General features: G+C 38.5%; 3 protein-coding genes across 6 annotated transcripts; 1 reads left to right on the forward strand and 2 right to left on the reverse strand.

Annotated features, from left to right (window-relative positions):
* The first annotated feature begins 1282 nt into the window (after positions 1-1282).
* LOC139738644 (uncharacterized) lies at positions 1283-15626 on the forward strand. The gene is made up of 8 exons (XM_071649260.1): positions 1283-1399; positions 2599-2756; positions 4760-4912; positions 10549-10667; positions 11266-11376; positions 13039-13106; positions 14877-15003; positions 15618-15626. The coding sequence occupies exons 1-8, from the start codon at positions 1302-1304 to the stop codon at positions 15624-15626; spliced, it is 843 nt and encodes a 280-aa protein (XP_071505361.1). The 5' UTR covers positions 1283-1301.
* A 19654-nt stretch (positions 15627-35280) lies between these two features.
* Positions 35281-107884, reverse strand: LOC139738641 (transcriptional regulator protein Pur-beta-like). Of its 4 annotated transcripts, none has more exons than XM_071649255.1 (7): positions 107779-107884; positions 100400-100432; positions 77506-77615; positions 39231-39452; positions 38246-38363; positions 37402-37517; positions 35281-36692 (listed from the first exon to the last, which is right to left on the reverse strand). In XM_071649255.1, exons 1-7 carry the CDS (start codon positions 107819-107821, stop codon positions 36555-36557), a joined length of 780 nt encoding a protein of 259 aa, XP_071505356.1. In that variant the 5' UTR covers positions 107822-107884; the 3' UTR covers positions 35281-36554. The 4 variants fall into 4 exon arrangements, with proteins under 4 accessions (XP_071505356.1, XP_071505358.1, XP_071505357.1 ...); XM_071649256.1 differs by having other exon boundaries at positions 35282-36692; positions 77515-77615; XM_071649257.1 differs by lacking the exon at positions 100400-100432 and having other exon boundaries at positions 107779-107878.
* A 22645-nt stretch (positions 107885-130529) lies between these two features.
* Positions 130530-137077, reverse strand: LOC139738645 (uncharacterized; the record flags this gene model as incomplete). The annotated part of the gene is made up of 6 exons (XM_071649261.1): positions 130530-130817; positions 131254-133564; positions 134075-134349; positions 135017-135208; positions 135722-135844; positions 136828-137077. Coding segments are annotated over 6 exons (3439 nt in total), but the record flags the coding sequence as incomplete, so codon positions are not given.
* Positions 137078-139342: the final 2265 nt, after the last annotated feature.

Genomic DNA, 139342 nt, shown 5'->3' on the forward strand with positions numbered 1-139342 from the left:
GGATGATTGTTTCAATCCTTGTGGGATTCATTTATGAGTACATCATATATCTATTCTTGTGTGAAAATTATTTGCTTCAGAATGGTCTCATATTCAAGTAATGTGCAGTTTAATGTTTCCAGGTAAGCGTCCCTGGTCAGTGACGGGGCATTAATCCGCACATTACTTGAATATGAGACCGTTCTGAAGCAAATCATTTTCACACAACAGTAGATATACAATGTACTCTTAAATGAAACCCACAAGGATTGGAACAATCATCCCTCAGCATTCCCACTGATTCCCACTGATCGGTTACTAGCCATCCCCTTTAAACTCGCAAATAGCACCCGACCTGTGAAATTTGCGAAGTGAAAACCTCGCAAGATACACTTAGCATACACAGTATTTAGTCCCTGCTTTGTTTTATGTCCCTGCTCTCTTCCTAGACTGTGCATGTTGTGCTTAGGCTGTGATGTGGGTTTACTTACCCTGCATGTTTGTCATTTTGCCTCTGAAAAAGATTCTGCTAGGATCAAAAGCTCGTCCCCCCTTTGACTCCATTTTATGCCAGTGACTTGCTAATGTTGGATTTATGAAGCAGTGTTAAACAGCTTTTATTGACACTCAATATTAAATACTTCAAAGTATTATTTCCCTCGGTTAAGCCTCATTTTCTGTTTTGTTCCGTGTTGTTTATTTGTTTTTGTTTTACCCGTAAGTATAAGTGATTTTGGTCATTTTTTTGTTCAGGTTTCGAATGTATGTACATATTTTCACATAGCTATTTAATGTTTACAATGTTTCATCCAGAGGTTCAAGACTTTGTTTGGTTTGGTTTTTGTTCTTTTTGTTCTGAGTGTTCGTTACTCCACAGGTTTGTAATTCTGCAAGTTTGTCAGGGACTTCATCAAAGTTCTTAATTTGAAACAAAGACACTTGTTTCAAGTTTTGCATTTTGCTTGTTTCAAAAGCTGCATGACATTTTTTGAAACTGTGCACCCTTTGATACGTTCAGATTTACAGAACCCTATTTCACTTTCAGAATTAAGACACTTTTGAATATCTTCAAGTTTCTGTATGGAATGACAACCTCTCTGGATAGTGACTATGCAGATTAATGAACCATGACGTTTTTCATGCCAATGTACAATGTCTCAGTTATTTATTTTCTTTGTCTTACAGTGTTTTATTTCCTCTGATCAAAAAAAAAAAATCCGCCCAAGTGAGACCCTCGTTACCATACCTTTAATGTACCATGCCATAAACACTCCACACGCAAACTTTTTACCTACAGGACCCATCAAAGCAGTGTCGTCACCATGTCCAACCCGTCGAGTGATGCAAAGTCATACAATGTTCTTAATCCGATCCAGTCAGCTCTTGAGCTAGCGGTCGACCTGCAGAAATATATTTTGAGGTTTGTTCTGAAGAGAAAATCCACCATTCTAAAATGATAACTTTTCGCATGCATGAATTTCTTATGTCTTTTGAGAGGGGCCAAGATTTGCTAAATAAAAGTACTTTATGCAAAAGTTCTTGTCCATACACTTATAAAATGAATACTAGTGGCAATTCATGAAAATTTCACGCTGCAAAAAAAAAAGGCGGTCAGCTCCAATACACAGAAATTTTGTGCCATGAATATTTCTGGTTTACATTAGGTTTCTATAGATTGCTTTTACTGAAACTTGTGTGATGAACCCATTGACTGAATTTGTAAATTTTTGTGTATATAGATATAGACCCAGAAGTGCTTTGTCATGCTGTCTTTTAATGTGTCATCTGGAAACATAAATAGATCTAACTTTTGAGTTTGATAGAAACAAAAATGCTACACGTTATGACATGACCTCAAGGGACCTGTGTTCTCAAAAGTCATCCAAAAATGACGTAGGAATATCGTTTGATGGAGTGTTTTGGTTTTTTTTCTTTTTTCAGCTATTATTATTTTCCAAATACCAGATAGACTCTATACAAAAAGCATGATATACATGTACACCTGGTTCTTGTACACGTTGTATGTCATTCTGTTGTAAACTCATTTCTTAGGAAATTGGCTGAAATTCACCACACACTTTGATACAGGAGCCATTACTAAAAAAAAAAAAAAAAAAATGCTGAAATTTACCATACACTTTGATACAGGAGCCATTCCAATGTAGCCGTCTGTAGGCTACAGCAATAATCCATCATTAAAGGCATCATATGCCAAAATGATTCACAGGCTATTAGTCTAACAAAGCACATACAGACACGAAATATTAAGTGCATCAGAGTAAAAAGAAAATAATGTGAAAGATAGCATATTCATGTGTGCCGAGCACACATTAGGCAGAGCTGATATCCTCAAGATGGTTTTGCCTTGCCAAATTATAAAAAAATTCAAATATTTACCCGTTGAGGACATATTATGGTTTTGCCGCAACACACATTTCCCATTGACACCTGCCCGAGTATACTCCGGACTAGTCTTCAACGGGTTAAAGTACTTGATGGATAGACATCCAGATAAACTACATAATATTATTTCAGCAAATAAAGGCATGATACCCTGTAGTCTAAAAACATTCAAGACAACACGCCTGCCCACTATCGCTCTTTCTTTCATCCCCATAGATTGAAGGCTATGTTCATGTCTGAAGACGGCATGGAGGTGGATTACACACGACTCAAGTACAGCGACCTCTTCACAAACTTCCAAGGCAAGACCAGAGAGCTGCAGGCCATTGACCTTCGACCCCTGACCTCTGACCAGAGAAAGGCATTCTTCATCAGTATCCTTGCATGCAACTCTACACCAAGACAATCAAAATTGTAGAGGGGATTCAAGCTTTTCGTATAAAGCCATTGAGTAATCCATCCAATGTTGACCTGCATTGATGTATACCAGGGATGCCAAGTTCAAAACAATTTTATGAGTGAGATTTTCATGACTCGGAATCTCAACGAGCGAATGTGCACGCAAGCAAGGGTGTAGGAGGGGTCCAACACCCCCCCCCCCCCCCCCCCCCCCCCACCCTCTCCGGTGGCCTCCTACGGTAGGGAGATTTTTCGATTTTCAGCTCTTAATGGTGCTGTCAGGTGCATACTTAAGTGACTATATTTTACTTATTTTGAAAGGCAAAAGGAAAGTATACCTTCAATTTGAGCTATACTCATTATTAGTTGTCCAAATTGCAGACTTTGCCCGATGCGTGAGAAAAATGGGTGCCATGCGTGAGATCGTGAGACGACCCCTAAATGCTTGAGTCTCACTCAGAATGCGTGAGACTTGGTAGCTCTGGTATACACCATTGTAGATGTTAAGTTTAATAGCAAGCCCACTCAAATGTACATTGTAGTTACAGCCATGTGTGTCTCAGTCCAATAGTAAGACCATTCTGACCCAATAGGGATTAGGGATATTTGTTAAATCTGTATAGGCCAGGACTGGCGCTGCATTTTTAACCCGTTGAAGAAAGGCTGACTTTGCTACAACACGCATTTCCCATAGACACCTGCCCGAGTATACTCGGGACTGGTCTTCAACGGGTTAAAAATGAGAGGACACAGTTTATGGGGACAGGGATGTCAAGTCATGTTGAGGATGGAAAGGAGGAGGGTGAGATATTTTGGATCGCAGTTAAAGGCAAAATTTACCATTTGCAGATGAAACGAAAACCCAACATTAGTGCTTAAAATAGTTCTAAAGTGTGAGTTAGGGATAGAAACAACCACTGTGAAAATTTGAATCAGTAAAATCGATTCTAAGTATTGTTAAATGTACAAAATGTGAACAATAGTTATAATAGAAATGTTTCCAACCTAAACCGTATACCGTTACGGTTTATTGAGAAAAGTGCTGATATCGCCTTATAACTTAGGCTTTACTGCAAAACTTTCACATGGAAGGGTGTTTTGTGGTACAACAGACCTACACATATGCATGAAAGGCGATCTCTTGAACATTTTGAAAATGACTGCTCCCAAAGGTAAACTGGACCTTTAATCGTGTCTCAAACTCGGCAGTCAAGCAAAATAGATTGTAAGGGCTTTAATTTTTTTTCGATTGCCATTTCCAGGGTTAATTTCTATTCTACCAAGCATGTAATCGTTATGCCATATAAGCATCAGGTTAATGCTCAGACTGAACAAAGAGTTTTGATTGCCATTTCAAAGTTATAAAACAAGTAAACGGATTGTACATGGAATAAAGAACAGGGGCCACAGAGCACTCCACCCCCTCCCCTGACCCCTGCAAGTGGGGTTCACAAGGTTGTATGTATCCATTCTTACTCGGCTTATCACACCTCTTTGCTTTCATTTAATTCTAATGATTATTTGCAAATGATGTCAACCATCAAAATGTTTTCATTTTATTTTGTTAAATATTAAATGATATGTGTTTGTTGTTTGTTTGTTTGTTTTCCCCCCTTTGTTTTCCCTCCTTCTACTGTAAAAGTTGATGTTTTCGCGCGACTAATTTTTCGCGCTCGGCCGAGTAATAAGAGTTTCGCGTGTTTTTAATTTCGCGGAATTAAGACATCAGCTACTGGAACACATGGCAAGCAAAAATATTTGCGTGCTTTTATTTTCGCGCTAGTTTGTGGTTGCGCGAAATGCGCGAAAATTTCAACACAGCAAAAATTTCCACTTTTACAGTATTTTGATTTATTATGTAAGGCTTTGGTGTCAAGTAGTGAAACTGCTTGGTATCCATACTACAGTACTCTGGATATTATTGGCATTGAGCACTTGATAGAGGTGAATCCTTAGCTTATAAACATCCCGCTCACAGATGTGTACAATGCACTGACTGTCCATGCCCTGGCCGTCAGGGAAAAGCTTCCCTCTTCTGTCTTGGAGATAGAGAATTTCTGGCAGACCAGCGCTTACATCATCGCAGGCCATGCATATTCATTAGATGACATCGAGCACGGCATACTAAGGAGTAAGACTATTCAGAGAGTTTCTTTCTTTCTTTCTTTTATTAAAGGGACTGTACACTACTGGTTGAGGTGAGAAGTCAGGTTTATAAGATTTTTTTTTTCAGTGAGATGATGAGAAACCTCTTATGAAATGTGAAAGAGGAGGTAATTCAAGAAGGATCAATGTTTATTTGATGAGAATTGGCCTTGAAATGGCTGAGATATCCTAATAAAATTGACAGGCCATATGACTTTCATTAGGATCTCTTTGTTTTACCTTTACTTCAGATATCTCAGTCATTCAAAACCGATTTTTGTCAAATAAACTTTTGATTCTCCCCTAGAATTGTATGCTCTTTGACATCTACAAAGTGTAATAGAGTGGTTTCGAAATATCTCACAAAACGTTACAAGCTGAATCCTCACCTCAACCAGCACTGTACAGTCCCTTTAATGTATATTTGTTATACTGTATAAAGCTGTTATTTCTGCATTTAGATATTTTCACAAGTGAGGAGTTCACCGACATTTTGTATCTTTTGGCTTTGTCATTCTGATGTAAACAGCAGTCATTAATGTCCAGAATTGACAAGTTTGGTATTTCCTTTAATGGACACTTGGAATTGGTGGCATTTAGTTCATCAATGCAATCAGAGTTCTTTCTCAAATTACACCACAAATAGGCGGTATGGATACAGTATAATGGTATCTTCCATATGATGTTACTGTAATCCAACTTTTTAGCATGAACTATAGGTAGATGTCTGTAAAAACTTGTGCGGCTATGTAATGATATGAGGTTGTTTTATGGAAGGAGTATCATTAGCGTTTAAAGTCAGTATAAAGTATTGTTTTCATACTGATGATTTTATGTAGCCATGCAGTGACTTTGTACTCCCGTTCTCTACACTTGCTTTTCATCTGTTTGAAATTGTCTTCCTCTTGGAACGACTAGCAGCAAAATAACACTTAGTTACCCTTCCTCTTTTTTTTTAAAGATGATATTGTCATCAAATGTAGAGTTCATTACCTGTTGAATGCTGGTACTGTTGAAGATTCATGGAAGCTAATCACTTTATCAATAGATTCATAGTAGTCCAGGCTAGAAGGCACCCAACCTTGTTTTTTGATATATACAATGTTTTTTATGGTTTCTTGTCAATTCGAGGGTGCTGATTCCAAATCCGATTGATGCCACTCGCGTAACCTTGAGCATTTTCGGCAAAATGCAAAAATCCAAAATGGCCGCCAGACATGCTAATTCGGCCGTGATAAACACAATAATGTGCATTATATGACAAATGATTCCACCAAACTTTGTACATTTCTGTTCCTAGAGTTCCTCCATCTGCATTTGCAAGCGAATTTTCATTTCATATAGGTTCATTTAGCATTTAAAGCTCATTTTTAATTCAAAATGGCCGCCATTCCTATGCTTATGTACTATATGACTGGCAAAACATATGCATATGTGCAATAAGTTGGGTGTCACTTACAATATATAGGGGGGCCTACATATATGACCATTCAATATTCATAAACCTTACGATGTTTAACACAATTTCTTATATATTTCATTTTGTCTCAACAAAAGTCTCAACAATATAAGTTCACTAAACGTCTCACAAGGAATCAATGTACCATCATATTCTACATGCCGGTTAAATATAAAAATGTAATACTAACACAATGTATTAAGGAGCCTAGATACATGGTATTCATCAAATAATGTTGAAAATGGAGGGGAAGCTAGAAAGCAAAGCTTGTATTATGCATTCCCCTAAAACCATATTAACAAAGTACAGAAAAATCCTATACAGTGAGTGCAGAGATACATGCATGGTTGCAGACAAAAACACATCAGGCATTAATGACACAACTAACCCTTTACATTGCATATTTTTTTTCCAGCAAGGAGTTGGGGGGGGGGGGGGGGGAGCAGTCCTGAGGCGAGTTCGAAATGGATCATAACCTCCATCACTTTGATATGATTTAATTTAGAAGTGCCGCCTTGATATTATCGAGCAAACCTGATTTTCATCTTGAATTAAAACATCAACAAAAACTGTTGAAGGCATAAACGAAACTGTCCTAATGCAATACCGTACAAACTGTTCATTAAACATCAACCAAGGAGCAATGTGAGGTACCTCTTTCAGTTCTCTCACAGTTCCAAGGTGTTGATAATATACACTTTGACATCATGATCTCATTCAGTCTTGTCTTAAAACTAAAACTGTCGTTTTTATTGTCTTTAAAGAACCCTTTAATTGTATGTTTAGCAGCAGGCGACATCAGCCCCAAATTTGCAGAATTCTCAGGCTAAAGATGCATATTAGTCCTGCAATTGTTTTAATTGCAACCACATCTGGTGATGTTCAGCACTTCCCCAGGGGTCAGAGGGCGATTATTTGCCATAGAAACAGGATGAAGACATGAAGACTTGCTTGATCACCACCCGTTGAAGCCCTGTGGCTTTGTTGTCAGGCCAGAGACAGTGTTGTAACTTGGGTGGTATCAGAGATGCCATCAGACCAGCATCTGCACCAACCTGTTTGGGGTCAAAGCTTTCAAGTTACAGTAGGGAAATCTAGGCTTGCGGGATTTCAGGCGCATTGATGGCAGGTTGTTCAAGGGGGCATTTCATGAAGTGTTTTGTCAGATCTTTTCTTTTTGACAAACTGTTATAAGCTATTAAATTGCAAATTAAATAGCACATTTGTCAGACAAAACGCTTCATGAAATGCCCCCCCCCCCCCCCCCCCCCCCCCCATGCTATCGTGTTTGGAAGGTCAGGGTATGCGTTGACGGCACTGGTGACACTTGCCATCCTTTCCTTCCAGTGTGAGGGAGAGTGATCGAGTGCCAGTGAAGGAGGGTGGACTTCCTCAGCCTATGCTTGGAAGGCTTGCCACAGAGGGCTACCTTGAACATAGCATTGGCAAGATGGTTACTAAGATGGAAGGCATGGGTCTGATGATAATCTAATAAAGGTTGGGGCAAAGTCTCCAAAAGATGAAGTACTCCGCTATTGTCTTGAGATGGGTCAGTACTCGGCTCATGTCATCGAAGGACTTTCTATGAGACGTAAAGGCAAGATCATCTGCAAACTTCCTACGTGAAGTGAATGTAATATCACCACATATATGTTAAAAAGACCTCTAGTGGAGTTAGTTTACAGCCACCATTAAGGAGGCCATCATTCAGAGTCCTAACACAGCTGGTCTGGTTACCGAGAGCAATTCTGAATTTGCAAATGCTGAAGATTAAAGACAAGCAGTGTAAAGTTGTTATAACACTGCTTTCAGAATGAGGCAGCACTGTACAGATCTCAGAGTCTCCCTCGACATCATAGGCCTATACTCAAACACATTCACTCCGAAAAAACGGTGGTAAAATTTATCTACCATATATAATTCATCTGGGTTAACATTAAAAACTTTGGGGCATTGTTTTCATTCCAGAGATTTGACAACAGGAAGTGAGGTGGTCCCTTTTTCCACTTTCCCCTGCCTCATGTTCTTTCTCGGATGAGGGGACTGAAAAATTTGTATAATATCGCTTTTAGATAATGTAGAACGGGACAGTTAATTGGAAATTTCATTTGTGTCATCATCTAGGATTCAGCCTTTTAATTCATTAAATCAGAATGAATATTTTGATGTTGAACATCTCAAGGCAAGTAAGTATCAAATGTTCATATCTAATAATTTCTGATAAACGATCTTGATGTTGGCGTCAATTCAAGTTTTGGTGGATTTTTCCAAATACCTAGGGAAAAATTCAGATTGAGGTAGCAAATTTGGATGTTTGCATAAAAAAAAATAAAACAGCCTTTGTTAGTAACAACCTTCTGATTTATAATCAGCACACAAATTGGTAAACAGTGTACCTGAGTGACAGAAAAAAAATTGTTTATTTCACACGCTCTGCCGTTCATATTGTGCAGGGGTATATGAGTGGCATCCATTTTGAAGTTTTGTATTAAGAAGAATATAATAAGCCTAAAAACAACAAACATTCTGTTTGTTTGCTTGTTTGTTTGCTTGCTTTGCTAGTGGCACTCATCAGATTTGCATTGCACATGCAAAACTTGATAAAAGCGTAGGTATGTGACTGAAAATTCGTCTTCTATTTCTATGCATATTTTTTGCCATTCATATTGAGTACAGGAGTGGTGGCCATTTTGAATTGAAAATAAGCTTAAAATACTAAACATACCTCTTCAAATTAAAAATTTCTTGCATATGCAAGTATAATTACTCAAGGAACAAAAATTTAAAAAACTTTGATGGAATAATTTGTCATAAAATTGACATAGCTGGGATTATCATTGCCAAATTAGCATATCTGGCGGCCATTTTGGATTTTTGCGTTTTGCCGAAAATGCTCAAGGTTACGCGAGTGGCATCAATCGGATTTGGAATCAGCACCCTCGAATTGACAAGAAACCATCAAAAAACATTGGATATATAAAAAAACAAGGTTAGGTGCACTTTCTATGGAGCCTAGCCTGGACTATAGCTTTTCCTCTTTACAGGCAGCTTGTGTTTGTGCTTTCTTTGTCAAATTATATTCATCTATCCCTCAATATGAAAACAGGTTGCCATGAAATCTGATGAAAAAAAAAGAAAATAAAGATCAATAAGATATTTATCAATAACAGAAAAAAAAAAGATTATGTTACTCATACAGTCAAACCTTTCTTAGCAAACACCTGCTATAGCAGCCACCTGCCTTATACGACCACTAAGAATAATTCCCTTTGAGAGAAAAAGCGTATTACAGAACCTGTCTATAGTGGTCAATTGTCTATAACTGCTACTTTCTTCGTCTCCCTTGGGTGGCCGCTAGATACAGGTTTGACTGTAATTATAGTAATAACAGTCATACCATTACCAAAATACAGTGATATCAATTGTGTTGTTAATTTTGTAGTATTAGTTGTAATAATGATAATGAAATGATAAGTTCATTGTATGGTAAATGTTTCTTGTTTAATTTGGCTTTCTGAGAGCAAGCTGATGATGTGGTTTGAAACAGCTTGCCTGTTAGCCTCTCACATTCATTCACCTTCACTGCACTCAAGGGATGAATTCCCCATTTTAAAGAGATGTTCTCAATTTTTGTCCCACAGTTACCGTATTATCAGTCGAGAATGAGAAGGGCGTTAAAAGTTATCTCAAACACTATGGCCCGAATTCACGAAGGTGGTACAAATGAAACCATGGTTTAAACCATGGACAAAAACCATGGAGCGCCAAGTGTCGCACGTAATATTTCGTTATGAAATTGGTCGTTTAGTTGACAAAATGACCGTTTCGTTATCAAAATTATCATTTCGTGGACGAAATGTTCATTATGTTACAAAATAATCATTTCATCGACGAAACGACAAATTTTGTAATGAAATACTCCATGCGACACTTGGCGCTCCATGGTTTTTGTCCATGGTTTAAACCATGGTTTCATTTGTACCACCTTCGTGAATTCGGGCCTATGGGTTTTATAGTGGCAATTTGATGCCCCTCTCACAATCAGCCGACGATATCATGTCAGGGATTGAAAAATTGTATCTAAGCGGCCTGCTGTCAGGGCGTTGGATAATTGCTGACTTGCTTCCTGTGGGTCGCTGTCCTCAATGTTGTTGACCCTTTAGAGAACAGGCCACACCCCTCTACGAAGAAGAGTTGTTTCCGGGACGACGACCCCAGGTTGACCTTTGCTTTGGATGACTTGGATGCCCGTATCCACTTTGCTCTCAACTGCGGTGCTCAGGTATGAAATTTACTGCAACACCACCCAAGTGTAAATTTTGATGTGGATTTTGATTATTTCTCATGATTATTAAGGAAGTAAGATAACTTGTTAACTCTTCCTGTTTCCAGGAACATGTACTTTGCTTTAACTTGTCAAGTTTTTTTTCATAGGCATTCATTGATCCATTCCACATTGCCACCCGCGTGAGCTATAGTTAAGTGGTAGATTAGCTATTAGCCCACTCAGGTAGCAATGTGTCTCAATCCAATGAGATCGAAGTGACAAAATAGAGATTTGTAGGGATTATTATCCATATATAGATATCTACTCTGAAAATCAAGAGCAAATTTGTAGAAAAAAAAAAGACACAGTACCAAATCACAAAAGAGTTGGGTTTTTTTTGTGTGTGTGACTCAACAGGTATTTAGGCATCCAAAATGGGACCTCTAGATTGAAATTCTGTAGGCGTACTAGATAATCCACTGAGCCAGTTTGGCTTTTTGAAGCATTATGATTCTGAAAAAAAGACAAGTTTTGCCAGCTGTGAAAATGATACATTATCAAATGATACGTCAATTCTTTGGTACACCAAATATTCTGTGCCCTTCCCTTGCAGTCCTGTCCACCCATCAATGTGTACACCGAGAAGAACGTAGAGAGGGCGTTAGACATGGCATCCAGGAATTACCTGGACCAGGAGGTCGAGGTGGATACAGATGCTATGGAGGTATGATAAGTGTTATCCCGTTCCTTATGGGAACCTGGTATACCAGGTTCCCAAGATGAACACAAGAGTGCCTGCTTTCGTGGCCTATATTTATGTTTCTTTGTGTTATAAAGTCCCCAAAATGGGCCTGATAAAAAGGTTAAGAGTTTATTCTATCAGCACTTGTTCTCTTTCTGTTGGAAGAATTTGTACAAAACTCGAATGTACATTAGCGATCAAAGCTGATCACAGTAGATATCTATGTTCGCTGACCCCAGTCATCGCATTCTGGTGCCTGATTTGTGTAGAACAATAGAGTCTGTGAGCCCATCAGCGCATGCTCTATTCATACATCGCCCCCGATTGATATGGGCACATGTAGTTGACCATGGGGAGGGGATGCGTGCACCGCTTGACTGCTTTCGCACAGGTGGATTACCAACCTGTCCGTTCTCTGTCGACGGGCAAAAAGAATCTCGTTTGGGGACATTGAAGGTATTTAGAGAATTGCGGAGCGGGTTAAGAGGATGAAATAATGGTGATTGCTGATTCTTCTGAAAGTATTGATGGCTGTAGGAGCTTTAAAAGCAATACAGTATTAGCCTGTTTATGCTAAAAGGGAGGAAATCTCGAAAGTGACATATCTGGTAAATGAGTGCTACAGTATCACTCACTCTGACATTTAGTGCAAATGTTGTATTAATTGACCCACATACACATATCTCTCAGCAAGTTGTGTATTTTTGCTCCAACCTTGGAATTCAGACGTTAGTGAAGTTTTTGCAGATAAAAAAACAAAATTTTAGAGGATACATGTACATGAAAGAAGAAGAAAAAGAAGGAGAAGAAAAAAAGAAAAAAGAATGAGAAGAAACCACGAGCATGATTGAACAAGATGGAAATATTATAGTAAATGAATTGCACAATGGGTAATCATGCCACAAACTGAAATACACAGAGTTCACCTTGATAATAATAATTGTAGCATTGTAACTGTAATTTCAATTTTAGTAACAGTAATTTTGATAGCAGTTGGAAAAAGTGCAATCTGTATCTTCATTACCTCCGCCAAGGGAGGAGGTTATGTTTTCGTTACCGTTGGTTTGTTTGTTAGTTAGTTTGTCCGTGTGCAAAATAACTCAAAAAGTGGTTAACGAATTTTGATGAAACTTACAGGAAAGGTTGAGAATGACACAAGTAACAGATGGCTAAATTTTGGTAGTGATCTGAGAATTTTGGGGGAATTTATGAAGGATTTTTAATATTTTGGCAGGTACGAGGGTCAATGAACTTGGAAGTTCAAGCTGCGCATTTTTTAGGTTTTCATACGCGCACTAAAGTGCATGCTCCACTTTCTGCTAGGGCGAGGCGCGCCGCACAGCTGAGGGTTTATGATGTAACAAAGGCTTCTAGAATTTTTCAGCATGCATACCTATGGGATGGAAATCACTGATCTCTATGGAAGAGCCCAAAGAACTTTTCCCCAGTGGTGGAGAGGAGAAAAATCTCTTTGGGAAGAGCAAGATCATCGGTGGAAAGTAGCTGCTTCGCGGAGATCTGCACTCTCAGAGTGCTTTTCTAGTTATTGTTATTGTTATTATTGTTTAAATAGTATTGCTATTTCTGTATTGTAAACCTTTGTTATTATCAAAACCATTGTTACCATCATTATTATTATAACAGATCAAGCTGCCTGCCCTCCTGAAGTGGTATGGATCAGATGCTGCTGAGACTCAGCTGGAGGTGGTCAGGTGAGTTGAGATTTATCCCGTCTCTCAACCTTTTTCATCACAAAACTTTCCCTCTCTGCCACGAGAGTTCAAACCTTCTCCTAACTGTCGCTGTGTCTTCCCTTTAAATTCTCCTCTCTTTTTTTTTTCAACTGCTCAAGATTTATTGAAGAACCAGAAATTTTTGTGTATTTTTATAGTTTCGCAACTTTCGGAAGGGCCAAGGTTCGCAAAAATAAAATGCAGGCTAAAGTTCTTCTCTACACTGTGTGCATCGAAAGACAGTGACAGTTCGCAAAAATTTCGTGGGGGGAAAAATGTCGTTGGCTCCAATTCGCAAAAAATTTCAGACCATGGATATTTCTGGTTTTACAGATTAGCTTCCTCCTGCCTAACCTGAAACTGAAGTCATCAAAATTTGTTGATCAGTAAGGCTGAGATAGCACCAGGGAACATCTCTTATCCTAGAGCTAAAGCTGGGCCCAGGATAAAAAAGGACATCCTGCTCCTTTTGTGTGCTAGATGCACACATGCAATATTGTGTACCATTACATTTAGTCTCCAGTTTTCGAAAGGGTTCAGGTAGGGGGAATCTCAAGTTTAGGGGATGTTTGGGGCTGGAATCTCTGCGCCATGCTGTATTCTCAGAGAATCTTGTCTACTACGTGCTTTCCTTCATGACTGGGTATGGATGTTCACTGAAACTATTACCAACACCAATGCAAACCCTTGATTGTAAACCCTTCATATCAAAATCCATATTGTACTGTAGGATATTTCATTGGGGAATTCATTGCATTGTTACCCTGTTGTTGGGTTGTCTCATATATGCTAAGGTCAAGTTCAGATGGGAATATAATGCATGTTTTCTACTTACAAGTACATTGTAGTTTTACATGTGATGATGATATCATAGAATGAACTGTCAACAAAAAGCTATTGCATAATTCTCTTTTAATCCATATCTTGCCACACTGGACTTTGTACAGAGTATTGCATTTTGACACCATAGCAGGCAGCCCAATTTACTTTCAGATCACTTTTTGTACCATTTCGATTGAGCGTCAATCAAATAAGATTGTGTTTGATATTATTTAAATGCCACCACTTTAAATACGCTTCACATTCCCAACAGTAATGACATCACATTCTTTTGTGTATACATGTATTTGCTGTTTTACCACTTTGATGACATCCAACCCCATTCAAAAAGGATCATAGGTTCATTAAACTCCTCTTTTTGGAGCAACTGTTAAGTAATTACTCTTTCTGTTTTGTTTTGTTTTGTCTTTCTTTTCTGTATCGTTGCTAGGGCGACAATATCTCGTATCAGAAATGTTGGTGAAAATGACTTTTTTTTGAGTAATGGTCAGATAATCAGTTTAGTGATGTCCTGTCCAAATCCTAGCTGTCTTACCCCCAAAATGAAGCCAACACGGCTTGTCAAAGGAAAGGATTTCCCATTTGATACAATGCTTTGTCTGCCATGTTTCTTTTGCTCTCCTAAACATTTGACATTTTGTAGATACGAGGTCTTGTTGCCCAAGCGACGATATGCATTATGATCAGGATTTTATTGGCGCATTTTGTTAAGATGTCACTTTTTCATGCAAAGATGCAGAATTTAGGCTGTGGTAGTATCAAAGTTCAAGCCACTTTGTATACAAAGATATAAAGTAGCTTCATGTAGATATATGTCAGGCCCTTTCTTTCATTCTAAATGGCATCCATGTATATTGCTGATAATGTGACTTTCCTTTGTTTAATGCTGGTCATCATCAATCTCCACAGGTGGACAGTGCCATATCTCAGCCAGGAAAAGGCAGAGCAGGTACGAGATCTCCTGGGGGCGAATGGTGCAACGGGTAATGTGACCATCACGTTCAAACCGTACAGCTGGGCTATCAACTCGGTTGACGTGAGCCGAGCGAGTTGCAGTGATACAACTTAAAGTGCATAGGATCCAACGGGGTAGCGTACAAAGAGTTGGTTAAAGTAAAGTCAGCAAAGTTGCTGATACACCACAAATTTTCTGGCTGTTGGCAATATGAGAGACTTTTGAGCTTCAGATATATTCCTTGATTTTAATAGCCATTGGGTATGTGACTTTTTTTTTTACTTTATCCATCTCAGGATATATTACTCATTCTTATTCTTTTCTTCGTCTTTTTCTTTGTTTGTTCTCTTTTGTCTTCTTTTTTCTCCTTTCTTCTTCATCCTTCAATGGATGAATCTTTCTTTTTCAATTTTGGTAATTGTTGAGAGATATTTTCTATTGCAAGAAAAGTAAGTGAAAAGCTAGTAAGGCTACCATGGTGCTTTCGACCAAAACTCCTTTGCTAGTCTGAAAGAGAGGACCCCCCCCCCCCCCCCCCCCCCCGCCCCATTTCAAAAGTATACTCCTGAATCGTGTAGTAAGGTAGTCCAGGTTCTTGACTGGACTGCCAATTATCTAGAGGTAGTTGTGAATGTTTCAATTGGAAGCCCATAGATGGTGATTGTATGATTTCCCGTTATGCCCCATTCCCACAGGGCATTTAGAGTGATCCAGGAGCACTCCTGAACCCCTTTGAAAGCTGTATGAGCAGACAACCAGCAGGACTTTTAGCACTCTATAAAGTTATGTCCCTCTCAAGGCTAGGCTCAGGAGCGCTCCTGAAGTGCTCTAACTTCTGTATAAACGATCACCAACATTTAGAGCACTCCAGAAATGGAATATAGTGTGCACTGTGCAATCCCCATGCAGTTTGTTTGTTAAAGGTTCCTGTGCACATGACAGTTACCATGACAATTTAATATGCACCTCTCGGTCACTTTGTGTGTGGTCTCCACGAGCTGTGATTTCTGATTTCTCTATATGAACAAATTCGGGGAGGCATAAAGTAAGTTGAAGCACTTCACAAGCAGTCCTGGACCAGACTTTGCATCAACGCCCATTCTGTAAGTAATAGTGGTAAAGAAAACATGGATATGTCCATTCCGTTTTGATTGCTGTTATCAGCAAAGTTCTTCTTGTGTACATCTTGTTCTGTATTGGTATGATACATCTTAAAATGTACTTTATTGCACATCAAGATTGTTCATTAACACTCCATGTAAATCCCGTACATGTACAGTATTTCTCAGCTGATAATGTACCAGAACTCTTTTGCAGTCTTGTCTTCAGTCTTGGAGTTCCTGCAAAAGAAAATTTCCACTTCTTATTTATTTCTTCATATTTTATGCACTAGCTGTGTGCTGATTCACAATGGACTTCAATGGAGTCATGGACACACTTTGCTTTTTAAACAGATCACAACTTTACTTCATAATGTCCTTTGCTGCAGTGCCTTTTTTTTTATCTAGACATAAAGCCAGATTCTAACAAAGCACTGGCAACTTCCTCTTGAACCATCAATCCTTTGTGCACTTTTAAAGGCATAATTTACCATTTGCAGATGAAACAAAAAAAAAAAACAGCATTAGTGCTTCAAAATAGTTCTGAAACATGAGTTAGGGCTAGAAACAACCACTGCAAGATTTTGAATCCGTATAAACGATGTTAAGTGTTGTTAAATACACAAAATGTGAACAATAGTTATTATAAAAATGTTTTCAAGTTAAACCGTCTACAGTTACGGTTTATTGAGAAAAACACTGATATCTTCATATATTTTAGGCTTTATTGCTAAAATTTTGTACAGTAGGATGTTTTGTGATACAACAGACCTACACATAAGCATCAAGTGTGATATCTTGAACATTTTTGAAATCACTGTTCCCAAAGGTAAACTGGACCTTCAAGTGGCGATTGGCACAATATTTCATAGCGTTGCACACGCTGTCCAAATTAAAGCCCACAGCACAGAAAGGGTTGAACAAAGACATTATTGATCAGGCTTCATTAGCTGCTGGAGGAAGTCTTATTTGGTCATGGGATGCCAGGTTTCAGGCAGATGTCTGAATTCAGGTCCTGGTCATTTCAAAGTTGAGGCCTTTTTGTGTACAAAATAGCGTCACATACTTGCCAACTCTTACCGTTTTTGGCTTTTTTGATGGCGTAGGCAGCCTGGATTCCTACCACTTCCTCAAGTGAAAAATGTTGGGCAAGTGTGGCTTCATGCAGACATATTTCAGACCCTCTCTTTTGTTTTAACCCCCATCCTTTCTGGTGTTTCAGGAATGCCTAGACTAGCAAATTAAGACTCGAGTTTTACATGATTAAAAGTCCAGTTTACCTTTGGGAGCAGTCATTTGCAAAATGTTCAAGATATCGCCTTTCATGCATTTGTGTAGGTCTGTTGTACCACAAAACACCCTTCCATGTGAAAGTTTTGCAATAAAGCCTAAGTTATAAGGAGATGTCAGCATTTTTCTCAATAAACCGTAGCAGTATACGGTTTAGTTTGGAAACGTTTTTATTATAACTATTGTTCACATTTCGTATACGCTGTATTTAACAATACTTAGAATCAATTTTGCTGATTCAAATTTTCATAGTGGTTGTTTCTAACCCTAACTCACACTTTATAACTATCTTAAAGCACTAATGCTGGGCTTTTGTTTCATCTGCAAATGGTAAATTATGCCTTTAATCTTGACTTCATACTTCTCTCATATCAGTAAATGCTTCATATCAAAATCTTGCTAGAAGTTCATGTAGTAATGAATACTTTGTGGTATGCTACTTGCATCTTTATACATAGTACAGTTCTACCTCCCTAAAACATGGCTACTTTGACCATCCTTCTTTAACCCTTTGTATGCTTTGAATGCTGATTGACACTGAAAATCTCATAGCATTCTACACACTGTACAAAGTCCCTGGCGCAGAAAGAGTTAGTGTTACAAACCTGTCAGACTTCTGTCTTAATTTTTGTAATGTGTATTAGTATACAAATGATGCACAGGACAGAGTGGATTGGTGAGAATTGGATACGCGAGTTTAACTTTGGAACTGTTTAAACCCATGAGCGCAGCGAGTGGGTTTTAGACTGTTTCCAAAGTTAAACAAGAGCATCCAGTTCTCACTGATCCACGAAATAGGCCTGTGCATCATTTGTGTTATAAAATGAGCCCGTAAATTCATGAAATACAACCATTTTCCCCATCATGCGTCCGGTACACCTACTACACTGTACAAGACTTGAGCCATGCGTTCGGATTTTATCGGACGCATGGCTCAGTGTGGATCAGTAAAAATCAATGCATGACAATTGACCAATCAGATTGCAGAGATTCTAAAGCCCATTTTATAATTGATCAGTATTGAACAGTAGAGAAGGAAATCAGTACATTGTATTGACAGAGATCATGTATATGTAAATGGAAGAATCGATTGTAGTGCTTAAGATTATGACAGTGTGACAGACGTATGATCTGATGTGTGAAATACATAATGTATTTTCACTTGTACATGGATGCGATGAATTTCTTCCAACTCTTTTGAGAAAAAAAAAAATAATAACATCCTTGCAATCTACTAAGTGCATTATACAGTTAGTACTCCACATTGACAATCTGTTTTGCACTTGACACAGCAACTCTTGGTTGGCCAGTGACTGAGATCTACATTGTATTTCACAGAAGGCTTCTGATTGGTCAATTGTGACATCATCTGTGTGTTAGTTGGCTTGTGCTAGGGCTCAGGTCAAGGCAGAAATTGGCCCAACTTTACATTATACAAATGACGCACAGGTCTGAATGTGTCTGTCGGAATGGTGTGAATATAAAGTTAACTATGGAATGCTTAACCCACGAGACAAAGCCGAGTGGGTTTTGGCTAAATTCCATAGCTACCGCATTCACATTATTCCAGCCAACGCACAAAAAGACATGTGCATCATCTGTGTTATAGAATGGGTAATTTTCTTGCCAAAAATCAATTTTTCTATCATACTCTATACCCAGTGGCAAATTTACTGGATGCATTTCCTTTTGGCTTGCCATAGACGAGAGCGCGAAAATCATGCATCCAGTATTTACTAGATGCATGGAAAAAAGTACATATCTCTTGACCAATGAAATCGCAGGATTCTCGTTACCCATTTTACATTTTATTCCTTACAAATTTTCAATGGAAAAGTGTGAACATTCTATACACTGTTGCAGCAAATTGTTGCAAAGGTTTGAAGGTTTAATCGTAAAATAAAGTGCTTTCCTTGGATGGATTATGGAATGAAACAACATCAAGATAAAAGCTCGCTCTATTGTGTATGTGAAGGATGTTATAGGGACAAACAGCCCCATACAGTGTTTTCGTTGTCACAAGGTGTTAAAACTGGTGCTTTTTCTATGTTATATGGACTTATCATTGAACTTCAGTACTGTATAAAGAGATACATGATGTTTACAAAATGTTGCCTTATCAACAGACTGTGACATTTGTCTTTAAAGAAAATAAACATTTCATTTGCAAAGTTTTCCATGCTTGATTGTATATTTGTTTAATATGTGATCTCATCGAGCATATTAAGGAGTTTTCCTGCGAGTGAATTTTTGCTTGGAGCTGGGTTAATTCCATTTGCTTTAATTCCGCTGATGGCGGTGTCGGTGGAACAAGCATTTGCAACAGCTTGCCGCTGCCATGGCTGTTAAGCTTTGGCAAGATATACTGTGTTAAATGTAACTGGTCCACATTATGAACACAAATTCATGCACACTACAGGACTAGTGTAACACGGAGAAGACTGCAGATAACAGCAGTAATACCTCTACAGTGTACCTACCTTCTTAGAATTTAAGATACTGTATTCACATATATTGAGTTTGCTAATGTACAAGCAGGCAAATTTACAGTATTTATCATGATAGTTTCATATTGAGCAAAGTATGTAAAAAAAATCTCCACCACCGAAGATCTCCATAATTTGACAGTACCTATAAATGTTTTATGGTGTGTCTGCTCAAATAAGGCATTTCTTTAACTGAGGACCATACTGTCTGCCACTTTGTTTGACATGGACGGAAATACATTTGCAGAGACGAATGTGTCGAAGGAATATGAACAAGCTCACATTTTCATTCATACAGCTATACTGAAGAAAAAAAAATGCACACACACATCTACAAGTGTGTACACTGTATATACACATACATGTATGTATAATGTATTCTAGTGAAGCCTAATGAATTTCATATAAGTGGGAGCTTACTTTACGGAGCCTCACAGACACAATCATTAAAAGATTTTTTTTGGTTTTTTTTGGGGGGTCTTTTCAGTCAAGTGTTGATAGCAGAAATTTTGTATGGTTTGACCATAGACATTAGTGTGTATCTGGAGTAACATTTTCTGTGTGCATGTTTTTTTTATGTGTGTGTGTGTGTGTGTGTTAGAGTGGAAATATATTTGTGTGTCTGTGTGCGTGTGCGTGTATGTGTTAGAATGGGAATATATTTGTGTGTGTGTGTGTGTGTGTGCGTGTGTGTGTGCGTGTGTATTAGAATGGGAATATATTTGTGTGTGTGTCTGTGTGCGTGTGCGTGTGTGTTAGAATGGAAATATATTTGTGTGTGTCTGTGTGCCTGTGCGTGTGTGTTAGAATGGGAATATATTTGTGTGTGTGTGTGTGTGTGCGTTGTGTGTGTGTGTGTTAGAATGGGAATATATTTGTGTGTGTGTCTGTGTGAGTGTGTGTGTTAGAATGGGAATATATTTGTGTGTGTCTGTGTGAGTGTGCATAAGAGGCATAGAAGAGAGATAACACTTGTACCTACACACAGTCATACATTGTACACACACACACACATGCACACACACACACACGCATAAACAGACAGACAGACATGTATCTGTGAGGGTACAGTAAAATACAGTTATGGTAAAATAACCTTTCTACCCAGGGCTCCTCAGTATATGGCACACGTCGCAGTCAAAGAAATTGACGTAGCTCTCCGACATCCCCCCCCCCCCCCCCCGCCACATTTCCCTCTTGCTCTCCCTCTCTCTCTCTCTCTTGCTCTCTCTCTCTCGCTCTCTCTCTCTCTCTCTCTCTCTCTCCCTCTCTCATGTGCAAGAATTCACAATGTTGCTCAAAAGCCTCAATCAAAATAATGAATTTTGTTCTCTCGTTTGTGATCAAATTCTTTGCATAAACCATGGACTTAATGCAAGCCACCTTCATTAATACAGGCCAACAAGTCCTCTCATCTACAGATACACTATATGTGTGTGTGTGTGTGTGTGTGTGTGTGTGTGTGCGTGTGTGTGTGAGGGTGTGTGTATGTGTGTGTTTGTTTTTCTCCTACAGGGTTGATCAACACTGAGGGTTCTTATAAAGCACTTTAACTAGAAGCTGTCGTACCCAAGTTGTGTGTTCCAATGCAGTTCAGTTCATCAAACAATAAAAACAAACAATCATTTAATATCAAGAGTAGATGACTGAACATGAAAACATAGTTGCAGAGATGAAGAGTTCGCTCAACCAGTGATGTCAAAGGTCAAAGGTCAACACAATGCACTTCAGCACAGGCATGCATGACACAGAAGACCCGACAAATGAGATAACACCAATAGTCTTCCTTTTTTTTTTCTTTTTTTTCCTCCATTTAATGAACATGAGTGAACGTCCTACATAGTACAAAAATACAATAATACCTTAAAACTTTTTGGGTCATTCTATATAATCCGATAATAAATGCTCTTTGTTTACATAAATGCATTGTACAGAAGAAGAAATCAGAACCTGCATCCAAAGACTACAGGCTGATTAGTATTCATATATTCATATGTGCTCATGTTTTATGTATATATTCATGTTTTGTTTTTGTTGTTTTTCTTCTCTTTTTTTGTTTAGGCAGCTACTGACTCAAAAACTCACACACAATGTGAAGCTTCTAGTCACATCAGTTCCGTGTGCTCCATAAAAGCTTCTAGAATGAATAGTCACCAATGTAAGTGTGGCATATCTTTTTTTCCCCTTCTCTTTTTTGGTGTTATTTTTTTTTCCAGTGAACAGCCAATCAGCTAGAGCGTACTTGCTAGAAGGGGGAACAGGGGGCGGTACCAACAAACATGAATATTCATACAAACCACAGCTTATGAATATCTAACACAGTCAAATCATAACTCAAGAAATGCGGTGCCACAGCAATGTGTAGAAGACAGTCGCTGCAGACGAGCAACAGCCGCGGGCTTGCCGGCGTTTCTTCAAAGGAGCATCGTGAAATGAAATATGATTTATGCAAATGACCCAAAAAGTCAACAATATCATGGGTATACAGGCAACATGAACTTAGAAAACATTACAATTTTTTTCCATAAATAACAAGAATGGTAAACATCTACTTTTTTTTTTGGTAGTTGGTACATCTACTCTCACAATCATAAATTCCTGCAAATTTCTCAAAAATTCCTATACATAACTATGCCTTAAAGGATCTTTTTTTCTAATTTCTCTCCATTTTACAAATAGAAAGAAAGAAATATATTATTTATGAGCATTGTAACATTACACATACCAAAAAACAAACAAAAACAAAAGAAAAAACTAGACTCCCAGGAAAAAAAAAATAAAGATAAAAAGCAGACCCAAGAGTGAAAGGACCCTGGCAGAAATTTAGTCGCAAACAAATTTCTGGCATTTTTTCTTTTTTCTTTTTTCTTTTTTTGTGTGTGTATGAAGTTTGATGGTGTTCCTGCTTATGTTCATTGGATGTTCAAGCACTCACTCTGTAGATTTGATATTTGAGGGCTGTAACCTCCACATTATTGTGAAAACAAAATGCGACTCATGGTAACAACTCCCTATTATTTTGAGATCTTCACAAACAAGATATCTAAAAATAAAAAAAATAATACAACTTAGAAGTTTAGAAAGAAATTCCCTAAATATGAAAGTTCAAGATATTATGTTATATTTTCCTCAATAGCAGCAATTCCCTAAAGAGGAAAACATTATGCCCCCAAGGTTTCTCATTTTGTTTTTCTGAAGTTTTTTAGTTTTCGTCTTCCAGTCATTCTAAAAGTGTATTATTTTGGGCTTGTTGTTTTCCACTTCTAGAAGCCATCAATTATCACAATTTTTTTTTCCAGTATTTAAAGGAAGGTTGCATTGCTTGGTGCTTTGAAGAAAAGACTGGTGCCCGAGTCTATAGACAGTATTCAGAGGGAAGCTGGGTTATGAAGCTACTCTAAGAACTGACGAGAAATGCTGCGGGCAAGGGGACAGTAGGTTCGCCTGCGTAGCATGCTGTTTTGGGAAAGTTGGTTTACGGCACTTTCGATTTTGCAGCGTCACTTACGATTGCAGCTTGAACGCCTGTGACCAGCTGCAAAGGCAAAGCGTTTGGCCCCTTATATACATCAAATATCTGCTTTAGTACCGTGCAAGACTCTTGAACTGAAAGTCCAACAGTCCCCAAGTTTCTCCCCCCCCCCCCCCCATCCCCTCCCATCCCCTTCACTACAGTGACCAATTACTAACAAAAAGTTAAGCTGGATTCCAATCCTGCTATAAAAAAAAGAAGTCACGTGTACAGCAGGTAACTGTTGTGCTCCAAATCCAAACCTACCCTATTACTCTCAATGAAAGTGGCGATTGCAAGTTGTTACACAACTAACAAAATGGTACAGTGTGGTACCCTTCACCATTCCCCATTTATCAATCTTTGTGTTCCACATTTACCATTTGATGATTACTTAGAAGACAAAGGCAAATCATATGGTGAACACATATGCTTGATTTCAGAATATTTTACTGTTTTGTTTTGTTTTTTCACTGGCACAATTTTGCTATTTTTTCAATATTTTGTTTTTCCTCTGCAGCGGCAGAGAACGAAACAAGAAATATGGCACCTCACCACCTTTAAACACGGAATAAATTCAGCACTTTCAGTATCAAGAACGACACACAAATTATTTACAGACTTTTAAGTCATCATTGATACATGAAGACATGAAGATCTTATTTTCATTCCTATTTGCTTGGGCATCTGGGACGGCAACAACAACAACAAATAATAAAGAATATCTTCTGTCTTTGTTAATGCAAAACAAGTTTAATTGCACATTGCAATTCCTCAAATCTTTATTCATTGTTTGCATGTATTTTTACCTTTGATGTTTATAGATTACCCTCTCTCTACGAGCATAGGGTCTTAAAATCAAATACAAAACTAAAACCAGAAAAATATGAACTTACAGATATTACACCTGGAATGGCAGTTTTAATTTCCTTTCAAAGTTATCTGCCGTATGATTCCCCCCATTAGTCTCCCTTAAGTTCTGAAAAGCATCAGCATTACAAAGTACACCCCCCCCCCCCAAACACAGCATACTTCTTTCTGCATGTTCTTAAGACTGTTCTATTGGTGCTTTGAAGCAATGATTGTATCAGAATCTACAGTTTTAAGCACCCTATTCAGAGCTAGCTGGATTTTCTTGTTGCTTTCTTTTTTTTTGGGGGGGGGGGGGGGAACAAAATAAAACTGTCTTTAAATGCCCCCTAATTGTTGTCAAATTGCACAATACAGTACAAGATAGCTTTAGTGTTCTCAATTTGTAATTTGCAGCATATGAACATTTTACATTCACCCAGTACTTGCCATATTTTATGCAACATCAAAATCTAATTTCTACACATTTTGTTTTTCTTCTCTGTCCTTTATTTTCTGTTTCATTTCTGTTAATTTTTCTTTCCCTTTTCTTTTCTGTGTCAGCACTTCCGGTGACGATCAGCCAAACGCGTAAAATCGGCAGCACAATAGATTTATTGAATGGTTTAATACTGTTTGCAAAAGAGGTGGAAAATAGTTATGTTGCACAAATCTTATTACTCTAGGTCTTTTCCCTCAGTCCCACATATTTGCTTTTTTAGAGGGAACATTGCAGTTGACTGCCCTGTGGCTGCACTTGCCCTACATTCCTTCATTCTTCCTTGGTGATTCATTTCTTTTCATATATCTTCAGGTTGGCCCTTTCATTCCATGTCAGTGCCTAACAAGTACAACTTCCTCGTTTTAATTCCCTTCTTTCTGCTTTGTGCTCTTTTAAACATTCTAGTCCAGACACAACTTGCTTTACGAAAAAAAAATGAAGAAAAAGAAATGGCAACCGAAGATGCTTTGCTAGCAGAATGAATGCAAATGAGGGAGAGACAGAAGAAGATAAGAAGAAGAGAAGAAAAGAGAGATGAAGAGAAAGACATCAGATATCAGATAGAAAGACTGGAGAGAGATGAAAAATGAATAAAAAGAAAAATGAAAAGGGAATGACAGAAAAACGAAACCCAACAACAACAAAAAAAGACTAACATTACTCAAATACACATTTCAGAGTTCAAATATAAATAGGATATGGAGGGAGGGAGGGAGGGAGAGAAAGAGAGAGAGAGAAAGAGAGGAAGAGAACACAAAAGGGTCATTGAAGAGGAGACATATTATATTCATTTTCTTTCACATTATAACTGGGTTATATTTTAGATTTGCCAAATTGGTGGTGTGGAAAAAAAAAATTGAATAAAGCCTGACTATAATGGGTGCTTCTGCATTTGCTTGTGATAATTACACCAGATCTAATTTCCATTTTTAATCTTATTTTCTCTGCTGTTGTTGTCCTAGCTTCCTCTGTTGCTTTATTTTGACCATTTAATGCCATCATTTTTTTTTTTGTGCTGTAATTTCTCAAAAAAAATTTTGGTGACCATGTGTGAACGAATGTGCACGGTAAAATCGGCGTGCAAATTCTCACGTGTTTTGAGACATGTGTCGTAGGGAGACGCGTCGAATGGGTCCCCCGTTTCATGTTCCCGAAAACCATGGCGTAACAAATTGCAGGCTAACCATTTGATCTAACAGCATCGAGTACATCTGTGACACAATACGCAACTGCTCAGACCAATACCCTTCACTAAGACCCAGTAGATCTTTCTACGTCGATTTATTTTGTTCTTTTTCATTTGTTTTCAAACCCTCTGCTCCTCTCCACGTCAGAGACAAAACCCATTGTGAGTGCCCTTTCACATAAGCAGGATAACACCGTACGAAGTTCTTCTTTTAAAAGTTGTCTGAACACCTCAATCAAACCATACTTCACCAAGTAATTTGTCTCTTCTTTGTGTGTGTGTGTGTGTGTTTGTTTTCTGATTTTCTTAGGGGGATGGAAAAAATTCAATCATTTTTCTTGCCCCCATCCTGTAGCTTTCTCTTGGCAGATTTAAACTTTTTTCACCTTTTCAGAGAGTAAATTCAAACCTTTTCTTCTTCTTTTTTTTTTGTAATATCTGATCAAACTTCACGCCTTTTCATGACATGCTTTTAAACAAGTGCTGTTACTATGGAAACCATGAAAGAAAAACTGCTCAATTCCCGCTTGTTAGTAACACAGCCGAGACATAATATATGCTACAACAACCGACACTGCCCTAGACCACAGCAGTGCGTCTTCGTTCAACGTAACATGCAAACACGATACACTTTGTGTACATTAGCGGAGATCATATACCCATTACAAAAGCCATGTCAAACGGTTACAAGTCTTCAATCCCTTAGCAAACATTGCTCCTTTACATTATGATAATCTTACAGACTCAACTGTCATAAACTTTCTCAACTAGAAAGAAAACAAAAAACAAACAAAACAAAAAATCAGCAAAACACATGCAAACAAGCTACACTTGGTATACACTTCTACTCGCGTCTATAACATTTCACAATTCAAAGACGACCCAGTTCACATGAAGAAATGTGAACGGGTCCAACAAACATCTCACTATTTATTCCATCTTCCACATATGACAAACCTTCGAACACAACCCCTTAGTCTTGATCATGCAGACACATCACATGTTGATACTTCATGTAAAACATGAAAATCACCGACTGCTATTCGCAAAACCTCACACAATCTTTTATATATCACAGATTTCATGTTTTTTTATTTTCTTTTTAATCTTAATCGACAAAAATCATTCTTGTGCAACATTAAAGGTGCTGAAACTATCTCTCTTTGTTACATTATTTATATATAATATGTATATATATGTATATGTATATGCATCAACAACTACAACGCAAGAAAGTCATTTAAGTTTGACCGAGTGGAGGAGAAACAGAAAGGCAAAAAGACAGAGAACACATCTTTGATTTACTTTAGTTTCAAACTGTCACAGCCATTGTCAGTAATGCTGGTTCAAGAAGTCCCATACATAGCATTTCATGTCAGGGTGCCTTACAGCTCACAAGTTAAAATTCATCAAGCTTTTTTTTTTCCTACTTCCCACAGAGAGGGAATAACAAAGAAACGAGAACATCTTTCTTCTTTCTATACCCATCCACTACACACATGCAGACTTCTGTAATACCTTAGACAAGTTCAATGATATTATACTTTTGCACTTTGCATCATTTTCTGCAGGCAGCAATGCAATTGTACTTCTGGGTTTTTTTTCATGTGTCTCCCGCCCCCAAGGAGCATGCTTGTACATTGGACTTTTCACACCCATGGCCAGTGGACGTCAAGTAATGTATTGTATACACCGAATATTTCACTAGGTTTTTATTTTCGCGAATTTCGTTAGTCAGCTGCTATTCGCGAAATTAAAAACACTCGAAAGTATTGACTCTGATCCCGATATGAATGTGATGTACGCGTACACATTTCTCTGTTCAGTACAGGACTCCACGATCGCGAATTTAACTACTTGCGAAATCGTCGGGAAGTCTCGATTCGCGAAAATTTAGACTCGCGAAATATATGGCGTATACAGTAAACGCCAAGTTGTAGTGGTATGTATGGTTATGGGTATGGGGGCATGGACCTGCCCTCTCTTAGTCCTCTACTGGAGATATTCTGAATCTGCACATGATGTGCACCATCGCCAATATTCTTAACAAGTGTTTTCTTGCCTACTCTTACAAGCAATGAATGGGCCGCAAGATGAAAAATTATGCTTAGGCAGGCAGGCAGCCGCTTGCATACATGTACCATGTATATTCGAGTTGAAAGAGGCAGTGTCTGCATTAGCATCCTGCTCGGGGCTTGAACACAGGACCTGCTGATTACAAGTCAAAAGTGCAAACCACTAGACCTCCACCTTGTGTGTGAAAGAGTGCTTATTTGTGTATGTGTGTGTGAGTGTGTGTGTGTGTGTGTGTGTCATTGTAAGGCAAGCAAATCAGGTACACCAGTGCATGTATTGTAGACCACAATTCAAATGCAGCAAGTGACAAACAATAATTTAAATTTGCTATTTTTTGTTCAGAGATTGTTATTTCCTTTGTCATCACTTGCAAAATGAACAGGGATGCCAAGGTGTTAATCACCACAGCAGTATTCTGAGGGCTGGCAAGGGTGTACACTTGTATTTTGGGTGAAACGACAGTATTTCTACCTTTCCGGCCATGGACATGCATATAAATACAATTTGGGGGAAAGCAGTATTTTCCTTTAAACCTGCAGTATTTTTTTGGGGGAAAAAGAAAGGCGTAGGCCTACAAGAAATGACCCCCCCCCCCAAAAAAAAAAAAAAAAAAAAAAATGAAATAACAATTGGCATCTTTGCATAAATCTTATTTTCTCTAAAGTATCTTTAGGGGTCAATCTATTGGTTTTCAACAGTATAACACAATTGAGGAAGGGGGAAGAACAACAAAATGTGATATTCTATTTTTCTCCATATTTTTCTCTGTACATTGCAACATCACAATTTTTACCCGTTTCTACCAAAAACAAAATCAATTGTTCATAACTCTGTGGATCATCGTGAGTAGTATAAATCATATTTGAGATGCATGCACTCCCTTTTGCTTTAATTCTTGCTGTCTTTCCCTTTTCTGGATTTGTGCCTCACCTATCAAGGTATCTTACAAAGATTGTTACTTACAATGAAATCTGCTACGTTCTTATTTACAATTTCCACGGCAAAAGCCGATAAACCCGTGACAGTTGCAAACAGTGGCCACGGTGCCTCAAAATGACAGTAAGCTTGCATTGCTGTTGAAGTTATAAGGAAACATGTCTAAAATTCTACAGTGCTAGTCTCAACTACAGTCACTCAAATCATTATTTTTTTTCTTCGCATATTCAGTTTTAACACCTCGTACTCTTGATCCTCATCAAGTTCACATTATAAGGTTTGGTGCATACCAATGAAACACAAGAGAATTCAAAGAAAATTACTGCAACACATCACATGAATAAGATTTTCCTTTCCGATGACGACAACCAACAAGGTAAGAGTAGACCACAGATGTATAGCTAACACTTCAGAAATCGCACATTGACTGCCCTATCTCCCATAACCTGGCATTGGTACTTGCATTGTATTTGAGGGTGAACGAGAACTTTGCACTCATCCATCTGTAGATACTGGTCTGTTCACGTCACCCCGGATCCTTTAACAATGTGTACCCCCTTTGTCCTGCATTCAGTCACAAGAACAGAGGACAATTCTTCTTCTTCTTCTTCTTCTTTTTCCCTCTTCCTCTTCTTCTTCTTTCTACACTCCTTCTGCTTTATGTATCATGGGAACCATACAAATAATCATCATACCAACAGCACACCTGCCGTATTAGAATGACCCACATGTTGCTACATATCCTAGTTTGTCGGCGGTTGTGCAACGAACCACAGAATGGGCGAAACGCCACCTTTCTAGTGTCTGAAAAATCTCCACTGAACTTTGTTCTCTTTTAAAGCCCATGTATTTCACTTGTCCATTTTACCATTTTGATTAGAATATATCTAATCTGTAGATTATGGTTAGCAGTTCAACAGTTGGTTATCAATAACCTCTGACTATTGACTACAATATGTTTTACCAGTAATACCTTTCCAACTGCGCACACTCACACACACACTCTCTCTCGCTCAACTTATCTTTCTTTCTTTTTTCTCTCTCTATATATAATTCTCAATATCTCTCTGTAAAGAAGTATACTATCATGCATTAGGGTGTCATTTTTTTTTCTTTGTTTCTCCTTACATAGGGATCTCGAGAGTCACTTTACAGCCACAACGAATATGTTTTCATTTTCCATGTGGCATCCTTATAAGCTTACAAAATGCGAAAGGCCAATGACTAAACATCATATTATTGACTTCACTATACAAAGACAGAGACAAACTGAAGAGCGGGAAGGAAAGGGGAGGACTGAGAAAGAAGTATGTAAACTCAAGAAAGCTGACGGAGGAAACAGAAATATGACCAGACTGAGACGGAGGGAGAGAGAAGTCATACAAACATTCATGCGCACACATAAGAACGGATGTGGCAGAGACATCTTAGAAATGGAAAAGAAAGCCGTATGATACTGAAAAACATTCATCTCGGGCTTCGACGGGGAAATCTACAGCCACTTTAGACAAATAGCCTGATGTACATGCCAGGGGCCTCGGAATATTTTATTTATGTATTCATTGTTGCTGTTGTTGTTGTTGTTGTTTTAGGGGGGTGGGGACTTCATTTTGTCAAGTGTGGGAAGCACAAAAACTCCACAGAAATCATGCTTTACTCCACCCTTCCCACCCCCTCCCATTAATGGATGAATCGTTTGTTGTTGCTTTACGAGAAAGACAGATTAGACGATGACTTTCATTTTGTCACTTTTTTTCATTTTTTTAATAGAGGGATAAGTTTAGCAATGACAGAAAAAATAATGTTAACACCTACAATAAGATAAATGGATCCATGACGGATAGCAGCATGTGTATGTTTGTATATATCTGTTTGTATGTATGTGCCTCTGTGTTATGCCGCCAAACAGCTGTCAATTCTGCTGCATTGTGCAACCAAGCGTAGTAGCTTTCAGGAGGGGGGAAGGGGGAAAGAAAGAGGAAGAAAATAAAAGGGGAAAACCAAACTGCTCACAGTGAACACAACTGTAAGGAAATTGCACTAGATGATATTTCTACTGTACTGTACAGTGGATGACATACCTGTTGTACACTATGTATTCAGAAAACATATATTACAAGCAGCGTGCTGACCCCAAGCACTTTTAATAGCCCGTAATACTTTTTATAAAGGGCTTCGCAACTTTTACACCAATAGCTGGACACAGTTTATGTGTGTACGAGTGCATGTCTGTGTGAAACCATCCCCTTTGCAGGCAAACGCCAAAGAAGACTTTTAAGATCTTCCCTTGCCTCTCATCAAACATTCAAGCTGGTCATGATTTTAATAGCAATGGAATCACAAATGATTTTCTGCGGAATGATGTACGTCAAATGTCGAAATCAGGGGAGGGACATTCTTTTTCATGACACCATATCACTTTTTCCATTCCTCATCGGCGCAAAGCAGAATTCTTTCACAGAAAGAAAGTTATCTGCAACTCAATATTCTCTCTTAAATCTCTCTGAGTCTGTGGTTCAAAAGAACTGTACTTACTTACATTTAACTCTGACTCCAGTCAGTATCAGAAAAATAAAGACAAAACACAACCCCCCAAAACTCTCTGACTGCAGTGAGCATATATATGCCGTGAAGTGACCATGTTGGCTATCGATTCTGCTTTCTTTGCACACATCGGTAGCTTAGATGGGTCGCAATAACATTTCTGCCTCGCAGACAAATGAATGGAGTGGTCTATGGGTAAGTTCGGCGTTTTGGACGCTCGAGTAATCTTTAATACCTTTCTGAAGTATTCCAACACACATTTAGTCTATAGTGATTAACTAAGAAACAGAGATATGCGAGACTGAAAGCTCTGGACTTTTTTTTTAAAGTGTTGAGGGCTCTCTCAAAAACTGTCACTGCTGGATAATACAAGACATTGACTGGTCGAGTAGACTGATCAATGTGGGCTCCTACATGGAGTACTTTCGGACCTAATCACAGATGACCCTCTGCGGGGCACGAGAAGATGACTTAATACTCAAGTCTCGCACAACAATCAGACCTCTCACAAAAGACAGCAAGAAACAAACAAATAAACAATCCACATTCCATCACCCTCCTCCTTGGCAAATCGCTCATTAACATAAACCTCTTCATCCAAGAACTAACTTTTTTTTAAAGATCTAGAGACAAATACAAGCTGGCACGCAATTCCTTCCAACATACAGGATTTTTTTGTTGATTTTTTTTTTCAAATAGTTCTGTCTTTATGTCATACAGGAAAAATTTCATACAGTTGTACATAAATAGTTAACAATTTGTTGTTGCTGTTGTTGTTTTCTCCCAACCACTAAAACACATAATACGCTTAGCAAAATGATAGCTCAGCAGGATAAAAAATAAAGGACAATGTGAAGAGAAAACTCAACTCTTGGGCTCAGCATATCTGTGAAATGCTTCCATGGAAAGCAGTTTCAGATGGACACACAGACGGTATCATGCATTTCCAGTGACTGTTCGTACTTTGCAATTTCACGTAAGTCTGCCAGAAGCGAAATCGATACGTACTCTCACAAAGAAAACGAAAAGGCGCAGCCCACTTACGAGACAACTTGCGTAGTCAATGTTTGAATGAAGGCCAGGTGATGCTGGCAATTTGTAAGATCAAAGTTGGTATGGCTGCAATCAATTTTCAATCTGTTTACAGGAGCAGAGAATATGTGAGGTCGGGATGCTTTGGCTGCAGTCTCATCGGAAGCGGGTTTCTTGTACTTTTTTTGCTTTCATTTTTACATGCTAGCTGGTAAGTTTGTATTGTTTACTGAATGCAAAATTAGAGAAGTACCCTTGGTATTGAGAGGAGAGATGCATGTGTCGTAAATGCAAACGATGTATCTGCATTTCCATCATCATCTTTTGGGGGTTTGAATCCATGACCCACTTGTTCTGCGCATTCATCCCAACTGGCCAGCCAGAGCCTGCTGCACAAAAACATGGTACCATACCTGACAATGAGCAAGTTGCTGTACTACAGAATGTGTGCACATCTTCTTTAAACATATTGATGCTGCCTCTTAAGGTCTATTAGTCCTTTACCTATGAGAGGAAAGCCGAGTGATGAACGGGTTCAAAATACCACTGGAAATGCATGACAGCCATACAAACATCGCATTGCCATCTCTTCATCTGGTAACCTTTCACCTGTGTATGGCCATCTGATATTGACTCTGTTTGACATACGACACATTTGAGATCCACAGGTCGCATTTCTCACTCGATCATGCATAGCTAATCGACCAGGTGGATTACAATCATATAAAGTTTGACCCAAGAAATTGTTTGATTACAAGTATGTCAGACTTACAAACCATTTCTTTACCTTCAGACAGTATGAGCAATACTTACTCAGCAAGCTACACGACATTTTTTTTTTTTAACAAGAGCTTACTAAAAATGATTATTTACTTACAGACCAACTTCCTTCTCCTGTCACAACCAAGTACATCTTTATGTCTGAACTCAGTCTATATGCATACACTACAACCTATCATCTTTACAGGGGATGTTTACACAAAACAGTCAAGAATCGATGCTATGAATGTTCCCTCAGTACCCTATTCACCAAAGGACAAGCCAAACTGATTAATACATATATTTCTTGCATGTTGTTGCTCTTTTTTTTTCCATCTTCTTGCAAACTTACTAAATTCCACTCCATTCTACAATACAATACATACGTAGAGAGCTTATCGTGCCTTTTAAAACATTCAACTCAGGAACAACAGCTAACATGCTTCTATAAAGATTCAGTGTTAAGGACTTTACTCACACTATGTCACAGTCACTCAGAAAATCTTCTTCCAAGCACACACTATCTGATACCAGGATGGCGTCAAAGAGGCTCTTTGCTTTTGGGGCGTCTACCTTTTTTGTGTGTCTTTTTTTTTTGTCAGTAACAAAAAGACGGATGGCAAGATACCATTTCAATTTTATCAACATCTCCCACCCACCCCCCTTCCCATCTCCTTTGTTTGTTTGTTTGTCTGTTTGTTATTACGAGGCTAGAACAGCAGGTGGCTAAACTCTGGATAAAGTCTGCGCATCTTCCCGATTTTTAGGTTTCTCAACACCTCTCTGACACAGCAGACTTGGTTTGGATGGGACAGTTTAGTTAAGCCTGCTGTACATGGTCTTTGCAGCAAGCTTTAATCTATAGTCTCAGAGCCCACCTTAGAAAATGGCGGTTTGCCCGCAAGAAATACCGAGTTATTCTTTAACCGAAGTGGTAGCCTAGGATACAATACAGCCATGTATAGTTCAAATGGGTCTCAAGATTTCAGTAAGTGTCATGGGGGGAGAAAGAAAGCAATTACAGAATTGTGCAGAATCATTTGAAACGGAGAAGAAGATGATGAAACAAACGAGAAACTATGACAAAATATCATATATTCATAAAAGGTAATATATTCGAGATCTACCACAAGTAAACAGAAGAACACAATTACATTACTTTCTCAAACAACTGTAGTTCCCTCCCCTTTTTCATGGAGTGGAAAAGGCCAGAAAAATTCATGTTGCAAATATACAGGCTTAAATAAGTCGAACTCAAGAACGCAGAGAAAATAGCTGCAGGAAAGGGACGGACAGGAGAAGAGAGAGAGAGAGAGAGAGAGACGACAAAGAAAATGAAGAGAGAGAGAGACCAATTTGGGACTAGAAAATATAGAGAGTAAGGAATTAAAGTACAGAGAGGAGAGAGAAGAAAGCAAAAAACACAGATCTCTATAAAAATCTGAAACATCTCTTACTTTTAGGTGCCTATATCAAACACATATACAACATCGTATCTTTTTTTGTCATCTAGTTTTTCACGACCCATTCAGAAAAAAAGGTAGGTTCGATTACAATATCTCTAATGCAATATTCAAAGTCACACAAAAACCTGGCTTCTCTAGACAGCTCTTCACCCGCCATTCTTGGTTATACTTCCTTTAACATCGTGCCAACTCTAATCGTCTGCTTTATTCCACTGTTTGTTTGTTTTCTTTAAATCCTACTTTCAATAACGCCAACTCGATAAATCGTGCCTATAAGTGACAACTGTCCTCGTGCGAACGTAAGATACAAACGCATTACACATCAGAAGATGTATCAAACATACACCATCATTTTTTTTTTTTAATATATGCTTTTTCATAACATTTTTTTTCTCTCTGTGTCTGATGACATTGCTGGTTAGAAACGCACTCCTCTTCATACGCAAATTTCTAGATACCAATCCTCTCACCCTCGCTCATCCCCCGTTTTATATTTCCCCCCGAAAAATCTTCGAATGATTTTCGGCGGCTTGTTCCTACCTACATCACATGCGATGCGGAAAGGACTCAGAACTCATTTCACAGTACCCAAACCTTTGTTTGTTTACTTGTTTCCTTTGTTTACCTTTGCCCACTATTGTGAAGCTGACCTACTCCCCAGTACCCCCTCTCCCACGTACTCTACCCCCCTCCCTTCAGACTAACCAATCATATCACCTGTCAAAAGATTGCGAATTCCTTGTGCGTAGACCCATTCTCCTCCGGTTGGTGTCCGGTCCCACTACGATCAAACAGGTCGCTCCGTTTCAGTCACCACCCACCCACGGCTCCATCTCACGTGCACGCCACCCAGTATCCGTAGAAACGCAGCCTTCCTGTTAATAACGCCAAAGGCTACGGGGCGCGAAAAAATTGCAGGCGTCATGACATCAAAGATCGCTGTTTGGGTAGTCATCAGATGCAGAAAATGAACCGCACTGAGATCGAGATGACGTGTTGGTTTGGCTTGAATGGTCGTTCCTGCTCTACTCCACTGTTATCCTCTTGATGGCCCCTTACACCTGATAGATCTCAATACTTTTATGCCACGCCCCACATAATATTCTCATTCTAAAGCCAGTTCTCTGAAACGGACCAAAGAGCTCTCCAATGCATGCTGTAATTGATTCAAAATTTCTGGATTTGGATTTCTGACCGCAAGGGGCTTGATTTCATCAAGGGTATATAATCTTTCATTGTTATATTACGAGAGCATCAGGCAATGGTTGCTTAGTAACTTGGGAATTCATGCTCTGAAGGCAAAGGAAGCGATATCTTTCTTGTCTGACTCGTGTAAGGACTGAGAACCTCCGTTTTTTTTTCCCATCTCGCCTTACAGCCCTTCTCTGTTTTTCTTCTTTTATTCCCTGATCAAAGTGTGATTTCAATATTCTTCACATCCACTTGCTTATGTTTCCTTTCTTTTAAGAAGACACAAACAAATAAAACACAAATAAAAACCTGTTGCGCTTTGGTAGCATAAAATCTTGGAATTCACAAGTTTACTCTCACAATACTTGACAAAATATGAATTCCATCGCTTCCTTTCTTTTTAAGCAAAATTAATCCTTGCAGTTCATCAATACAAAATCCATCTAAATGTGATATAATATCTTTCATTTATATAAATTATTTTTTTTCTGTTTTTTTTCCACTTCTCCTTTCTCAAAATCTCCTGAAACCAACACTGCATGAATACACACACTGTAATTTCATCTGCACTGTTTTCTCCAACTCTTTTGTAAAATGTTATCTAAAATGTGTACTTTTCCCGTCTTTCTTCAGTCTGAGGCAGAGGGTGTTTGTGTTGGGGGGATGAGGATCAAAAGGGGATTAAGATCGGCTTTCGGATTATCTTAATCCCCTTCATCCCCTTGCCCGCCTTCTCCCGCTCGAATCTCCTTCATCCGGTCCACGTACTCTGAGAAGATGTCGCGGAAGCGGGCCCATGACCTCTCCGGAATCGTGATCGATGTGCGGAACTGGTTGCGAGGCTGGACAGGAAAGACATACAGTGTAAGACAGCCATCAGGACGGTCATTGACCAGTGTGCAAGGAAAACCAGCTGCCGCTTTTGTGCTCCCAAAATTCTGAACTGACTTAATTAAACATACGAATACAGATATAGGGGAGAAATGGACTCACAGTTTTGGCACAATGATCACGAAAGTTAATCATGATGGTCAATGGTCACTCCATCCCTCTGATATGACTACAACTTGTGCACAGAAATGCAGCACAAATCTGATTACAGTCCAAGTAATTGCCAACACAAGCATGTACATGTAGAAAGCATCTAAAGACTGTAAGCATCAAATATTTCACAGAAATTTGTCTCGTCCACACATTTTGCAAGTGGACATTTACTTACAAAATTAACAACACACCAACACTAAATTTATACAGAAAATACAAAGACTAGCAATGGACATTTGAATATTTGAGTATTCTTACTGAGTCTAAACTACACAGACATCTGGTCCATGTTGGTCTTTTCAGGAGCGAGTGAGTGCATTTTTCTGCAGCTGTATGTCTTCTTCAGCATTCAATCTAACCCTCCTCAAACCATCATCTCAAGAGGCTTTTCGGCATTGCCTAAAAACGTGTCATCGACGCCAACAACCGAATGAGGTGGACGCAGAAAATAAAAAAGCAAAACAACAAACAAAATCTTCGCCTCTCGGGCGAAGGGTGCGGTCTCACCTGTACTTCGCTGACTCTCATGTACACACCGCGGAAGTTCTGTCCAATGTCAAAGTAGAAGTTCTTATTTTCTACCCTAAATGATTTACTCTCCGGGACGTTTCCTTGGCCTTCCTCTGCAAAACAAAGTCAAGAGAGCACATGGGTTGCACTGATGAAAAATGGTCCCTCCATGTATACAAAACAGCCCATTACTTGTACAAGTATCTACCTAGAGTAGGACATCTTTCTATGCTATAATTGCTAATATACAGCAATAGCTACAATCGTGCCCTTCATGGGTTGAATTTATGAAAAATTGCCAAATGCCTGTATTCTATACTTTTGTTCCTAATTCATTCCACGCAATTTGTAGAATTTAAATTCTTTAATGCCATGAACTGTATAAACTGTGTAATCAACAAGCAGAGTAGTTTCTACAGCTTGACTCGTGGCTACAGGCGATTAAAACCCACCATAATTCTCTGAAACCCTTTTGGGTACTTGAAGTGCCAATTAGCGTGGACAACCCCATGGCCTTGTACCATATGTGACCCGCTACAACAAAAGGATCCTAAAGTCGCTGACGGGTGAGCCGAGAAAATCGAGTTTGAAGTCAGATCACCAAAATCTGTCAAAACGTTCAGATTTCTGTTTTAACATAATTTTGAAGTCTAATGTATCTTCTACAATCTGCCGAAATTTCGAAGCTAAATGATCAAAGGAAAGGCCTGAAAATAACATTTTTCTGGGCCATGCTTGGCTTGCCCGTCAGCGACTTTAGGATCCTTTTGTTGTAGCGAGTCACATATTATTCTAAGATTATGGCAAAGAAAGGGATGATAATTGAGACTTTGAGACTCACCTGCGCTCTCTACTCCATACTCGTCTAGAAGTTCTGTGAGTGCATTCTTGAACTCCACTAATCCTTGGGCAGGCACAGCAATCTGGGTTCTTGGACCTCTGTTGATAGTCTGTGACACCTGGAACAGAGAATTTGAGGAGAAAAGAGAGAAAGACTGTTTTGTTTTGTGTTTTTCATTGTGTGTGTGTGTGTGTTTGTTTGTTTGTTTTTTGCGTGTCAGTCTTTTTAGTGAAAGGATAAGCCCCATGTCTCAAACCCTAGATTACTATTATGTTGTACAAATCCAAAGTTTTTCTACAAGTATAAAATGTGAAATCAATGTAGTGTGACATGTGTTTGATGTGAGCTCAACTGGAGTTTACAGCAAGAGAGGTACATGTACACAGAATACTACCTGTCCAAGCGTTCACACCAGCCCTTGTGTCATTAGGAAAGTCCAGCGCCGGGTTTCTACCATAAGATTTTTTGATATTGAAACTTAAGGAGCACTCACGTACATGAAGTCTGGGCATGCTCTGAAATGTTAAAGTGTGTACAGCATATTGGGATTCTATTACCTGTGAGTGGTAGAATTAGTGTGGCAAATTTTGTACATTTCACTGTTTCATATATTCATGCCATTCACTATAACACTTAACTGTGAAGTGCAAGTACAATGTAGTCAATTTTCTAAAGATATGTTTCTACTCAAGAAACGGTGCATGTTTGCTTCGCGATGTTATGCATATAATCTAGTTTAGTGCCCCAGATATTACACACTATTATGGATTAGGTCACTTGTGTAGACTAAAGGATGCTCCTTGCAAATGGGACAGACATTATCATCATGGCCTCCTAATAGTATTAAAGATTAGTCTATCAAAATAGCTGTATCAGTGGACAAACACTGTTTTCATTTGAGGGCCCTGCATTCATACACACGGGAAAGCGTGCGCTGGGTTCTAATGCAGGCTGCTGCCTTGATACTCAACACTCTATCCCGCACCTTTAAAAAGCGCCCTCGCGAGTTCTCCTTGAGGTCCAGGTAGTATCGTCGGTTGTCCTTTATGATCACCTCACTCTTGAGTCTCCCGTCGTCGGGTGGGTTGTCATGGCTCGCCGGCCCCAGCTGTGCGTAGTGCTCGCTGAAGTCTGTGAGGTGATTCCGGAACTCGGCCGCAGCCGCCATGCCCAGCGTTAATCGACTCTTCCCTCCTCGACCGCCCACCTGTTGTGGCAAAACACACAGAAAAGAAGGGGGAAAAAATAAGATTTTTAGCAAGAAAGCCATGGAAATCATTGGCATAACTTTCCGTGGGAGTAAAGAGAACACTATACAACCATAAGGACAGCTCACATGCACAAATACAACGTACCTAAAAAGTTACAGCTCAATTTTTTTGCTCAGCACGTTCATATGACAAAGAAGAAAACTAAAGAGTATTAGGAATAAAGATTTACAAGAACAAGGAAAGATGGGAAGAAGAAACAGAGACACAGAAAGTATTACCAACAGGAACAGAAACAAAGGGAGAAGGAAAAAAAAAGAAGGAAAGAGGAAGAAGAAAAGGAAAAGAAGAAGAAGAAGAATTGGTAGTAGTAGTAGTACGGTAGTAGTAGTAATACAGTAGTAGTAGTAGTAGTAGTAGTAGTAGTAGTAGTAGTAGTAGTAGTAGTAGCAGTAGTAGTAGTAGTAGTATAGTAATGTTAGTAGTAGCGGTAGTAGTAGTAGTAGTAGTAATGATAGTAGTAGAAGTAGTAGTAGTAGTAGTAGTAGTAGTAGTAGAATAGTAGTGGTAGTAGTAGTAGTAGTAGTAGTAGTAGTAGTATAGTAGTGGTAGTAGTAGTAGTTAGTAGTAGTAGTAGTAGTAGTAGTAGTAGTAGTAGTAGTATAGTAGTAGTAGTAGTAGTAGTAGTAGTAGTAGTAGTAGTAGTAGTAGTAGTATAGTAGTGGTAGTAGTAGTAGTAGTAGTAGTAGTAGTAGTAGTAGTAGTAGTAGTAGTAGTAGTAGTATAGTAGTGGTAGTAGTAGTAGTTAGTAGTAGTAGTAGTAGTAGTAGTAGTAGTAGTAGTAGTAGTATAGTAGTGGTAGTAGTAGTAGTAGTAGTAGTAGTAGTAGTAGTAGTAGTAGTAGTAGTAGTAGTAGTAGTAGAAGTAGTAATGGTAGTAGTAGTAGTTGTAGAAGATGTACCACTGGTTTGTATGAATCAAATGTCACTTTTGTCTGGAACTTGTGGATGTCAGTTTGCGTTCAGTCAGGGTCAACTTTAAACTTGGGAGAAAATCTTGCATTGAGAAACATTTGGAAAAGTTTTTTTCAAATTTAGCTTCTCTCTTGTCATCTGATCACATTGTACCTACCTCTAAACTTTGATATGAAATATGAATAGACTAGGATGGCCATCGATGAAAACCAACTGTGGTGGCATAAAACTGTCATGGAAACAATCTACTGTAAAACGAGAAATTTTCGCGTGCATTTTAATTTCGCGAATTTCGCGAGCGTCAAAATTCACGAAATTAAAATGCACGCGAAAGTTTTTGTCTACACTACATGCATTGAATGCCAGTGGCAATTCGCGAAAATTTCATGCCGCGAAAAAGGCTGTCAGCTCCAATTCGCGAAAATTTCATGCCGCGAATATATCATGTTTTACAGTATATGCTTTGCAATCCCCAGCAACAGAATGACCGATGAAAAATAAAAATCCTTTGCTTTGTTTTCTTCACAGGAAAAGTGCTCACAGAGACTACTGAAAAATAATTCATGTTGATAATCATAATGGATAAATGAATAAAAGACACTGAAATAAGTAATTAACCATTATTCTAATCTAATGTCAATGATTTCCATGTACCAAAACACATCTTGATTAACACTGCTGATTAGACTAGCCCCTATGACGTGAATACATTGTGGTCAAAACAAATAGGCAGTGAAGGAAAATTCCTTGATCACTGCCATCATGAGAATTCAGACAAATCATGTGGATGGGTGCAACAAATAATTGAATATGTCGACTGACCACAAGCTTGAGGTGGAGGACTAATGTAATAATGTATTATAAGTAGTTCAACTGTTGATTTCCTACATCAATCTATCTCTCAGATTCAACAAGTGGACAAACACAATAATGAACGAAAATGGCAAAACACTCATTATGCCTCGTATTGACCAAAATAGAAACATCTGAATGTCTGGCTTTTGCAAAATATTGTATGCTGTGGTTTACAAATACACAAAATCTCTTATCTTTTATCATTATTATTTACTTGGCATTCGTCCATATCCCTTGTTTGGAGGCATAATATCTTTGCTTTTCTTTCGCATTGCGGCGAAAGATCTCGGAATGTCCCTACCTCTAGCGCTGTCTGGAATGTTAATGTACATGATGGCCGTCTATTTAGGGAGGCATCAGGAACGAACTTGGCTATACGCAATCAACTCCTATACACACAGCCCCTGCCGCACCCATATTCTACTTTACACTGAGCAGTAGTAGAAGACATGACGTTCACTGTCTATGCACACAATGAAGTGAAAACTGCCCATACATATAAATCTTCCCTTCTTCCCCTCCGCGAGGCCAAAACTCTACTTCGTATATAAATCACGCCGCTTTATGGCATTCTTTTGGAAGAGAAATACCATGGATTCCAGACAATCTTGCCAATTTCGCTTTTAAACAAATAACACACTAGTTACACAAGATCAGCAGTAGAGTTCTCAAAATCACTCTACATGCACAAAGAAGAAATAGTCAGCCATTTTTTTCAAATGTACGAGTTCGTGTTACTCATGCTCGTGTCAGCAAAATTATGTTCACTAGATGAACTCTTTAGTCTTTGCTGTATAGACATTGTAAAAGCTGCTGAAGTCTTCAAATATACATGTATGTCAATACAAATTGTGCACTGCCCGAGTGCCATGGTGGTTTTTACCTAAAACACTTGTGGAATTGCAGATTGATTATTGACTTATCTGGCCAGGTATTCTAACTTTTATAGATAGCTGTCAAATGAAAAAAAGTCCTTGGTAAAAAAAAAAGTACCAAAAGATAATAGAATACTATGGAACACAATCAACTTTTAATTTTATACACATTTATTTGTGATGGAGTTTTGGTTTCCGTCAAATAAGCTTTAGAAATACAGGTCGGTTTATATGTTTAGAGTTTCATTTTACTTTCATGTATTTCTGTGTTTTTTTTTTTCTATTTACAGCTGTACATGTACTTTGACCTGGCAAAGAGGAAATAAAAACTCACACTTAAAGCCTTGACGACTAGACAATAAGGGGGGAGGGGGCAAATTACAACACAAAGCTTGATCTGAAAAACCTGCTCTAATTTTGGAGAAAAAAAATGAGGCAAACAGAAGTAAATGACCAGGGAATGAATGTATCAATCAACACATTCAAATGAATACAGAGTTAAGTGGATAGTTCGTGTCAAAAAAATAATGAAAAGATTAAAAATTTTTGTCCAAAGACAAGCACAGGGAAAAGTGACCATCATGAGTACTCCAAACAAGCTGATGTCACCTGTACTCTCTTTATGAAATGTGGAGTCTCTAGAGCTCTGTGCAATGTGTGCATAGAAACCCATGGGTTTATAAATCTCAATATCTCCAATGCTGATAATTCACGGTCAACGAGATACTTAAAATCCATATTTTTTTTTCTGAAAAAAAAAATATATAGTCGTTGGACAGGAAATGAAACGGACATTGATTGACAACAAAAGAATGTTTAGGAATTTACATCGGATGACCCTTCTGTGTGTTACTTGTTGTTTAACTTCTCAATGTGCTACTTTTCAATATAAAAACAAAATAGAGAGTGTCTTGCATATTTTCACATATTGGAATAAACCTAGCCACTGTAATGACATGGCACTAAGCCATCAAAATCATGCTCCAATGAATTCACTTGTTGGGTCAGTTAATCTTCTCTTCCATTAGTTATGTCAAGTTTGAAGATTAGAACGTCTATTGAGAAAATGTATTCACAAGACCAAAAGCAGCAAACAATCCATACTAGAAGTGTTGGATTAGCAGCTGTAACCACAAGGTGGTGAGCGCTTGAGTTATTAAATATACACTGACCTTTTGCGCTATCATTCACATCACATCACTTCCGACGACATGTGTGGCCACGATAGTTGCAAGCCACCGCAAAAAAAAAAAAGAACAGAAAAAGGGAAGTCATATTCTTGAGAGTGATGTATGTGTGTATTAATGGCCATACTTGTAATGTACTTACAGGGCTTACGGTAAAATTCATAGCTGAACATCCCTTTTTGTGCCCACCAATGATATCATCTGCGCAGCGCCGATCAAAATAGAACAAGAAAAATACATTAAAGTTGTCAACGAATGGCATACGCGCCTCTGTGTATGTTTGCGTGAAGTGTGTGTGTGTGTGTGTGTGTGTGTGTGTGGTATTTGAAATAGGTTCGCACAACGCCATACAATACATACATACATGGCGTATATGTGCATACAATGCACATGTTCATGCCACATACATAGTACGACATTGTGTACCATAGTGTACGTGTCTGCGTGCGAGAGGGCAGAAATTATGCACGGGTTGAGACGAGATATCGGCCACGAAGGAGTGGCGAGATAGAAAGGAAGAAAAAAAAAATGGAGGCGCAAGTCTGCTCACGTGTCCGCGGGAGGCAAGAGGTCAGGGAGGAGCCAGTCAATGGCGGTCAGTTTCTAGATCGGCCAAGACTTGATCTTCAGCCTTTCCCTGCTTTCCCTCACACTGAGGTTGGCATTAAAGAAGCTTTCTAAATCTGCAGTATGCATAGAAATGTACACATTTGAAATCCATCAAGTCCCATAAAACCACATTTCTGTGGTTCCGTGCTGTATTCTTTTATCATTTTTTGCTCTTACCTTTTGTTGTTGGTGTTTTAAATGTAGCGTTTAATGATAAAACAGCTTAAGTGCCATTTTCAAGCATTTTAAAAAGTAAGTCTACCATCTGACATCAAAAATATCTCTGTGATACATACTTGTCACATACCAAGACATAATCTTGAATAACACTTCACGATTACTGATGAACTTTTTATTTTCTTTGTTTTAAGAAGCTTCAATTAATTGTACTATATTGCATATCAACAAGAACGGAGTTAACTCATTTTGCAATCAAACTCCTACCTACATGGTAAGGTAAACAATTCTCTGCCATTTGAACAATTTCTTGTTCATGAAACACTTGTTTCAATAAAGAAAAAAAAAGAAATAAAACTTCCAAATTCCTCAATGCATTTTATGCCTTTTATTTGTCATGTCATTTTGGAAAATTCTCTTCCAACCTCTTTTTGGGAATTCAGATGATGACTACTACCAATTTATCTAGTCTTTCTCAAATGCACTATCCGTAGCTTACTTTGAGAGGCCATTACAATTACATCAACTTCATGATAACTCGTGCAGCAACAATCCCACAGGACTGAGAAAATTCTGTTTTCGTCTTGATGCGTGCTGCGGGGGGAAAAAAAATTACATGGGTTTGTCATCATCTATCCATATTGTTGAAGAGATATTAAAAATCTGTTAAATAATTCCAAAGCTCTTAAACTGTCAAACTAGTCCCAGGCTATTTAACAGTTGAATTTGGTTTGTTTTGTTTTGTTTTAATTTGTTGTTGTTGTTGTTTAATCTGCCACTAGCATATGTACACATGTCAGTGTCATGGAAATCTCCTATTGCATTTGCTTACATAGTATGCTCTTAAAGTAAATACAAACACAGAGCAGGCATGACACACACACAGACACATACACAGAAAAACAATCTCATGAGAACAAGAAAGAATGTTTTCTTTTGTTTCTCAGACATGGGCTGAGATGATAGTATGCAATAGCAATGTAGTCTTTCATCAATAATTGATGACACTTCATTGCACATTTCAAATAAATTACAATGTACCTTCAAAATCATATCAGGATCTGAGCCTTTAAAACACACACACACACAGACACATTATACAAAATAACAAGAGACCCGCGGGTCTAGCGCTCACCTGAGTATCGCAAGTTCACCTTTCACGCAGTCACTAATCTAAATTATTCACAGCTCTACCAAAATTTGACCAGGCATTCTGAAGTAGAAGATGAAAATGTACAATAAGGGCCCAAATTTTTAAAGATTCCTTTAATAATTTGGGGGATTGGGGGCCCCCTGGGGCCCTCTGGGTGGGGCATGGTGCCCATTTTGATAAATTGAGATCCTGACCCCCTAAGGATGCTACCTGCCAAGTTTGACGAAAATCTATCATGAGGTTTTCAGGAAGAAGATGACAATGTACGATTCAGGCCCCCATTTGGACCTTCCTAACCAACCCCCCACCCCCACCCCCCCCCCACCCCCCCCCCCCCCCACCCCTGCCCCCAAGAGGGGCACCCCTGGATCTCCTATGAACAAACTCGAAACTACAGTCATTAATGTACTCACTCATAGTATTATCTTAGCTGTATAACTTCTGATTCTAGAGGAAAATTTTTAACGATTCCTTCATTTGGGGGGTTTGGGCCCCCCTGGGGGCCCCCTGGGTGGGACATGGTGCCCATTTTAACAAATTGAGATCCTAACCCCTTAGGGATGCTACCTGCCAAGTTTGGTGAAAATGGGTCATGGGGTTCTAAAAAAGAAGATAAAAATGTACAATTTAGGCCCCATTAGGACCCCTCCTCACCTCCCTCCCCTGGGTCCCAAGGGGGGCACCCCTGATTCTGCCATGAACAAACTTGAAACTGCAGTCATCAATGTACTAACTCATAGTATTAACTTAGCTCCATCACTTCTGGTTCTAGAGAAGAAGATTTTTAAAGATTCCTTAATTTTGGGGATTTGGGCCCCCTGGGGGTCCCCTGGGGGCCCCCTGGGTGGGGCATGGTGCCCATTTTAACAAATTGAGTTCCTAACCCCCTAGGGATGCTACCTGCCAAGTTTGGTGAAAATGGGTCATGGGGTTCTCAAGAAGAAGATGAAAATGTACAATTTAGGCCCCATTAGAACCCCTCCCCACCCCCCTCCCCTGGGTCCCAAGGGGGGCATCCCTGATTCTGCCATGAACAAACTTGAAACTACAGTCATCAATGAACTAACTCATAGCATTAACTTAGCTCTATCACTTCTGGTTCTAGAGAAGAAGATTTTTAAAGATTCCTTAAATTTGGGGGGTTTGGGCCCCCCTGGGGGCCCCCTGGGTGGGTCATGGTGCCCATTTTAACAAATTGAGTTCCTAACCCCCTAGGGATGCTACCTGCCAAGTTTGATGAAAATCGGTCTTGGGGTTTTCAAGAAGAAGATGAAAATGTAAAAAGTTTACGCACGACGGACGACGGACGACGGACGACGCACGACGCACGACGCACGCCGGACGCCGGACGAAGGGCGATCGCAATAGCTCACATGAGCCTTTGGCTCAGGTGAGCTAAAAATAGAGAATATGAGGGCTAGTACCAATGAAAGGTATTGTACGGCATTTAAATTTCATACTTCTCTAAAAACAAAATAATAACTAAATAAAAGAAGAAAGGGACTTATGAATAAAACTTCAATATGCGGGATTAAATGCAATCTGTCACACTTACATTCTATATAATATCCATTCTTCATCACAATAACTGTGCACAAATTATGAATATTAGGATATACTGGGGAAGAAAATACACTCTAATGTTGGGCATACCTCTATTTTTTTTTTCTTTCAAAGCACTCATAAGATGTCTTGGCTATCACTCCCTGGAAAAGCTTTGACAAAATCTTCCATATTCATTGGATGTGTCAGTCAATACAAATCTGCTACAAGCAGAAAAAAAAATGCAGGCTTAAATTGCATGGACAGATAGATCATGCATTTATTTTAGAACCTTTCAGAATTTTATTCTATGGGGAAAAAGGTATAATACAGTAAAAAAAAGTAGGTGTTCTCATCATTCTTCCACACAAATCATTTTTTTTTTAAATTGTTCATCTCAAAGGCAATGTTCAAGTCAACATTTTACAGAAACCCAGTTAGAATTAGATGCCATTCTGCAAATGATTGATGTTACAGTGCTTCCTCTCTGTATACAAATGAAGAGTTTGTTCGCAAAAACCGACAAGTCAATTTTTGAAGATCTTGAAGTACAGTCTCTGTCATAAAGTACAAAATAATACCTTTTAAATGATATATTGGTCACTACATATAAAGGTACATTATTGAAGTTATGGTCAAAAGAAGCAAAAATTTTCTTATTATTCTCTTTATTTTTCTTGACCTTTAATCGCAAATATCTCCATTTGGCAAATATGGACTTATCGGTTTTTGCGAACAAACTTTTCAAATATACACATATTCTCTTCAAATGTAGGTTGGCAAAATGACTTGCAAAGTTCTCCTGCACTATACATACTTATAAAGGAATATAACTTGAATGAACCATACATGTACATACTGTTTGGTCCTACTGTCTAGTTGGAAAATCTACAGATCTACGGGCTCACCAACTTCTGCCTAATGTCAGAAATGTCATATTTGAGCATTGTTAATCTTAAAGAAGAAGGGGGAGGGGGGAGGAGGGACCTAAAACAAACCAAAGATAATATATCCTCATATAATCTGCATCTGGCACTTGAAGATCTGCAATATACTTTGGAAGAAATTAATTTCTCAAGCAATAGATCCCTCTGGCTAAAAAAAACAACAAAACAAAACAAACAATAAACAAACAAAAAAACACCTGTTGTTTGACGAAGAAAATGAAATTGACAGCATTTCTGAGACTGTAATTTTACTACAGTAATACAACTTAAAATTTACAATCAACGTGGAACCTCTACTCTTTTGCAGAACTGCTAAGAAGAAAAATAAATGATTTTGCATTAAGGAAGTGTATCATAACTAAATATTCAAAGAAATTAAAAAAATACCTGTCCCTTGAAAAAAAAAAGAAGAAAAATCCATGTATTATCAATATGGGAAATAGGGGGGAAAACTTATCAGAGCAAAAAAAAAAAAAAAAAACACCCAACACAAACAAACAAATAAACACTATAAACTATTGTCAACAAAGTACTAGTACCAAGCAAAAAGTAATAATCATTAGAATGAGCATTATTTATTCTGTAAAGGTATATGGGGGAGGGGGAGATACATGTAAAACAATAGAAATTTTGCATAATTCACAATCTTAACTTTGAAACTGATTCAAGATTCTAACCTTTTGAAACCAGCCAACTTTTATAAATGTGTGGTGTAAAAGACTGTCAGTGGCAAGGCAGGGTAGCATTTGAGTACACAGGTCACAGGGCACACCCTCACATAATTCATGCTACAGAAAACTTAACATCCACCATAGACAATGTGTTCATATCTACTGTTGATGACTGATGTGACATCACAGGGAACACTGCCCTACTTTGGCAAAAGGAAGCAAGTGACAAAAGTGACATTTCTGGTAAAAGAGCAAAATGTGTCTGTCATTTAAACTGATGTCAATGGACTATCATGATGTCTTATCTAACTATCTCTTTAATAGTAGGATGAGTGTTTCTGCATGAAATTTGGCCTGGAAGAAGAGCTCATTATGTGAATTATGAAAACATCAATAACTCAAATTCGGATGATATGCCACTTGCTTCCTTTTGCCAAAGTACGGCAGAACAGTCCATGTGATCTGTAACCAGAATTCACTTGACATAACTCACATCCTTGAACACACACACACACACACAAATACTGTATAGGCCTTATAAATACAAGTGTTCATCGCAAGGTTTTTATTCCAGCAAATTTTGCGAGTCGGGTGCTATTCTCTAATTCAAAACTCATGAAAATATATCAACTCTGATTCCGGCATGAAGTTGAATATATGCAAGCATATATTTCTCTGTTCAGTACTCTACTCCATGGTCATAAATCTAACCACTTGCAAAACTGTCTAGAAATTACACTCACTGAATATATGGAATATATACACTGCACTTTATAGTCATGTTGTGCAACGCAATGCAAATCTCTCGTAATGCTTTTCTTGCAAAGCGTGGCAAAGCTAGATGTCACTAAATATTCTTTCATTCAAAAAGATGAAGGATATACTTTAAAAAAAATTAGCACCTTAATAAGGCGCCTCTGAAACACAGAAAAAAAAAATACAGACACACACACACACACACACACACTCATACACACAAACAATGCTCTGTACAGGGTATAACTGTTTCCCCCATCTACATACAAGAATCATTGCCTTTTTAGCTAAGTTAATTACAAGATGAATGTCAAAATCATGGGGAAAAACCAATGTCATCAGAGTTAATAAATAATTTGAATTTAAAAGAAAGACTAACAAGATTTAAAAATTCAAAATATAGTAATGGAAACAATTTCCAATATTAAAGTAATTCATTACTCTTCCATTAACAAAGTGCCTCTCCATTTTATTCCACTGCTTCAATTAAACAGAAAACAAGAGTCTTTTACATTTATTTGATTTTCATGTTAATGCCAAACAGCCATTAGCATAGTAATTCCATTAAAAAGCCTTTTTTTTTTTCCCACAGGAAGCATGGGCCAATTGTGAAAATGCCGTGGGGTAGACTTGATTGCCCTAAGAAATAGGTACTGACCGCTCATAACAGCTAATACACAGCTACTGCTTTTGTTCATACCCCCCACCTGATTAAAAATTGAAATGAAAAAAAAAAGAGGAAATGGTGGCAATATCTGTCTTGTGGTACTAAGTATGCAATTCATAACACTGGCTTTGCCACATTTAAAAGGAAAAGCACACACACACACACACACACACACACAGACATACACACACACAGTTGTACAAATTAATTAATATGGGTGACTGCTGTGTAACATATTACATCCGGAATGGTAGCTGAGCTCCACGAACTCTGTCAAGTGTTTAACGTCATTTTGTCACCAAGACAACATTGGCATTTTTCTATTTCAACATCATTTCCTGACCATCGATGCCGATCACATAAAGATGTACAAATTTCAAATTGAATCTTACATTCCATCAAATACCTTAAATCCACGTTCACCCCATGAAAAGCCCTTTGCTTATTAATTCCAAAATTATTGTCTACAGAAAGTGGTCACAGCCACAGCAAATAGAAAAACAAAACAAAACAAGAGTACAACTACCTATTTCGTAGCTTGTGCTAATAAAAAAAAAAAATTGCAACTAAGAGTTCTACTTTCATATGATGACATTTACAGACACACAAACTGGTTCATTGCATGACAAACTATTTTACACTGTTGGTAATGATGCTCTTTCGGATACTAGTACTCTATCTTAATATTCTTTTTGAAATACTATAAATTAATTATGCATATAACTCTATTCTGGATAAGAAGATAATAATATGCCAGCGTATTCATACACTTCTTTTGTCCGTATTTTCATCATGTGAGAAGTATGTCCTCACCTATATATGGGTTCACTACACATTATCTCATTAGTTTAAAAAAAAAAACTTTTCTTTTAATTCTGTATTTCTATATAACAGCCACAAAAATATCCTTTTTGTGAAGTTTATTTCATTGTGAAGTTATTTACAGTATATCCACAATGTTCTGCAGAAAATAGCCCCATTTCTCAATGATAAAGGGAAAAAATAATGAAAAAGTGCTGGATCTTGATGATAGTACAGATCACCATCAAATTTAATCACATCTGTTCTTTGTGACATTTTCAACTTTGTCTGAAATATCTTGAGACAAACAAACCAATGCTGACAAAAACATTACCTCCACGGCAGAGGTAATAATTAAACATCACGTCCAAAGGAAAAGTAGGTGATCTGGGCTTTGTTGTGCAAGAATATACGATCACAAAGCGAAACCAGAAGAAATTTGCTTAAGTTCAGTAATAGTTAAATATGCAAATCCCAAAAATATGTACATTTCAGAAACTAACGTGATTGCATGCACCAGCACCTTCGCATAAATTATACAGACTATAAGTTTGGTAAGAGATGACATCACAACCACTGTTAAAACGTATATCTTAGAGGAATAATTCAAAAGAAACTCTGCACATTTTGAACACCGTTGCCATTCTCAGCAAACGGCCGAGTTCCCCCCATCCCTGCATCCAATTCACCTGTCAGTGATGGTGGGGCATGATGCATTGAGTCTGAGGCCACACGTGATGGGAAGACCCAGGGATCACAGATCATACCAGCATACATCCCTTCACTCACTCATTCATCCTTGCTTCAAGGCAACTCTACAGTGTGACGACATCATACATCCTGTCCCATCACCAAGGTGAGTTCACCGGAAATATCAAACGGAAGTCAATGGAAAGAATGCACTAATGTATATTATATATATGTGCTTTATGTGTGTGTACCTGTGTGAATACACAATCATACATGTATGGCTTAATGATTTAATTGCAAATGAGCAGGTGTACATATGCAATGATTTAATGTGTATATTTAAACTGACAGTGCATGGAACTTGGTTGATGGCACCTAGAAACCATCGTTTGTAAAGTATATTAAAGACTGCACTGAACGATAGCTGGAGTGCTCAATCAGTGAAATGTATTATTGATGTTATCTCAGGGCATGAAATTAGACAGAATGCAAAATAATGAGAAAATGCTTGCCCCACCGTGTAGCCTGTGAGCTTACGAAAACCAGTAATAATGGGTACAAAATGTGTATATTATCCATTAATAACTAGCGGAACAATTTACTTTTCGTATCATACCAGTGATCATTTATGTGTTTTCAAGAGAGAGAGAAAAGTGTATGATTTAGGCATGCAGGCATCTTGAATAAATTGATTTTCCAGTGTACTCTTTAGAACTGGTTATAGGATCACTTATGTATAATGTCGAGATTGAAAAAAAGGATTTTTTTTCTTTCTTTTCGGGGGGGGGGGGGGGGGTAGGGGAGGCGGTCACTCAAGCTACCATCGGAAAGAATTCTAACAAAAAGAGCTACACAATTCAACCTTAGGGAGGCATGCACTATGCACAAAACACAAGTAACAAACAAACGATATTCTCTCAAAAGCATCAATGCTTGTCTGTAATGCAATTTCACACTTCTCCTCCATATTACAACCTAAAGCCCATGACACTACCATTCCTTTATAGGGACATGGCAGAACTCTTTAATAACACCTCTTCTTTGCATCTTCATTGAATTCCTGCCAGCGGGAAAAGAAAAAAAAAATGGGGGGGGGGGAGAAAAACAGAGGGAAACGGCCGTGTCTATGTCATGTTTCCACAATTAAGAGCAATTTCATGAAGTATGAATGGGAAAGCCTGTAGCCAGAGAGAAATCCTGAGCAATGGCAGGTTGACCCAGAGCCTAACGGCATGCTGATCGGTACTCTTCCTGATCAGAGAGAGTCAGAGAGAGAGAGCATCAAGTGAATATAAGTATACCACTTTCTCTCTCTCTTTCTCTCTACCCTTCACATGCATGCTCCTATAGACACAGGACCACACACACACACACACACACACACACACATCTACACACACATCTACACACACATGCTGCATTCTGAACAGCATATACCGAGCTGCACACCACATGCATTTCCACCACGCCATCCCCAGCACTGGCTGCACTGCTGCACAGTGGAACACACACACACACACACACACACACACACACAAATGGTGTATTTCCACTGTGTGTGTGCCCGTCTACTGTAGATGAACAGTGTACGGTGCAAGTGAGAGAGAGACAGAGGTGGAGATAGAGAAGAAGAAAGTGAGGGAGAGGGAGGGAGAGAGGGGGAAAAAAAGCATATATTACATAAATATCTCCTGACAAGCATTGCACTGGGAGGGTTCACACAGAGGACACGTTAAAGACACTATGCTGGTGTGGGATGCACGCATGAGACACACGCTAAACGAGGCTTCCAATGGTTGGAAAAAAAAAGGCACTGCATAAAGGGCAAACGCTGCATGGCACTGCATGAGGCTTCGATTGCTGCTAGGTGGTTGCTCTCTCTCTCTCTCCTTCTCTCTCTCACTCTCCCTAATTCTCTTTTTGCTTTTTCTTTTTCTTTTTCTTTAGTGGTCCTCTCTCTCTCTTTTTCTAATAGAGAAGGAAGTTACTAAAACCTGTCTAGAAAGATTGCGGCCTTGGAGGATTCTAACAGATGTGGGATGATATGCTGGCATCTAAAAAAGCAAAATGAAAACGGCCCAAGCGAGAGACGACTTCTTGTCGATGTTTAATAAGGCTGATGTGAAGATGGAATATAAACTGGGCAGAAATCTCAGACAGACTAATTCCCTGTGACGGTATTGACGATGGGCTCGACGGCGTGCGAGGGTGACAACTGGGGCTGCGTCTTTCACCTTCATTATCAATCCAGCTATCAGCGGTTCAGCCGAAGAAAAAAAAAAATTGATTATCCGCGGTCGAGATCGACCAGATGTTGGAGGGGGCTGCCAGTGATAACATATTGAATGAAATACCTTATTAATGAAAACACCACGGGAATCGGGAAAACAAATGTTTGATGCGGTTGGTTAGGGCGCAGTAGGGGCAAATTTTCCTTCCAATAACTTTGAACAACAACAACAACAAAAATAAAATACAATGCATGTGGCATCACATCATTTGATGTTGTCCCTCATTGATGTAATTCCATTCAAATACTGAGGTCGTAGGCCTTGACTAGTGAAATCGATTGCGCCCTGAGCGAAGACTTGGAGAAATTATGCTGTATTGACTGGGAATCGACGGGAGGGAAGGAGGGGGCATGCACAGGCAGTGTTGAATAGAGAAAATAGTGCATAATGTTTAAGACCTAGACCCCCATCAAGTAACCCACGCAATGAATTATTGCCCTTGAATACACATATTGCAAAGCATATTTGACATTGTGTTTTCTTATTTATTTATTTGTTTAAAGAAACTGTTATAACTTTGTAGAGTGATCTGCTGTAAAGTAAGGGCATTGTTTAATAGTTTCCCTATATCTGAGCTGCATGGTCCTGGAAGCTCAAGCTAGATTATCTGATAATGAGCAGAAAAAATGCTATGAAAGAGAAAAACAAACATTAATGCAGTACACCACAGTTTCAAGACATCACCATCTTTAAAGGTATTGTTTCCCATTGGGAGCAGTGATTTAAAAAAAAAAAATGATCCAGATATTACATTTGATGCATACAATGTATGTGTAGGTCAGTTGTATCATAAAATATCCTACCATATAAACATTTTGCAATAAAACCAAAAATATTAGAAGATCAGTAAACCATAACTTTAGATGGTTTAAATTACAAATGATTTTATAATAACTTTTGTTCACAGTTTGTATGATTAACAATAATTAACACTGACTATACTGATTAATATTTTTTACACCATTGCATGTTTCTATCCCTAACTCACATTTTAGAACTATTTTGAAGCACTAAAGCTGGGCGTTTGTTTCACTTGCAAATGGTAAACAAAGCCTTTTATATCAACTATGTTCTGAACAAATAGTTGAACACTGAATACAAAATTCCTGATACTTTTGAACACTTGATTACATGGCTTTAGCATGATTTTTAGCAGAATTTAAACATCATACATGCTTGGTTGATTTCCTCGATATGGTTAAGATACACATTCTTCATTACATTACCAGCAACCCCAACTTGAAAGTACCTGTAACAAGCTGTACAAGAGTTTGGAATGCTATCATGTGCTACAATCTCTTTTTTTTTCTTTTTTTCTTTTTGTTGCTTTGCTTTGCTTTGTTCATATAACTTGCTACATCCCTTACCTCCAAATGAAATGACACGGTTTGAACGTTTCCTCTACATTATATGTTTCTTCTAAAAATAAAAATGTAGTGTAAAAGATACCTGAACATATCACTAGATGAATAAAGTTCAAATAAATCTTTCCTTTGAGTTTTTTTTTTTTTTTAAAGGTAAAACAAAAAATATATCCACGGATAGGGAATGCAGAACTATCAATGTAGCACATTGATCAGCAAGGTTTGAGGAAAATCAGATAATTTGTTAAAAAGTTACAAATTTTAAGGTGTAGGAGCCCCCATATCGATGGATGAGAAGACTATAACATTTTGTGAGGTAATGTACGGACACCGATATAAGAAAAATCAACATATTTTTATTTCCTAGTATATTGAGAGCGCATTTGACTATCAAACCTCTTCCAAAAAGCAGGGGGAATAATATTACCCTAACTTACGTCAGTAATGGAATGTGTAATGGAACCCTGTCGACAGAACGTGTACTTTTCATCTTTTTCTTTCCAAGTCACATTCTGTGGAATTCTCTAAATATTTTCTTAATACATTACTGTCCATACATGATGTTACGTCAGTGTTGTACCTAGTCTTTTCTTCAACTGTTGATCTTTATCGTCTTCCTATCTAGCCATGGCCGCATCGAAACTTTAAAAATTCTTACCTTAGAAGTTTTGATGGACTGTGAGATTTTTGTCAAACTTTGCTGATGTTTTCAACTATAAAATATTGATGCGTTCACTCAATGTTCCTGTATATTTGGGTTTCATTCCCCTCTGATATGATTTCTACAGCAAATTTAGAGTGCAACTAGCAATACTCATAAAGAGAAAAGCTACATCAACGGAGGTGGGGGTCCAGCAGAAATGTGCTGATTGAACTTTGGGAGGATTTTGACGAAAAAAAAAAATGGTTGCAACTATTTCAGCATTGCCCAATTTTCAAATAAGGCATCCGAAACGGCATTTCATTAGCTATACATAGTAAGTATCGGTTTACTCAAGTGACTGTGAGAGTCTGGAGCTACAAAACATTTGTGTAAAGTTTGAAGTTGGATCACTTTTTAAACAAACCACCTTTTCAGGAGTGACAGTCTATTTATAACTGAGGTGAAAAACAAGTAACCAAATCAAAAAGAAAATGAGGATTTTATAATACTAAACATTTATTTTAAAAAAATAAAATAAAACAGAATTTTCAATATCACAAGAACACATGTCTATTTCAGTGTACTCTCAAGAATCTAAATGGGAAAAAGAATAAAAAGATAAAATCACGGTTTTGTGAGTGTACGTACGTACAGCCAACTTTTATTCCTAAGGGGAAAAGATTCTTTAAAGTAGTCAAATTAGGATATACCCCACTGAAAATACTGAAAAACAGCAGCACTTATTTTACTCAGCATTTGAAAATGGCTCAAAACTCAAAACTGGCTGAACATTTATTGGCAAACAGCGCACCATATTGTAGTGTGTCTTCAGTACTTTCAGGAAAAGCAGAAAAATAAGCTGTTTCTCCATGTATAGCTGTACAGCATGGGTTAAAAGGTCACAATGTCACAAAAATAAGCCAGCATTACACTCCTACCAGGATGGGACTTCAGACCTTATAACTTTCTCCAGCTGAAAGAACCACTGTTTTTTACTGCATGCAAGCAATGCCAGGAAAAAATCCATTAATTTGATACCAAACACATAGGGGTAGACTTAAAATATGGACCTCAAATCTTGATTTTACGTAAGTTGTAAAACGCTTTTTTTGACGCATTACGTGGGTTTTGGGGGACTTTTAGGTAATTAATCTTTAATAATTAACAGTAAATGAGAAGAAATTAGCTATTGTCTTACCACATGTGATTACTGATGTCTTAGCATGCTGCATGTGAATTTTTAAGTCAGTTGGTGCATTCTTTTAGAAGTTACAATTTCTTAAAGTGAGAAAGTCATGATTGCATACCCTGATTGTGCTTATCACCAAAAGTGAGTATATTATTGGGGGGGGGGGGGGGGAAACCAACATGAAAAACAACTATGTCATGGGCAGCTTAAAAGTGAAATTGTCCTCTCTCTGGTATAAATGATAAATGTTGTCTAGAATATGTCTATAAAGCTCTTCAAATTTCGGCAAACTCTTTCACAAAATATTACAAATCATTTCAACTTATGAAGGGTATTGTACATGTCAACACTCCATGCTGTACTTGGCTTTGTCTATGAAATAAAGGTATGGATCACGCTTTATAAAGAAACTTCAGTCTCATTTCTTTCTCTCTCCCTCCCTCTCCCTCTCTTTTTCTCTATCCTCTCCCCCCCCCCCCCCCCCTCCTCCTCCTCTCTCCCCTCCTTCTACTCCTCTCTTCATCCCTCTCTTTCCCCTCAATTCAAATGGCTATGAACTTGGAATGCCGCGACCCATCTGTTTGCCGCCAAAACGCCATGAAGCCAGCTGATCCCTCGGACGAACGAGAGCTGACCTCACTCCACTGCTCACAGAGAGCTTGAGAAACGTGAAAGAAAGAAAGACAAAAAAGACAGCGAGAGTGAACGGCAAGCGAACAGACTCAGAGTTTAGAAGTAGGAGAGCTGCAGCTGAGAATTGTGATGGAGAGGAGGATTGCCGGCCAGGGCAAGTGGGGGGAAGAGCCGCACCAAGTCTCCTCTGTACCAGGAACCCCCAACCAACTGACGTCGACAAGGGTTGAGATTCTCATTCCATTTTCATGATCGCTCATCTGCATACAGCCAGTGCCCTATCAATCGGAAGATCGCGCTGGGTCGTTAATAATAGTGAGGGGGGTGAGGGGAGGGGACGGGAGGAGAGAAGCGACGAGGCCGCACTGTATGGGCACTGCCGTTTCTGCGAAGGGGACAATTCTTGAATAAAAAGAAACGCTTTGTTATCGTTAAGACGAAGAGAATGGCATGAGAATAACACAACTATTTCTGTTTACCAAGTCATGAGTAGTGGAACCTTCACTTATCTTTTTCCTCAATTGAGGAATAAAAAAAAATCCATCTGTTCCTATTGATGAACTTGAGTGAACTTTGTCAGCATTACTTTGATGCAGCAACTCTGCAATGTTAGGTCAGTATGTTAATAGTATACTTTGCAACATCCATTCAAACATTATTATTCAACTTGAAAGACTGACACAGTGTGCTTCTAAAAAGAAATATTAAAGATATGCAAAGTGTAAGAGCATGCACACACAAAAAGAACACAAAAGAAATTGCACTCAAAATATTAAATCTTACAAAGCAAGACAGACACAGTGTACCTGACTAACACTTAAATGTGAAATGCAGTATACCTCAAACCTTACACACTAGGGACTAGAACGATCCTCTTAAGATTGGGACCCTCAAAACACCTGTTAAATTTCTTCTTGACTTTAAATTTGTTATGCAAATCTCATTGTCTAAAGCATTAGCAACATGAAACAAATTTGCTGAACATACACAAAAAACTGAGAAATGTGCACCATGAATTGCATTTGACATTCGACAAGAACCACGAGCACCATTCAAAAGAAACCAAACAAACACTTGAATTAGAATAAAGATTAGACTGAATGAATTGTATTCCATTTACAACAAAAAGCAATTTCTATGGATACTTTCTATTTTTTTCCATAAATGTGCATCTGTAGTCTTTTCTTTAACAATTTTGATGGTACTACTACTACTACTACTACCAACAACAGAAATTATACTATCACAATCTCTACGAGTAAGAAGTGATAGTTTTGTAATGATTATCATTACAAATCATCATGGAAGTTTTACTAAATTCATTCATGTCATATTTACATAGTTGAACTAGACTAAAAAACTAGCCAAAATTGTATCCTTATACACTGGAAATGTAGCTTCTGATCAATCATAAATTTCAGCCATTCTTATTACAAATTTTAAAATGCTCGTCATTGTTTGGATGCATTCAAACAGTCTATTCAGTGCACAGGAGAAAAGACAGCTGTAATGCAAAATTTGAGATGAATTCAGTCATAGGAAGAGGTATGGAAATAGTGCAAAAAGAAAAAAAATACCCAAAACCAAAGACAAAAAGAAAAAAAAATATTCACGCTGATTTTGTCAGAGCTCTTCTGGCTCTGTTTGCTCATCTCTATCTGATAATATTGGACCAATGCATTTCAACCTACTTCTGTTCTAAAGATAGAATCAACTTTGATATGTTCAATAATGACAGCTTTAATGCACTTTTGCTATTTCAAGTTGTCTTCAATGACGGTGTCTTCACCCTGTGTTATTAGCTATATACATACTTGTTAAAGCTGAATTCATGTTAATTTGATAAAGCTTTTGTGTCTTCAGGTTCAAGTTTATTACATTCATAGAAAGTAGATCACATGTAGGGGGAGGCTCTGGTGTTCCATAAATTGCATTATGAATATGACAGCAGCCACATAGACAGGAAACTGGAGAGGGAGTATGGAATGTTTCTATTGACTGCTGAGTGAGGTTCAAATGAAGGTAGCCACTGAGAATTTTGGGAGATTGCACGGAACATTATCAGGGTGCCAAAAGTGCGGACAGAAAAAGACTTCACACTGCTTTCGCTACACAGGGCAGGGTCTCGATACACCCTTTCAACGTGCACAGATCCGCGGCAGGTTGCATGTGGTTTCTGATGAAATCCCGCTGCATTAAAATCCTTTATCGCCCTCATAGCTCAGAAGGCGTTGTCGTCACACACTGCATGTACTGTATATAAAGCTCATGCGCGTGGCAATGTGACATGGCGCACCGTGTGTATATATGTGGAAATATGCCAGAATTGCCCCTGCACGTACGCTGGCAGAAATGCTCCTGAAAGAAAGACAGACAAGGCAGAAACAGGCAGGCGAAGGGAAAGAAGAAGATATAAGAACACAGTAAGGGCTTTATTTCCTTCAAGTATCACATGTAATGAAACACATGTTCAGATATAAGGATGAACTTTAATGCTATTCGGGGACATGACACGGTTGAGATTTGCCAGTAAACTCAAGAATTTACAGCGAAATCACCCAGTCTAGTTAGAGTTAAGGAGAAGACAGCCAGCACATAATTATCATACACGACAATCTACACGTACGTCAGCAGCGCCGTTTTATTCAGTGCAGTGCGGCGTGCGTTCTATATTTGTCACTGCATTTACACAGGTCATATGCCGGTCGAGTGCGGTCTCCCTCAGCAATGTGCCACACACAGGCTCTACGCTGGCATCGATCTGGCCGGATCAAAGAGGATATCAAAAGCTATTCGCAAAGTTGCGATTTCCAAGAGCATACATTTTTTACTAGTGTCAAGACAGAGTGGGGGGAGGGGAGAGAAAAACTTCTCATGAATGAACACATCATACAGAAATATTTGCCCACGTGGGATGTGTATCAAAGGCTTGAGTTATTCCAACCATTAAAGTAAACAATATTTTTGTTGTTGTTCACAGTTTTCCAGCTTTGAACTCCTCTAGCTTCAGCTGTAAGAAAGAGGTGCAGCTTTGTGCTTTGTTTGCACATGTGTAAATGTGTGATGGATGTTTTTCAGTAAGTGTGTTATTGTGCTATATGTTTATGGAGTAGAAGTATGAACTACTAGGAGAGATTCTCAAAACAGGTGGTCACAAACACAATTGCATAAATTGGACAAAGAAACAAATCATTTTTATTTGACATCTCTCTTCCACACTTTATCTCCTGAAACTGTTTTTACTTATTCTTCACAATCTACTTCCCTGGCCACATGCACTGTACATGACTAAAAGACTATCAGCACAGGAACAGTAAAGAGAGGTGGTACGTGCAATGTTGTTGTTTTGCATATTCACACATGTACATTGCATGGACAGCAAGTCATTATCTACATTATCACAAACATTCTGAGTTCAACACACAGTGACAAAAAAAAACAACACTGACTTGAGATCTATTGCATAGTAATTGAGGGAGAAAGGAATTATCAAATGCTTTGCATCTTACATACTGTACTGTAGTTAATTGTCTCCAACTGACAGTGTGCTGCAACATGTCCTTTTAGATGTTCCTAAAACTTCCATTTGAATTCATTATTTTCAGGCTTTATGTAAAAGGTCAAATATTATATTCACCACTGTTATATTTCATATCATCTACTCACTAAACAGAAAAAAAAAAAAGCAGCAGGATACACATTTGCAGGATCTACATGCATTCCCGGCATACATGTTTATTATTTCTTTCTCTTCAATGGATGTGCTTTTCTGTAATTATCAGTTTCACTTTACATTGTAGCTTTTTTTTTTTTCTTTGTGTGTGTGTGAGAGAGAGAGAGAAGGGGGGGGGGACTTCTGGGTCATGAAAGATAAAGTTACAAGGCTATTAAAGAATTAAACACCACAGAAACAGCTTAACAATGCAGAAAGAAATCAAATACCATCATAAAAACAGACTATACAGCCTGTAGGTATTTAGTATTAAAAGACAAATTTCACTATTAACTAATTTGAACAAATAATACATTTAAATGTGTAATTTTTAGTTGGTTAAATGCTCTTTTAACTTGGCATATTGACGGGCACATTTAGAAAAAATGAAAATAGCAACAAAAACAAAAACTTTTAAAAACATGGCATATTTTATCATCATGTGAACTTGACAATTTTCAACTTTTCCATACTGGCAAGGGTTAAAAAAATGTGATATGGACACAATTCATTATTCAAGAAGCTACTAAAATGTGGTTGGCAATAATGCTCAAATCACATTTCCATGCCACAAAGGGAACAATTATAGCTCACTTGAAAAGGTTGGAAAGCTAAAGACCATCATCTGCATAATGAATTTGGGGGGATTGCGTTCACATTTTGTATGCAATGTTTTTTAAACCAATGACACCGAGTTCCCTATTTGAAGTACTCTACATTAATTTCACACACATAATTTCAATGCATAAACAGAATGTCTACTTCACTTTCTCTGTGAAAGCAAAACTACAGCTATTAAGCTTTATCACACCAACAACTCTGTTGGTGCTTGGATGGGTCTCATATACATGTTTGTACCTGGTATGAATACAAACTTATGAAGCTGTGCAACTTTGAAATATTCTCGATCATCTTCATGCTCTTATAAAAAATAAGTTTAAATCAAGAAATTCTGGGGTATAATCATGGCATAAAGTAGGGACAATTCTTCCGGAGGCACATTTTTTTTACAGCATAGGACTGGGCACAATGAAAATGTTGTTGGTGCTTGGCTGGGTGCAGTACCTGGTGTAATGATGAAGCTCTGAAGTATGAACTATTCTTTATCATCTTCAAACTCTTTTGAAATATAAGTTTAGGTAAGGAACTTTTGTGGTATACCCTTGGCATAAAACTGAGACAATTTTTTCCAAACAAAGGAACATCTACAACATACAACTGGAATGAAAACTTTGTTGGTGCTTGGATAGGTCCAGTACCTGGTAGGAATACAAACTTGACAAATAAGCTATGACGTATAAAATATTTTTTATCATCTTCAAACTCTTTTGAAATAGAAGTCTAAGTCAGGAAATGCTGTAGTATACCTGTGGCATAAAGTTGAGACTTTTTTTTTCCAAACAGAGGCACATCTACAGCATACGACTGGAATGAAAACTTGTGTGTGCTTTTATCACTGAGGTTTGCCATTGCAAACAGTCGTGTAAAACGGGCACATGTGTTGAGTTACAGCAGAATCGTTGTTTGGTGCAAACACTGGAGTCCTCCTGTTGCCATTGTTTGGACAAGTGATTACATTTTCCCAGATTGTTCAATGTAGTCCAAAATAGTAAAATCACATATATGATGAACATCATTTGATGAATACTATTTCAGATTTTACGCAATGCTATTTTGTTTCAAGTTATGATAACAATGATACAGTATTTCATGAAAAGTATGCAACTGTACCCAATCCTAACTGGCAAGATCTTCTGTTTGGAAGTGAAATACTTCCTTCAATAACAACCTCTGTTTCACAGGCTAGAGGTTTAGCTGCCGCAGAATAATGAATGGTGTATACTTTTTTTTTCTCCCGCAACTTACAATTTACATTTCAGATATCAATCAAACGTTATGCTTATAACCTCATCGAGCATCACTCAATACAGACAGTACTAACATTTGTGTTCCAATATCAATTGGAGATATTGCCACCTATCCTCGTAAGCTGTACAAACGAAGGCTAAACTACAGCACCCATTGATCATTTTATAGGAAGATGATACTGCGTGGAAGTTGGAGGGTTAAGTGCCGAATGTCCAGGGCACTGCCAGTGATGCAGAGCTCTGCACCGGCTTGACCTTTGGAAACGCATGACAAGTTCGGACATGAATTCCTCAGGCAATGTGGATTCTACACACTCGGCAGGTCTGCATTTTGCCTTTTTTTTCTTCTTCTTTTTTTTAAAACTTGTTCTTCTTTAGAAGCAAATTTCACGCAACTGTATGCAAGATTTTTCGAGTCACACACTTCCTGATTTACAGGAAACGTCAAGCCCTTCCAACACGTAGCGCCACAAATCTGACATGAAATTTCAACTTCTTTGGGGAAAAAAAAAGTGAAAGTGAAATACATTTTTCTGTGTCTCTGATGTAATCCATTTTGACACTTATTGTAAAAAGAAGAGAGAGATAGAGAAGAGGAGGAGTGAAAGAGATAAAAGATAAAAAGGAGAAAACCCCTTCCCCATTCTTTAAATTTTTGCATTTTTTTTTTCTTCTGCATTTCATACTAAAATGTGTACATACCACGGTACTTGTATACACTATGAACTCTCTTCCTTCAAGCCTGTACTATGGACGCTGCCATTTTCTTCTGGTGCATTTTATGCCACGAGTGCCACTGGGAAACAACCACAGTGGGCATCGTCAATGGCTTGGGTGCATATCAAGAGAATCACGCCAACAAATTGCATGACATTACGACGGCTGTGAAGGTCGCTCCTACCCGTAGTATACCATAGTTGATGGAGTTTTATTAATGGCAGATTAGAGATGTACACGCCACTCATAGCGTGAGGTGTAAGCAAATTCAGACAGGCACACATTGTATAATAGGTGTCTGTTGCCAATGTGTACCGTGACAAGGGGAACTTGAACTATGAAATCGATGGACGTTAGATGATGTACATAATTTTCAGATTTGTTTGTTTTTGATCTTTTAGTTGGTGATGCAAATAATTTCTATGGTTTTTGTTTCTTTTCTTTTCTGTTTTCCTTTCATTTCTCTTTTTTTCAGGTGATGCCATTGTTCATTTTATATCTTGAGAGTAAATCTTGAAAAGTACAATTTTCAGAACTTCAAAATGCTGGAGTAATTCTTCATCATTTGAAAATCAATACACAGCTCTTTATAAGTTGCAAAGTTCAGTTCCATTTTTTTTTTTCTTCTTTCTTTATGAAACTAGCCACCACGATGAAACCAGTGCCTTCACGCAAAACACGCACACACACACACACACAATCCACAAACAATCAACACAAATGAAACTGAGCTCTAAAGTTTTCTTTAATGATCACTTGACAACTATACTGTAGTCTAATTGCAATCAAGGCGAGCTGTCCTGTCCTGACTTGACTGTCGCATGACTTTCTCACGTATTCTTGATTTCTTTCTTTCTTTCTTTTTAGGCAGCTTCACCATTTAAACAGGAAGTACACTCTCCCTCCAAAGAAACAACTTTACCACAGCTATTCAAAGGCAGTACATGTCTAGGGCATCTGACAGTGGGTGCTTCCATGTGTGTATAAAATTATATTTGTGTGTACTGATGTGGGCAAACCACTGTTTATGTGAGTGTTAGGAGTATTATGCACTAAACAGCTAAATGAAGAATACAAAACCAAGGGATTATTCAATGTATTAAAAAGAATATATAATTGGCAGTTCCTTACAATCGAAAAAGAAAAAGGGACTTCATGTAATCCGGACTTTACAACAAACTTTTCATCAATAATTTTAAGAAATTACTTAATTACTGAAATACAACGACAGCACAGAGATTTAAAAAAATGATAACAATAAACATGTTAATATTGTACTTTTCAAACAGCACACATATACTAAGTTGGCATAGAAAAAGTAACAATAATTGATTCATGATAATGACTGCTCTGTGAACAGCATCTTTCCTACACTCTTATCAATACAGCCTCCATGGTAATCTTCCTTAGATATGTACGTATGCACTCATGAGCGACCCAAAGAATTGCTCTTAAGGATTTTGAACTGAATAATTGTTTCCTGTGGAAACTTGAACGAAGAGTACTGTCAAAAGTGGAATATTTTCGTTGTGGAAATTTTCATGCATCTTACACAGCATGAAACTATGTAGCATGAATTGTAAAAAGCATGCAAAGTTTTTGCTTGCTATAATATGTAATATTACTCGGTATTTTGAGCCCACAGAATAAAAAGCACAAAAATTTCATTTTACTTTGACGGGCATGAATAATAACTCATGCAAATATTTCCACATCCATACACGGAATCTTGAAGGTGAGAGATTGAAGTACTTTTGGCAAAAATTGACAGATACTGTGATATATCCTACACTGGCATTCACCACTATTAGCGCCTGAACAATTATTATTATTATTTTTTTTAAAGTGCACTGTCAATGATTGCAGTAAGAATAAGACATCTTCACGCGAGCACCAGTTTCTCGATGCTCACCAGCTTGTCTTTCAGGTTAAGCAGATTAATGGATTTCTAGCTCCCTGGAAGGTTTGTAGTATCACAGTCTTTTGTGCCTTTTCTGTGAAAGTCAAGATGTCACAAATGTGATGAATAATTAGCCTTTCTCAATCACATTCATACTGGCACTAACACTGGAAGTTGACACTACAAGGATTCTGGGCCCCATTTTATCAAAAGAAAAAATTGATTCGAAATTTCCTTACCACACAGGCTGCCATAGACCTACAGTCGAAATCAACTATATAATCAATTTTATCTCTTCATAAAACAGGGACCTGAACGAACAAATGTAAACACATCAGTGCAATCTATTTGCTGCTTGTTTCTTTGGTGGTGATATCACTGTAGGGTGTCACAAACAAAACATGCTTTAAGCCAGAGGGCAACTAAAACTTGTAATGGGCGAATAGAAATCTACACTGTATGCACTAAAGAGCTAATACTGACCTGTTTTAAGTACATGCACAGTCCCTGTCTGTACACCAATACAGGCAGGTAGATGGAAAAACAAAAACAAGAAAAAAATATGGTATGTACAAGCAAACCAAGTGAGCAAAATCTTCCCAGAAAAGCACTCAAAAGTGAGTTATGAATCTTCTCATTTCTTTCAAGAGTAATAAATGGAGTCTGAGTGATTTAGTAAACAGATCGCAAAACAATAAAAAGAGACCAAAAAAGAAATGATACAAAATTTCCTGCCCTTCTGTGGGAAATATCGATTCTGGATAATTGCATCTTCTCCCCTCTTTCATTTCTACTCCAGTTATCATGGCAATACATGGAAAACATGAATGAAATTATCAGGAAATAAGTGTGAAAACTCCCTGGTTTGATGCCATGTCTTCCGCTTTTTATCATACACACTTGAAAAGTTGAAGAACGTCCATATTGTACAGTCTTGTTTTTGTTTCTTAAGTTTTCAACATTCCAGCCCACAAATGTCAGCAGTGTGTGTTGAATCACAGAAATCTGTTGTTAGAAACCTGACTTACAATGAACATATATTTGCAAAGATACTGTAAAAGCAATTGGATGAAACAAATACCAAACAAGACTCTAGAAGATTCATGTCACTGTATATCCCATAAGTCTGTCTAAGGCTTCAAAATAGGGTAAACCAAAGGCTTTTGATACTGTAGCTATCAGGATCCAGATGCTATCATGTTCAACCTTATCTACTAAAGAGTCTTTCTCTCAATCCCATTTCATTTATCTCTTTCTGTCTGTTTTATACCCCGTATCTCTCCTTGATATACTCCTCTATGTCTCTCTGCCCAATTCTAATACAAGTTTGTCTCTATCTATTTCATTCTTTTCCTGTACATCTGCCTGTCTCTATATCTCCCTCTCTCTCTCTCTCTCTCTCTCTCTCTCTTTCTCTGTTCCTCATCTCCCTTCTATGCCATTCTTTCCCAATCATGTAATGTCAGCTCACACTTTACCCCTTAGTATCAAGCGCAACTTTTTGATACATCCTCTAGTTCCTGAGCACTGCTGTTCTCATAGATGCCACAGAAGAGACAAGGTAGGTTATCTGTGTTCGGGCCAAATACGGCTTTTTATATCTCTATCTGCTGTCAAGTTCAAAGTCAGTGTGTGGCCTTGTACATTAAACAACATTGCTTGGGAGTCCACCCACCCCTGAAGATCTCCAAGTAACCCCCTCCCGATCTGCCCCTCACCTCTATCTCTTCTATTCTACCCCAGATAAACTTGAACTTGGGCCAATGTCGTCGAGAGGAAAAGCGACAGGATAGCAGATCTTGGCACAAAGCAAGGACCTCCCACACAAGTGACAGGTATTAAGAGTCGATGCAAGCTGACAAGAGAGAATGAAGCAAAGGAGGAGACAGCAAACAACTGCGCCAATGTCGCCCCAGGAACGGTCGCAGAGGTGGGGGAAGACACACACCCATCAAGGATGGCCAAGGTATCCCTCTGACTGTAAATATGCAGTGCCGTCCCCACACCATGCTACAAAACAATTCTTTGTAGCTACTTGTCTCCTTTTCTTTTTCTTTTTCTTTTAACAGACGCTCACATCATAAAAGAGTGCATCAGAATGCAAATCCAGCTTTGGAAGAATTTGCTCCAAAACTCCACATTGGAAAAAGCTGTGTGGAACGAAGATCATTGTCTCACAGAGGAAGATACTAGGGAAAATCAAGCTAGGGGGATTGGACCTTAAAGAGGATAGATTGCTTGAATGCAAGCACATATATTCATCTAAATTGAAGTTTAACCTACCAGACTCGAAAAGACATGTGAATTGTAGAAAGGAAATACAGTGTAACATCAAGCACACACAAAACAATAGGATTTCATATTAGTTGTTTTTGTTTTGTTTAGTTCTTGTTTGTTTGTTTGTTTTGTGCAATATATGTGCATTATTTGAGACACTGATTTCCTCAGCTGTGAAATCACAATGAAGAGCCTGAAGAACCACGTGTCCTCCATGTAAATATGTCAGGTCTCTAAAACTCTTATCAAACATGTAGGAAACTACCATATTTTACAGAGAAAACGTGAATCAGCAACATTCCATGCACAAATGTCAAAGGACTCTCTCTGGTGACCCACATAGGTCATTTTCTAGATATGCAGTTTGGAGATTCAAGCACTTCATGTGGATTCAAAAAATGTGTTTGTTTCTTTGCTGTGTGTAAACAGTGGCAATTTAAAATGGATTTTTGCATCATGATGCACAACTGACAACTCCTGTTTACCATCTCCCTTTATCACTATGGGAGCAGAGATTGATGGAAATGGTGGGAATCTCCTAAGGTCATGACCTTGTCTGCAGAAAGGCCTACCCAACTGGGTGTGAGAAAGACAATTTCACTCCAATGAAAGCATACAGATCAGAATGAACTTTGTGTATATCATACATGTAATTACAAAGTTTGCCAACTATGGTTATCAAACATACCTATCAATAAGACAGATCCAAATGAATGTCCCTGTTTATATTCTCATTTTATTTTCCTTCTCAACCAGAATTTTCCACTTTCTTTTATATCTTCCTTTCATCTCCATTATTTTCACAGAAATGACTATCTATTGGCATACATTTTTCTTCCCATTTCTTGTGTGGGTATATCAGATACACACTTAAGATGAAGAAACAAGTTGTTTACCAATGAGTCGAATAACTGACAGCCGTATAGTTTTGAAAAACTGTGCAAACATTTTTTTTGAAATTTGTATCCCCATGTACTACTCTACATATTTACACAATAAATGGTGATTTGTGCAGCAAAGCAAGTGAATCATAGCATGTTCGGCTTGGAAAAAAACTTGCCATCAATGTACACGTATGTTGAGAAAAGTTTCACTTTAAAAATACATTATTTTGTTGTGAAAGGAAAGAATGAAAAGCAAACTTCAATCATGTTTGAAATCAAATCATCTTTTGATAGGCTGTCTTGTACCCCGTTTAGAGTCCTCCAAAACACGGCACAACCTCCGGAGGTCATGTCGTGTTTACGTCAGATGATGAGAACTTTAAACGGCCACAGCACAAAGCACGTAAGTCTGGCCTGAGTCCTGGCTTGAATGTTGAGCTAGACAGCCTGGCACAACCTCTAGCATCACCTCTAGAGGTTGTGCCGTGTTTACCGCACGAGGGGACTCTGATCGGTCTCGGCGCAAACATGGTACACATTTCTGGTGATCTGCGCTGTTCACTGCAGAGTGCATGTGTGCACAAGAGAAACTGCCCATCTCTCTCAATGAGAAACGGGGGCTCACTGGTCTCCACAGAAATATATGCCGACCTCGTGCTAGATGACCAGGAAACTCTTTTAACAGGGGTCTTCTCACAACCAACCCCACCCCCCCCCCCCCCGAGTTAATATAAAAAAAGAGAGAAAATAAAAATAACAATTGTTTTCGTCTGGCATGTCTTCCACAGTTCCTATTAGTTAGGGGAGTCTATGGGCTATTGGTCCAGAGGCGTTTTGCAATCATGTTTTGCCGATTCTGGACACACCATCTATTAATGTCTGTACAGTTTGACATTGACATTATATTTAACCCATTAACAACTGAACTGCCTGAAACTGCCCATCTTATTACTATGTGTATATCAAAAATGCCTGAAACCACCCATCTGTTTTGTTTTTGTTTTGTGTTTTCAGCTTTGTGCTTTAAATACCATTTTCTGTTATTATATGGAATATATAATTATGTCATTTCAATGAGGTCAAATGTCAACAAAAGTATGTCAGAATTACTTCTGTGACATACCATTCTCTTGGTAAAGTCTTACTAGGCTTTCAAATAAACATAACTTTAAAGGACAAGTTCACCTTCATAAACATAAGGATTGAGAGAATGTAGCAATATTAGTAGAACACATCATTGAAAGTTTGAGGAAAATCGGACAATCCGTTCAAAAGTTATGAATTTTTGAAGTTTTTGTGCAGTAACCGCTGGATGAGAAGACTACTGCAGTGTGTGAATAACTTAGATGTCACATGCGTACAACAATATAAGGAAAATATAAAGAGAATTTCACAAAATTTCATCTTCTGAAAAAAGTTCACATTCCCCCGACTCGTTACCGACAATTGTTATGGGTAATATTATTCCCCCTGCCTTTAGAAAGAGCCAAGTCAAGTGCTCTTTTATAATGTGAAAAAAGTAAAAATATGTTGAATTTTCTTTATATTTTCTTTATACTGTTGTACGCATATGACTCACAAGCTATAGTAGTCTCCTCATCCAGCGGTTCCAACACAAAAATTTTAAAAATTCATAACTTTTGCATCGATTGTCCAATTTTCCTCAAACTTTCACTGATGTGTTCTACTTGTATTGTTGCATTCTCTCAATCCTTATGTTTATGAAGGTGAACTTGTCCTTTAATAATAGACAAAACGTAACATGCATTATCTATTAAAAAGCTATTTCAAGTCATTCAGAAAGTTGTTAAAATGAGAGCAATATACACGGTTATGTAATTATATTGCTATACATTCTAGGGAGCCATAGGCCATTATGTACAAATTCTTCAGTTGCTAAAGGGTCTTGAGGTCAAGATTAAAGATAACATTGTATGCACTTCCACTCAAATGTGTGTGTATACACAATTTCACATATAAATATCTTGTAGATGGGTGCTTAATTGTCTTTTACAATTAGTGGAAGCAAAGAAATGATTCATGTATGAAAACTCAATCAAAAGTTCCATTCAACCATGTTTACAATTAAATTCTAAGCTCTTAATAGTAGTGCTCAATCCAGTTATTTTGTTAGTAAAAACACCCAATGGTTGAAATGGGTGCTGTTCGTTATTCCGAAGGTTCGTTACTCCGAAGGGTGGTTAATCCGAAACACACAAATTCCCTATACCTACAGGTTCGTTAATCTGAAAATGAAAAAGGGTTCGTTAATCCGAAAATTTGTCGCGTTATTCCGAAGGTTCGTTATTCCGAAGACTGGTTAATCCGTAAATGAAATTCGGAACAATGAACCTTCGGAATAACGAATCTTAGGAATAAAGAGCCTTCGGAATAACGAACCTTCGGAATAATGAGCTGTAACCGGTTGGAATGATACCCTAGTATATGCACTATCCAGTACTAAAGGAAACCCTACAAGGAATCTTATCTACCATAAAAGGAAATGGAAAGGACTGTCCTGGGGATATGCTAGACTTCAAGTTTACATCAAATACTGTAGTAACTCGGCACTGACGCACTGAAGGGTGTGACAAAAGAAAAAGAAAAGGTGGTATGGGGGAGGGGGAATGGATAGTGAAGGAGACCTTCAGAGATTCAATACCACAGTATACAGTTTTGGGGGTACCCCTACATGAAATTCACAAAGTAGGAAACACTGTATTTTGTACTCTTCACACATACAATACCATTTTCTGTGTATGATAGATAAAAGCTATCAGTGATGTAGCAAGATTACTCACAGATTTCTGTTCGTCATTTGGTTTGACTATCGTTACTTGCTTTCTGTTGATATCTTTACTTTTTACTCCTGGTAAGGTTAGTTCCGAGGCATTAGTTTTTTATTGTTTGTTTGTATTTTTCTTTTCTTTTTTTTTTTTTGGGGGGGGGCCTGTTTTTAAATCAAAATTGTTGCATTTGTGTGTGTTATGTGTCAAGGCCCATTTGGCAATTTTGTCAGTAGAAGCACAGTGACTTTTAATATGGGTGTTAGCCTCACCCTCAAACATAGACAATGATCCTTGCTTTCAGTCTGCATCAGAGGAATATTACTCAATTGCAGCGGGTGTTCTCATATTTTTACATCCTCAATTCCCTTGATTGTCTGTCTGTCTGTCTGTTTGGAGTCTGTCCCTCTGTGTTTTTCGGCATGGCATAGTGTGCAGACATCACCAGCTGTCATGACTGGGTACCAAATGCAGGGGACCAACTTTATCTACACCAAGAAGCTTGGAAATATTCACCCTGCTCATGGGCTTTGAACACTGCAAACAGACACATATTGTAATTATTTAAATTACAGTTGACACATTGAACAATACTGCTGAGACATGAATTAAATACATTCCAGGACATTGGCAGTGAAGATTAGTATAATTTTTGTTTCTTCATCTTTTCTTTTCTGATGCTTTTTTTTTCAGAAACACATTTAGTCAAAGTGCAAAGTGTTAAAAGCCCTCAGAATTAATGCTGTCACCAACCCCAATACAAGAAGGAAATCAATACAATCTCTAGTTACTGCTCTCTCATTCATTTCTCTTTTTCTTTTCTTGAGCAGGGAATAAGAAATATCTCTTCATGGAATGGAATAAAGATCAGATAACGGAATTACTGCACCTTAAATGGGAAAGGAAAAAGAAAACACTCTGCAACATATTTGTGTATCAAAGGTGACAGCGGGTGAAATGTGTCAAATAAACAACACACACAAACTCTGCCGGAATCACAAAGAGCCTCACAAAAAGCTTTACTTCTATTTGTCTTTTTTTCTTTTCTTTTCTTTTCTTATCTTGTTGTTTTTTTCAATGTCCATTTTATTGTGGCACCACACACATATAAACTGCATGGCCTGTAGTGGTCAAATGCAAGAGCCTTGAATCCAGCTTTCACAGCCCAATATGGGTAGTTTAAATACTTCCAGCATACACTGTAGGAGCATCGTAATCCTTGTCCACTGCATCACGGTGGGTGATTTCAACCCATTAACAGTAGTGTCACTGGGTAGCTTGTATTGCTGTTTTGGGTATACATGATACATTCAAAGACTTTCTCACAAAGTTTGTCCAATTTTGCCAAAACGTTCACTGTCCTTGTCCTGCTGGTTGGATTCCACTCTACAAAATCAAAGTCAACTCAGACACAGCATGGATATAGATTTGTCTTATTCCGGTAAGGGTCGCTGCTACAAAGATTGAAAACACAACTGTTTTTTATTTTGTTTTGTTTTGTTTTAATCTTACATTTCTTGTATGACATAATGTGTCTAGTTGATACTAATTTCTTGAAAACCACTGGTCTTCTGAGAGAAAAAAAAAAAGAATCTACAGGAGGTCAGTATCATTCTTGTCCACTTTGCAGAAAGCATAATTTGAAATTGACCAGTTTGCCTTGTTTGAACATTCACAGGGAGGTGAAGTGGGATGATTTGTGTGAACGGAATGAAAGTGTTGTGACTAGGCACATTCACTGAATTAATCAATCTTACATACAATGCTATGTAATGCAATCAAGTGACAACTTGTTTTTTGTTTTTCATTACCTAATTTGATAATGTACTTGCTTCTGTGCTGATAATGAAGACATAATATTATTAAAGAGAGTGCCAAAAGCAGAGTACAGCAAGATCAAGTTAGTTTACATCTAGTATCAGGATATAGTCATAGCGGCGATCATTGCAATCCTGCAATAACTCCCTCGGCCTGCATGCATCACACAGTCCCGCTATCCCATGCAATACTCTATGGCTATGGAATAATGTGTGTGAATGAAGACAACAACAGGCACCCTTTTTTCTCTCACATGAGGTTTATTCTCAACTTCAATACATCAACAATTTCTGGTACACACGCTCAGTCATTCTTTACACTACATGATGAAATATTCAAAATCTTGACACAAAGCGTGCATCTCATTTTTGAGATACTGCATATAAATTAATCACAAAATTTGTCAGAAAGAAGAATAAAAAAAAAAAAGAGGAAGATTCCATACAGATACAATAGGTGATACGCTGATAGCATATCACCGAAAAAGCTGATTTTCTTTTCCCTCCTGCTGTGATGGCTGATGCTGGTATTCCAATATTCTTCTTAAAAGGAATTCTTGCATGACAATGCTACTGCTGCACAGTATTCATACGACCTCTCCTCCTGCTACAGTTGTAGTAACACCACGGTGGTTTAAGAGATGGAGTTCCAACTGGCTGTAATTAATATTCAAACAGCTGTCATTTTTTTCTATTGATGCACAAAAGAATTCCACAGGTGCTCTTGTGCCTTTGATGACCAGGGTTCCATGCCGCCGTCTTTTTGAGCAATCTGAAGATTCATTTTAAACTCTAACTTTAATATCGGCTATATTCTGTTTGTATATTTGTTAAATAGAATGAATGTTTACTTAATGATAAAGCATATAAAACAAAAGTAAATCCTGTCCAGGATCATGTGCAAAAGTGTAAACCTGAGCTGTATATATGTCGTGAAAATATTTGAAACTGTACCCTCACTACAAAGCCGATTTTGTCATCTTTCCGATCACTTCCGACAAATGAAACTGAAATGGTATAATTTTCAAATATAGTTCTTTTATGTTAGATTAGTGTAAAGTCATATAAATTTGAGTAATTTTGATTTTTATTTCATCAATTTTTTGAAAATCTTCTATTCGCACATCCCCGTGTCTGCACATTACAAGTGTATGTATCGCTTAATTTTGTAAGCAGGGACGGCAAAAAGTAATTACCATCATAAAGACACATATCTTCCTTTGAGAGTGACCAGTCATGATGCAATGACACATGAATCAGTTGTCTTCCTATTTGTGGGGCAGCTCCAGTTTAGCACATACTTCAAATAATTCTGAGTGGCGGCATGAAACATGGGATCAAAGGGAATGAGACTGTTGTCACTCCATTTCTCAAACCTCTTTGGTAACACCTAATCCTTCTATAATGTCAGAGCAGCGTCAGTTTCAAAGTGTTTTCAAACGGCTGACATCTGTGTCTCAAAGAAAGTCCACGCGTGTTTGACAGCGACTGGTTCTTTGATAATGCTAGATTGTAGATTGTGCACTATTTCTTTGCTTTGCATCAGACATCTAACTATGGTCATCCTTGGTAGGCTAGGCTTCCCTGGCAATAAGTCAGCACTATGGCAGTGGGCAGTGCTGACCGTTTAACCTGTTGCTTCCGAGAATTACTTGATTTCCAATTGCTACACAACAGGGGGCACCCGGTTCCCGTACACAACGGGTTAATACAGATAACTGGACACACTGAAATTCTTCATTCTACTTTGCAGTTTGAACCCTACAGATCTTGACACCTCAGTCTCAGACGTGTCTGTGTTTTTTAATCTATCCTTGACAGGATTCAAATACAGTCAACATTCCTTTCGTCGACCTTGCATAAATCGAATATTCGCCTAAAGCCTGCCGCATACTATACGACTCACGACTATACCACTGACAGAATTTGGATCTGAAATTTAAAACACGCGTGTTTATTTTGAGACTATTGTGATTTATTTCGGATCCACAGTCTGTCAGTCGTAAGTCGTACAATGTTTATTGTGTGGCGGGCTCAGTCAAAGGTCTTTTCAAGTCCTCTTCTTTTTATATTCTATTGATTTTAATCCCTCATAATATCCCTCGTACATGTACAACTTGTATGTCAAATTTTCTCTAAGTCGAATCTATTTCTTCATTCCAAATAGATTCGACTTCAGGCAAGGTTGACTGTAACTTCCTTTCCTGTAATTTCATCATATGTGACCCTGCACCTCAAAACAAACAAAAAGTCGCCAGACATGACTTTTTAGTTAAGACCATATTCTAAAAGAGCAGACATTAAGCTTTAAAATGATGTTTAACTCAAATCAAATGGACTCTCCTAACCTATCTAAATATTGGAAAGAAAGCACAAACTCTGGAAAAGTGTGAACTGAGAAAAGAGGCCCTGAAGTACAGTGTCTATTCAAGCGCTTAATCTTTACCAAACCGTGCTGGCTGCGCGATGAATGTTACAAAAAACAGGAAGTAAAGCATCAGAGTAACAACAATGAAGGGATTATCAGATTAAACTGAAATTAGACATGCCTCATTAACAAATTCTGTCCATAATCAATGTCAACTTTCAAAGCAGTAGCACTATTCTTTCAAAAGTTATTAGAGTTGAAAGTGAAGAGTGTGGACAAGGTGTTTCAGAAATGAAAAAGGGATTCCAAAGACACCTAATCACACTATTCTACCAAAAATGTTCGAGATAAACTGCTAAAAACCACACTTTCCTCCCCGTTTTATGATACCAAATTTTAGCATAATGTAAAAGAAGACTCGCTCTTTCAGAAAATATGAAAAAGTCAAGTTCGGCTAGGTTGACCCATTTCACTTATTTTCAGTCCTCACGCAAAATCAGTGTGTGCGACTTTATGTTCGTTTTGAGGTGCACGGTCACATATTCTTTCTTAATAGTTGGAGGCAGTTTATCATTCATGTAAATTAAAGGGGCATAGTCCCGGTAGTGTAGAGGGCGCTGTTGATGATACTGCCAATCATCGTTAGCATTGATACGAAGATTACCGAAGTTGAGCTGTCATCAAGAGTAAAGTGCGTAGGTATTGCTATTAAAGTAACGCTGCCTTCGTTGTCTTCTCTGCACATCGCGCAGTCTGTAGTAATGCCAGGGTGCGTGCGTATGTGCTTGTTATTATGACATCACAAAAGAAGTTTGCTAAAGCTGTCATCCCCCTCAGCCGAATCATGAGCCGAACTGTGATCGGACCACTGACTACAGTGGATCGGACTTCTTCAGACTCGGGGAAGTGGGCCAAAGCGTAAGCGCTAAAGAGGAGTCGATAGCGTAGGTCTCTATAGGAAACTTGCGCCGTGCGCCCGCGTACACATTTGACTAAAACACCGCGACCATGCACATTTAATACATGCACATTTTTCATCAAAAGTATACACACATTTATCTTTAAAAGTGATTGAGAATTCTGTAATCTGATTGGTCAATCCACAAAACACATTTTCCATATTTTCTGAATTCCACTGCGCCTGTTGTACTCTGTGTGTTTTGCATTGGTCATGTTGATGACACTGGAGAGCATCGTAGCTGCACGACTGCAACTGTTACAGCACTGCAGCAATTAATTATGAAAGAAGGCACAAGTGGCGAGTACAGCAAAGCTTCTGAAATATGAATTATGTTTGGTCATCTAAAATGTGTATGAGATTCACTACAGATCTAGATCTACAAATTAAAAGATAAAATTGTCACCACCTGTTTGTTCACGGGAAATACAGGAAATTTTAACTTATTATACTATCTACAAATATAATCTAATTTATAATGTAATATATTAGGCCAAAGTATCTAATGAAATATGATTCTTACAAAATAAAGGACATACAGAATATCTATGGTCTGATGGTACATTTAATGCACCAGACCATAATCATACATATTTTCTGTATTCAATGAACGAGCAGGGGGTAAGTAATAATGTATCCATTATAAAATGCATTAAACATCGTTACGAGAACTATGCATGCCACTACGTACAAACACACACAAACGATGAAATCTTGTGAAGATGGAACGTTTGATCGCACCTCGCTTACCTCGGCAATCTTGAGGAAGCGCCCTCTCCTGTTCTGTTTGACATCGAGGTAGTACCTCTTGCTCTGTATGTGGAGGGTTTTGGTTGCCAACTCCTGGACCCCTATACAGCACAAAGGGAGTGAGAAAGCACAAAACATTTCAAATAGTTTATATTATACATATTGTACTCAGCCAGCGTCCACACTGTCAGACACATACAAAAAAGTAAAGGAAAACAATGAAAAATGAAGAAAAACCAGGACAGTTTTAAGAACAGAAAAAAACAAAAGAAAGGAAAATATAAAGACAGAGGAAACATAAATACGTTTAAAGTGTATGACCTACAGAACTCCAAACTGATGATACAACTGTAAGTGTAAGTGTCACTTGCCACCTGTTTTGAAAATGTCATGAAAATTACCAATAACAAAAATAAATTGACCTCTGTCTGAAATTTGCAGAAAAAGAAGGAAAAAAAATGGGTGGCATTTCAAGTGAATTACATGCATTGAATACTGAAGATTTCTTGTTCTCATTGTTTTGATTTTCTTTCTATTTCTTTTTTCAAACAAAGCAAGAAAACAAAGTAATCCTATCCGGAAATAAAAAAAAAGTTCGGATTGGTCCTGCCTCATCATCATCATCATCATCAAATCATCATTCATTTGAGCCCTATTCTGGTCAAATACCATCAATTATTTCGGTTGCAGAGTTATCAAAAGCCTCTAAATTGATACAATGTATAAAATGTGTATTAATTGACCCTTTAATACTTGACATTACATTCTAGAAGATTAAAGTCAATGAACCTCTCTCTCGCAAAATGCAAAATTGTAGTTTTACAGGCAGGTTTAATTGATACTTAGATCACGTCCATTTTTTCATAGTCTTTCTCCAATATAGGATTGGCAGTAATATTCACATTGAATGAGGACAAAATGCATAGTTTCTGCCACAAAATTACTCTACAACTTGATGGGTTAAAGATACAGGTTTAACAGCTGAATTCCTGTAAGACTGGAGCCATTGGACACTCACAGAACAGAGGCTGTTCTTTCCAAAAGATGTGTGCATGTGGGGGGGGGGGGGGTATTTCACACTCGGCAACTGTTCCTGCCTTGCACAAGACGGATTTGCTGGTTTGCTCACTCTCAAATCAGCCAGCTGACAGTTGGGTTCACTGCTGTTTTGTCAGGCAATTTTGCGGTATCAATTCACAGTCTGCGTATTGACTTGGAGTGGTTTGGAAAAGTGCCATGCCGATCTGTACACCACTTCCTACAGGTGCTCGGGAATAGCACACTGACAATATTCTGCCCAACACGACTTCACAACCACACTTGCACAAATAATACAACCTTCACACAGCACTGAATCCTGCCACGACAAGTAGACACACACACACACACACACCTTCTGAATAGATTTTTTGGTGTGAACTGGGTCTGCCACGCTTGTTGACAAGTGACCTCAAGTAACCCTGCTGACACAAGCTGGGATAGTCACAGACATTTGGTTTGGGATATGAAGGCAGGGAGAGGGCTACGTGGACGGCATACGTGGAAAAAAAAAATACTGCAATATCCAGGCTAAACCTGGCTTTGAAAATCTCACAAATTACCAAATGTCAAATACATTGTAGAAATCACATATTCACATCAGCTTGAGTATTAACTCATACAATGCTAAAGACACAAGTGCTGTTCATTATTAAAGTTGCATTGTGTGTTTATAAACTAGGCACATTTCTACATTGCATTTAAATACACAGGATGCTTTACTGCACACCTACTCGTGTGTATTTAAACATCAAAAGAAAAGGAGGCCACAAAACATTTAATGCACTTTTGAATACAAAATGAAACCAAAGAGGTATTTCAGCAAGTTCTACTTAAAATCTACATAGTAGTATGTTACATGTCCCCCTCATAAAACAATTTCATTATAAGACTAGAAGTACAAATTGTATTTCTCACTCTAAACTGTTGATAGCACAGCACAATTTTCTCACTTTGCCAGATACAATTTTAGTATAAAGTCAATGTGCCATCATGTGATTATTAAAAAGGCAAAGTACATTTCAACATTGTATCAAACACAGGCCAAAGTACAAATTACAAAGCACAGCAATAATGAATTTTGACAATTTACCTCATCATAAACCCCATTTCCTGTTTTCTGTTTTACCTATTCAGAACCATAGGGGACTATAAATCTAAACACTGTCCATACTGAGTATTGTACATGTGTTTTTGAAACATTTATCCACCATGGCACATAACTGATCAATGTAATGCAGCATTTAACAAACTTTGTTTCCTCTGTTCTGAATTAAAAGAGGCCTACTCTGAAAACATCTTTATCAGACTGAAATATCAACAAAGTTCATCTTAAATTGTTTTCAGTTGATATGACTTCACTGTCACAGAAACAGTTTAATACAAAAACTACATTGTTGCAGTGAAGTGATAAACATTGCACTGCTACAGTAGGAGCATTGTACATAATTTGTATTTACTAGAAGTACACACTACAGTTAGAGAAACTGGCATCTGAATGGCAGTAACACAATGTACATTGTACAGTTGTACATCTTGCTCCTCTTAAACAATATTTTTAATTTGATTTGATTTGACTTTTTATTACGGCTTTTATTTTTATTCTGATGTTGACTATCCACGTCATATTGTAATTCTAATTCCTTTTTAACAATGACAACAACAACAACAAAACAAAAACATGTTAACTTCCTCTTTGAGACATCCTTGCCTACAGCACATTTCAACACTGCCCGAACAGCAGCATGACAATGCAAAAATATTTTTAGACAATGACAGCATGTGAATCTATGGTACATGTTTCATTCACACTTTCCATTGAGCAATAATGCTCAGTGTGCATGCACAATAGAAAAGTCACATTACGCAATGAAGGCAGCACCAATGTTCTACCAGTACGATTCCCATCAGCTCTATACTAAGGATTGAAAATGTGTGTTGAGTCATTGAAATACAACTGCATGCAAAATTGATGTTTGTAAATTGTAGCATGCATCTATGCAGAGTATTGACAACCAAATGGTTGCACAGATTGAGGAGTTATGGAGGATTATCAAAAGTCAGCACGTGTCCGGAATATTGTCCCATGAAACCAGGAGGACATCAAAGAATTATTCACACTCATCACTGATGCATCGTACTGGAGGAGTACGGCCACGGCAGAGTCTCAGCCCCTCCTCAATTTATGCAAGACAGCGGTGAACTGTCTATGACCCCCATCTCACTGTGTTCCTGGGGATAGTGAACTCTGTGGACTCATCCCGTAACCCAGAGACTCTGGCTCTCTCTCCTCCTCTCCCTCTCCTCTCTCTCCTTCTCCCTCTCCCTCTTTCTCTCTACGCAGTCATAGTCCTCATGAATAAATTTCCCACGTGTAGGGTATCAATGCTACGCACAAGCGATGCATAACAATCATGGCGACCCCTGTTTACAAATTTATTGATCTTAGCAAGTCAAACCTACTCATTTTGTTTTCTTTTTACATATTGAAACATTTTTCTTTCATTTCTTTTTCTAGGCCTCCTCTAGAAACCAAAGGTTTTAGTTTACAGGTAGTCAATATCATTATACAGTTGGAAGAAAAACTGACATGAATATTTTAAAATGAAATACAAACAAAAAATGAACAATAAACAAAAGCTTCCATACAGGCCTACAAGGTGCAAATTTGTTGCTTATATTCATTTAAATCTATCTTATTTCCTTGGTGGTTTTTTTTCTTATTTAGAGGAATGAAAACACAAAAATACAACATGATGATCAATCACTTCATTGGATACCTGTTCTCATGCCTAGCACAAAGGGATTTCTACGACAAAGATCAGCAAAGTGAGCAAGATACCGGTACATTTGTGCACATTCCAAGCACTTTAAACTGCTTTGTCTATTCATATCAAACATATAATGTACAGTGTATACCGGTACCATACCCATACTTCATAGCTCTCCTCATAAAGACTCAACCACCATCCCAGCATACTTATAGCTTCCTGTGTGTAAAGCCACTAAAAGGGATTACTCTATCAAATATCAAGTACGCTCCAAGTCGCACATTACATACAATGTACTTGTATACACTGGAGTAAATCTAAAAATGTTATGCCTAGTGATAGACAACTACAACAGTTTCTGCACACAAAATATGAGGAGACAGAGGCAACATTAGAGATTCAAATTTGATGACCCTTGGTTCTTTTTGTTATTTCATGATTTCATGAACACAGTCCACATTGGATACTGTACGAACATGTTAGTCAATATTAAAGTAAATTCACTCCAGACAATATGCTCACTACATTCATCCCCAATACAAAGAATGAATGAATGTACAACGACAGATCGACATGGCATTTTCACAGCCTCTCATTACACTGCAAAGATAACTTGTACATAAAATCAGCATGTACATTGTACCACACATAACTACGCACCTCTTCATAGAGAGTTGTTTGTTTGTTTGTTTTTTCCCAAAATATCAATACTTCTTTTCTTTTTAAGTTTATAGATCAAATACTGTACGTCTCATCACAGGATTTTTTTTTTAAGTTTATAGATCAAAAACTGTACGTCTCATCATAGGATTCAAGAGATTATACCCTGACACATACAATGTACATGTAATTTAACATAAAACAACAATATATTGAACTTTGGACTGCTAAAGTTGTTCAAATATGCTAGGGAGAACTAGAAATGTCGCTATGGCGACTGATGCCTCCGCCATAATGCATGATTCTCCCAATAGGCGTATAGTACAATGTCTTCACAATGTGTGATCCATGACAGTTTCACATAACTGGCAAAATATTGAAATGACAGGTTTGTCAGAAATGTCTTGAACTGGGTTTGCTTTAATTTTCTAAGAGTGCAGGTACACATATTTGGGGAATTGAGAATTTTTACTTGAATTCTGACAGACCTTTTTATAAGTTTATGCATTGAGTAATTTCCAAGGTATGAAGAAAGAGTGTAATGACGGTACAAAATGGATTTTTTTTTTTTTTTGGGGGGGGGGGGGGGAGGGCTTTGAAACCTGGCCTTTGACATTTAACCTTTGACCTTTGACCTTCTGGCTGGAAATTTCCAAGAGAATCTCTTTTAGGTAATGCATGTAATAAGTTTTGAAACTAATAATGCAAGCATTGCATATACTAGCATATGAGGGAAATAGTAAAATTTTGAGGAGTTGACCTTGACCTTTGACCCCTGACTATTGACCCATGACCCCTAAATTCCCTAGATAATCCCTGCCAGTCAGTACATGCGTAAGTACCAAGTTCCACGAAGATACATTGAACCATTTGCGAGAAAAGTGATATTGCAACATTTTCACCTAACCTTTGACCTTTTGACCTTATGACATGAAACTCTCTCTGGAGAATCTTTACACAGTAGTACATGTCCACACCAAGTTTCAAGAAAATACCTTTGGGCATTGCATAGATATGGGGGAAATTGCAACATTTGTAGCATTTGACCTTGACCTTTTGACCTTTGACCTCTTGCCAATGTCACTAAAATCATATCAACTAATTGTCCCATCATACATCATCCTTGGACCAAGTTTGGTGAAAGCTGCTTCAGCCAGTTTTGAGTTATCACGTAAACAGATAAATTTTAGGATTTGACCTTGATCTTTGACCTTTGACCTCTGTCCGATTTCACTGAAAAACTAATCAAGTAATTGTCCCATCATACATCATCCTCCAACAAAGTTTGGTGAAATTTACTCCATCCAGTCTTGAGTTATCGCGTAAACGGATACAATTTCATGATTTGACCTTGACCTTTGACCTTTGACCTTTAGTCGATTTCACCCAGAATCTAATCAAATTATTGCCCCATCATACTTCATACTTGGACCAAGTTTGGTAAAATTCCAGTAAATATTACTCAAGTTATCGCGTAAACGAAAGCGGACGGACGGACGTACGGACGTACAGACGTACGGACGTACGTACGGACGTACGGACGGACGGACAACCCGAAAACATAATGCCTCCGGCACCACTTCGTGGCGGAGGCATAAAAAATAAAAGGGTATTTTTAGTTTGCAAAATTCATACTACACGGATGTTCTGGTTCATATTACAAGCTCTCAACACGCAGAATGCACTCAACAAGTTAAACTGGTGGAATTCTGGGACAATCACAGTTTCTTGCACGTTGGTTTGTTTTTACACCGTTTTTTTACTTTCTTTCCTTTTTATAATTAGTAGCTCAAGTGAGAGCTTATCACTACACAGTAAATTTCAATTCTGAACTTTTTCTATTCAAGTTTAATAGACTGTATTCAGAACTGTAAACCACCAGTTCAGCTGGGGTTTTGGTCAACTGATATTTTTATTCCATATCATAAGAAGATTTATAATTCAGAGAGAAAGCTCACAACCACACACTAACTTTCACAATCCCATGTTCATCCAACCACGAAGAGAACTTAATAGAAAAGCATGCACAATTGGCCACATATAGATCTATACTGTGATGTTCAGAGAGATAAAAGACTGCATGCAAAGTTCCCCAAGGCAAAACGTTAATAATTCATAATCTCAGAAATGCACAATGTAATTATGCTATTTAGTACGTCACAGATACAAGTGTATCACCATGCAAAAAAAAAGAAGAAGGTAAACAAAGAAAGAAAATGGAGACTTATAGCCAACTTCAAACAAAGAGCGCACACCCACTCTGCCCAATGTATACAGTGTAGTGCCATGGATGTGACAAAAAGACTACCACAGAGCCTGTCCTGTGTACTTTTCTTCCTTTAACATTGAGTCATTGTGAGGTCATCATTCCTTTTCCAAGAATTGGTCTAATGCAAAGCGTGTACACTGGCTATATTGAGATCCTTTCAATGCAAACAATTATGCCAGTTGAAATACTGCACATTTCACAAAGGGTCAATTTCCAAGTCATATTGCAATACAACCCCCACCCCCCCCCCCCCAACACACACACACACACACACACACACACACACACTAAAGGACAGTTATCAATGCACAACTGCGGCTGCACAGTGTACAATTTGTATCTGCTGCATGCTGTACAGTGTCAAATGATTCCAGACTCTCATTATAAAAGTTGCAACCCATTTCCGCATCCGGAGTCAACAAACCTTTACAGAAATCATACATTAATATAAATACATTGTATGCAGAAAAATACAGAAAAACAAATTGTGAGAATGTACTAGAAAGAAATCTTGTGTACGACACAATAGGCTATAATAACTAATCGCATTCAACTGTGTCTTTTCAGACATAGCTCCAGTCAAAATCAGAATTCCTCCTTGGTTCACTGGTTTACTGACCCCTAGACACAATGGAACTTTTTTTTCCTTTTGTCCACTGTCTTTTTACCCATTTCACATGGGGTAAATGTCAATGGGCTTGCCTTCTACAATAGATGGTGTGCCAATGGAATTTCTTTTGTCTGAAGAGTCTCTCCAATATACTCCAATCAAAACTTGGTAACAGCATCAAAATGGTACTGAGAAAAGGTTACCCCCCCCCCTCCATGGATGATGGCTACTCCTGATTTTTATACTACAGTGTACAATGTATATGTATGGTAAAAATGAAAGGGATATTGCAGTCAAAAGGCTGTCTCACAAAACATTTGCCGTATACAGTACATTGTAACATTAAAACATCTATAAATTCATGCGTGCATTCTGTCAGTGTGTTATTTCACAAAATATGTTCTCACAGCGACATTGCACACAGAGCTCATAACATACATTGTATGGTCACAAATTCGTGCTGGGAATTTTCATCCTTGGGACTCGTTATGTTTTTGTAGTCTGAAGGGTATACACAAAAATGCACTGTTGATAATGAACAGAATTCATCTTGATTAATGTGCTGTTCAACAAGTAACCAACAGATCTTTGGTTTCAGCTAAACATGTACTGCCAATGCCCTCAAGAGATTTAAACCTCTCTGTCTCTTCAAAATCACAACATAAGAAACCCAGTGATTCAAATAACATTAAAAAAAAATGTGTCATAGATATTACCAAGTGTCTTGAACAAAGTAAGACTTTGACCTTTAACAAGGACACACACACACACAGTATATACACACACACACACACACACACGAACAAATGCACTCTAACTATTATCTTAAAAATCTTGCAAATGAATACGGGTACACGTGATACACACACACACATAAAGAACTTCATAGATCTATTCCGGTTGTCATCTAACCACAGAGAGTAGCGTTTGCCAAACCTTTAAAACCACCAAATCAAGTGTTTTGTTTTATTTAGTTTTTTTCTTTGATCTTTTTTTTTTTTTCTGTTTGGTAGGAGAAGAACGTCAGTAGACAGTTTACTAGAGAGCATCACCAATCAATTACATGTAGTGGGCTGTATATAACTGAGTGTCATAGTGCAAGTACACTGTAGTACTGTAAACCAGAAATTTTGTGCGCATAAAACTTGAGCAAATTTAGTGAGGGCCAAGATTTGCGACAGTAAAGTGCACATGAATGTTTTTGTACACGTTACATTGAATGCCAGTGGCAATTTCGCGAAAGTTTCGTGCTGGGAAAAAGGTCTTCGTCTCCTGTTCGTGACAGTTTCATGCCACAAATATTTCTGGTTTTACAGTAGTGTTTGCTAGCATCCCCCTATGGCAGACAGCTCAACTCATCAAATCAATTCGATACATCACTGCACTGTACAATTGTGCCTACAAATAGTACCTCGTGTGGCCCAGTGACGAGCAAGACCTGTGCGTATCGAACATACAACGTACATGTAGGCCTGTAATACCCTACCTGTGAAGTTAAGTTTAAATGTTGGGTAAAAATAGAATAGATGTACTCAAAAAGGAAAGTGTACTGTATACATTAGGGCTATTAGTGGTAGCTCACTTTGAGACTCATTTGGCTTTTTATACTCAGATACTGTATCAATGACACACGTACACTTTTTTTGTACTTTTGCAGTTCTGGAAAGTGGTGATGTGAGTGGTTTCTATGTAAATCTCTGAGGCTCAAAGTTGGTATAATGCACTTGTCAATTGTAGTCCCGGCCCCTGGGTACCCGGGGATGGCCGGGACTTGCATCACACTTGCAATTTTGGGATGTTACACCACCCGGCCAAGTCCCGGCCAAGTCTCCGACCGGTCGGGCAAAATTTTCACGGAAATCCCCCGGTAACTCCCCGGCAGGCCGGGCAAAATTGAAGTTGAAATCCCCGGCCAATTCCCCGACAGTCCGGGCAATATTTGTGCCGAAATCCCCGGTCAAGTCCCCGACAAGCCGGGTATATTTGCATAGAAATCCCCGGCCAAGTCCCGACCCTCAAGGCCCGGTCACACTGCCCAATAGTCGCGTAAAAGTTTGCATGAATCACGCAAGAAATTTGGTTGTGCGTGCTTGTCCGTTGAGAATTTTCGCTGATTTACGCGATGAAAATCACCGATGAATTGCGGAAATATCACTAAAAAATCACTTAACCACGCACTTTCAGCGCATAGGCACGCAAAGGCCACATAAAAGGCGAATTCGTGGTTGTGCGCGACGACTGAGGTCCACGGAAAATCACGCATAATCTGCACTTCATCACAATGAATTGTGTATGAATCGCGCATGATTTGCACATGAACGTGGTAGTGGCAACATTTTCGCAAACGATCACTGATATTCCACGCATATTTCGCCCGTTTTTCGCGTAAGAACAACGCAAACTACGCAAAAATTACGTAAATTGTCAGCAGATATGCGCCGGATCGGCGCTTTACGCAATTCCGGGTTTTGAGGAGCTCAAAACTCGGCTTCGCGTAAAAGTTTACGCATTATTGCGCAGTTTTATGTCATTTTTCGCGTAGTTTGCGTGGTTCTCACGCGAACAATGCGCGAAATATGCGTGGAATATCAGCGATTGTTCGCGAAAATGTTGCCGCTATCGCGTTCACCAATGACTCTCCACTGACGATTAGCAGACATAAATAATGACGCATGTTTTGCGCTTGTAACACCTACGTATCACTGAAAATCACTGAAAAAAAAAATATTGGCGTAGGCCTATGTATCTCTAACAGAACACGCAAATAAACGCATAATACTTACGAAATACTGATCGATGAATCACAAAATGTATCACTAACAACTCACGTATGATTGTGGCGCTATATTTTTGCGTGATCTTTCCGTAGTTCTTGCGCAATTCATCGGTGATTTTTCATTGCATAAATCAGCGAAAATGGTCAAATTCTCGACGGACAAGCACGCAAAACCAAATTTCTTACATAATTTTAATAAGCGATTACGCAACTTTTGCGCATGGAATCGTGTAAAGCGCCGATCCGGCGCACATCCGAGGACAATACGATCGAAGGTTCCACGTCAGAAAAATTCATGAAATGCGCAAATTGCGCATGTTTCGCGCTAGGCTCTATTTTATTTTCTTATGTGATTCATGCGTTTACGCGACTTTTGGGCAATGTTGCCGAGTCATCAATAGCGGGGAATTGCTAGTTAAGCGAAATAATTTATGGTTGCATTACCGTACTGGAAATGGTACAAGTCGTGGTCAACTCTCAAGCAAAATCTGGCTCAATCCCGGCAAAAATTCCTGCCCCAAATGCCTGCCATTTGGTTGGAGCGAATTTCCCCCGACAAGCCCTGGTTTATTCCCCACCCACCGGGGCAAAATAAGTGAATCTCCCCCGACAAAGCCCGGCCCATTCCCCGACCCACCGGGGCAAAATAATTGAATTTCCCTCGACAACATCCCGGTACATCCCCGGCCCACCGGGGCAAATTAAGTGAATTTCCCCCTACAAAGCCCAGTCTATTCCCGACCCACCCGGGCGAAAAAAATGCTGAAATCCCCGCTCAATTTGGTTGCAAGTCCCGGCCATCCCCGGGTACCCATGGGCCGGGACTACAATTGACAAGTGCATAATAAACTTTACACGTAGACGCATGGCACCCTCGTACCGACAGCTTTATCACAAAGAGAGATGGTACTTCATTTTTATGCTTTATACAGTACTACATGCAGTGTAGCAAAAACATGTGTGAATACTCCTCTAGTTGACTGAAAAAAAAATATAGTATAAAGGATGAGATAAAGCAGCAGACATGCAACAATACAGATTATTTCTTGAATTAAATTTATGATCGCCATCACCATTACCATCACAACTATGAAAAGACATTTTATACAGCTGTACAACTACAATTGTGGAGGTGTCGTGGCTGAGTGGTTGAGTGCCCGTCTCTGAATGACATGAGCATGGTATGGGTTCGTTGGTTCAAGCCCCTGCAAAGCCCAACATGTTTGCACTTCAGCATTGTCCACATTGCTGCTCTCCACCCGGGAGTATATGTAAATGGGTACCCGGTAGGAGGGAATGTTTATGTTGGTTGATCAACATGTGCGCACCTGTAAAACAGCTGGAATGTTCTCTTGGGAGTTGAGAGCGAACACTGTCAGTGCTGGTGGGAAATAGTGCATCTAGTGACCGGGGTAATAATAGTCTGTATTTTTTTTAAAAGGCGCATTCAGATACCTATAACAAGTGTTAAATGTGCCATATAAAAACTAGCTATTATCATCATGATTATCGTTATTATTACTAAAATTACAATTTTGTATGCTGGCTGTTGTATGTTGGTGTCACTGGTGCACTGTTTTTGAAACTGTCAGCTTCACAAGCCTGTCTTCTTGTTGTTCTTGTTATTTGTATTATCTTTTTTTCATAAGCTTCACATACATTTTAGCAAATTTGGCATTAACATTTGAAAACACCACCGTGTGTACTTAAAACAAGGAAGACTTTCTTTTGTAGAAGAAGAATAGATTAGTATGAAATTGCTATTAAACAGGTTTCTATACCCACTATCAAAATATTTCCCAAATCACAAGACCAAATCATCGGGGAATTACACATAATAGAGGGATATGTAATATCATTATGATGCATAGCAAATTCATATGTACACATATCTTACATTTATCTCAGTTTCATATAAAGCTGATTCAATTTAACAAAAAATACCAAAAAAAGAACAAGAACACAATTCAACGTACAAGAAGTGAATGTGAAAGTGATCATGAGAGATATTTGAACAGCACTGAATATGTAACGCTCACACTTTCACTTCTCTTGTGAGATTACCCTAGACGCAGGAAATGTCAAAAAGCATGCACACTTTTCTTTTTTTTTCAGTCAATTCCACCCCATCCCTTGAATCCTCACGCCCACCCAGCCCTACTCCCTTTACCCCTGGATGATGACAATACCCAGCACTATGGCTGGTACACAAGACAATCAAGAAGAGCCCTGGTGAAATTACTGAGGGGGGCTCCACGGGTATCCTGTCGGATTTGAGGTGAACAGACCTAACAGGGTTGACCCTTACATCCTAAATATGTCAAGGGCACTTAATAAACGAGGCAGTTGTTCTCTTGGCAACTCTAACTTTCCATGAGTCACCCCCACTTCCAGAGAGCGCCCGTACAACTTCCTCATCTATTAATAACGACAAAGAATGCAATCTAAGTGCCTACGTCACCAAACTTTGAATGGCCACCAGTATTGAATGCTGCTAAAGATAGTTCTTTCAGTTTCATATTTGAAGATGCCCATGATTGTACACTGCACCTACTTGGGTATCCCCCTGAAAGGGAGTCTGACGATTTCTGTCCTTCTGAAGCATCATACTGTACTTTAACCTATATCTGATAAGTCATCAAAGCTGGCGACTTTACGGGTTGTAGTCAGCATCAAATACGATGGCAAACCTTTGGAGAACCATTTTTACAATGAGACTGACACCTTCCTATTTTTCTTGATCTTTTAAAAACATGGGCCTACATAGTAAATATACACAAATACACACACACAAAGACAACCAAAACTAGATATATCGCTACGGCTACTGATATGCCTCCGCCATAATGCATGGTTCTCCTAATAGGTCTATAGTACAATGTCTTGACAATGTGTGATGACAGTTTCACACAATTGGCAAAATATTAAAATGACAGGTTTGACACAAATGTGCTGAAAGTTCACTTTCCTAGAACTAGGTTCAATTGGATGAATGATTAAAATGTCAGAGTGCAGGTATTTGGGGAACTGATGATTTTTACTTGACTTTTGACCCTTTTATAAGTTTATGCATTGAGTAATTTTCAAGGTACTGAGAAAAAGTATAATTTCAGTATCAAATGGGAAAATAGCATTATCTAAACCTGGCCTTTGACCTTTGACCTCACAGTTCCAAAGAGAATCACTGTTAGGTTGAACATGCATAAATATGTAAGTTTCATGATGATACCTTGAGTTACTTTCGAGATATGGAGGAAAAAGTGCAATTTAGCACTTTCACTTGACCTTTTACCTTTTGACCTTTGACCTTTTGGCAAGAAACTTCCCCAAAAATATATATTGGGTAATACATGCCATACATCAAGTTTAAAAAAAAAAAACCTTCAGGCATATTGCATTTTAAGGAAAGTAGTGATATTTTGAGGAGTTGACCTTGACCTTTGACCCCCCTGACCTTTGACCCATGACCCCCAACTTCCCTAGATAATCACTGCCCATCGGTACAAGCATATATACTAAGTTCCATGAAGATACCTTGAACCATTTGTGAGATATGGAGAAAAACATGAAATTTCAATTTTTTTTTCTTCACAAAATAACCTATGACCTTTGACCTTTGACCCTGTGACCCTAAAATCCACACAAAGTATTATCCCCCAAGGATATACCCTCATACCAAGTTTGATGTAAAACCACCACACGGTTCTTGAGATATCGACAAAAACAAAACGGGACGGACGGACGTACGGACGGACGTACGGACGGACGTACGGACGTACGGACGTACGGACGTACGGACGGACGGACGGACGGACGGACGACCCGAAAACATAATGCCTCCGGCCACTTCGTTGCGGAGGCATAAAAAAAATACTTTCATATCTCATCTACTTGTAAATAAATGGTATGAAGCTTCTTCCCCATCCCAGTTTTGATGAGTACAAAATCCATGTCACCACTGCAGCAAACCATAAAAGGAATCACTCTGTTTCCTCATTCATCAAAATGTGTCTTATAAATCATTTCTCCAGAAACATGGGTACTGGTTGTACAAGTTTGTAAACTACACCTTGTATGGAATAAAATTGTAGTCTAGCAGTTCTGAACACCACAGAAACCAGAAATAAATCACATGGCATTCATAAGGAATTTGTTTTTGTTTGTTTGTATGTTTCTTAATGAAATTCATATTTCACTTCATTGCAATAACAGCCCTATTAAATTTTGTAAACATACATAAAATACATTTATTACTTTTTTTGAAATACAAAGCAACATACATGTATGTAGTGTGACTGTGACATAAACAAGTACATGTACTTGTGTGATACTTCACAAGTTTTGGGTGTACAGTGGATCTGTTTTACACTTCTTCTGGAAGATACATGAAGATTTGAAAGACCTTGCATTTAACTGTACACTGCACTTCAGAAATCCCCTGAACAAATGCAAAGGTTCATCAAATTTCAGGATTTTATCACAAAATGAATGGTAATCAATGTCTGCAGCTAAACTGAAATGCCCAATGCAACCAATGCTTCTACAGGTCTTAACAAAAAAGTACCTCATATTAAATGGTCCTGAATATACAGTGTTTTAAGTTGTTATAATGAGCAATTCACTATACACAAACACACACTACTGTTATAGCTCCAATGAAGATGATTATGACTACCTGAATATTAGTAATATTCAAAGTCATTAACAGCATTGGCTTTTCTTTATGATTTGCTGCAAATTAAGACCAGCCTCAGCCACATGGCCATGATTTAACAACAAATTATAAAGGAGAAAAAAGAAAACAAGAAAAGTAATTGTGACCCGCTACAACAAAAGGATCCTAAAGTCGCTGACGGGTGAGCCGAGCATGGCCCGGAAAAATGCTATTTTCAGGCCTTTCCTGTGATCATTTAGCTTCGAAATTTCGGCAGATGATAGAAGATACTGGTTAATAGACTACAAAATTATGTTAAAAACAGAAATTCGAACATTTTGACAGACTTTGGTGAACTAACTTCAAACTGGATTTTCTCGGCTCACCCGTCAGCGACTTTAGGATCCTTTTGTTGTAGCGGGTCACAATTTGTTTCACCTCTTAATTGGCTATATTGTGATTTTATTGAATGCATCACTTGGTAAATATTCCCCTTTTTAAAAGTTGTATCATGACTTGATTTTATCTACATTGTACAATCATCTTCTGCAAGGTGAAGAAAATTCAGATTCAAATTCAGAACTCTTCATTACTGGTCTATGAATTCAATTTCCACTGGCACAATGACTACAATTAAACCATGTACAAAGGAAATGATTGAAGTCGACCAGCATTTCAATCCAGTTTACTGCTCATACAAAGTAAAGTGGTAGACAACAAAGGCCCCTATTTTTTGGCTGGCCTGCAAATGCCACCTCAAGAGGACCTTTAAAGCACACATATCCAATACCCAAAGTGGTCATCAAAAAAGTTCTTTACATTCACTCACTGCTCTGCTGTTTCACTTTGTTCAACTCAATGTAATTCTCCCTTGGCATATATACTTGTTATTCTCTTTTCTCTTCAATTTATGATTTGCACTGTCCCTACATCCGCAGACAACAAGGCTCATAATGAGTTAATGTTTCTCTTTACTTCTCACCTATTCCACTTTGTCTGCAAAATGCCATGACCCCAGGTGATGGCTGTCTCAAGCCACGACTTTGAAACATGTGGTCTCATTAGTCCAGTAAAAAATGTCTTGTTTGGGGGATTCTGAGTATTTGTTCGTGTCAGTCTCTGCTCCTTTAATGAGTGACCAAAGACTTTCTTCAGTCCTGTAAATGATCATTTGACATTATTCTCATTAAATATGCTATGACAAGTCGGCCAGACAAGAGATCGTAAGGTCTGTGTCTGCGCTAGCCTACATAAAGGCTAATAAGACATAGTGTCCTGTCCATCCTTTGCTTTGTTGAGACACCTAATACCCCATGGTGCTCTGCATTCTTGCGGTTGAGGTTCTCTACATTTCCAATTAATGTCAGGGAGAAGAATGTGTATAAAATGTACTCATCCAATGCCATGAGGAGGGGAAAAAGAAAGGGAAAGAGAGCAAGGATGGGCAAAAGGGGGGTGGGGTGGGGACTGGAAGGTGGGGAAAGAAGCCATAGTCTCATTTGTACAGCTGCTTCTTCCCTGACTCATGTAGCTTGCCTATAATCTAACAAAGCCTAATTCAGGCTTCAAAACGAAAGTAATTCAACGTGTGGTTTACTAGATATGCTTCCAGAAAACCACATTTTTGAACAAGGAGCAGCAGAAATTAGAAGAAAAATTGGGGGGGGGATCCAATTGCGAAGACAAATGCAGCCATCTGACAGCAGTGCTTGGTGGTGGAGCAGATTGAAAAAAAAAAAAAAAAGTATATGAAGTGAGTAGCAGGCCATTTTCTCTTCTGTATTAACCACAATGTTCCATTACTTCCAAAGCACACACTGATTTTTTTTCTTCTTTTTTTTTCTTATAAAGGCCACCTCAGAAGGGAAAATAATCCCCCTGACATACGGCACAGCATATCAGCCACATCTCATACACAGGATTTTCTTTGTTAGATTGGCAGACACCACTACTGCACATCAAGACCTCAAAAAACACAAAAGAAAATAAACTCTGGTGGGAATAATAAAAGTGCATGGCTTATTAACATTCTTCCTTTTTTTACCATTATAATCAGAGCTCAATGACAAAAAAAAAAAAAGAAAGAAACGAAAGTATTTTTAAGAGAAGACAAAGACACACACACACACACACACACACACACACACACAAACTTTCAAAAAAAGGTCTAGAAGCACATCTGCATGGGAGCTAACTGCAGAACAAGTCACACCATGAGAACATTTGACATTACATCAATTTTCAGAATTACAACGTACATAGTACATTCAGTACAGATAGGAAGTCAGTCCTCTATCATCAAACCATGTCAAAGGATTGTGATAGCCTTTCCTAACCATTGTGAGCAATATGAATTATATTTACATTGTATTTAAATAAAATTGGCTTAAATGGAATAAAAAAGAAAAGTTTAATATACTGTATCAACCAAACATTTCAGAGCCAAAAAGTTCATAAGAAATGACTTCATAATCTCTTAACACAGCATCATATACCACCTTTTAGACAAGCAACTTTGACTATTTGTTTTTGTTTAAACAAATATAAAAACTTCTTCCAAGTAAATCTGTATGTTTTGAAGTCCACTGAACATTAAATGCCAAAAAAAAAAAAGATGCTGAAAACTAAATGTACAAGTAGAATGCATGTTTATGAAAATGAATTTAAAGAAAGTACAATGTAGGCAGCAATGGTGCTACATTTCATTAATAACCAGTCAATGATAGGGCAACAATCATCAAAAACATTGTAGGCCTATTGCTCTTCTAAATTTCCATATATTGTCCTTTGCCGTGTTGTGATTGTGGTCATATGGAAATTGGGAGAATTTATCTACTTTTAACACTTTCTTCTTCTTCTTCTCCTTCTTCTTCTTCTTACTTCTACTTTTCTTCTTCTTCTACTCTTCCTCCTAATAATAATAATTCATAAAGAAAGTTTACACTATGAAAGTCCCATAGAGTGCTTGCTACGTATAGGCCTACAATTGTAGTAGAAGGTGAACATACAACCTTGTAGCAAAGTTGAATGTAACAGCCAGTGAAAAGTGCCTTTCTCATCATGCCCTCTTTGTGTTTGAGCAGTATTAAAACAATCTATAAAGGGGGTTGTCCTTAAAACCAGGACACCCTATGGTTCTCTTCAATTTGAACAACTGCATCAAAGATCGGTAATGCAGTATCATACTCTTTTCGTAGGAGTTTGAACACAAGATGCCAATAGAAATGGAATTCAATACTCTATCATTAGATAATGTTCACTGCACCTTTAATAATACTTTTCACATTCTCAACAACCATAATATGTAAACTTGATATCTAGATGATTATTGACTTTCATCATGTAACTGCCAGCATATACATTGTAAGTTTTATTTTTCTGAAGGAAAATAAAGAAATTCATTCAGTGAAACTCAAAACATTACATCATTAGGCATGTTGAAACAAGAAAAGGAGAATATTTTTATTTTTTTGCTTTGATTGTTTTAATTTTATGTATGATTTGTTTTTGAAAATCCAAAAAAAAAAAATTCCAAACTTATTTTTCACAATGTGATGATAAAAAAAAGAAAAAAAAAAGAAAAGGAGAAAGCCACCACACAGGAACACAAATGTGCATTTTTCACATAACTTTCCACTTCTTTGGCCAACACATTGCATGTACGCTTCTTCTGATTAACTTAGAAAGCCCATCACATCCAGTACCAATACTAAATCACACATTAATTTCAAAAAGGAGAAACAAATATTTCTAAACATCTCTTTAACACATGCCTGTCTCAAATACTATAAAAATCAAATTTTAAAAACCTCTCTTTAATGTTAACACGTCTGTCTCAAGAGGAGATAATTTTATAGTTATCAGCATCTTCCTAGTACATTTAATGCAACAAGAATTTACACCACGCTTCTATGCTATGCCACATTCACGCAGGCATGCAGAATGTTTTGAATTATTTTGAAAAGGGAGTAATACGAAAACAAGGATCATGAATATTTCGTTTCTTCCACACAGAACGAAAAAGTTTTGTGTTCTCCATGCACATTTTATCTTTATATTTCTTTTCTCTTATCCTTCCATTTCTATTCCTTCTTTTTTTTTCCTTTAACTTTCTTTTCACTTCCTTGCTCTTTGTTTTTTATGATAGCTAAAATCAAGACTCCTTGCTCAAGTTTACATCCTGTGCACTGGCCAGGCAAGGTGGGTGGATGCGCCCTGTCTCTGTCGTAGAGTTTGTAGAAAAACTCAATTGTTGACAGGTGGCCCCTTTGTTATCATGAATTGAATTACAAGCAGAATGATTCATAAGCTGGATTCTCTATGTATTGAGCAAAGCCCCCCCCCCCCTCAAAAAAAAAAAAAAAAAGAAGAAGAAGTCTGTGGAAAACACAGGCAAACTTTATTTCTATTCACTTCAAAAACCAGTGTGAACGCACTCACATACAGACAGTTGGGCCACAAGTGTGAATTCAGGCACATCATGACAATCAAATGCCAGTTTAAGTCCCTGTCTCCGCTGCATATTTGAACGGAGAAAATAGTTGTCGAGATATGTGTAGGCTTACAGTACATATAGATGGGGGAAGAGGGGGAGAGGGGGAGGAATAGGGTAGAGGGAGAATGGCACTATAAATCCAGAAACATTTACGGCATGAAACTTTTTCAAATTGGAGCAGAAGGCTGTTTTCGTGGCATAAAACTTATTGCAAAATTGCCCCCTAGTTGGCATTCAATGCAATGCGCTGACAAACACTTTTCCAGGAATTTTAATTTTGCGAATCTTGACTCCTTGCAAAATTTACCAATACTTCATGCACATGAAAATCTTTGGGTTAACAGTAATCCCTGTAAAATAAATTGCAAACATTCTCAGGGATCAATATTTAACTATATTTCTCTGGTGGCCCATTTGGGCCATTAAAATCTTTTAATCTGAAATTTTTGTGGCACCCAAAACAAATGTAGTGGTCAGCAGTAAAAGTAAATATGAACATTAATTTTTAATTTCAACTGCCTGATCAAGATAACCTTTTAGGAAATCTGGTGGCCCAACATCCATTTTCAGCCGCCCTGAGCCACTGGGCCTCAGCTCATGTCGAGACCTGATTCTTTGCCAATGCAGAGCCAGGCTCATAGCTTCCCACCTCCCTGTTGCAACACAGCATTCAGTGTACACCGTACACTGAAATAAACCAACCATGGCTGTGCCTCAGCTGTGCAAGAACTGATGAGCCGAGAGCATTCTTGTATTAAATCCCATGGACATTAACCTACATTGTACAATACTGCTACATGTAAATGTCTAGAGCTGTACAACAGAGCCTTCCTGTACAAGATGTGACACTAAGTTGTGATTTGATATCAGAATCATATTTGCAATTTCATTTCTATGATATAGTCCATTGGATTGTGAGTTTCATCAATTGGATTTGGGAGTATGAAAATAAATTTCAGCTCATACTATTCATACCTGTCTAGATCATATTGCACTCTCATCTGTATGTTGTCTGCCAGATAAGTGGTGGAAATTACCTTTTTCTGTCTCTCTTCTCTCTGATAAACACTGTAGGCCTAAATCATAATTCCCCTATAAACATGAAATAATGACATTTTCATTTTTCATATGCCATTGTTTAATATGCCGATGCAAGATATTTGCTTTGGAAACATGGCATACAACGTTTAAGAGCAATATTGTAACTTTTCAGAAGTGCTTTCCCCCCCATGGAAAAAAAAAAGTACTGCCGTTTGTATTGAAAGAAACATCAAAAGTCCTGACATTATTCAAATAAATATGATCGTAACATTGTCATTACCAACATTGTGCTCTGCAATGTGTGGCAGGATGAAACTAAAACAGGATTCTTTTTCTTTTATTTGACTTGTTTATTGAGGTTGTAAACCATACGTTTGGATTGATTTTATTTCCTCAGCAAGGTAACACAGACATATTTTCTTTTTCTACAACAAACATGTACTTCTTTTCTTCTTTCTTTCTTTCTTTCTTCTTCTGAGCACACAGAACTCACTGGTTTCATCTTAATCCATAATGAAACACTTTCTACATCAAGGATACAACACATCTTTGGTCAGCTAGCAGCTCTCATATAGTGTAGGTAATATTCAATGCAATGTTTGATACGGTGAAACTCTCCAAATAATTACCACCAAACTGCACATTGCTGTCTGTATGAGTCACTGAGTGTTTTTGACAGAATATCATAGACTACAACATTCTAGCAAAGCTACAACATGTACTGTATACACCATACCTTTAATAGCGAGTCTAAATTTTCGCGAATCGGGACTTCCCGACGATTTCACCAGTGGTTAAATCCGCGATCGTTGAGTACTGTACTGGACAACGTACAGTTGTAAGTGTGTGGCACGTTCATATCGGGATCAGAGTCATTATTTTTGTGTGTCTTTAATTTCGCGAATAGCATCTGACTCACAAAATTCACGAAAACAAAAATGTATTTGGTGTATGTACAATACTTCAAAATAAAATACTGACATTAAAAGAAAAAAAAATGCTATAAAACTTAACTGATGAAAATCCCTGCAACAAAGTAGAAAAGACAGAGAGAGATACAGCCACCAAATACCCACTATCCTGTTAAATCTTTTGCACTGGACAACTAACAAAATTAGTCTTGTTATCATCTTTACTTTAATTGTACACAATTACAGGAACTGCACAATCTAACAAAGTACTACTGGACACAATGATGAAATTCAACTGACATGACACTTCTTTTTTTACATTCTGGAAAGTATGCATAGCGTTTTAAGAGGAGGCAGGAGGATTAGAATTGATAGAACCCATGATAATGCCAGTTACAAGAGTGCTGATGTACAACTTAATATCACAAACATACATGTTTAATTGTACAGTGAGGCTGTTCCTGCTGAAGAATGGTCTACACTCTCCATTGCACATACTGGGCTACATTGTAGCCACTGTACAGTGTACACTGCAGCACCCATTCTGAGGAACTCCTGTGTGACAAGACACCAACACTCTCTTTCACACAGCGTGCAATGGACAAGATGTGCAGGGCAATGATGTGATACATATTGCGCAATATCCTGAAACAGTAATGGGACTGACATCTGCAGTGCCTTGGAAGCAGTCAGGTAAAAGTACATGTGCTTTCATGTGTCAAAAAACAGCACAGGATGTCAACCACAGTCAAACATGCACATTTACTGCTTCATAACTAGAGTTTCATCAATTAATTTATCTGCATTATGCAGACCAAACACTTCATCTTTATAGCTGAACAGTCATGTTTCTAGCTACCATTTTAAATACTAGTGATGAAAAATAGTCATTTGCAAGCATTATAATCACTGCTCAGTAACTGTACGTGTAATAATATTTCCTCTTGTTTGAAATCATTTTAAAATTGTTGCTCTCAGGTAGCAAAAATTGCATGTGCCATGCGAAGGAAATTTCACCAGCTTTTAAAGGGGATTTTATAATATACTCAACCATTGATCTATGACTGTGACATCATTGAAATATGGCTGGGATGAGATTTATCATCTCATTCACAGTTCCAATTACAAATGAGAAGAGCATTATTGTATAAATTTATAGCCCATGATAACATTATCTTTACAGTAGTTAGTATGGTACTCTTTATTTAGTGGATGGCAAAAATAGTATGCAGTGATCTTATGGGATAACACCAAATAACCAGTAAGTCTAGATACCACATTCATGTACTATACGCAGGATGTTTCAATATTTTGCCAGCTTACCAAGGGAAACAAAGAAACAAAATCAACATGCAATCATCATAAGATTCACACAGAGAAATGCAAAACAGAAATGTCACATGTCCTGTTAATGTGAATTTATATATTCAATATCACATTTCAGGTTTAAAGGTGATGCAACATATGTTAGAAAACCATGAATCCAATCCAATGTGTAGGCATTCAATGACCAATGAAAATGTCACTTGCAGCATACTGATAAAATGATGTATCTACATCAAACTGGCAATCTTTAAAAATTATATGTTCATGGTTAGTAGCAGTGGCCATGGTAATATACACATATTGTACAAAGATTTGAGGCTAATGAGAGACCAACCTGAATCGGCAGTTGCGGAGCTTTCATCCACTCCTATAGACAAAATGAACAAATTTTAAAATTTCTTTTAATAGCGAATCCTGTATACCAGCACTTGAACAGTTCTGACACCGTAGAGTCATGAATCTTGCAAGATACATTGTAAGTGTAAGATAAAAGACGTTATCATCACACGAAATACATTCCCTCAGAAATTCATAGGTGTTTACATGCAACAGCAGCACTTTTAAAAATAAATCACATCATACACCATTATACTTGTATGCTGCTAACAGGTATTCTTTTTCCTTTGTTTGTCTTGTTTTGTTGTTTGTTTGTTTTTTACTCCTTTGTCTACCTCTATTGTTCTGTCCAATCATGCACTCTATTTGCATAGGACACGAAGGAATGCTGTGCCCAAAACAACTTGGCCTCTTCTGCAATGGTACGGTAATCATACAATTATCATTAATAATAACAATAATAATAATGATAATAATAATAATAATAATAATAATAATAATAATAATAATAATAATAATAATAATAATAATAATACAATAACAATAATGATAACAATAAAATAATAACAATAACAACAATAATAATAATGATAGATAGATAAATAGAATAAGAAAGACACCAGCTCACTCAATTGAGAGGCCCTCATAAAAATGAAACAGATTTTGTGCATAATGCACTTTCATTGACTGTAGTGGTAACCCTTGAACCTTTTGCAGTGTATTTTGGCAATTTTGTTTGAAGATGGTGCTCAATAGAGATCATAATATTAAAGCAAAGTTATGATGCAGCATTTTACAGACATTGCAAATAAGAGCATGACTGCTTTGAATACAAAAAGGTAACACAAATTGTCTGTACACCACAATACAAAAAACTGTGTTTGATATCTTAAGTATTTAGAGTGGCTGTTTGGCATACAATAGGAAAATGCTGAAAACATAATCACTTCAATTGTATGAAACACTTTTCCCTTTTCAAGACATGAAATTCACATATATTTTGCTGATCAATACAAGTCCACAATCTTCTACTTGGATAGCCCCATTCCATTTTTTAGTTGAAATTCATGTCAAGATTTCACACAAAAGATCATTTGGGGGCTCTAATGAGCCAAGCCAGGCATTGCTTACTGAATAATAACAAGACAAGGACCGACTATTACTAAACAGACATCAGTGAATTACAGCCCTCTGTATGAACACTATACTGAAGATGGAGCAAAAAAAAAAAAAAAAAAAAAAAAACATGCCAGTCAGCATCCTGGGATTTTCTGACTGGCATGTCAAATAAAGAACATTTACTGGCTTTCTTGTGGCAGTGCAGCAGAACTCTACTTGTCATGCAACCACAAACATCTGCGACACAAACCTTGTGAAATGTACAATGTATTATATTTCGTGTCATTATTCTGAGAAATACAGTTTTGGGGGGTTTCAGTGTGTGTGTATAACATAGCAACCAAACTGAATAAATATAAACAGTAAACATAAATGCATGAGTAAAGAAAAAGGAAGAAAAATATTATTTGTAAGTGTATCTTTACACATGCTTTATACTAGTTGCTTGCAAAATTGTTCTTTTGGCACCATTACTTCACTGTCATTGTGGTAAAATGCATGCAGGTGCAGTGCATAGCACACTGCAAAATCTTACACACTGAGACACTTTTTTTTTAATTGTGATCCACACACCATTCTCTATCTTGGTAAATGTTCAAAGTGCAATTCAATGCCATATTCATTCTAGCTTTGATAAACAGAGTAAAATCAGATGAAGAGAGTGATGGCAGTGTCGTCAAAATGACACCTGAAGGAAGAAGGTAACAGAATACAATCACATCTAAAAAGACAGGTTCCGAATTTTTAAGTTTTGTCTGATACATTTTAAGAAACAGTGGTATTCGTTGCAATCCATACAAATTTGGCGAAGAGAGGATGTCACCAAGTCTTGCATTATCCTGTATATATAAATTTTCACTAAAATTTAATAGTTTTTATGAGATGAGATCAAAGAAGCTATAGCCTTCATTTCAAATTATATTTCTGGCATTAAAAACAAACGAACAAACAACAAACAGTAACAATTGCCTTTAGCGGTTATTGTTGTTGCTCAAAAGTATTGCTCAAAACATGATTTTCATCTAGAATTTATGTAGATCTATAGGGCCTACAAACCACAGAGAGAGAGATGTGAGGTGAATACATTATATCATTTAGGATTTTACACTGTCCATGCAGTTGTTGATATTACTCGCATCATGCCAACCACTGTAAAAGTGGAAATTTTCGCGGTGTTGAAATTTTCACGCATTTCGCGCAACTAGAAAATAGCGTGAAAATAAAAGCACACTAATATTTTTGCTTGCCATATATTCCAGTTGTTGATGTCGTGATTCCGCGGATTAAAAACATGTGAAACTCTTCTTACCGGGCCCAGTGCAAAAAATTAGTCTCGTGAAAATATCCACTTTTACAGTATACTATTATAAATATGCTATAAAATGTTTTAAATTCTCAGGCTGATTTTGATGAAACTCTATCATTTCTGTTTGTCCAATTTGATACGCTATACGATAAAAATGAACATTATACATGCACAATAAGAATAAGCCCTTCATGTCCTGACACTATTAAATACTACACACTGTCGTATGGGTTTTGTGTGACTATATGAAGTGCTCATTAAGCATGAAGCATTAACAGGTCAAAGGGCAATCCAAACGTCTATTCCCATTTCCAAATTGCAGAGACTCCAACCCCAAGCACCTTCTGATCTGAGGATTCTCTCGCCTGAAACCCCCAGCAAACGGGAGACTCCAACTTGATGTGCGCAAAGTGCACACCACGAGCACGAAGCGCTAAGTTCCTTGCCACCGGGGTCCATGGGCCCTGGAAGCTCTAGGGTTCTAGATGCTCTCTCGTGCTACATTGTATCTCAGGCTTATTTTTCAATATACGGTGACAAAGTAAGAAATCATTTCAAGCGGGACAGAGCCAGGGCGGGAGAAATTTCAAGCGGGAGAATGGGAGATTTTGCAAAAATGGGCTTTCGGCGAGAGATCTCCCGTCGAAAGCAGGAAAGTTGGAGTCTCTGTAATTGTTCAGCTCGAGACTAAGTGTACGCTTTGTCTTCGCACCATTATTTCCATTACTTCCACTGGCATCAGAGCTAGGACTAAAAAATAATACTACACAGGAAAATCATGTTGCCTTTCAGAAAGCCATTTTCATACCAATCTGACAAGAACACAATTTCGCCACTTCTAAGCTGCTGATCATACAAAGTGTGTACATAAACTGTAACTGCAACTGTGTACATGTAGATTATAGAGATCTCATTGATCATAACTTTCTCAATTCTATTTGTTAGCTTTAGGGACAATATCTACTGTTAAATTCCTCACTTTCATTTCCACATGGTTTTAAGAAACAGATTTTCTGGTGTATATTATCTTTGTTTTGTTATTATTCTTTTCATGGGATCACTTTCCTTGATGTATAATAAACCTAAATGATCATGCTGTATCACAGTCTAAATGTTTTGTTTGCACAATTATAAACCTTGGCAGAGCACTCTGAATGCAATACACCACAATCTCTTATGGGAGGTGATCATTTTTTATTCCAAACATTATCATGATGTTTCAACAAAATAATGCAAGCTACACTATTTGTTGTAGCTCAGTTAACAAGGAAGTTTAGCATCTCATACAGTGTAACAGCAAAACCAGACAGTCAAAAGAGGGGAAATGAGTGGGTGGGAGGATAGTGTACTCAGTTTACACCAGAAGAAATACTGCATATCAAGATGAGAATTTATACCATTAAATGCTCTAAGGACACAACACTCAAATCATCATGCACACACACTGACTGTCATTTTAAAGGATACAACGGTGATACTAATTTCTAGCCATAATGTTCATCACAACCGTCGGAAGTCTTCAATGGTTATTCTTTTATGCTCATACTGGTTAATACCCTGTTGCTTCTAAGATATAAGATCAATCTCTATCTAAACTTTACTACTGGCAATTAAATACTGTAGAATGCTCTGTTACCGCACGTACCCGCTCAAAGCATGAAAGAAAATTATTGCTTGTGTATTAAAACTTTTCCATTTGATTTTAATCTACTAAGAAATACAGTACCTGAACAAAGTAACAACAAAACAAATTAATTATTTTTTAATATTCAAGTCTTTTTAGTCTATGGGAATACACCCGGGCACATACCCTATCACCCCTGTATTCTCTAAACAGAGTCACATACAGTTGTACGTGATCTTTTGGAAAACTATAAAATCATGGACAATTACTGTAGTGTAATAGCATTGGTATGATGAATAGCACATCACCGGACTAGATACAAAAGATAGTCCTCTTTTTTAATACCCACTTGCTTGAATGGGAATTTATTTAAATTCTCTTTTTTTTTTGGGGGGGGGGGGGGGGGAAAGGGCCCATACAGGTACCTTAATTAGGGCTTTAACAAGGAAGTGCCCATTCACATTGCTGGCATGATGGTACTCAAAAGTTATTATAAGTTGGCCTCCAAGCAGTCAAGTGGCTTTGTAGCACCCTGCACTAGCGCTTTCTGTTGCCTGTGTTTCATCATGTGCATGTTTTGTGATTGAAGAATTTTAAAAACCAAATGGTATATCCCAAGCTATCTAACAGAAAGGAACCCAAGGAAAATGTACAGGAGTTGCATATTGTCAAGTCCATTAGTAGTACTAATTATAGAAACCTTCTTAAATGCAAGAATGGTTTTACAAAGAATGATTGTAGTTTGAATAACTGAAACTAATCACAAAATTTAGCCTTTTTATTACTACCAATCCATTTCCTCAAACAAACACATAGAACCTACTGTGCTCTCTCATTTATAATGAACTTGGTTAAACGAAACTCTCATAACAAAGTTGAAATGCAGACCCCAAAATCATTTCTAATCTAGGTAAATATCTTTCAATATTTTACTGTTCGGCTATAACACAAGTTCGATGTGTAAAACAACAACAATAACAAACAAACTGCCTTTCCCGAAGACTTCCTTACAACAGCAGTCACCTGTACTCTCCAAAAACAAAAAGCAAATTAAGCACAGCTTGCAGTGCCAAAAGCATCACTGATCCATCCATGCATATAAATGCATTCCAATAATCTGATATTTACAATCTATGTACAGAGGAATTCAATTCTCTTCAAGATGCAAAGTTCTGTCACAGAAATAAGGAGTCAAACTGTAAATATTCAATTAAAAAAGATCAATATGTACGCATCCAGAGGACATCTTATGTGAATCAGTCTGTTCAGCATTGTAATATACACCTCAACAAATGTATTATTTTCATATTTTGACTTGACATCACCTTTAGAAAGAGCTAATTAAACTTCTCCAGAAATTACATGATTCATTGGTTGGTGGCATTGTAGTTGCTTATTAAATGTGATGCACTGTAACTGTTAAAAGCTGTTACTTTTACAAGGGTTTAATCATTGCGAATTTCACGAATCACCGTTGGGCCACAAATCTAATAACACATAAAAGTGTTGCAAAGAGACAGGCATATCATTGTAATTCAAGTGTGTTTATGATGGACTCTGTGTCACATCGCGAAAACACCTCGCGAAAACAGGGTTCGAAATTAGCGATGGTCCGCTGGCCATTGGCCACCCAAAATCACGTCGCACTAGCTAAAAATCATAAAATTCTGAAGTTGCTAGTCCGTCTGGCTAGCCAAAATATTGCTTCAGTGTCAAAATTGATTCTAAGTAGTCCGCCTGGCTAGTTAAAAAAAAAGTTAAGTGCGATCCCTGGAAAATGTCTGTGACTTCCTCATTCACTAAAATACATGAAAATAGCAGCTTTTAATGTAGTACAAATGTGTATAAGATCTAGCTTTCATGGATGAAGTGTAGTTTCTATTCCAGAACCTACTTTTGATTTCTGCAGTGCAGAATGAAAATTAATGCAACTGCCTGAATCTGAATGAAAAAAAAGAAGAAAATGTCTCAGTGCATAACATGGCAAGGCCTTCATTTTGAGAAACATTTCTCAACAGTAAACAAAACTTACTAATTCCTACTTTGTAGCATGAACTTTAACTAGGGAAACACTAACTACAGTAAAGTCTTTCATAAAGTGTCATTCAACCAGTTGTTCTTCACTGTGAACAGCTATCTTTTCCAGTGAATTTGTGAATGACGTGTGACACATTGTGGAGCCAAGCGCCTCTGAATGTTCCATCACAGATAACAATTGGCGAAAATTTCATGCCGCAATAAAGGCCGCAGGCTCCAAGTCACGAAAATGTCATGTCGCAAATATATCATGTTTTACACTATCAGTTTTGTAAATGCATGGCCAAATTGCTGCAAATGCTGTCCCATGCTACGTACTAGAATTTTACCATTGGACATCTGTAAATTAATATGACTCTGTGTGACGGTCCCATGGCAGACAGGCAACATGCAATATAGACTAACGTTAGCTAGAATGTGCACATCATCCACATACAACACAGTTCACCTATGGATGCACAGTCGAGTCTAACATTAGTCCATAACTTATAAGCGTAGGCACATAGTCCTGTAATAACATGGCGGATACACCCAACCAACTACGAACTAACAATGTTAGGCAACTGCAACTGTCACCAATACGCAATACAGATAGGGTTAGGATATCTAACTGACAATACAACTCTAACGTTAGAACTACCAGCAAACCCATTTTCCAAGCACTGACTCAGTGACTGATGTTGGATTGTACATGCCTGGGCCGGGCCTAACCTACATGTGAATACCATCGAGCATCAGATGGACGACACTAGGATGTGTTCACTGATATAGCACAGACAAAATTCCCGTAAGGCTAGAGTGCTAGGACGCGATTTGCGTTTGGAAGAGTGTTGACAGTGTGTAGCTGGACACCCTCCCATTTCTCTCACGTACTAAAATCCGCAGAAAGATAACGTCTACCGGCCTACCGGCCAGTGATACACTCGAGTTGACCAGCTTGCGGGAAGTGGAAATCGGGCCAAAATACCATATTCTTTGGGTCCTGCGAGAAATTCATGCTTGTCTCTCACAAAAAAGGGAGATGTTCTGCATTGTCAAAGCTAAACTTTACAGAAATTCCAATGTTTATTTCCGTACCGGCTTGCAAAATTCTCAAATCAGCCATCTTGTTTTGACCTCTCGCAATGTAGGAAACGTATGCAGTGATATCGCAGAACGGGGTCGGTACACAGTTATATCGTTGACGGTACGACGAAACCAACATCGACATACCACCTCATACAGAAAAATAACATGAAACAGCGCTAAATAATCATCTACAGTCATATGTAACATGTTTTCTGCATTTTACCTTGCCCCTGAGGCTGATCCTCAGCACTATCCCGATCCGACATTCTCTCCTTCCAGGACGCTGCTATCTCGCCCTCAGCAATCAATCTTCGCTGCCGACCGATACTGATTATTGCGATCGCCTCTCTACGATGGAAATTGCATGGGTCCCGGCTACCGATACTAGGGTAGCGCCTGGCATCGGGAATCCCAGTGCTCTTGTAATGCTGCTTCGTTCATGTTGGTTTCACCCCTATGAATAATTCATATCGAGTTCGCATCTATTATTACATTAGTCGATGCAAGGCCATACGTCATTGGCTGAACTTGTGAGAAGTATGCGCGTACTTCAATGGAAAAAAACTTTTGACATTTTACGCAGGTGGTGATTGGTTGTCAAGTCGAACATGATTGTTGACATAATAATGCTCCGAAATTAGTTCAGCAAGCACGCAGCTAGTAGCTAGCACACACACACAAGATACACACGTACCGGCAAATTGTTGAGGAGATCTGAAATAACCGAAGGTTTGTTTTGGTTGAGATATTCTTAGTCAATCCCAACCACACTGAAGCGTATACAATTTAAAATCCAGCATTGTACCTTCAAGGACTCAAAGAGACTGTAAATTGAGACAACACCCGAAAAAGCAACTTTCTAATGCTAGATTTAGTTAGGTCTATCTAACAACGTTAACCGTTCTGACCGGGGAGGGGACCATTTCATGAAGGAACTTGTCGGATAAAATATCTGACAAGTCAATTATATCCGACAAGTTTTGAGAAATTCTTTAGTCTGATTGGCTGATTTCTCTGAACTTGTCGGATATAATTGACTTGTCGGACATTTTATCCGACAAGTTCCTTCATGAAATGCCCCCCTGAAGTCAGACTCAAGTTGGAACACGTGTTTTAGAACTTACAAGCCTAAAATGAAACCGAAAGGTAAGTGTACTATTGCCATAGATCTATCTAACTGTTACTTCTAATATAACTTCTAAATTCTAGTAAACAAAGAACTGAGAAGAAGGCCAACAAAGAGAGATACTGAAATAGCATCGCATCACTAGCTACTACTATAGAGTGATAACTGTTACAGTAGGAAGAGCAAGGGTCTATAAAGTTGTTAGACTCCTGAGTCTTAACACTAAACATTAACAGTTATTGTTAACTTATATTTAATGATGGGGTGCCTTTCTACAGTGATTTATTATGAGCGGACATACAATCATAATCTAGCTTCTGTTTAAAGAAGATCTTTTAGATCTTTTAGATCTTTTAGATCTTTTAGATCTTGGACTCAAAATGATAAGTCGTATGTTATAAAATTTGGCATTTCTATTGGAATATTCAGCGACAAAAAAAAAAAAAGATTTGTAAATGTAACGTAGACTCTTTTTTTTTTAATGCTAACGTTAAAGTACCGGCGGTACACAAAAAGGTCACAGCCGTGACGGCTGCATATATTTGCAGTTGCCCTGACATTTTGTATTCATCTTAACATTACAAATAAGGTTACATCGACTGGGCTACAGGTGTGTGATAGACCTCTAACCGTTAACCGTTAGTTAGGCTTATTTCAAGTGAAGTACCGGTATCAAGGTGATGCTGGGCATCACATTTTTACTGATTGACTGGAGAGGAGATTCCATTTCAATTCAAATTTTGATTCAATTCAATTCAACTAACATTATAACTGTTAGATTCTAAAACAAGCTGCCCTTCACCCTTATTCACCATAACACTGTCGAAAATTTGATCGCTATGGCTAGCTGCTAAGCGCTAACGTTACATCATATGAACCTATTCTTTCATGTGGGTTGCCAAATTTTGGCACAGGACGTTGAACCTAGGTGTGGGTATTTTATTCAAGAATTCACATTTTTCTCCAATATTGTTAGAATTTTCTGAATAAAAATGAACAAACAAACATGGGCGAGGTGCCCCAACTTTTTTCTTTTGCACAATAGGCCTACATTTTCGATTAGTAGGGGCCTACATAGCTAGGATTAGGAATAAAGTTACCGTAACCACTTTACACCCCCACTTTTTTTTACCCTGGAAGTGTCACCAGAAAAAAGAAGAAAAAAAAATGTAGAATAGGCCTATTGATAAATGCTGATTGCAAGTTGATGTACCAGAGCGATTTTTTTTTTTTTTTTTTTTTTTTGTCGGCATATGAAAACTTGAAGTGGGAGTGTGGTGAAGCCTTTTTGTTTTGTTTTTTGTTTGTTTGTTTGTTGTTGTTGTTGTTGGTTTTTGTGCTTGTCAGCTAAAGAAACCTAACAATAACATTAGAAGTGGAATTGGAAAGGTGCACATGCCTATTTTGTTTGTTGGTTGTTTTTTTGTTGTTGTTGTTTTGTTTTGTTTTGTTTTGGTTTTTTGCTTGTCAGCTAAAAAACCCGGAAGTGGCACGTACATTATGCAGAAATAGCTGCCCCCCCCCCCCCCCCCCCCAATTCTAAAAATGTGGTGCCGGCCATGGCTTGAACTATAAAAAAACAAACAAACAAACAAATGCCCACCTCCAAAGAAACTAGGCCTACGCCATTATACGTATGGCATGGCCAATGGGCTGTAGTGTGAAAGAGAATTTGTTGCCTAACAAATGTAGACTCACTTTACTGGCTGGTCACCTCGTATAATTTCTGTTTTAAGCCTATAATATAAAGATTGATCCAGACAGTGTAGATGTGCATTCTTGGTTCACAGATAGCGATTATAGATGTATACAGTATGCTACAATGTAAGACAAGGCAACATGCTAGAGTTTGAAGAGCATTTCTGAAAACTGAGAAATTTTTGAAACTTTACAGTTCTGCAATATTTTTTTTTTCAGCAGTAGTTTCATTCTAAAGAGATTCTACTTGGAAAAAAAGCAAACAAACAAGTTGTTCCTTTTGTAACATGTTATGCCAAGTTTGATAAAGTTTTATCTTTAACTGGTACTTGATATAAGATTCACAACTTAGACCAACCAAGGGTTTCGATGGGCTGATCCTTGTTAGTTTCCTTTCCAGATTTAAATGCAACAATTTGTTATTATTCTTCTGATATATCTACCCCGTGAGAAATTGCTTGAAACCGCATGAACTCTGTTCTCTGTGCAAGTCTCCCAACAAAGAGTAGAAAATGAGCGCTACGTTCTCTGTATCCTGGGAGCCAGAACAAAAAACACTTTCACTTTTATAGGTCCACCTGCATACTGAGCCTTGGAGCAAAAGACCAGTCTCCCAAAATAGCCAACAACCACAACTAGACTCCATGTACAAGAGTATGTTCTTTTTACAGATGGACACAGCTCTTTGAGGAGTACGTTGATTCATGTGAGAAAATAAAGAAAAAATATGGATATATAAAAATAGAATGAGTTTAGTTTCAGTTTAACAGGGCTCTAAGCATCTTAGCATTGAGCAGAGATCACACTCTGTTAAAAATAGCTGTTCAAGCTTTTAAAAATAGAGTCATTTGCTAGCCAACCCAAAGTGTATTCTAAGAGATAGACTAGCTATATTTTGACTACCACTGTTCATTCAGTGAACTCTCATCTATCATAAGGGTGGCTGGTTTGCAAAACATATTTTGAATATTGTTAAAAGTTGTGTTCACTAAAAGATTCTTCCATGTGTTCATCTGTGAGAAGTGTTTCTTACGGTTGCTTTCCACAAACAAAATAATTGATTCTAGTTTCAGTGCCTTTTTTATTATCATTATTATTATCATCATTATATGATAGAAGACTTTTTCACTTAAAGGGAATGCAGCTGTATGTATCATCTTGACAAAGAAAATTAAATCATAAAATATTTTTCTGATACATTTGTTTTGGATTTTTTTATCGCATGACCACCAATCCTTTGTATCTAGACATAGAATCTAATTTTCTAGCAGTGTCCATACCTCATTTTATAAGTTTGAAGGAGACTTACAGTGTATCCTCTATCTGACGGCCATTATGAAGTTCTTTTTCATCCAACGTAAAAAGGATGTAATTATTGTTATAAACATTAACTGTGTTTTATTGATTAAATATGTTTTCCAATCAGTATATTGTTTGTTTAAGTTTGTTCTATTGTTTGTTTGTTTCTTTCTTTCTTTTGTTTGTTTGTATGTTTGTTTGAGTAAATAAGAAGTAGCAAGTAGCATTGACCGAAATCATCTTGAAACATGACACATTGGAAGGAGAAGAAAACGAAGAAGAAGAAGAAAAAAGACCCAATGCAAGTTCATCTGAAGTGAAATGTATTGGACAATAAATGTTTAGAGAAGTTTTAACATTCATTCATTTAAGACTTTGAAAAATTATCCCTATTTCTCCACCATAACATTTATTTCTTTTGTACAAATTGTTTTCTGGTGATTTGTGCATGATTTAGTCTCATATCATTGACTTTCTCACTGCCATGGTCATTGCAAATTTTCCTAATATCATTAATTGTTTGTTGATACAAATATAAACAGCATTATTATTACTTCAAAGTCATGTTGATAACTGTGCTTCACGTCGACTCTGGAATAATTTTCCTTTTAAATCTCAGTCATATTGTATAAGAGGAATAATGCCAATTAGGTCTTCATTACAACACTCTTGTAATCACTGTGTACTACATAGATACTGGTGTATGAGTTCTATTGTTGTTAACATGATTCAACCTAAATTATATTATCATTGCACTCATCGTCTTTTTCTGTCATTACTTATCACCATATAGTTATTATTTTTCTTTTTCTGTTGAAGTGAAGTAGAAGTTGGAGTATGTAATTATCATGATAATGATTCATAACTTATTTCATTTGTCTCTCATCACGTTTTGCTGCAGAGAAATTTTGATAGCTCGACCTCAATTGCCGCAGTCAATCAAAAAAACAAGGATGCAGTATTCAAGTTTCATCGGGGACCACATTCCATGTCGATACAAGACTCTCATAGAGGAGAGCTCCCTAAAGCAGCTGCTATTCAGCGGCGAAGACCGACCCAAGATCAAGCCCGAGTTCATCGCAGAATTCCGTAACAGAGCTGTCCACATAGGTAGTGCTAATAACCAGTACTTTGTTCAATCATTATTTTTGTGTCACAACAAGGTGAAACAACTACAAAACCAGCACTTTTTGGTTTTCAGCTCCCTTTGTTTTCTAAAAAAATGAATAAATAAATAAATACGGTAAAATAAAATTTAAAAAACAAGCAGCAGAAAGCAGATCTTTGCACTGTCGGTCGTAATCATTTCCAGCTGAAAAAGAAGTACACACCTGTACTACTAAAGTTTAATTCTAGTAGAAGAAGAAGTAGTTATAGTATGTGAGTACTGCAGGTAGTTGTAATGATATTTACTGCAGCAGTAGAAGTAGGTGTAGTAATTTTCATATGTTAAGAAACAATATGGCATTTCTATAGTGTGCAATGTACTTGACTAAAGTGCAGTAAACAACTAACATGATGAAGACAACTCCTGGACTACAATCAGCCAAGAATCAATGGTGTTCTGATCAATTTGATTTTTTCTGTTTCTTTTCTCCCTCTCGCTCTCTCTCAATAAAAAAATAATAATAATGTCCTACAAATTCATATGGCAATATTTGAAGGCTCTATTAGCTATCCACGCAAACAGGCACAGTGACTATAGTGATTCCAAAGATAATAAAAACGTATGACAATACAGAGATTATCAGTTCGTCATTTACAAAGTATGTGAAATAGATAAATGCACTTTTGGGCCCCATTTCATTAAAGATGTTACAGGGCTGCCAACTCTCACGCATTGAGAGTGAGACTCGTGCATTTTGGTCCTTTCTCACTCTTAAACTTTATTTCATTTGCATGCATTTCTATTGATCTCACTCATTTTGACTCCTAAATTATAGCATTGGCCTATGGGAGTCTCACTCTCAACTAGTTTCCAGTGTTAGCAGCCCTGATGTTAGGATGGCAACTCTTGCTGGAAAGGCAACTTTCCAACAGTAACAGCCAATCAGGAAGCTGGATTCTTGTCATTACTATGACAATTGCCATTCCAGGAAGAGTTGCTATCATATGAACTTTTTTATGAAATGTGGCCCAGAAGAACAGGGTAAAAGGTCAGTTGAATGGTGAGTTACACCTGGGTCTCACCTCATTGGAAAAAAAAAAAAAGAGAGAGAAAACAAAATTTTGTGATAGCAATTCTTGCTAGGATGTCAACTTTTTGTAGCAACAGTCACTCAGCAAGAAGGGTTCTTGTCATTACCTTTGCACTTACCAAAGAGTTGCTCTCATAGCAACTTTTTTTCTTTTTTTTTTTGGTGAATTACATCCTGATGGTCAACAACTTTCTTTCTTCTTCTTGTTCTTGTTCTTTTGTTTGTTTGTTTGTCTGTCTGTTTGTTTTTTATTCATTTGTTTGTTTGTTTGTTTGTTTTTAGGCAAGAGCAAGACAGCCGTAAAGGAAGACCGGAAGGGAGGAGCAAAGAAGAAAGGTACGGCGGAGGAGGACGCCTCCAAACGCCTCTCACTGCAGGATCTCTATCGTCTTCTCAACACCGGTGGCAAATTCTCAAGGGTGAGTTTGATATGCCCCACCCACAACTGGGGAATTCCCCCACCCCTATCTGGGGAATCCCCACGCCATCCTAAAAAGAAGAAAAGAAAAGGAATAGAAAAAAAGAAAAGAAAAGAAATGAAAAGTAACAAAACTATTAAGACAACACAAATGAGGACAAATTGAACACTCAATATTTTGCACTGGCAGTAATCGCATCATCCTGTTGTGCTGTGACACGAAACAACCCTGATCGTTACTACAAAAAGCAGTCGACACATTAGATTACCCTTCTGGCTGTCTCCTAGCTCATTCCCTTCAGCCGGAGATTCAAAAAAATCCTTCACTTGTAGTGCTCAAGCTGAGTTTACTATGACACATATTTCCTATAGACACCTGCCCCAGTATTCTCAGGACTAGTCTTCAGTGGGTTAAAGTTGAATAATATCCAAATATATACATTGAGTAAATGCATCAATATTAGCAGAACAAATCAATGAAGTTAGTGAGAAGTGAGAATTCAGCTTATTTTCATTTTTCCAGCGTAACGAAGAAGTGCTTGATTTTACCTTTATCAGAAGAGAGGGGGAATTTTATTATATTATTATTTTACCCTGAACAAATGTCTGTATCAAGAGTAGGATTGTTTACTCTTTGTTTAAAAAAAAATTGATACATTTTCAGAAATTCTCTGTAGATTTTCATGTGTGACATCATGAAATGTTGCAGTGTTCTTATCCAGCTGCAATGGCAGCACCAAAACTTTAATTATTCACAACTTCTGCACTGATCTCTGTCTGATTTTTCTCAAACTTCACTGATGTATTCTACTAAAATATTGCTGTATTCATTCAATCCACATGACATGTACACAGCCGTGTACTTTGGTTTGATTTTCCTCTAAAGAGGATGTTTGTTACCTGCTTTCCTGCAGTAAGTAATGACATATGTTTTGTTTTGTTTTGTTTTGTTTTGTTTTGTTTTTTAAATCAAGGATGATGAATATACATAGTTAAATGCACTGTACATCAATTACATTGTGTTTGAGGTTTAATGGTAGGTCATATCAAGACATGTTTTTTTGTTGTGTTTTTTTTTTGTGTTTTTTTTTTTGCTGTTTTTCTCATTATTATCATTCTGGAAAAAAAAAGTATAATTTTTGTGCTTTAAAGTAATTTCTGAATTGAAAGTTTAATCCAGTTATGCTGTAATTAATTATTCAGTGATATACTCTGCCAACAGAATTTGGATATTTATTTAACATGACATCTTTGGTCTTTTGTTTTTCATGAGATCTACGCTTTACAAGCTTCGCTTTTCAGTAGACAGCACTTCACTTTTTTTGTTACCACTGGGGGGCGTTTCATCAACGAGTTCATCGGAGGTTTTCACCGACAAATTTGCTATCAGCCAATCAGATGCGAGGATTTCAGTAGCTTTTAACAGTTGTCAGTGTAAATCACTGACAAAAAGTTTCATGAAACGGTCCCAGCTGAAGGAACCATTGTTTATATTCATTCATTCACATATATTTTATGCATGTGAAAATTGTATGATCTGTATTGCTTACAAATAATTGTTAACAATAGATTGGATGATTCACTGTTTATCTGTATTACATTTCTGTTGGATGGAAATGATAGCTCAATTGAAGTGAATTGAATTGAACTTGAAAGTTGAGTTAAGCAGTACTATCCAAGGTGTTAAATTCAGTTTCAAAACTTGCTACTGAATTCTTAGTAGATTCATTCATATATACTTTGATTGACAATGTTTAAAATAGATTATAAACAGATAAATAAATAAAAAATCTGCATGCTGTGTATTGCCTGATTCATATACAGGAAATTTAAAAAAAAAAGTCAATTGCAACCTCCCAGTTGCTGAGCAAGCTTTTGTATTTTATACAAAGTAGAAAAGTTTCATTTCTTTCAGGAGGATTTTTTGTTTGTTTTTTCAGACATCAATTGATCACTGTAAAATCTAAGATTCTTAGGTACATCAACTTGCGCAAATAGAGATGCATGATATAAAATCATGTGTACATTGGTATAGCATTTATAATGCTCAATCTCGGTTCATACACAAGCAGTGTACAAGCTGCACTAACAGTGTAGGACAGAAGAGTGACACTGTTCACTAGCTGCTGAGAGAGGGCGCTACCACCTAAAAGACCTTGGGAAGACATTCATGATCTACTCTGCTTCAGGCTGTCATAATACACAATATCAGTGTGCTTCATTTATCTGCACATCTGCCACATTGCCAATTTGATGCTTGTATTTTTCGGACACATTTCTGTTGTTATTTTGTTTTTATTTAACCCATTTCTCCTTTCTGACCTTTTCAGCATGGCATCATTGAAATAAAATTGTAAGCCATGATACAAATTTTCAACAAAGGTGAAACTTAACTTGCTTTACAGGGCTATCATCGGCCTAAACCCAGTCATAGGGGTATGTGACCAATAAAGGAGTCAAATGAAAGGGAAGGTTTTATTCTTTCTATTAAATGCATTTCCAGTGACTGATCAAAATGACGAACCAGATAAGGAAAGAAGAATAAACATGACAATTAAAATACAGTTTTGGCGATTGATGGGTTCGGCAGGTAGCTGTGTGTTCCTACTGGAATCTGTTTTCTCAAGATATGATTGTGTTCTGTGTTTATAGTTATCCATATTATGTTGTGTCATTCTCCTCGAATAGCAAACATAATTAAGTATGAAGACAGACTTGTGTACACTCATGTCTCGTCTCCAAAGTAATATGTTTTTCCTTTTTCTGAGCCTTTTATAGCATTCTGTAATTAGTAATAGCATCCACAGGCATCTTAATTACGCTTTGTATAGATCTGCATCCAAATATATTCTTACCTTTGAAAAAAAAAAAAATCTAAATTGCTACAGTAACCATACTAGCATTCACAGTCTCATTTTGCTTTGAGTAGCTGTTCCCACGGCAGTCGCAAAAGTGCAAATCCCAGTTGTCTTTTTGGGACTATGTTGAAGCCAGATATGTACTGTATGTGAAATAATAGCCTTGTTGCAAATTTATCAGTGCAACTTTCAATGTGCTCTATTGACCACTTGGAACATCAGCTGGCTTGCTTTCTTTTTTTCTAATTGGTGCAGATACATAGAAATTGGTTTGTGCGATACAAAAATCCCTTCAGTATTACCTGGAACATTGGGTCCATTTCCTGTTTCATTGTAAATGTTATATAGACAAGCTGTACCTGCATGAGTATACCCCTTTGAAGTAAGTAAAGTTTCTGAGATTTAACCATGGCATTGAAAAGCCGAGGTAAGTTAGAACTGTTATGTTCAAGGATACATAAAGAGTTATAAAAGTTTATAGAAATATGGATAATACATTTGTGGTCCATCTGGATTCTTCCAAGCTCACTCAAAAATGGCCTAGAACTTTAAAGCCCTTTTTGCAATTTGGAATTTTGTGTGTTCAGCTCTGAAAGTTAAAAGTTAGCAAGGCCATGAAATGATGTTTAACATATGAGCAGAAAACACAGGAAACGTTTGTTTGCTGACATTCTTTATGAGTTTGTGTCTGCAATGTCCATTGTGCAGGTTTTCCGTGGCTGGAAGGTTTGTCCCACGGTCCACAACAAACCCGTCCTCTACGGTCTGCCGGATGACCCCAAGGGAAAGAGGACATGGAGGTCAAACTCCCTCTACCTCAGCAGCTACGACGGCCCGCCCCTCCCTCGATCCCGGCACCTCAGCCGCAGCACTCCCGGCCGCAGTGGGATTGACCGCGTCCAGACCTCCCCCTCTCTGTTCCACGCCAGCAGTCGAGCTAGATCGTCCACCACAAAGGTTCGCTCCGGCCACGAGGCAAGGTCCAGGACCGATGAAACCGCCTCGCTGCACGACGCCGTCGTCGGAGTCGTGGAGGGAACAGCACCATCATCTCTCATCCGGCCTAGCAGCGCGTCGGAATGTGCCCAGGACCGGTCAGTGGATTTGACCACCCAAGCCCCTTCCTGTAGTGACCAGACTCTTGACCACAGTGAGGTGACTGATTGTGACTCACAGCACATCAATGGCGTGGACTCCTGTATCAGCAGTTACAGGTGACTAGGACCCACTCATCCCAAGTAGATATGATATTGATTTGACACAATTTTGATTTCGAAAGTGATGTGATTTAATTTGATTTGATTCCGTGTGACATTTTTCTGTATCCTTTTTTTAAACAGAATGGCATTGTAGACTCTTCCACATGGAAGAGTCTACAATGCCATTCTGTTTACACACAGGGTTCGAGACCTTGTTAACCAAAACTTGAAGATGCGGACAATTACCTATTGTACCAGCTTTCTCACTGTATCAGCATAGAAAAACAAAAGCAAAAAAGAAAAAAAAACAGTTAGGACATGGTCTGCACAATCATTATGTTTTCAAGAGGGTTTTCTTGTGTCCAACTTCTTTGTGTCAAGGTTCTTCTGTATCATCAGTTATCAGGGGACCAGCACACTCTTACCTCAATGATTTGATTTTGGATTTGATTTGATATGATTTGATTTGATTTGATCTTTCTTCTGTATCAATTAGCATTCATGAGTGAATCTGTTATGGTTAAATGCTGGATGAAGTGCTAATGCTTTGCTGAGCTAGCTTCTAAACCTGATAACAACTTTTGGAATGCTAAATTATCTGAACCCATATGGACATACTCTCCATATCGGTAATTTCTCGATCAGCTAGAGAAGAAAAAAAAAAATCCTTCTTCCCTTAATTTGTCTGTGTATCAATTGTCATCACTACATCCATCCAACCAGAGACGGCTACACTTTCAGGAAGCTGCAGGAACAGCGCCCTCGCTCTGGTTCTGCGACTCGCTGTCCGTCCCCGCCCCACCAGTCATCGTCAGCCAGGGCCCCTTTCCTCTACATAGACAGCACCGCCAGCCTGGCCGCCTCGACAGGCATCACGGGCACGCGCTGCAGGCCATCCAGTGCCAAGGGGATACAGTGCTATGGCCACTCAAAGCCAGAGTCTCACCCCACTGATGACATTGTTGACCCGAAAGTAGTGAGTTTCTCTTTCATTTTACATCAACAGAGATGCCAGCTGGCATGTTTGCATTGTAGAGTATATTACTATATCATCTCACCTAACGGAGTATACCAAAGTGTGATGTCATAGCCAGTCAGCGTCATCGAAACTGGTTCTATACAACGTCACCTTTATTGTGGCTAACCATGCTCGCACCTGGTTGCATAACCCAAGCAATATAACAAATTATTGTGACATTATCACTTTGGTACTCTACAAAATTGTGAATTTAAAATGGAAGACATGATTGCTGATTTTTTTTTCTGAAATTCATCTCAGCACCCGTGGTTTTTCTAGTGTTGATATTTTTTGAAGGAAAGTAGAGCAAACATAAAGTCCCATTTAGAAAGAACAAAAAAAGAATTGACATCTTTGTGTATAAACAGATCTGGCGAATCCTGTTGTGTTTGGGCTTTTAGATGAGGCTGCTAGTCCATTTTTTTTGTCTCTCTTTTCTTTCTTTCTTTTTTTTTTCCTTTTTTGCAGTTTTATATTGTCTTGGTGATGAGCAGAAATGTGCAAAGTTAAATACAGACATGCTGATCTGTTCTTATCTTTGTTTCACCAAAAGAGTAAGCCACAAAATAAAGGAACAAAAAGTGTGCAGAAGTTGTGAGGAGGCATCACATCTGGGGGAAGATGTTTGTTTTTGTTTTTGTTTCTTCTTGTTTTGTACCACTTAAAACAGCTTGATCTTTATTAAAATGTTAATGGCTGGTTACCCCATTAGTGCTGGGTATCAAGCATTTAAAACTTTTAAAACTCTGCCACCCTTGTCTATGGATTTCCCCTTCAGCCAATGAGATGGCAGCTTGGCCAGCGTCTGCGTGACCTCTGTGATACCCGCTTGACCCTCAACAGTCCCTCGCCGTCGGAGGTGGCCCTTCTGTGCAGGTTCCCCTCCCAGGCCCTGCAGAAGAGCTCCCCGTCCATCCCCAGCAACACCAATGGCAAGTTTGGGGGCAAGGGCTCTGGTGAGTAAGGCCCCCTGACCTCCCTACCGCCACCCATTTCCCCTGCTTTCCCCATCACCCCTCCCCCCCCCCCCCCTTTCCAATTCAACAACCCAGCTTGTCCTATCACTGTCAAGAAAACCCAGCCTTTTTTCCCTCTCTTCAGCCCTATCACCCCACCCCATCCTAGCTCCCCTTCCCCATTCCCTCTTTTGTCCTTGTCCCTTCAATAGCCCCTCCCCATCTCCTCATCCAATCCTTGTTCTCCTCCTCATCCCATCTCTCCCCCCCCCCCATTTATCTCCCACTTCCCAACATGTCCTCCATCTCTCATACCCTATACTCCCATTCCCCTCCCTTTCGTTTTTCGTCCCTTCTTCCTGTCCAGTCTAGTACTGTCAAATTTGTAATCAGGGTAGTTTTATGTGCTGTAATGCAACTATTGTCATTAGATATTCATATAATGTACAGTGAAATCTGGTGGATTGGATATCGTAGACGATCATCAAAGAAGAACCTACTGCCTTATAAAGTAGACATTGCTTGACTTTATGACTGAGCAGGGTGTTGTGATAAAAGTCAAGATACAAGGAAGCCTCATTACAGTTAGAATGACGATATAAAAAATATGACAACCATGGAGTGCCTTGTAAGTTGTTGTATGAGGTTTCTCATCATATCACCACATCTAAAAAATAGTACAAATTTGGATCTGCAAAATCATTGTGTAGTATCCACCTTTATAGCAAGGTTCCACTGTACAGGAAGACCTCGTTATCACATTGCAAGCAAGGTGTGCTAGGGTTTCCCGTACTGACGATGTCAAACCCACCAGGTTCTCTTGTCCTTATCTCTCCACCCAGACAAGCCATATCCATTCCAGCTCAACATCTCTGCAGCCAGCTGCTCCGTTAAATCCCCCTCCAAGAAGACCGCCAAATCCGTACTCAACATCTCCTGAAGAGCCCGATCACCATGCAGAGTCATTCTTTGGGGAACTATACTCGTCCGTCATCGTTGCAATCAGTCATCATTATCATCGTCATCATCATTATCATCACCATGTCGCAATTAACAACTCCATCATTTTCACTTCAGTGCCGCGATCATTTTCTCTAATCGTAAAAGCAAGACTACTTGTAAAACACTGTCTTGTAGAGGGTGGTAGAGGCCTACAATCTTTTCTCTGTGTTTGATGGAGTGTAGCGCTGTGGTCATCTTAGCTGACCACTTTCAGGAATGACCACTTTGACTGTCGGATGCAATCCCAATTTCTTTTTCACCACAAAAGTGGGCATTCTTTAGCCTAGACATGCATTCTTTGGAACAAGCTGTCAGAATTACAAGCACTTCAAGTCACAAGGAACATTTCAGCATCGGTGAATGCTCTGTTAGGAAAAGACTGATTCTCCATCTTTACTGCGTAAACTTGGAGCACATCACCTTTCAATAATTTGCAGATGATTTGACTTGCTGTGTTAAGGGGCATAATGAGCAATTCACATTTTCTGTTAATTAAAGATTTTGTTCTAAGATTCCTGTAAAATGTCCTCCCTGATCATTGAATGCACAGAGCAGGGGTTGGTACTTTTATTGTACATTGAAGACTTACGTGTATCCTGTAATTCATCCCATGTACGGTGATATCTGTGACTTACACTTTATGGGGGAGCTTCAAAGATCCCCTGTGATAAATATATAATCAAAATGAAGTGTACACTCTCTCCTTCTCTTTTCGTTAACCCATACATCAGTTTTATCACATCGGCAGTAGATGTTCTGTAAGCGACTGATGTTTTTCGCGGTCATGTATCAATTGTACAATCAATCCCTGATTTCTTAAGCTGTCTAGTCTGTAACCAACTACACGTGAGCTTGGTGGGAACGCGCAAGGTTTTCAGAATCTGGTAGGAAAAGTATTTACAGGCACCCTCCAGTTCTTGTTGATTTTTCCCTCCCAAAAGTCAATATTGTAGAATGAAACCCCTTTTTACCAAGGACGACACTAGTAATGCCGATTGTCAAAGGGTTATAACCAGTACTTATAACCTGTAGCTGTAAACATACTTACAAGAGACCAGATAAATGAAATAATGGAAAATCAGGACCGCTGTCTTCAGCCTGTTGTTGTAAGCAGGCTCATTACACCAGAGTTTCCCTGAATTACCAATGACACACTGAAAACAGAAAGTCAGTTGGACTCGCACAGAATACCAAACATCTGTTTGAATGAAATATATTTGTATAATATTTATACATAAATACTAGGCATAATGTGGCCTACAATATGAACAGTGAAGAGTAAATATAAAATAGACATCAAGGCAGCATGCAATACAAATCACATCAATTTTACCATCCGTACATTTTAGTAACTTTGGTCATAGTTGATCCCCGCATAAAAAATGACTGGTTATTAATTTACAAACGACCATCCATTCAATATTACAAGTGTACAACATCTGTGTATCACATGAACAACAATGTACATGATCTCCAAGTATGAAGTTATAACATATCAAAGGTGATTGTTCTCAAGGCAATGTTGGGGTTATGACATACATTTGTACACGAATAATGGTGACAAGTAGTAGCATTAACACATGCATTTGAATACAACTGTACCTAATAAAAGAACAATCCATGTTCAAATTTGGCTGTAATCTTTGGAGACCCTTTTTGCAAAGTACTGCAAATATAGATTATCATTCAAATTACTGTATTACATTCAATTTGTATACCTGACATTCCCATATAAATGAAAAAAACATAAAACAGTAGGATGTGATTTTTTTTATTCCAATTTCCTCCAAGTTCTCTCTTATTTACTTGGGTTTTGCTAATATTCAGTTATTCAACTGCACAATCTAAAGGACCCCCTGTGGAAATAGACTGGTAATGTGGGCACACGTTTTGCTATAATCACCCATTTATCGCAAATCTTGCTTTGGCCGTCTCCCAATCAGCAAATATAGAAAGTAGGGTTAAAACGCAGGCAAGTACAACATTGTGAGTTTAATTCGTATGAACAGGGTGATTTGCAAACATGTAATATCATAAGAATACATTTTCCGGAGTAGGCAGGCTTATGTATAAGAAGAAATCGTAAACTGCAACATATTCTGAAATTACACAAGGTGTCTGGAGCTATCCAAAGCCTTTCTATTTATAAACACAAAATGCACAATAACGTTGACCATCAATCATAGAGCGCATTCCCGTTACAACAAACGCTGTTGTTATGAAGTTCCCTTTACAACAAAGTAAGAATTCAAGTCCCAAAATTATCTACATATCTTTATACACTTTAGAGATACTTGTTTGGTTATAACGAAATTCTGAAATAAAAGAAAATTGCCAGGTCAAGAGAAATTGGCTATAATGGGAGTTCAATGTATACAGAGCTATTGCCACAAGCAGTTTCGAATTTTGAAGAAGAAGAAAAAAAAAGTTAAGATGGCACAACATGTTTATTTCACACCTTATTTTCCTGTGTTATTTAATCAGCACACAAAATTACAATATAACAAAAATGATAGTTTTAGACAAGCATTGGTTCTTATTGATTGATGAATTAACATCAAAGGATAAAGCCATATTCATCAACTTGAACAACATATAACAAGAACATGCACTATCATCACTTTAAACATTTACAGCTTCCATGGAAGTCTGGAACATGCACCGAGTTTTTTTACAAATGACGATTAAGACATGGAAAATGATTACTCACACATGTGGCAGAGACAACGGTGCTTCAACTACAGAGGGCGCTGTCACTAAAGAGCGTTGGTCTCGGCTGGAAAATAAGGCCCCCCCCCAAAAAAAAAAAAAAAAAAAAATTGTTGTATTGGCGTAACCCGCCTGACCCTAAAAAAAAACCCGACCCAGAACTTAAAAAATAAAATAAAATAAAAGGAAATTCATCGTTTTTACAGAGAGAGGGCGCGATACGGGTTTGCAAATTATCAAAAACAACAACAACAACAGCTGGTGTCGGAAAATGGCCGCATAGTACAGCGTGTCGGCGACCAGCAAGTCTGGTTCGAAGATTTTATTTAATATTATTCAGAGAATCGATATGTCTGTGGCGCTGGGTGATTTAGCCCAGGAATTTGTTAATTCATATTCTGACCGGTATCAATGTCATGACGGCTTTTAAACCGGTGATAAACTTTGGATGCAACAGACCCTCTCTATCGAATGGGGTTTTGTGAAATATGAGTTTTACACGTAAAATACAGGTAGCAAAACAAAAAGAAAAAAAAAAGAAAAATCCACCCGCCCGACCCTTTTTGAAAATCTCATGTTACGCCAATACAACATTTTTTTTTTTTTTTTTTTTTGGGGGGGGGGGGGCCTAATGTAAATGGCAGTTTTTACAAATGGACTGGGCATCTAGCATGGCATGATTCAGAAGAACTTCTTTAATTCTATTGAATCTGACTAGTATCACGTAAAAAGTGGTGCTTACCAGCCAAAGGGTAAGAAGGAGGGTCAGAAGATTTACAATTCAAGTTAACTTCTGTAGGCAGCATTATAAATGAGAGCTAATTACACAGTGCACTAATTAAATGAACCAAATAATTGAGTTGTTGATAAACACCTGATTATGAGCCCTAAACATCTGTTCAGTGTCCTTTGCATTGTACAAGGAATTTAGAGACGTTTTGAGGAAGTGTGTAGGCTCACTGATAATTTGAATTCATGCAATATCTAGACCTCTCCAGTGAACTGTAAGGCAGGAATTCATTAACCCTAATCAGGCTGGGGGGGGGGGGGGGGGGCGGAATCCGCTCCCCCCCCCCCTCGACATTTCGCGCAATATCTTCACAGCGCGATAAGCTCCCGCCGCGATGTTTCATGACTTTTTTCTTTCAAGTATCGCGCAACTTTTGAGACCAAAATTGTTGCGCCCGCGCGTACCGTTTTGACGCGACACCCGTTCGAAAAAAATTTGTCAACCCCAAAATTGCTCCAAAACGTGATTTTGTGTACAAATCCAATGCAAATTGTGTTTTTTCAATTAATTCACATAAAAATTCATATCTTGACTTAGAATGGACGAAATTAATTTATTTTAGCATAATAAAGCTTCGAAAAATGTCTGTGACAAATTTTGGCCAAAAAACAAACAAAAACAAAAGGTCGAAAAACAAAGAAATACATAAGAAATTCAAAAAACAATCAAATACATAAGAAATTAATTTCGATACAGATTTTTTTTTATCGTATGTCTCGGGAGAATGATACAAGAAACATTTAAAAAAAGAAATAAGCTTAATTAGAGCATTAATAAGTGATTTAGAGCCCAAAACTGATTTTATGCATAAATTACAATAATTAATTAAGATATAAGAAAAATTTTTCGGAGAAAGCAACCATACATTTTGATAGTATACGTCGCGGGCGTCGCGTGTGCCGATTTTCGGCGCGATCACGCGTTCCATAGGCGAGATCTGAAGGGGGGGCGGAATCCGCCCCCCCCCAGATATAGCATAGCCAAAAAAGCCCAGCCTGGGGGGTGTTTCATCAACAAGTTCGTCGGAGGTCTTCACCGACAAATTTGAAAAGCTACTGAAATCCTTGCGTCAGGGGGGCGTTTCATCAACGAGTTCGTCGGAGGTTTTCACCGACAAATTTGCTTTCAGCCAATCAGATGCAAGGATTTACACTGACAACTGCTAAAAGCTAATGAAATCCTTGCGTCTAATTGGCTGATAGCAAATTTGTCGGTGAAAACTCCGACGAACTCGTTGATGAAACGCCCTCCTGATTGGCTGATTGCAAATTTGTCGGTGAAAACCTCCGACGAACTCGTTGATGAAACGCCCCCCGGGGGGCGTTTCATCAACGAGTTCGTCGGGGGTTTTCACCGACGAATTTGCTATCAGCCAATCAGACGCAAGGATTTATACTGACAACTGTCAAAAGCTAATGAAATTCTTGGTCTGATTGGCTGATAGCAAATTCGTCGGTGAAAACTCCGACGAACTCGTTGATGAAACGCCCCCCAGATTAGGGTTAAGGTAACTTATAATTTAGTCAATGAAGTATTCAAATTTTGACTGTTGATTGCATATTGCACATGCAACAAATATCAAATAGTAAACACAATACCATGCACATGTGTCGGGCACATCTGGCACATGCACGCTTGTTTTAGACAATGGAGTGAACTCAAACCATAGATCTGATTTAAACTAATGTGTAAATTTGGGCCTGCAGGATTCCTCACAGTATTGGTAACATACTAACTTAAAAGACTAGCTGATTTTGTACTAGACTACGTGTACTACAAAAGATAAGGTAGGAGCACATAGCAGATTTCATATACTGTCGCCCTTTTTATAATGATTGTACTAAAAAAACTGAACTGGCTTGAATAATATAGGTAATGGCATAATTCTTGAACTGTTTAGACCATGTTTTGTTTTGTTTGTTTTTGTTTCATTGGTTCACTGTTTAATAGCATAATATTCTTGAGCAATCTCACACTTTGTACAAGCCATGGCTGCAAAATAAAAAAAAAAAAGACCCTGGAAAAAGAAAAGAGATCATGGCATCCAAGCAGTTAACTATTCTGCATGGATATAGGTTTCAGTTCTCCTGTTTGATTATTTTTCGTTTCCTTTAAGTACGAAATTAAAACATGATATGTCTACATGAAAAAACAAAGGCTTGCCTTACTACTAACATCTCACACAGTTGAAACTAAATAAGACTGCACAACTGTCAAGAAAAAAAAAAAGCTAATAGCACATGGCAGAGTTTGCTTGTCAAACAAAATATTTGCTTGTTTGAAATGTACAGGTGTAAATGAATATACATTGTACTGGCATTGTGCAATAGCAGTTGGCAAGTCTTATTTCGCAGGCTTGGTGCAAATTTGTGCCAGGTGCTCGTTATAACGCACAATCCTTGTGACCATTTTTATTCTCCTGTGACCACTAACGAGTTTCCAGGGTCCCATTAATTTTACCACTAGATTTAGGAATACATGGTAATTTCTTCGCAGTCTGGACAAGATTGGATGGCTAGTCAAATTTAAAGAATAAATTACACATATTTCAGTGTTCATTTTGCAAACAGTGTACACTTGGGTAAACAAACAGTTTAATTTACTGTGGTGTCCATCGAAAGGTCAGCATGTTTTATGAGTTCATATCTGAACCATCACAAAGCTGACTCAACTGTCTCATTCTTGAAGTTTTCAATGATAACACTAATCTTTCATTAACTCCTGCCAAGATCAGTTAACTTTAGTATGCAAGTAACAAATGACATGTGCAGCATTTTCTTCAAATGTCAGTCGGATAAGTTACCAAGCTATAACATTGCAAATCATTGCAGGCATACGTAGATATTGTCGCTGGGGTGACAAGACCTTGTATCTGAAATATTGGTGAAAATGACCTTTTTGGATTAATGGTCAGATAATCAGTTAAGTCATGTCCTGTCCAAATCCTAGCTGTCTTATCTAAAAAATGAAGCCACCATGACATGCAAAGGAATGTCTATCCCATTGGATACAGTGGTGTGGCTGCCATATGTTTTTTGCTCTCCTGAATATTTGACATTTTGTAGATATGATTTTGTAGATATATCTTGTCGCCCCAGCGACGATATACAATATATTCCTGAATTTCTTCCTAATGAATATGTCAATGTACAGCAACACGTGTATTAAGCATACCAGCTTCCATTCAAGTATGATCATAACGAAAACAAATCAAATTCGTGCCCACTTCTCTAACAAGAGAGAAATTTCCTTTTGAGAGCTGTGAATGAAATGAAGGCATGGATGATTTCTTGCAAAAAACACAGACACCGATTGCTGCTTTCCATGTGAAACATTTCCATACAGCTACTGAGGCATATAATTATCTCATAAATCCAACTACAACTTTTATGCATGAAAGTTTTGGCAGCTGGCAGCTGACAGCAACACTTTAAAGGGTTTACAATGACACTGTTATCTGATGCAAAAACGTGATTAATGACTTTGGTTTAAAAAAAAAAAATTGCAGCTTTCATAGCAGCCGGGATTTAGTTGTATCATGGCTGTGGAGTTAAAGCCTTCTGCTTCTGAAGAGAAAATATATTACACTACATTCTCACAGCAGAAACATGAAATACCTGTCCCCCATCCCTGGCAAAAAAATAAAAAAAGAAATAACAATAAAAAAGTCTGAGATGTGTCCTCAAGGGGTTTGCCTTCAACGGCTGTAATTTACAAATCTGGGCTATAGCAACATGTCAACCGCGTTCTCTACATTCTCGGCATGTATATCTCTCTGCTGTGCATCACAACAGTAATATTACGATGTATGTTTCTATAGGCCTTAAGTTTGTGTGCTTTTGCTGTCACAGTTATTGTTATGCACACTATAGCAATGTAGTCTGTGGTACATATTTTGTCACTGTGCTGCAGTCTCCTGTGACGCAAACCAAATATAGGAATATAAGGAATGAATAAATGAAGCTTTATCAGCCATGTTTGGCATGTTTGATTGGCTCCTCTTTCCCCTTTCTTCTCTTTTTTGTTAGTTTCTTATCAAGTGAAATATAATTCTGAAATCACTCAATTCAAAAATAGTAAAATATGAATACTTCTTTTCTTATCAAGTGAAATATAATTCTGAAATCACTCAATTCAAAAATAGTAAAATATGAATACTTATTTTCTTATCAAGTGAAATATAATTCTGAAATCACTCAATTCAAAAATAGTAAAATATTAATACTTCTTTTCTTATCAAGTGAAATATAATTCTGAAATCACTCAATTCAAAAATAGTAAAACATGAATACTTCTATTCATTGCTCTCTGTGGATGGTAATAGCAACAGAAGATCTATATGCCACCAGCCTCAGCAAAATGTCCAAAAACTCTTGTATGCTACAGCTTCCTCAAGATCAAAACAAAACCAAACAAAACATAGCAAATACCAGCCAAATATGGCGCACGAGGAAAAAAACAAACAACAAATATACAACATGGTTGCTTTGATGACAATAATCAGACCTACTAAGACTCATGCATTAGGCGTGACAGCCTTGGAGGTCTTCTTTCAAACTCACATGCCTGACAAGTATTTTCTCAAAACAAAAACAAAGACAAAGAACCTTCCTCAACCGGACGATGTAGACTACACAACTGCAGCAGTGTGTGGACGTGCACATTAATGGTGTCCCGCCCGCAGAGAGTTGCGTAGTATGATACTCTATATGTGACCCTGCACCACAAAACCAACAAAAAGTCGCCAGACATGGATTTTTGGTTAAGGGCAGATTCTGAAAGAGCAGACTTTAAGCTTTAAAATGCTGTATAATTCACTTCAAATAGACTCTCTGAATCTATCTAAATATTGAAAAGAAAACATGAACTGTTGTAAAGTGTTTACTGTGAAAAGAGGCTCTAAAGTATAGGGTCTATTCAAGCGCTTAATCTTACCGAACTGTGCTAGCTGTGCAGCGCAATTGGACAAAAAAACAGCTTGTAAAACTCCGCAGCATAAACATGAAGGCATTATCAGATTAAGCCCAAATTGATAACGTTCTATCAGCACATTCTATTCATCCCTCATGCCAACTTTCAAAGCAGTAGCATCATCCTTTCACAAGTTCTTACAGTTGAAAGTGAAGAAAGTGTAAAGTGGCTTTCAGAAATGAAAAGGGGACTCTTAGACACACCTAATCACATTCTACAAAAAAGTGTTCTAGGGAAACTGCTAACAACACAATTTCCCATTCGTTCTATGATCCAAACTTTACCACAATGTAGATGAAGTCTTGCTCTTTCAGAAAATATGAGGAACTCAAGATTGACTATGTTGGCCCATCTCACCTATTTTGAGTCCAGACACAAAATGAGTGTGTGTGACTCTTTGTAGGTTCTGTGATGCAGGGTCACATATGAAGTACGTGCACACTAGATGACATAATCTAAAATGTCAAAATGCCAGGGCTCTTTACCGTGGAGGGATGGACACTCGACTCCCTAACTCCCAAAGCCTCCCCTTGCTCAGGTCACTTTGCTCCCTCTGACCGCAGTAACGTGCCACAAAATCTCATCCTTAGGGCTTTTCTGACTTTGGTATCCGTTAGTGATATCACGTCCAATGACAGCCTTAACTGGCATTCATCTTTACCCACTCACAGCTTACTACCCAAACCCTCCTGACCCCATTCAAAGGTTACTCCCCTGGCCCCACATACCAACTCAGAGGTTGCTGCCCTGACCCCGCGACCCCACGCCGCTCTCCACGCTCTCTCGCTCCGTCGTGGCCACGCTGCCGGGCTCCAGGCCGTCGTCCCACGAGGCGCCGTCGATGATCACGCCCTCGTCCGACAGCTGGAGGCTGGGGTTGCGCTGCAACATGTGTCTGGCCTCGAGAGGGAGCCCTTGCTGATTTTGACGGTCCACTGCATCCAGCTTGACCAGCGTGTCCATAGCTTCGGCGAGGAAATTTGGAGTGCTCAGGTGGTCATGTGATGAGTGCTCATTAACCTGTTAGTATCAATGACAACTACCACAATTAGATATTTAATGATGATCCTATCACCAAGAAAAGTACCACACTGACTCCAGCGATCCTATCCATTTCAACAGTGATTTAGGTAGGTTTGGCAAACTGCATTAACCCATTAAAAGGACAGTTTGATTTTGCTGCAACACGCATTTCCCACAGATACCTGCCCGAGTATACTCCGGACTCGTGTTCAACAGGCTAAAAGTCACAAAATCAACATATGCACTATCCTCTCTTCATTTCATGGAATTCTGTGTTCCTGCTTGTTTATGAACATGCAGATTCTCTTTGCTATACGGGGAGGTTGTTTGATATAGAGGAGTATACAACTGTACAATTGCTCGCATCTGATATGTTCACTACAAAGGTGCACTGAGTAAGACAGACAATACGACAAGGAAATATGTGCCTTACCATGTCAATGTGCACATTTCGAAGTCTTTCTTCCAAGCCATGACGAATTAGTTCATCTTCCGTCTCGGCAACATCCCCGAAATAGTCCCTCATCTTGGCGGTCACCGGTGCCAAATGAGATCCCTCCAAGCTTGTTGCACTAGGGAGACTTGCAGGAGCACCCCCACTGTGGAATGGACCAACCCGCTCCCTGTGATTCAGAAGGCGGGAAGGGTCAGTCGGGTGGGAAGCCATGTGTGATGCTGAACTGTGCTTGGTAGACGTGAAGGGAGGGGAGCCGAGACTGGTGGAATGGTTGGGAAGATTGCTACTATTTGACAAACCCTGCCCTCCAAGATGGGACGACAGAAGTGTTGAGTTGAGCTCGGCCGACTGTGAGGGCAACGACCCGGACAAGTCTTGTCGAATCCGGTCTAATTCACGTTGGTCCGCTGTAATGTCGATGCCGCCTGAACGCGATAGCTTATGGGACATTGATCGGTCGGTAGAGGTGTTTCCCATCCCAATAGATGGATTCCCCAAGGGGGCGGAGTCATCTTTGTCATCGTCGCTGTCATTAAGGAAGGAAGTCAGTGACTCTAGTTCAAATTTTTCTAACGGCGTGAGAGGCCGCGAAGGTCTCCTTCCACCAGCCGCTTCTAGCAGTGATGGGGAGGCGGAGCGCATGCTGGTCATCTCAGGGTCATGCAGTTCATCTGCCCTCAAGCGACTCACCCATTTCTTTGTGGCATGGCGCGAAGCTTCGGAGCTCGTCAGATCATCCACGTGGGACAGCCGCGCGTAGTAGTCGCTCTGCCTGTCGCTGCCGCCTATGTCTTCCACTGAACCGACACGCACTCCTGCCAGCAGGCTGCTCAAGTTCGGCACGGACTTTGCTGCACGCACGTTGGCAGAGCGCTTCTGCCTCCGCTGGCGACTCCTCCCACCGCTGTTGGCGTGGCGTGCGTGGACACGCAGCTGGCCAATGCGTCCCAGGACATCCTCATACGGGGAGAGCTCACGCTGGTGCTCGCTTTGTGGAGTGCTCCTTCCGCTCTGTGAGTCAAGCCCAATATGGAGACCGTGAATGCGTTCTTGACTTGAGGCAACACCATGCGATTGTCCAACTAAAGCATGCAGGGCCTGCAGTCCATAAGCATCACTCCTTGTTTGTCCTTGAGGGTAACTTCCCTGGTTACTCCTTGGAGTATCAGGCAGGTATTCATGAGTCCTTGGCACCCCTGGTGTAGGGGACTGCAGAGCCTGGATATGGACCTGGTAAGGCTGGCCAGTCAAGGGGTCAAAGAGAGTATAGGAGTGTCCTGGCAAGCCTGAAACACCCGTTCCTGGCTGGCTGGATGTCTGATAGGCAGTCCTAGGATCTCCCACAGGGTTAAGACCCTGTGTATGGTGCCCCCAGGCTTGGTTCCCCAATGGCACATTGAATGGGCTTCCATGAATTCCTGGTGGTACGTGTGGCAATTGTCCATGCAGAGCACCTCCTACAGGTGGCTGGCTGGCGTTAGGAGAAGCATACTGAGTGTGAAGCGAGGCCTGCCCCACTGTGGGATTCACATGCATGTGTCCGATTTGAGTGTCCACGCTTTGACTCGCAAATCCAGGAGAGGAGTTTGCATTCTGATTCGTGTTTAAATACTGATAGGGTGCCCTCGGTGCTTCTGGGCGAGCCAGCATGTTCAAGATCACCTCGTTTCTATCCTCACTGACCCCATCCCGATAGTCTTCCCCGCTGTGATGTCCGTCAGTAGGGCGCACCACACCCGGAACTCTACCAGCCCAGAAGTCCCTGCTGGGACGCAACCACTGGTCTCCCGTCCCTCTTCTCTCCCGTGCTCCCTCCGTCTTCTCCTCTTTCATCACCACCTTCTCCTCCTCCTTTCCTTCCTCTTCTTGTCCTTTTGCTTTTTCAGAGTCTCCACTCCTTCCCTGCTGCCTCTCCACCTTATCTCTATTGCTGTCTTCCATTTTGGCAGACCGATTCTTTGAGGAATGACTATGCGACCTGTCCCCTTTGACATCCACTTCCGTGACTGGTGTGCGGCAGCCTATCCTCTTGAGGAGGGGGTCATCAATGTCTGACCCACCCTCCATTTGCCTCTGCTCCTCAGGCCCAGATTCCTCCACACCATCGCCCTCTCGTCTCTTCTGGGAGCCATTTCCACGGTGACGACGACCCCGACCACGCCTGTCTTCCTCCTGGCTGCCATCGCTATGGCGACCCACCACAGCTGTCTTCCACTTGATTGCCTGGAGGACTTCTTTGTTGCCTGGAAGTTCATCCATATCTAAGATGCCTAGCAGCACAGAACACCTAGGATTTCAAGGCAGAAGAGAATATATTTTGGGAATAATTACTACACATTTTTAACCATGGAAACTATCAAGTTAAAACTATCTCTAGCCTTAAACTTCCTGGCTTAAGATTTATGAACATGGAATTATTTAGACATTGCACTGAAGGATGATACAGATTATACTTCAAGCTCCAATGCTGCAGGATGTAAATTCGTTTAAGTGTCATTCAAAATCTAGAATGGCTTAGACGAGGACTCATTGAGAAGCAAACAGTGACATCACCTTTTTAGATGCAGGGCCCGTCAGCTGAGCAATTGTTTATAAATTTGTGTAAAAGGGCTTCCTTGCAAAAATGAAATAAAAAATAAGTAAATAGTTTTACCATCCTCCAAACTGCTCTTATCATTGAGGACTTAAAACTCAACTTTTATGATTTCAGAAGACTGCTTCCAAGGAAAGGTCAAAGAAATGCAACACTTCGTATCATGTGAATAAAAAGCTTAAACAGCCAGCAACCACACACTACCTGTGGCACAAGTTCTTTGCCTTCTTCTTCTTCACCCTATCGTCAATTGTCTCAGCAAACTCGCTGAGGGAAGTCAAGTCCTCCTCCCGAGGGGGGTGGTTCCTCTGGAGGAAAGCCCCAACCTCCTCCGCCCACTGGAGCTCCTCCTCCTCAGCATCGGCTGCTGCCGCGTCTCGGCGTCCATGGCGACCAAGGCGTTCAGCACGGAAGTCGTCAAACATCTCAGCGGCATCACCGGGCAGAAACTTCAGCGCCTTCACGCACCATTTGGCAATCTGTACAGAGAGACAGAGGATGAGATCAGGACTCATTCGGAGATTCCGAGATGAGGCCACTTTTGGAAAGCTGTGGTATAAACTATAAAAACTCCAAACTCCAAATTTTATTGTCCAAGAATGGAAATTCATTTTGCCCAATTGATCGTGGGCCCGGCAGCCACTGAGCAGCGCCAGATCGACGTTGCTTTAACCTTTTCAACTGTTGAACGGCAAACAAGGTAGCAGCAACTCCCATCTTTTAACGTCTTTTGGTATGACGCGGCCGGGGTTTGAACCCACGACCTCCCGATTGTGAGGGCAGCCGCTCTACTCACTGAGCCAACACATCGGTATGTGTATTTCCAGACGGTATACAAACAATTACTACTTGTTAGCCCTAACAAAATGTCGCACACACAAAAAATGCAGGATATAAACCTTCCTAAGCACATGGTGTTCACTGACACTGTACAGAAGAAATACACCTGAAATTCTATCTCGATAGCCAAGTTGGATGGTGCCACATTATTATTACCTAAAATCTACAGGGGTGCAATGAAGTTTAGAGACTTTAAATGTAAATATTATTCTGTTTGACAATGTTAACATAGATGTGAATGTGCTTGTATGGATAGAAAGGGGATAAAAGTTTGGTGAAAAAAAATGCATTTATACAATCACTCACCTTTTCATAGAGACTGTAATAGTTACGGACAGCAGACAGCAGCTGGCGTCTGTCGTCCAGCTGATCACGGAAGTCGTCCATTAGACCTTGTAGATCTCTCACGCTGCTCCTTAAACTGGCAATGCTGCCGTTGGTATTGACAGCCATGGTTCTGGCGCGATCCTGGAGATTTTGGGACTGGGACAACTTATCCTGTAAAGTAATCAAGACAGAAAACAAACTAGAAATGATGTATCCACTATGTTTACATATTTCATATGGGCATAAACACAGTCAAAAAGTACACACTTGTTTTGACATTGTGCCATTGTGCCAATATCAGCCAACTTCAATTGTAACTGCTTTGTTTTGTTTTTGGGGAAGAAGAAAATACTTCAGTACTTCTGCATACTTTCTTTTACTTTTGTCCTATCTTCATGACTGTGCACTTCTAGGCAAGTCCAGTGGAGCATAAAAATACAAGGAAAGTTTTACATCACAAATGTTCAAGTTTTCAGTGCATATCAATGCTTCTTGTGTAAGATAGAGCATGAATTTGCAAAGAAAACCTCAACATAAAGTTGTTTTGTTTGTTTTGTTTTGTTTTGTTTTGTTTTGTTTTGTTTTGTTTTGTTTTACATTTAGAGTGGCTGTGTACTAGTATACTTCTGGCATAACCATCACTTGCATGAGGAAGCATCATTTCACAGGTTACATCCCACACACCTCTGCCATGGATGCCACGCCCGTCTCAAAGTGGTTGCAAAGCGTCTCCGCCCGTCCCAGGCAGTCGGCTATCTCCAGCTTCTTGAGGGCGGCTGGTCCGTCTCGGGTCAGCCACACCCGCATCTGTGGGGCGAAGGTCATGAAAAAGTTCACAGGTCAGGCGTATATGATATTTATGTATAAAACAGGTACTAACTCAAAAAAGGTAAGCCCCCTCAAGAGTTCATTTCAGTATATCTTAACTCATTTCACTGGAACAACCAATCCACTTCAATGAATTGCCGTCGTACCATCTCATGATTACTATGAAGTGATAACAATCATGATGAAAATTTCAATTCAGCATTACTCATTCCTTCTGCTATGTCCAACTTGGGACCTTAGTGAGTCTGACACTCACGAGCATGACAAAGATACGCTATCTACCAAGTAATAGCCTCAACCTGGAGCCGCCTTCACAGGGGAGATTGGGGCAACACTCAGCTGCCTACGTAAAGGAGTTGGGTGCTTCAGTGCCAATATGCAGTGCTGGGGTCTATCACGCCCTTCACCATCCTGTCCATACAATCACCCAGAGCAGATGGCTCATCACGTCCTATCTGAGTATCCCAACCTTGGCCCACCCATACAAATAGAAGTGGATCTATCAGATGCTATCTTAGAAACTCTGCCCTGTCTCTCACAGCTCTGTGACATCCAAAGAGTCTTTCCCCCAGTAAGTACTATAAGGCGGAGTATGCATACACCCTGTACTGTTGTTTTATGAGTGCAAGGGGAGCACTGGATGACAACGAGGCGGTTGGCTCACCCCTCGTGCTAACACACTAGCAAATGAGCAACCGAGGAGCAGCCAAATCTAGAAGCGCATACTCACTTAAAAGTTCAGAAGTTCAAATACGCGCTGTAAAAATGTTACTTCACTACGCGAAAAGTCTCCCATTACTAAGTGGGTAATCGCAGCCCCTAAGAAATCTCAGACACCATTATATACAGTGTAGTTCGCCCTCTAGTGGTGGAGAGGAGAAAAATCTCTTGGGTGTCTTCGTATAGAGCTGGCAGGTCATATGCAGGAAGAAAGTTACCAAGTACTCTGGCTCGCTACTCACCTCTTTCACCATATCCACAAAGTCCAGGTCCTCAAGCTTGTCCGCAAATCGACCTTCGACCCTCTCCACAGCAAGGTCCAGCCGCTGCTGAGCCATGGTCAGCTTCTCCCGGCAGTACTCAGCCAGGAGGCGCACCTCGCGGAAGACCGGTTTCTGGGCGACGGCAGCGAACGTCTCGTCAGCGTCAGACTGGTTGATCTTGGCCAAGAGGTCATTGCACTGTTGACTAATGTTGTCAATGCTAATCTCCCTGGTTGGATTAAAGGGGCATTCCAGACGATTTTCATAATTTCACATCATGTAGTACATAAATCAACAGTTTCATGTATAGATTTGTAGAATTTATTGTGGTCCTTGAGCAGAGAAACCAGTAAAATTAAAATCTTAAACAAATTACACTGAACAGTGTTGATGACATCAGAGCCTCATCTATTTTAAAAATGTAGCAGTGTAATTCCATTACATACCGTTTGTTCAACAAGTTCACCTGTGAAAAATCTATGCATACCTTCGTTCTTTTGTTCCGCTTCCTTGAGCCCCAACTCATGCATTCTTATGGTGAGGCTGTCATGTCATCATCCTCGTTCATTGCAATTCATTATACATTTTGAAAACATTCTCATTACTTATCCCAATCACTATAAATTCTCAAACTCTGTACTCAGTTTGACTAATTTATAGTTGTTCAAATGTAAAAGTCTGAAAATCATCCGGAGGTCCCCTTTAACACAACCGCACAGGCATTAGTATAGAGTACATTTTTTACTCTTCTGAAGTACTTTATAGAAGGAATCACAGCATGGGCTATATATTTTGTGGTAGTTGTAGTTTCACAAATTGACTGCAATTACTAAAATCAACCACACAGCAAATGCTACATATCCTCTCCAAATTTGGAAATAGCATTTTGATTAATAATGCTATGGACTGAAGTATATCATCTGAATGAATTTTGCTGGCAAATCTGCATTGCCACAATTGCAATATAAAAATGACATGCCTTTGCTACCTTATTGAGAGGTCTAAAAAATCAAGCAATACCATACTTTGACATTCAATGGCAATATGCTTCAAGGATGACATATTTGGTTTGACATGTTCCATCCTTTGTAATTTTTTTTTTTAATGTTGCTTTACATGTTGCTGCATGAGTTGCTGCAGACATTGCTTTTCACCTTATCTTACTCTTACTATACACTTACTGTTATTTCAATCTCTTTTTGATATCTGATGCTTCTATGGGCACAAATCAACTGTCAACACAGCCAAGCTCAATACTCCAGTTGGCCACCATTTTAAGCTCCCTAATCACGGACATGATTCCACAGGGCACTGATTCTTTGGGTAACTGTCCAGACACAGTTCAAACTAGAGAAGCACTCTGAGAGCGCAGACCTCCGCCAAGTATGCAGCTCATTTCCACCCGCACTGATCTTGGTATGTTCTTCCACAGAGACATAGTGATTTCCACCCATACGTACTTCGTGTGCTGAGAGTCGCCCAATTTCCCAATATAGAAGCTTTTGTTACGTCATAAACCCTCAGCTGCGCAGCGCGCCTCGGGCTAACAGAAACTAGAGCACGCACTTTAGTACGCGCATTCAAACCTCAAGTACGCGCAGCCTGAACTCCCAAGTTCATCGACTGTACCTGCCAAAATATCAAAATCCTTCATAAATTACCCATAAATTCTCGGATCACTACCAAAAGTAAATTGTTTCTTACTTGTGTCATTCTAAACCTTTCCTGCAAGTTTCATCCCAATCCGTTCACTACTTTTTGAGTTATTTTGCACACGGACAAACGAACTAACTAACTAACAAACAAACCAACGGTAACGAAAACATAACCTCTCCCCTTGGCGGAGGTAATCAGCAGAGAGAAGGTCTGGATGAGGTGACTTTACACCATCCAATGCTGTCCTTCCTTACATTGTTCATTTCACTTCATGCACATATCTTATTTCTTTCATCTTTTTTCACCTTCGATTAGAGATGATTCTAAAGCCATTAAAGCTATTAAATACATACACGCTTTTATAGATGGAGTGGTTTTATGATATCCCTACAAAGTATATAGTGTATTTTATTGCACATGTACATTGACATGCCATGTACATTGCATTTGTTAGTTGCCTTTCGCTTTTATTTTTTGGCAAAAAAAAAAACTGCTGAAAACTGCTTATCCAATAAAGGCGAGCCAATGGAGTAAAATGGAGTCAAAAGGGACCTGAGCTTTCGATCCTAGCAGAATCTTCGTCAGAGGCAAAATGACAAACAAGCAGGGAAAGCAATCACATATAAGGACTTCACACAAGAACAGACAGGTACAGGCTGGGTACACCGAACAAAGAAAACAAAGGAGAGGGTGGGAGTTCATGGGCAAGGAGCTCAACAGGTGAAGAGAGGGGGGATTAGAGCAGGAGGGTGGACAGACAAAGGGCAGAGGAGAGTGGACAGACAAAAGGCAGAGGAGGGTCAGTGCTCATCAAGAGGATCAAGGGGGCAACCAGAGT

This window comes from Diadema antillarum, unplaced genomic scaffold, assembly GCF_040938485.1.
Source record: "Diadema antillarum isolate AM-2024a unplaced genomic scaffold, OU_Dant_1.0 seq00000762_RagTag, whole genome shotgun sequence".
NCBI lineage: Eukaryota > Metazoa > Echinodermata > Echinoidea > Diadematoida > Diadematidae > Diadema > Diadema antillarum.

Excerpts from the sequence above, each read along its gene's own strand:
- LOC139738644 (XM_071649260.1), top strand. The coding sequence starts at position 1,302 with ATGTCCAACCCGTCGAGTGATGCAAAGTCATACAATGTTCTTAATCCG. Across the intron at positions 2,757-4,759 it reads GAGAAAGGCATTCTTCATCA|ATGTGTACAATGCACTGACT; the intron begins GTATCCTTGCAT and ends TCCCGCTCACAG. Across the intron at positions 13,107-14,876 it reads ACTCAGCTGGAGGTGGTCAG|GTGGACAGTGCCATATCTCA; the intron begins GTGAGTTGAGAT and ends CAATCTCCACAG.
- LOC139738641 (XM_071649255.1), bottom strand. The coding sequence starts at position 107,821 with ATGTCGGATCGGGATAGTGCTGAGGATCAGCCTCAGGGGCAAG. Across the intron at positions 39,453-77,505 it reads AGATTGCCGAGGTAAGCGAG|GTGGGCGGTCGAGGAGGGAA; the intron begins GTGCGATCAAAC and ends TTGCCACAACAG. Across the intron at positions 38,364-39,230 it reads CGCGAGGGCGCTTTTTAAAG|GTGTCACAGACTATCAACAG; the intron begins GTGCGGGATAGA and ends TCTCTGTTCCAG.